The 122,480-nt window shown below is 37.9% G+C and overlaps 2 protein-coding genes across 10 annotated transcripts; both read right to left on the reverse strand.

Moving 5' to 3' along the window:
• Positions 1 to 22,166: 22,166 nt before the first annotated feature.
• TSG101 (tumor susceptibility 101) lies at positions 22,167 to 71,343 on the reverse strand. 2 transcript variants are annotated; one of them, XM_061203118.1, is made up of 10 exons: positions 71,206 to 71,343; positions 65,192 to 65,276; positions 63,101 to 63,166; positions 59,255 to 59,418; positions 49,677 to 49,803; positions 46,216 to 46,282; positions 40,783 to 40,874; positions 25,279 to 25,481; positions 23,782 to 24,021; positions 22,167 to 22,499 (listed from the first exon to the last, which is right to left on the reverse strand). In XM_061203118.1, the coding sequence occupies exons 1-10, from the start codon at positions 71,245 to 71,247 to the stop codon at positions 22,410 to 22,412; spliced, it is 1,176 nt and encodes a 391-aa protein (XP_061059101.1). In that variant the 5' UTR covers positions 71,248 to 71,343; the 3' UTR covers positions 22,167 to 22,409. The 2 variants fall into 2 exon arrangements, with proteins under 2 accessions (XP_061059101.1, XP_061059102.1); XM_061203119.1 differs by lacking the exon at positions 22,167 to 22,499 and adding an exon at positions 22,568 to 22,816.
• A 1,631-nt stretch (positions 71,344 to 72,974) lies between these two features.
• Positions 72,975 to 119,202, reverse strand: UEVLD (UEV and lactate/malate dehyrogenase domains). Of its 8 annotated transcripts, XM_061203120.1 has the most exons (12): positions 119,029 to 119,196; positions 112,150 to 112,234; positions 108,417 to 108,482; positions 102,913 to 103,076; positions 99,298 to 99,433; positions 98,135 to 98,253; positions 94,163 to 94,265; positions 87,427 to 87,597; positions 86,203 to 86,376; positions 78,672 to 78,735; positions 76,400 to 76,523; positions 72,975 to 75,571 (listed from the first exon to the last, which is right to left on the reverse strand). In XM_061203120.1, the coding sequence occupies exons 1-12, from the start codon at positions 119,068 to 119,070 to the stop codon at positions 75,404 to 75,406; spliced, it is 1,416 nt and encodes a 471-aa protein (XP_061059103.1). In that variant the 5' UTR covers positions 119,071 to 119,196; the 3' UTR covers positions 72,975 to 75,403. The 8 variants fall into 8 exon arrangements, with proteins under 8 accessions (XP_061059103.1, XP_061059105.1, XP_061059104.1 ...); XM_061203122.1 differs by lacking the exon at positions 94,163 to 94,265 and having other exon boundaries at positions 87,427 to 87,571; positions 119,029 to 119,200; XM_061203121.1 differs by lacking the exon at positions 108,417 to 108,482 and having other exon boundaries at positions 119,029 to 119,195.
• Positions 119,203 to 122,480: the final 3,278 nt, after the last annotated feature.

The raw sequence follows: 122,480 nt of genomic DNA on the forward strand, positions 1-122,480 counted from the left end.
CAAAAATAAAAAGCCTGGTAGAGAATTAAGTTATCTTCATACCTGCAAATGATGGAGGCTATTTTTGTTAAGACTGTCAGAATTTACTAACCACACTTATGACATACAGTCCAAAGAATGCAGTCATCTCCTTATCATGTTAATTGTTCTCTTTTGAAGATGTGTTGTGTTGACTAATTGAACAATAATTCAAGTAGAGTGTCTCAGGAGAAACCACTTGAGCTCTGTCTTTGGAGTCTGGCTGGCGGCCCTGAGCATTACCAAAGGCTCTGACTCGCCCTGACTTTGTGTCGTCTTTTACAGGCCTCATCTTCTGCGCACGGCTTCATTCCCAGTGGGCTGGAAACAACCTAGGGTTGTGTTTTGTTTGGTCAGGACCTTTTGAACATTAGTGTCCCAATGAAGTACTAGATATTATTTATGTAAGAATGAGTTTTTTTTAACAATAATATCCTTTCAGAAATTTCTAACTACTTTGTAACTGCATGACTTAACCTGGTGATAAAAGCAGTTATTAAAAATCTACCTTTTCCCCCTCCCCCCAGAAAAAGTAAGTTATGTGCTCTGTGCCATTGGGTTAACCAAGTTTTCCTTAGTTGGAGGCAAGGCCACCACATATCGTTGTGCAGGTTGTGTCTAGTTCAAGAGGTGAGTGGGGGCCTATCCAGCCCCTGCTGGCTTAACCCAGAGGAACAGGTGCTCTTTTCTAATTGTTCCACCCAGAGGGGGCTGCTCTTTCTAGTTCTTATGATGGTATCCTATGTGTTAGAAGCGTCTCTATGTGAAAGCATGTTGACATTTCACTTTCACTCAATGTGGTGATACTGTGAGGTCCCCCTTTGCTTGACTAGGAAACTCTGCTCACAAGTAAAACAACTGGAGAAATAGGTGGCAGAAAAAGAGTGTGCAACTTGTCAGTTGTGGTAGGTGTCCTACTAGTAACAAATACAATAATCTTTTTCCTTTAAAAATCTCTCTCCCATTTCCTGGTCTCTATTTTTATTTCCTTTCCTTCTTTATTCATGTTAGGTTAGTTTTAGTGTTTAGTTTTCTTAGTATTGATGTCGCTAATAAAGTTAGCTTCCACTTTTAATGGAGAGACACAGGACTAAAAAGATCAGACCCCTTTCTAAGAATATTACCCTGATCTGAACACATAACGTTTTGGTAAATCATAATAAACTCTTTTAGCTATGATTTGCTTTTATTAATGGAATATCTATAAGATTTCTTCAAGCTACCTTTCTGTAGCCTTTAATCCTGGCATGATTTATTGGATTTAAAGGATTAGGCCTGGATTTCACGTCTAAATGACATAAGGCACCGAGAGCATCAGGTACTGTCAACTGCTGCTTCCGGCAATCATATGAATTCCTCATGACTCATTTTGTCCTACCAGCTATAATGCCTTTGTCAGCAGTGTCCTCATTGCTAAGAAGAATACACATACATGAAAACCAACACATTTGTTTACAACATTGATTATAATGATAATAACAATATGCTTTGTATACATTATCTGACAGCCCTGAAAAGTAATTATTAGATCTATTTTATAGAGGAGAAAAAAGCCACAGACTGTCTGAAGTTGCATGAATAGATAAGTGTATACAGATAATATATACGTGATACATTGTCATTAACTGAAGTCCATACTTTAGTTTTTACCTAATGTTCTTTTTCTGTTTTAGTATCCCTTCCAGGATACCACATTACATTTAGTCATTCATGTCTCCTTAGACTCCTCTATACCATGACAATTTCTTTTTTAGGCTTTCTTTGTGTATTTTTTTTCCCCAGCCACGCCGCGCAGCTTGCAGGATCATAGTTGCCCGACCAGGGGTTGAACCCGGGCCCTGGCAGTGAAAGCACTGAACCCTAACCACTGGGCCACCAGGGAATTCCTGAGGCTTTCCTTGTTTTTGATGACTTTGGCAGTTTTGAGGAGTACTGGTCAGATATTTTGTAGAATGCTGCTCTATTGGAACTTGTCTGGTGTTTTTCTCATGGTTAGACTGAAATAATGGATTTTGGGGAGGAAGACACAGAGGTTAGGTAGCATTTTCATCACATCATTTCCAGAGTACATACTATCAACATGATCTATTACAGTTGATGTTGACCTCAGTCACTTGCTGAGGTAGTGTTAGGTTTCTCTACTGTAAAGTTACTCTTTTTTCCATCTTTCCATGCTGTGCTCTTTGGAAGGAAGTCTCTATGTACAGCCCACACTTAGGGAGTGGGGAGTTATGTTCCCTCTCCTTGGGAGTAGAGTATCTTCATAAATTATCTGGGATTCTTCTGCATGGGAGATCTGTCTTTTCTCTCCTTTTTATTAATTCATTCAGTCATTTACTAATATCAGTATGGGCTCATGAATTTTATTTTATATTTTGGGTTATAATTAAGTGCATCTTTATTTTGTTTCTCAAGTTGTTCCAGCTTTGGCCATTGGGAGCTCATTCAGTTGACTACTGTGTCCCTTTGACATATCCCCGTCAACATAGGGTTTTTGTTTAGTTTGAGCACTTCTCTAGTTTCTGGCATATAAGATCTTTCAGCTTCTTCTTGTCATATATTTTCTGCTTCAATCGTAAATCAGCTTTTTTTTTTTTTCCCCAAGGAGCCCTGGTTCCTTTTATTGGAGTATGATATTATAACCCAAGATCTGAGTGCTAGGTGTGCTCATTTCTACACAGAACATTTTAAAAACTATGTTTCAAAGGTAATTTTGTCAATAGTGTAATTCTGCTCCATGCTACTATAATCTCTGTAAATAATTTAGAGTATCCAGAAAGCATTGGCATCTCATTAAGCAACAACCTTTTCCTTGTGATACAGTTTAGACTTCTAGGCTAATAAATTATAATCAAGTTTAAAGTGCTTGGCTTTGAATTTCCATTAGTTAGAATAAAGTAAAAAGATCCAACAATATAAGTTGGACATGTACTTAAATTATGGATACTTGATCATTTATTTCTAAGTACTAGCTCAAAGCCATTGGTTTTTTTCAGTGAAGATTTTAATAAATTATAATAAAGATAATATGTAGTTATTTACAACATTATTTTTCAAAAGGTAATACATTCACAAGGTTAAAAAATAAAAGTAATATAAAAAGATATACATAATATGTATAGCTGATTCACTTTGTTATAAAGCAGAAACTAACACACCATTGTAAAGCAATTACACTCCAATAAAGATGTTTAAAAAAAAAAAAGATATACATAGAGAAGTCACACTTTCATCCTGTTTCCATCCAACCTTGCCCCTAAATTCCACTTTAGGGAACCATTTGTCAGTTTCTTGTGTATCCACTAGAGTTTCTTTTGCAAATACAATATATAATTTTTCTCCTTTATTACATATGAAGTAGCATGCTAGAAATATATAGTACTGATTCCTTTTTGCATGTAACATTGCTTGATTAAAGAACTATAAAGTTTTAGAGTTGGAAAGGGCCCTGTATTTTAATCTATTTATTCAAAAAACTTTCATTGAGTGTCTATGTGCCAGGTTAATGCTAAGCACCAGATGAGTGAAAATGAATGACTTCCTCTTCTCTAGGAGCTCGTAGTCCGGTGAGAAATTCCTTCTCCAGAATCCCTTCTTTATCATTGTGCAGCCTTAGCTTAAATTGAAGAGGTGTTCACTACCTTCAGAGACTGTTCTGTTTATTAAATGGCTTCTCTGTTTGTTTTCCTAATTGTGAGCTGAAGCTTTCCTCCTTGTAGCTTGTATCTCTTCTAGTTTGGACTTTTATATCATGATGAAATGTTGAACAGATTCATTATGTCTTCCCTGAGTCTGATAATTCATAAGGTAGATATAGATTGCCAGTATAAGAATTTTCTTTCATTCTCCAGTTAATCCAGACGCCCCCCTCTCCCACTTGACTAATGTCTTGTTAGGGCTTGAGTGATGAACTTGCCTTTGTGGATGCTGATGAAGGCAAATTGATGGGTGAGACAGTGGGTCTGCAACATGGCAGCCCTTTCATGAAAATCCTAAATATTTTTTCCAGCAAAGGTTACTGTCATAGCTAAATAGTATAAATATTCTAATAGTACATTAATAAATATCTAAGAAAATCATATCTTTATATCATGACTTCCCCAATTGTTATAAAGTTGGTTGCTCCCTACCCTGTAGTCTCATAACATGTTCAGATTTCATTAGGTTGTACTTAATTTGTCTACAGGGCTTTCTACAGCACCAGACTGAGTTCCTGTGAGCAGCAGTAATAGTAATTATCATGACAGTAATCATTAATTGATTGCCCATTTTGTGCCAGCCACTGAGCTAAAGCACTTTATTTTATTTAATAACCTCAGCACAATTCTATGATGTTTCACAGATGATGCACCTGCACATCAAGGTTAAATAAAAGTGATGGAGTAAGGATTTGATCCCTTTGTTTTGACTCAAAAGCCTAAGCTCTTAAGTACTGTACTTTATTTACTTGGCATCCAGGAGGTAATTGTATGAACAAATGAATGAACCAATATATCCCTGTTCAAGGGTCTTTTCATATCACATCTGTCTCTAAGTAAACATTCTCATTTACCAGAACAATGTACATTTTGACCTTTTATTCTATAAAGTGCAAGAGGTATGTATGTTAGGAGGTTGTTAAAACAAATGTACAAGGAAAATTTAGCACTAATTTCCTGAAATTAAGAGTGCTATGGGCATAGTAGAAGATCTAAGGGAGCTCACTCTTTAGTAAAAAGTGTGGTGATTGAGCTGAACAGGAAATGTGTACTCAAATTTTAGATGTTTTCTCCCATAATGTTTTCTATTCAAATCTTTCCCCAGATTATTTTGTCACTGCAAACTCAACATAGTGATTATCACAGCAGGTGCAGGCCAGATAAAGAGAAACACCTTGATTTAATCCGGAGAAATGTGTCCATGTTTAAATTAATGATTTCCAGTATTATCTAACACAGTCTCCACTGCAAAGTGATTATTGTTTCCAATCCAGGTCACCTTTATTTTGGCTGTTCAGTGAATAATAATTTTTTGTGTGTGTGGGGGTGGGTTTAGTAACTTGGTAGAGAAAAATAATGGGTATTAAACTCTAAACTACCAATATAGCCAGAATCGCTTCCTGTTTTGTTAATTTAACATGTATTTTGCATAATCAGTGTGTGTACCATAATGAAGATTTCTTTAAATACTAACGTATATAAAAAGATAATTTGGTGAATCGTAGTGTGTAAATCCAAGTTTTACAAACTAAAGACTTTCATATCTGAGCTGTTTTCCAGATTGCTGAGGGTGCTGAAGTGAAAGCACAATACGTTATTGACTAACCCTCCAAGATTGTACTAGACTCCTCACTGGTGCATGTACAAAGTGGACAAATTTAAGATATACTTTGGAAATAAAACATGCAGGACCACTGACAGATTTTGTATAGTGAGGGACAGGGAAGAGTAAAAAATGACTTCTGGATTTTTACCTTGAGCGATTGATTGGATGGTAGTTCCATTTACCTGAATTGTGATGCTTTCAAGGAGGTGGGAGTCAGTGAAGGAAGTAGGAGGGAGTGTTGAGTTTAGGGGAGAAAAACCAAGATTTCCAATTGGGACATGTTAAATTTGAGATATCTGAAAAGATACTCAAGAGGAGATATCAAACAGGTAGCTGGTAGCTGATTATGAGTCTGGAGCTCAGAAATCTAGGTTGTGATATTCAACCAAATTACTGTATTTTTTTAAAATATATATTTATTTATTTATTTATTTATTTTTGGCTACGTTGGGTTTTTGTTGCTGCACGTGGGCTTTCTCTAGTTGCGGCGAGTGGGGGCTACACTTCGTTGCGGTGCGTGGGCTTCTCATTGCGGTGGCTTCTCTTGTTGCGGAGCACGGGCTCTAGGCGCACGGACTTCAGTAGTTGTGGCACATGGGCTCAGTAGTTGTGGCTCGTGGGCTCAGTAGCTGTGGCTCACGGGCTTAGTTGCTCTGCAGCATGTGGGATCTTCCCAGGCCAGGGCTCGAACCCGTGTCCCCTGCATTGGCAGGCGGATTCTTCACCACTGAGCCACCAGGGAAACCCACTCTCAGCACTTCTATTCAACGTAGTATTGAAGTCCCAGCCACAGCAATTAGACAAGAAAAAGAAATAAAAGGTATGCAGATTGGAAGGGAACAGGTATAACTGTCACTATTTGCAGATGACATGATACTCTATGTAGAGAATAATAAAGACCACACAAAAACTATTAGAACTAACAAATGAATTCAGCAAGGTAGCAGGATACAAGTTAATATACAGAAATCAGTTACATTTCTCTACACTAACAATCAAATATCAGAGAAAGTTAAAAAAAATCCTGTTTAAAATTACATTTAAAAAAAAAACCCTAGGAATAAACCAAGGAAGTGAAAGACCTATATGCTGAAAACCATAAAACATTGATAGAGGAAATCAAAAAATGATTCAAAGAAATGGAAAGCTATCCCATGCTCTTGGATTGGAAGAATTAATATTGTTAAAATGGCCATGCTACCAAAGCAAGCTACAGATATAATGTGATCCCTGTCAAATTACCCATGACATTTTTCATAGAACTAGAACAAATAATCCTAAAATTTATATGGAACGATAAAGGACCCAGAACTGCCAAAGCAATCCTGAGGAAAAAGAACAAAGCAGGAGGCATAACCCTCCCAGACTTCAGACAGTACTGCAAAGCGACAGTAATCAAAACAGTTTGGTATTGGCCCAAAAACAGACATATGAATCAATGGAACAGAATAGAGAGCCCAGAAATAAACCCACACACCCATGGTCAATTAATCATGACAGAAGAGGCAAGATTATACAGTGAGGAAAAGACAGTCTCTTTAGCAAGTGGTGTTGGGAAAGGTTGACAGCTGCATGGAAATCAGTGAAGTTAGAACACAGCCTTACACTATACACAAAAATAAACTCAAATGGCTTAAAGACTAAAATATAAGACATGATACCATAAAACTCCTAGAAGAGAACATAGGCAAAGCATTCTCTGACATAAATCATACCAATGTTTTCTTAGGTCAGTCTACCAAGGCAATAGAGATAAAAGCGAAAATAAATAAATGGGACCTAATCAAACTTACAGTCTTTTGCACAGCAAAGGAAACCATCAACAAAAAGACAATCTATGGACCGGAAGGAAATATTTGCAAATGATGTGACCGACAAGGGCTTAATTTCCAAACTATAGAAACAGCTGGGGCTTCCCTGGTGGCGCAGCGGTTGAGAATCTGCCTGCCAATGCAGGGGACACGGGTTCGAGCCCTGGTCTGGGAAGATCCCACATGCCGCGGAGCGACTAGGCCCGTGAGCCACAATTGCTGAGCCTGTGCGTCTGGAGCCTGTGCTCCGCAACAAGAGAGGCTGCGATAGTGAGAGGCCCGTGCACCGCGATGAAGAGTGGCCCCCACTTGCCGCAACTAGAGAAAGCTCTCGCACAGAAACGAAGACCCAACACAGCCATAAATAAATAAAAATAAATAAATAAAATTAAAAAAAAAAACAAGAACAGCTTATACAACTCAATAACAAAACAACAAACAACCCAATCAAAAATTGGGCAGAAGGCCTAAATAGACATTTCTCCAAAGAAGACATACAGATGGCCAATAGGCACGTGAAAAGATGCTTAACATCACTAATCATCAGAGAAATGCAAATCAAAATGACAATGAGATATCACCTCACACCGGCCAGAATGGCTGTTATTAAAAAGTCTGCAAATAACATGTTGAAAGGGTGTGGAGAAAAGGGAACCCTCCTGCACTGTTGATGGGGATGTCAGTTGGTGCAGCCATTATGGAAAACAGAATGGAGGTTCCTCAAAAAACTAAAAATAGAGTTGCCATATGATCCAGCAATTCCACTCCTGGGCATATATCCAGAGAAAACTATAATTTGAAAAGATGCATGCACCCCTATGTTCACAGCAGCACTATTTACAATAGCCAAGACATGGAAACAACCTAAATGTCCACTGCAGATGAATGGATAAAGATGATGTGGTGTGTGTGTGTGTGTGTGTGTGTGTGTGTGTGTGTGTGTGTATGAAATAAAGAGTGAAATAATGCCAACATGGATGGACCTAGAGATTATCATACTGAGTGAATGGTTTAAGAAGATATGGCACATATATACAATGGAATATTACTCAGCCCTAAAAAAGAATGAAGTATTGCTATTTGCAGCAACATGGATGGACCTAGAAGAATATCATACTACGTGAAGTAAGTCAGACAGAGAAAGACAAATATTATATATCACTCCTATATGGAATCTAAAAGAAATGATATAAATGAACTTATTTACAAAACAGAAATAGACTCACAGACATAGAAAACAAACTTATGGTTACCGAAGGGGAGAGGGAGGTAGGGAGGGATAAATAAGGATATGGGATTAACAGATACAAACTACTATACATAAAATAGATAAGCAACAAGGATTTACGGTATAGTGCAGGGAACTATATTCAATATCTTGTAATAACCTATGATGGAACACAATTTGAAAAAATACGTATATACATCTGAATTACTTTCTGTACACCTGAAACTAACACAAGATTGTAAATCAACTATACTTCAATGAAAAAAAAAAAAATAGGATAATGACCCCAAAATACAGATAGTACTAAAAAAAAAAAAAAATGTGTCTCTTGTAGCAAGCAATATAGTTAGATCTCATTTTATGCAGTGTGAAAATCTCTGCCTTTTGAGTGTTTTATGCAGTGTGAAAATCTCTGCCTTTTGAGTGTTTATTCACATTTACTGTTACTGTGATATGTTTGGATTTATGCCTGTCATTTTGCTGTTTCTATATGTCTTGTGTCTTCTTTTGTTCCTTGGTTTCTCCTTTACTGACTTTTTTTGCATTTTCTAAAGTACCATTTTAATTATTTAATTTTAAATTATGTTTTTTGAGGGTTTTTTTTTAGTGGTTGCTCCTGGAGTTACAATATCAGCTTAAGGTACCTGGATGTACTTTACATTTTTGCACACTTAATTCCAATGAAGTATAGAAACTTTGCTCCATTGTAGCATCAATCCCTCACCCACTTTTGTGCTATTATTGTTGTATATGTCTATATGTATTAAAAATTCAACAATACAGTGTTATAATTATTGCTTTATATAATCTTAAGTCTTTTGTAGAAGCTAAGAGAAGACAAAAATATATTTATGAATTTTTTTAATATTAACCTTATTTTTCACTTTTGGTATTCATTTCTTTGTCTAGATTTGAGTTACTGTCTGGTGTCACTTCCTTGCTCTACTCTAGTATCTTTCCCTTCCTCTTCTGGTTGTTATTGTCAAATACCTTCTATCTGTATACCTTGTAGGCCCAGCAATAAATTTTATATAGTTTTATGCAGTTGTGTTTTAAATAAGAGGTAGGTGTATGTGTGTGTATGTATGTATACACACACACACACACGCACACACACATTTATATAAATAAATTATATTTCACTATTACCAGTGCTCCTTTCTTCATGTTGGTATGAATTGCTGCCTGGTATCACTTCCTTTCAGCCTGAAGAAACTTCTTCAGTATCTGTTGTAAGGCAGGTCGGGTGCTAGCAGTGAATTCTCTCAATCTTTATTTATTTGGGAATGTCTTTATTCTGCCTTCATTTTTGAAATATGGATTTGCTACATATAGTATTCTTGGTTGAGTTTCTCTTCCAGCACTTTGAATGTCATTCAACTGTCTTCTGGCCTCCATTGCTTCAGATTAGAAGTTACCTGTTAACTTATTTTGGTTCTCTGGTATGCAGTGAGTCTGTTTTCTCCTACTATTTCCAATATTTTCTCTGTGGCTTTTGACAGTTCAACTATGGTGTGTCTAAGTGAGAATCCCTTTCAGTATATCCTACCTGGAGTTCCTTAAACTTCTTGAATGTGCAGATTAATGTTTTTCATATTTGGGAAGTTTCACCCATTATTTCTTTGAATGTGTTTGCTCCTTTCCTCTCCTTCTGGTACTACTATAACGCATGTTGGTGTGTTTAATGGTCTCCCACAAGTCTCTGTTATTTCTTGTTTTCTTTCTGATCTTCAATTTCTATAGTTTACAAATTACCAGACATTTTCTATTAGACAAACCTACCATCTCCAAATAAGGCCTTTTTTCTATACTTAAGACCTTTATCTTTTTCCTGTCCTATTGCATTGGCTAGGATCTCCAGTAAGATGTTAAATAGAAACAGTGATAGTGGGTGTATCCTTGTCTTGTTCCTGACTGTAATGAAAGTACTTCTAAATTTTCTTCATTATTTGTGATGTTTGTTTTGGATTTTTGATAGATACCTTTTTAGGTTAAGTTTCCTTTTCTTCTTAGATGGTTGAGTTTTACTTTTATTAAACCCTAATGGATTTGGAATTTCATCAGGTTTTTGTACAATTCAAATGATCTTTTTCTTTAAATCTCACATAGTGTAATATATTAATAGATTTTCTGATATTGAACCATCTTTGCATTTCTGGGCTAAAACTTACTTGGTCATGAAGTAGTTTTCAAAAACCCCACTTAAGTATATTTGCTAATATTTTATTTAGTACTTGTGTATCTGTATAAATAAATAATATGAGTTTACTATTTTTTATCTGGTCTTTTGCTCAGTTTCGGTATCAAGGTTTTACTATATCCCCACCAAAAAATTTTTTCTGTTATCTAATAAAATAGGTTGCATAAGAACAAACTGTTCCTTGAAATTTTGATATAACTTGTTTGTAAAACAGTTGAAAGGGTGAGGGGCTAGATTTTTGTTAAAAGTTCATTAATGTAATTTGTTTATTCAGATTTTCCATTTCTTCTTAAGTCATTTTAGGAATTTTTCTAGCTGTTCATTTCATCCAAGTTTTATACTGGCATGTGTTTCATATTTTATGACTTTTTAAACCTTTACTGTATTTGTACTTACCTCTCCTGTTTCCTAATATTATTTGTTGGGGACATTGTGCCCTCGTTTTTCTAGATATTCCTCTTATTAGTCCTCCTCTCCCCAAGAATTACTTTCTGTTTTATTGATACTGATGTTTTTAATCTTACTACTTTCTGCTTATTTTTTAAAACTTCCTTTTACTTTATGGTTAGTAACTCTTATCCTTGATCTTTTTGTTTTTAAAAAAATGCATTTAAGAATATAAACTTAAAAAGTCCCAGTGTTCATCACGTGGGTTTCTGTTTAGAAAACCATTGTGCCTAAGTCATCCTCCTGGAATTCCGCTGCCCTCTTAATTGTCCTTGTATGAAAAAGGTTTTTAGGTTGAAATTAGAAAACCACAAAATGAGAGGTTTAACCAAGATGGCGGAGTAGAAGGACGTGCTCTCACTCCCTCTTGCGAGAACACCAGAATCACAACTGGCTGCTGGACAATCATCGACAGGAAGACACTGGACTTCACCAAGGAGGATACCCCACGTCCAAGGACAGAGGAGAAGCCACAGTGAGACGGTAGGAGGGGCGCAATCAGAGTAAAATCAAATCCCATAACTGCTGGGTGGGTGACTCACAGACTGGTGAGCACTTATACCACAGAAGTCCACCCACTGGAGTGAACATTCTGAGCCCCACGTCAGGCTTCCCAACCTGGGGGTCCGGCAACGGGAGGAGGAATTCATAGAGAATCAGACTTTGAAGCCTAGTGGGAATTGATTGCAGGACTTCGACAGGACTGGGGGAAACAGAGACCCCACTCTTGGAGGGCGTACACAAAATAGTGTGTGCATTGGGACCCAGGGGAAGGAGCAGTGACCCTGGGGGAGACTGAACCAGACATAACTGCTGGTGTTGGGGGGTCTCCTGCAGAGGCAGGGGCTGGCTCTGTTTCACCGTGGGGACAAGGACACTGGCAGCGGAGGTTCTGGGAAGTACTCCTTGGCGTGAGCCCTCCCAGAGTCTGCCATTAGCCCCACCAAAGAGCCCAGGTAGGCTCCAGTGTTGGGTTGCCTCAGGCAAAACAACCAACAGGGAGGGAACCCAGCCCCACCCAGCAACAGTCAAGTGGATTAAAGTTTTACAGAGCTCTGACCGCCACAGCAACAGTCAGCTCTACCCACCTCCAGAGCCTCCCATCAAGCCTCTTAGATAGCCTCAACCACCAGAGGGCAGACAGCAGAAGCAAGAAAAACTACAGTCCTGCAGCTTGTGGAACAGAAACCAAATTTACAGAAAGATAGACAAGATGAAAAGGCAGAGGGCTATATACCAGATGAAGGAACAAGAAAAAACCCCAGAAAAACAACTAAATGAAGTGGAGATAGGCAACCTTCCAGAAAAAGAATTCAGAATAATGATAGTGAAGATGATCCAGGACCTTGGAATAAGAATGGAGGCAAAGATTGAGAAGATGCAAGAAATGATTAACAAAGACCTAGAAGAATTAAAGAACAAACAAACAGAGATGACCAATACAATAACTGAAATGAAAACTACACTAGAAGGAATCAATAGTAGAATAACTGAGGCAGAAGAATGGATAAGTGACCTGGAAGACAGAATGGTGGAATTCACTGCTGCGGAACAGACTAAAGAAAAAAGAATGAAAAGAAATGAAGACAGCCTAAGAGACCTCTGGGACAACATTAAACGCAACAACATTCGTATTATAGGGGTCCCAGAAGGAAAAGAGAGAGAGAAAGGACCAGAGAAAATATTTGAAGAGATTATAGTCGAAAACTTCCCTAACATGGGAAAGGAAATAGCCACCCAAGTCCAGGAAGCGCAGAGAGTCCCATACAGGATAAACCCAAGGAGAAGCACGCCGAGACGCATAGTAATCAAAGTGGCAAAAATTAAAGACAAAGAAAAATTATTGAAAGCAGCAAGGGAAAAACGACAAATAACATACAAGGGAACTCCCATAAGGTTAACAGCTGATTTCTCAGCAGAAACTCTACAAGCCAGAAGGGAGTGGCAGGATATACTTAAAGTGATGAAAGGGAAGAACCTACAACCAAGATTACTCTACCCGGCAAGGATCTCATTTAGATTTGATGGAGAAATCAAAAGCTTTACAGACAAGCAAAAGCTAAGAGAATTCAGCACCACCAAACCAGCTCTACAACAAATGTTAAAGGAACTTCTCTAAGTGGGGAACACAAGAGAAGAAAAGGACCTACAAAAACAAACCCAAAACAATTAAGAAAATTGTCATAGGAACATACATATCGATAATTACCTTAAACGTGAATGGATTAAATGCTCCAGCCAAAAGACACAGGCTTGCTGAATGGATACAAAAACAAGACCCATATATATGCTGTCTACAAGAGACCCACTTTAGACCTAGGGACACATACAGACTGAAAGTGAGGGGATGGAAAAAGATATTCCATGCAAATGGAAATCAAAAGAAAGCTGGAGTAGCTATACTCATATCATCAGATAAAATAGACTTTAAAATAAAGAATGTTACAAGAGACAAGGAAGGACACTACATAATGATCAAGGGATCAATCCAAGAAGATATAACAATTATAAATATATATGCACCCAACATAGGAGCACCGCATTACATAAGGCAATTGCTAACAGCTATAAAAGAGGAAATTGATAGTAACACAATAATAGTGGGGGACTTTAACACCTCACTTACACCAATGGACAGATCATCCAAAATGAAAATAAATAAGGAAACAGAAGCTTTAAATGACACAATAGACCAGATAGATTTAATTGATATTTATAGGACATTCCATCCAAAAACAGCAGATTACACGTTCTTCTCAAGTGCGCACGGAACATTCTCCAGGATAGATCACATCTTGGGTGACAAATCAAGCCTCAGTAAATTCAAGAAAATTGAAATCATATCAAGCATCTTTTCTGACCACAACGCTATGAGATTAGAAATGAATTACAGGGGAAAAAGCGTAAAAAACACAAACACATGGAGGCTAAACAATACGTTACTAAATAACCAAGAGATTACTGAAGAAATCAAAGAGGAAATCAAAAAATACCTAGAGACAAATGACAATGAAAACATGACAACCCAAAACCTATGGGATGCTGCAAAAGCAGTTCTAAGAGGGAAGTTTATAGCTATACAAGCCTACCTAAAGAAACAAGAAAAATCTCAAGTAAACAATCTAACCTTACACCTAAAGAAACTAGAGAAAGAAGAACAAACAAAACCCAAAGTTAGCAGAAGGAAAGAAATCATAAAGATCAGATCAGAAATAAATGAAATAGAAACAAAGAAAACAATAGCAAAGATCAATAAAACTAAAAGCTGGTTCTTTGAGAAGATAAACAAAATTGATAAGCCATTAGCCAGACTCATCAAGAAAAAGAGGGAGAGGACTCAAATCAATAAAATCAGAAATGAAAAAGGAGAAGTTACAACAGACACCGCAGAAATACAAAGCATCCTAAGAGACTACTACAAGCAACTTTATGCCAATAAAATGGACAACCTGGAAGAAATGGACAAATTCTTAGAAAGGTATAACCTTCCAAGACTGAACCAGGAAGAAGCAGAAAATATGAACAGACCAATCACAAGTAATGAAATTGAAACTGTGATTAAAAATCTTCCAACAAACAAAAGTCCAGGACCAGATGGCTTCACAGGTGAATTCTATCAAACATTTAGAGAAGAGCTAACACCTATCCTTCTCAAACTCTTCCAAAAAATTGCAGAGCAAGGAACACTCCCAAACTCATTCTATGAGGCCACCATCACCCTGATACCAAAACCAGACAAAGACACTACAAAAAAAGAAAATTACAGACCAATATCACTGATGAATATAGATGCAAAAATCCTCAACAAAATACTAGCAAACAGAATCCAACAACACATTAAAAGGATCATACACCACGATCAAGTGGGATTTATCCCAGGGATGCAAGGATTCTTCAATATACGCAAATCAATCAATGTGATACACCATATTAACAAATTGAAGAATAAAAACCATATGATCATCTCAATAGATGCAGAAAAAGCTTTTGACAAAATTCAACACCCATTTATGATAAAAACTCTCCAGAAAGTGGGCATAGAGGGAACCTACCTCAACATAATAAAGGCCATATATGACAAACCCACAGCAAACATCATTCTCAACGGTGAAAAACTGAAAGCATTTCCTCTAAGATCAGGAACGAGACAAGGATGTCCACTCTCACCACTATTATTCAACATAGTTGTGGAAGTCCTAGCCACGGCAATCAGAGAAGAAAAAGAAATAAAAGGAATACAAATTGGAAAAGAAGAAGTAAAACTGTCACTGTTTGCAGATGACATGATACTATACATAGAGAATCCTAAAACTGCCACCAGAAAACTGCTAGAGCTAATTAATGAATATGGTAAAGTTGCAGGATACAAAATTAATGCACAGAAATCTCTTGCATTCCTATACACTAATGGTGAAAAATCTGAAAGAGAAATTATGGAAACACTCCCATTTACCATTGCAACAAAAAGAATAAAATACCTAGGAATAAACCTACCTAGGGAGACAAAAGACCTGTATGCAGAAAACTATAAGACACTGATGAAAGAAATTAAAGATGATACCAACAGATGGAGAGATATACCATGTTCTTGGATTGGAAGAATCAACATTGTGAAAATGACTATACTACCCAAAGCAATCTACAGATTCAATGCAATCCCTATCAAATTACCAATGGCATTTTTTACGGAGCTAGAAAAAATCATCTTAAAATTTGTATGGAGTCACAAAAGACCCCGAATAGCCAAAGCAGTCTTGAGGGAAAAAAACGGAGCTGGAGGAATCAGACTCCCTGACTTCAGACTATACTACAAAGCTACAGTAATCAAGACAATATGGTACTGGCACAAAAACAGAAACATAGATCAATGGAACAAGATAGAAAGCCCAGAGATAAACCCACGCACCTATGGTCAACTAATCTATGACAAAGGAGGCAAAGATATATGATGGAGAAAAGACAGTCTCTTCAATAAGTGGTGCTGGGAAAACTGGACAGCTACATGTAAAAGAATGAAATTAGAATACTCCCTAACACCATACACAAAAATAAACTCAAAATGGATTACAGACCTAAATGTAAGACTGGACACTATAAAACAGAGGAAAACATAGGAAGAACACTCTTTGACATAAATCACAGCAAGATCTTTTTTGATCCACCTCCTAGAGTAATGGAAATAAAAACAAAAATAAACAAATGGGACCTAATGAAACTTCAAAGCTTTTGCACAGCAAAGGAAACCATAAACAAGACGAAAAGACAACCCTCAGAATGGGAGAAAATATTTGCAAACGAATCAACGGACAAAGGATTAATCTCCAAAATATATAAACAGCTCATTCAGCTCAATATTAAAGAAACAAACAAGCCAATCCAAAAATGGGCAGAAGACCTAAATAGACATTTCTCCAAAGAAGACATACAGACGGCCACGAAGCACATGAAAAGATGCTCAACATCACTAATTATTAGAGAAATGCAAATCAAAACTACAATCAGGTATCACCTCACACCAGTTAGAATGGGCATCATCAGAAAATCTACAAACAACAAATGCTGGAGAGGGTGTGGAGAAAAGGGAACCCTCTTGCACTGTTGGTGGGAATGTAAATTGATACAGCCACTATGGAGAACAATATGGAGGTTCCTTAAAAAACTAAAAATAGAATTACCATATGACCCAGCAATCCCACTACTGGGCATATACCCAGAGAAAACCGTAATTCAAAAAGACACATGCACCCGAATGTTCATTGCAGCACTATTTACAATAGCCAGGTCATGGAAGCAACCTAAATGCCCATCAACAGACGAATGGATAAAGAAGTTGTGGTACATATATACAATGGAATATTACTCAGCCATAAAAAGGAACGAAATTGAGTCATTTGTTGAGACGTGGATGGATCTAGAGACTGTCATACAGAGTGAAGTAAGTCAGAAAGAGAAAAACAAATATCGTATATTAATGCATGTATGTGGAACCTAGAAAAATGGTACAGATGAGCCGGTTTGCAGGGCAGAAGTTGAGACACAGATGTAGAGAACAGACATATGGACACCAAGGGGGGAAAACTGCGGTGGGGCGGGGATAGTGGTGTGCTGAATTGGGCGATTGGGATTGACATGTATACACTGATGGGTATAAAATGGATGACTAATAAGAACCTGCAGTATAAACAAACAAACAAAACAACTAATACTAAACTTTCATTGGGTTATTTGTATGGAAATATGTTAATATAAATGTTTCAGACATTACATGAAATTTCTAAAAATCTTATATGTTCTGGTATAATGTTATAAGTCATAATCCTAGTTATTACTTTAAAATGTATATCTCAGAAATAACTAATTTTCTTGTCAACTGCATTATTATGAACTTTCATCAAATCTTTAACCGTGGTCATTTTTAAGTCTTTTGTCATTTACAGACAGTTCTGGGTGTACTCTGATGCTTTTGTAAATATGTTCCTATAAAAGGGTTTCATCTTCAGGAAATTCATGGAAAAGACTCTGACAAGTACAGGTTTCTGGTACCTGACTGTACTGCTGAACTGAATGAATAAGCATTTTCAGAACTCTAATGAAAAACTGATGAGCTCATAAAAGTGCTAACAAAAGATCAAGATGAAAAAAAAAAATTAATTACATGGGACTGAGTGAACTGATGAGGATGAGTATAATTTTTGTGACTTTCTGGTTGAATTTAAAAAAAGAAAAAATCCCACAAGAACTCAGAGGCAAAGAATATACAAATCAATTTTCACTGCAAAGTAAAGGAGCTGTTACAGTGGAGGATTACTGGACTGAATGTCAATATTATGACATAGTATGAGTGTGTTTCATGTTTGGTAATTGCAATCATTGTTGCTTTTGTTGTGGTCATCCATGTACAATGCTTGGTGTCAGTCTATTTATCTCTTGTAAAAATAAAATACAGTGTGTGTGAAAAAAAAAAAAGAATATAAACTTAACAGTAAGTACCACTTTTTGTTTTGTTTTGTGGCACTTTTATTGTCATTCAGGTATAAGTATTTTGTAATTCCTAGTTTTATTTTCTCTATAACTCAGCAAGTTAAGAGTATGCTTTTAGCTTTGAAACATTTTAAAATTTGTTATATTGTGGTTGATTCTAACATAGCTGAATTGAGATCAGAGAAATGTGGGTTAACATCCACTCTTTGAAATCTGTTAAGGGTTCCTTTGTGACCGAGTTAATACAGTTTTTGTAAATGTTCCTTTATGTATTTGGGGGGAAAATAGACTTAATCGGATGATCTTTCTATATCCATTCACACTTATTGATTTGGTTTAGTTTTACTAAATTACAAATTTTTAATTATTACTGATCTGTCAATTTCTGATAAAGGTAGTTACTCAAATCCACCTAGCATTTCCCAGTTTTTTTTCCAATATATTTTGAGGCCATTTCAATGAGTTGCATCTAAATTCATGATTATAATGTACTGTTGGATTGTTTCATATATTACGTAGTATCTCTGTGTATCCTTAGTAATGCTTTTTTATTGTTGAAATTCTTTTGTTTGCCATTACAAGACGATAGAATTGTGGGCTCCATCCCTGAAGATTTTGATTTAGCCGATTTGGGGTGGGGGCTTAGACATCTGAATTTTTGATAGTTTTGTTGACCCTTCCTAGTTGTAAACCACTCAGGGCAATTGTAACAGTTTTGCTAAGGTTAAAAAAAAACAACAACCTGTTATATAATACTATGTAATGAATGGATTTGGGGGTATCTTTTTCTTAGTTCCCGTGTGGAGTGGAATGAACATTGCTGCAGTCTCTCCGAAGGTTCTGAACTCAGATAAAGGAACTGATAAAGACCTGAGCAGGAGGAAAATGTCCGCAAAGTAGTGGTTGCCAGGTAGTATGTTTTGTATTTTCAGTACCTTGGAAGTTAGCTGTAAGCCTGAATTGTACCAGAGGGATGAGACTTGGGTCCTTTAAGTATATGTTGTTGTATCTGCCGGACTTTTCTTTCCTTAGCACTTCTACTTTTATTTTGGTGTGATCATATTCACATTATAAACTCTTAAGCAGTTAGGGACTAAGTCTGTCTCACTCACTGCTGAGCCTAACCCAGTATCTACCATATAGTAGGCACTCACTTGTTAACTGACAATATATTTTTTCTAATTGTTGCTATATATTCTTTACTGTTAATAGTAAAATTGATTTCACATTAACTTCTGGATCTCTGTACTTACCGTCATTAACTCTGTTTTCCTACCTTACATAACCAACTCCTATAAGAAATTCCTAGGAGAAATTATTGATGGAAACATTTCAGATTTGTGGCATTGTCAGGCTGCCACAATATGGATGTTCAAAGACAAGTATTTCTTCTAAAATTAACTTATGTTCATGATTTCTTCCAACTCCACAGTGGCTGTGAGGTGATTAAAAAGAAATGGGGTGTTGCCCTATCTGTGCTGATTTAACAAAGTATTCTGAAGAATCTTAGGAGTGCATCCAGTTTCCACCGTGAGTAAGGTAGGATGTTTATGTTTGAAAAAATATTTAATATCAACATAAGATAGAGGTAAAAGAGCATTGATGAAAATTTTTTAAGTTGATCTTGTGGAAGCACCTCTCTTCCTAAAATCTGTTCTTTGCTGCTGCTGCTGAAGAGACAGAGACAAAGGGATGGTGGTAGAGGAGGAAGAGGCCTACCTTTGTAGACCTCTGTCCTGGCCTAGTGTGGTATTTCTTATACATTCTATTAGATAAAAGTCTTATTGCATCTTTATTATTTAACTGAGTGAACTAGCTCTACAAATATCTAGTAACATTGGGAACCAGTGTGGTAGGTCTTGCCACATTTTGAGATGTTCTCTAACAAACAGTTTCAATGAGGTCCAGTGAAGAGACCTAAGAAAGAAGCACTGATCACAAAAGTATTAGCAGTTGGTCTCCTGGGGAGGGGGAGGTTGGGGCCTGGGTAAGATCCCTTTGCTAGTTTGAATGGGAGAAGGTAAAGTAAAATGGAATTAAATCCCTGGGAATAAAGTAATAGGAATTTTGAAGTGGTTCCCTGATAGGACGTGGTTTGGGGGCAAGGAGATAGGAAAAGGAGGGTTGGTCCCAGCAAACATGGCAAGAGGTTGGTGGGAAGATGGCAGATGATTTTTTTTTTTTTTTATAAATTTATATATTTATTTATTTATTTTTGGCTGTGTTGGGTCTTCGTTTCTGTGCGAGGGCTTTCTCTAGTTGCGTCGAGCAGGGGCCACTCTTCATCGCGGTGCGCGGGCCTCTCACTATCGCGGCCTCTCTTGTTGCGGAGCACAGGCTCCAGACGCGCAGGCTCAGTAGTTGTGGCTCACGGGCCCAGTTGCTCCGCGGCATGTGGGATCCTCCCAGACCAGGGCTCGAACCCATGTCCCCTGCATTGGCAGGCGGACTCCCAACCACTGCACCACCAGGGAAGCCCGGCAGATGATTTTGAACAATAAATATGTCTAGTCATCTGTTTCAAATTGTTCTTTCCTTGTATCTTTTTCTGCTACAGTTCATACTACAAATCTGTTAAATACTCAGTTCACCCAGCAACTGTTGTTTCTCATATTGCAGACCTTTGTTAGAAGAAAAGAGAAAGGAATAATTTTTAAGTCTTTACTTTCAGGGCCACTATTGAATAAATGAAGAATATACCTTAGTGTTCCATGTATCCTGGGAGAGAATATTACAGACCTCATAAAGGTAAAGCTGACCTCTGCAGAAGAGGCCCGTCTGAAAAAGGGTGCAGAAACTCTGGCAAATTCAGAAGGAGCACAAGTTTTAAAGTTGCTTAAAACTACCGTTCAGCCCGCACACCGCAGCTAAGACCCAGCGCAACCAAAATAAATAAATATTAAAAAAAAAAAAACTACCGTTCTGAAGTTATCGAAAGAGAGATAGTAGTTAGTTACAGGATTAAATACGTAAAACTTTTTTGAATAAACTCAAATTCCTAAAAGTCGGAAAAAAGGAGGAGGGAAGAGTGACTCCTCTATTTAGCCCCTCAGCTCTTTTATTTAGCATCCAAATGTTGGATGATACTTATTTTTTATAATTCCTAAGTCACTGCATCAAATAAGGTATTTTGGTACCTCTGATGTACCAGTACTTGCCTTGTATATTATATATGTAGTTGCCATTTGGTCCAAAAGAATGTATGATGTGTGTTTATTGTGTTTAGAGACCGTGATTCTTTTCATCAAGTGTATGCTAATTATTTCGTTCTGGCTGGCTGATACACCTATGTTCATTTGTATGCTATAAAAAAGCTGTAACTTCCTTTACCATGTAAAAATAAATGTATACACAAAAATAACTCATGTAAATGTTAGCTTCAAACCTAACACTAGATTAAACCTTGCTAGTTTCTATTCTGATAATTTTTACAAGTAGATTTTCATTTTTTAAGAAAAGATCTAAACTATATAAACTCTTCAGTGATGAGTGAGACCAAATTGGTCTTTCTTCTCTTGGGAGAAGTATAGAGTAGGCTGCCTGGCTCCCTGAATACCTTAAAACATCTTAAATTAGAATGTTCATTTCTTTATAACCTCATGAACCTTCTAGCTCTCTCATTTTGACAGAGAAAATTCTGTTCTGCTAGATAAGCTTTATAGGACATGTAGATCATTGGATGGGTGGCCACAATCTTGACTACAGAATCACTCACCAGAAAGACTGACTTCAGATGACAATAAATGCAGAGAGGCAGTGTACACTGTACCTTCCTCCTTAATTGTGGCCAGACCATCTTGCCTAGTTAACATAAATTCTCAGGTGTGTAGCTTGGTACTGGCCACTCTGCTCCTTTCTTGATGAAAACAGTTAATGGTTCTGTCAGGCCTGGAAAGGAAACAAATCTAGGCAGGAACTGGTAGGAGGGTACCACCCAGGACCTTTCACAAAAAAAGTCACTCAAATCCCTCAATTTCAAATATTTGAAAATTTAGATTTCTATGTGGTATTATATCCCATATTGAATAGAATTCACTTTATATGCTAGAGGATAAATAATGCTAAATTTCAACTCACGATGGATATTATACTTTGCTAAATTAGAAGCCGAGCTTCTTATTTAGGTTTCATATATTTTTCCTAAAGATGTTCAGTAAAAGAGAAAAATTATGCAACAAATTTTATTTAGCATAGTCAGTCCCAACATTCAGCACAAAAAGAGTTTACAGAGGATAGAAAGTGCATTAATAAAAGCCAGTCTTTACCAAAAGAAAACAGAAAATATATTATTGATTCAAAATATTTTACACTTGAATGATAAACTGCAATAACTTATTCTGGGCACCTACTGATATAAGAGAAAGGAAGAGAAGAAAAGAATGCTTTAGAAGAGCTCAATCTCCAGCTGGTATCAGAGGAGTCAGTAGAGGTCACTGAGACCGGCAGTCTTTCTTGCTTTCTGCATTAGTGCCCTCAGCTGGAACTGTTTACGGGACAGAAGACGTACATGCTGTGAAGGGGGAAAAAGTTTCAACAGTTTAGACTGGCTCTGATCCAGGCCCAGGCATGAACTATCAGACAGTTTGTAACCTAGGTGGGAGCTAAGAACCTAAACTCATATCAACTTTCCTTTGGAGCCAATACTTTATTACATGTGGCTTTTTAAACTCACTGGATTGATGCTGGCAGGTTGTGTTAAGGAAAGTAGTCTTCTGAGACCCTACAAAGGCCTTCTTCACAGGGAAAGCACCACATTGCAGGATCTGGCTCAGGAGTTCAAGCTGCACTTGAGACAACCAAGATGGCAGGGAAACTTGTACTGTGATCCTAACAAAAGTTACAAAAAACTTTTGTACAAACTGTGACTGTTTGTCCCCACTTGGCTAAAAAAGGGGAAGGGCAAGGATGAGTATAGCACAAGGCCAGCTTTTGTCCAGTGCCTAGCAAACAGCATACCTCTCTTGCCTCTCCATGTGTATCTTTCCCTAGGCTATGCCACCCAAGCAGGGGACAGTGTACAGAAAGGAAGTCCTCTCTAGGGTCCCAGCTATTCATGTGCTTGCACCAGGTCCAAGAGTGGTTTGGCCACACACTCATAGTAAGATAGGCAAGATCAGCAAGCAACCTGACCAGCCTCGCATGTGCACTGAAGCATCAGCAGCAGCTGTATTGAATATCCAAAGGCTGCTATTATTCCTAAAGCCATGTTCCTCATGACCCAACAGAGAGAAGTAGCCAAACTTGGCTTACAGATCTTCATGTCTGTACAATAGCATTAAGCCTGGAATAACCTTTATTCAGAAGGGCTCTATTACCAGCAGGGCAAACCCAATACTTCGCAAGGCTGTTTGATCTGGGAAAACAGGTATAAAACTATGCAAGTCTAAGAAAATTAACAGTGGAAAAAAACAAAAACAGTAAGGGTGGGGCAGTCAATGATCTCAGTTTAAATGATGTGACCTGAAAGAATCAATGGAAATCTGACTGTACCTCATGATCCACCCAGGCACAGTAGTAAGAGAGAAGGATTACATTCAGCTTGATGCTATCTTGTGGGGTGGGGAACTGCAGCCACTAGCCCACTTTTCTTCCCCTACTCAGATGATTCTCAGCCCCCTCTGTAGGTGGGAAGACACTGCTCACAGCCATTTATCTCACTTGCTCTCTTTTGGAAAGACAAAGAATTTTAACCCATCTCCTACAGAGAAACCCTCTTGATCTGTGGTTTTCAAGGTCAGTGTCTCTAAAACACATGTTCCAAAACCCTGGAAAGCAGAGCGAGGAAGACATACCTTCAGGAAGACGTCCAGGTCTATTACTCCCCGCCTCAAGGCTTCTCCCAGGTAAAAGATAGTGTCTTCAATAGCATTTTCCTCTGCATACAGATTTAGGATCTGTTTGTATAGTGGGGCTGTGGGAATGATAACTTCATCAATATCATTGTTTTCAGATTGATTTTCCATTTTCTCCAGAGCAGAACTGAGTTCTTCATCCTTCTTTCTCAAAAGTTCTATGTTTTTATCAACCTCAGCCTGAAAACAGAATAGTCCAAGCATGATGATTTTATACTTATTGTAATTATCTGCTTGTCAGACATCTACAATTCAACTTCACAGAAACAGACTTGCTAATAAAACAACGCTTAAACAACTCATGGATGAGATTCATGTACCACATTAGTCAAAGTTAGAGGAAAAGGTGTGCTCTAGCATGCTGAGTGAAAACAGGAGATGCTGAGCTGAGCACTTTTGGTGGCAGTGATAAGCTTGTCACTTACCAGTGATAAATGATACTGCAAACTAAGCCATCAGACAAGACGCTTTCCAGCAGGAGGTTCCTTACATGAAAATCATAAAGGAGGTCCTTCTTTCAAAACAAGTGGGCATTTGCCTCAGAGGAATAACTTTCCCCAGTCTGTACAGACAATTCAACACATAGAACTCCCAACAGTTGAACTTTATTCACAAGATACAGCAGGTGGTGGTTGCAGGCTCTGAACTGTACTGGTGTCACTTTCCTGAACTTTTGAAAATAGCTGGCTATTGAGAAGCTCACTTTACACACTAGAACCATTTTATTAGAGTAATGTGTACATACAAATCACTTTCTCCAAAGCCCTCAAACACTTAATAACTCTTTACCCTTTCATCAAAAATGCACACTTGCTGGAACAAATTCTCCATCACAGGAATGAAAGTGAAGAGTGAAGCTGGCACTCAAATTATGCTAGTGCCTCTACATCACTAAACAAAAGAAGTCACTCTTCAGGGCACAGCAGTCTGATAAAAATGTGAGAAAGCTTAAGAGCTAAAGGTTGCATACACTATGGGTTATTAAGTTAGAAGGGCTCACCAAAGATACTTTAAATATAGTTCAAACAACATTTGGAAACAAAAAAGAACTGACCCTTAAGTTTGCACCCAGGGTCTGCAGATCTTTATCACGACTTAGAGCTCTCTCAAATTCTTATTTCCTAGTAACTGTCTGGTAACATCAAGCACTCAAACAGTCCTCCTTTGGGTCAAAACATTATCCCCCGGGGTTAAGGTGCAAGCAAAAATCCTCTAAATACATCCACTCCCCAATCAAAGACTACATTCCAACCACAGGCTGCATTTTTTTTTTTAACAAAGCTGTAGAGGAGCTATGTGAAAATGCTTAAAGGCGTGTATAATTTTCTGAACTCTTAACTATACCCACAATGTTCAGGGTAACCACAGTACATACAGAACACTTTGCCATGGCTACGATTCAATCTAAATAGTGCAACTATTCAATGAGTTACTTACTACTTCTTGATCTAAACGGGTAACCATCTCTTCCAGTTTCTGGTGACCTTTTTTCAGGTCTTCCTCTGTTCGTTTCAAGGCATTGAGCTCTGCCTGGGCACGATCCATTTCCTCCTTCATCCGCCATCTCAGTTTGTCACTGACGGCTGAGATGAGAGAGGCTCGGATAGTGTCCTCGCTGATTGTGCCATCCCTACTGGGACCTGCAGGAGAAAAAGGCAGAAACACTTGCTTATTTCCCAATCTCTTTCTATTCCTTTCACAAGAGCCATGACAAAACAGAACAAAATATGAGTCAACACTTTCAAAGTGCGAGGAAAGAAAAATTTTATGTCACAACTTCATAAAACATAACATTTAAAATCTGAGTTGATTCAGAAATACTTTCCCTGCAAGAGATTACTATTAATCCATATTTACCCACTTTCTTGCCTTAACAGCCCAAACAATTAGCTATTTTCTCAATGAGGCAGAGGCTATATCCCTACAGATTACAGTTATTCCTAAATCTCCAATAAATGGGACAACAAATTTATACCAAGGTAAAACATTTGATTCAGGTCAAGTCTATTCTCAGGCTTTACTGCTAAGCTGAAGGAGGAAGGAACCCACTCTAGAGGCCAGTAAGACTGAGAATGGGCAGAGTTTCCTTAAACTAATATACAGGTTAACATGGCTTCCCTTCTGTAAGACTTTTACTCCTTTACCCTTTACGAAAATAGGAAAGAGCAGATGTGCAAAAGAGAATGCCATCCAAAAAATTCAACAGCTGATAACATTCTGTTTATTCTCAGATTCTTTTCTCTCCCAAATGTACCTTCCTAATCAGTGTCTTATATAAAACTTACTCCTCAGATATTTTCTTCAAAAGGTCCTCCCTTTTAACATAAGTATGGATACTCTTTATGACTGTCAGTGTTCTTTAGTTAGGGTCCTAAATCAGCAAATGATAAATGGTATTTTGATTTTCAATTATGTTTGATGATGGAATACACATGGGGAATTATACTTACCTTTATTGCTTACAATGAATAAAGAATGATTACAGATTAACAGAAAGTATCGCTTCCACTTTGAGCTGAAAACTGTTATCACCTTGACGCTGAGTTCTGCTTACTAGGGGGAAAAAAAACCCCTTCAAGTCCGTTTGTAAAAATGTACCCAGAGTCTCACCACTCATGTTCCCATCCATTATAGGCTCCTTCCTGGTACCATGCAAAGTTGACTGTTTCTACTACACCGCAACCAGCGCCACCTGTGCTCTTCAGCGTCCCATCTGATCACAACTCTCGCTATTCCATACACTGGTCTGGTCACTCTACTTTTTGTGGTTTTTGATTCGTAAAGTTGTTTTCTCCCAGAAGCTGGTCCATACCCAGGATACCCTGAGTGCTTTTCTGGGCTTTTGTAAATGACACTGGGAGACCTTGGAGTTCTCAGGTGTTATAGGTTTCAAAAAAAGAGTCTAAATCTAGAGTTGTGTTTTTTTCCCCCTCTTTTTCTTGTTTCCACCACAGAAGAACTATGTTTTTTTTGACTTGGGTTCTACTCTTCTAAAGTGAGTAAAGACAGTGTCTCCCATGGCCAGGTTTTCCTGAGGAGTGTCCTTCGTCCATCTGTCCTAAGGACACTGCTTGTACATGGTGAAAGGAAAAGCCCAGTATCAGACTCTCCCGCTAAGAGTCTCCCTCTTGCCTGTTAGAAACCTCCTGCTGAGGAGAGCCCAAACAGTATCCATCCTCCAGTGTTTACAAGGAGGCAATTAATACTTCTGATTGATTGTTAAAATACAAATCCATATATTATATGCTTTTCAGAGTTCACTTCTGATTTTACAAAAATATGTCAGCTTATTATTTCGTATTTCTGAGAAGCAAAACTATTAACTTTCAGACAATGTGTGCTTTGGAATTCAGAGTTGTAAAGCCAGAGGGCAACCTGAGGTCTTGTTTTTCACATCCCTGGCCTCTCAACACCTGACTTTTCCGAAGTGTTCTCATCAATTTACCAGCTACTGCATCACCTCTGGGCTCATTCCACTCACATTTTCCTATCGTTTTCCTCTCTGACCACCTCTTTATTCACAACCTCCTATATAGACACTGGGATGACTCTAGCAACCTCCCCAAATTCATCAATTCTTATCTCCACTCATTCCTTTCCGTACCTTCGACCTCCCTTTCTTCCACTCCTGGTCCCAGTATCTCCCCTCAGTCCCAACTCCTTGCCCATCTCTCTTAGTCCTGTATACAGGCTGCCTGCCATGGCAGCCTCTCTCTCATTCTGTCAGATCACCAGGACTTCTAATTCCAAAGGCCTCGCCTGCCATAACCTAACCCAAATCCTCAATCCTTTGGATTCTTTCTTAAAGCCTTAAGCCCTCCTTTTACCATTTTCCCACAAAGGCAAAAAAAAATCCTCAGAACATCTTCAAAGATTGAAACCACCAGATGGGAGTCTTCCACTCTCTTCTCCCATTCTGCTTTGGAACAAGAATCCTAACCCTTTAATTATGTGCTTCACTCCTCACCATTCAAAAGTACTCGCCTCCCTTTCTCAGCAAGACAACTTGCTTTTCCTCTCAGTATGATTTAAAGACATAGCTGTGTTAGGCAAAACATTCTCTGATACAAATCGCACCAATGTTTCCTTAGGTCGGTCTCCCAAGGCAATAGAAATAAAAATGAAAATAAACAAATGGGACCTAATCAAACTTATTACAAGCTTTTGCACAGCAAAGGAAACCATAAGCAAACCTAAAAGACAACCTACAGAATGGGAGAAAGTACTTGCAAAAGATGTGACCAACAAGGGCTTAAAATTTCCAAAATATACAAACAACTCATATAACTCAACAACAAAAAAACAAACAACCCAATCAAAAATTGGGCAGAAGTCCTAAATAGACATGTCTCCAAAGAAGACATACAGGTGGCCAATAGGCACATGAAAAGATGCTCAACATCGCTAATTATTATGAGAAATGCAAATCAAAACTACAATGAGGTATCACCTCACACCAGTCAGAATGGCAATCATTAAAAAGTCTACAAATAACAAATGCTATAGAGGGTGTGGAGGAAAGGGAACCCTCCCACACTGTTGGTGGGAATGTAAGTTGGTGCAGCCACTGTGGAAAACTAAAAATAGAATTACCATATGATTCAGCAATCCTACTCCTGGGCATATATCCAGACAAAACTATAATTCAAAAACATAACATGCACCCCTTTGTTCACAGCAGCACTATTTACAATAGGCAAGACATGGAAACAACCTAAATGTCCATCAACAGATGAATGGATAAAGAAGATGTGGTATAATATATACAATGGAATACTACTCAACCATAAAAAAAAAACACGAAATAATGCCATTTACAGCAACATGGATGCAACTAGAGATTATTATACTAAGTGAAGTAAGTCAGAGAAAGACAAATACCATGTGATATCACTTATATGTGGAATCTAAAATATGACACAAATGAACCTATCTATGAAACAGAAACAGAGTCAGGGACATATAGAATAGACTGGTGGTTGCCAAGGGGGAGGGGAGTGGGAGAAGACAGGAGTGGGAGTTTGGGATTAGCAGATGCAAACTAGTATATATAGAATGGATAAACAAGGTCCTACTGTATAGCACAGGGAATTATATTCAATATCCTGTAATAAATCATAATGGAAAAGAATATGAAAAAGAATGTATATATAACTGAGTCACTTTGCTTATTAACATCATCAATCAACTACACTTCAATGAAAAAAAAAAGACAAAAAAAAATGACTTAGCTGTTTATTTGTACAGAATTTATGCCAAACCAAAATCTCTAGTTTCTTATATCGCACTATTAAGTCCTAAGTGAGAGCAAAAAGGGGTAATTTCTACAAGTTTAGAATTTTGTGGCCAAAGGATGATTTACAAAATAATGACTAGTGGAGATGGTATTTCATTAAATCCCCATTTTATGATAAAGATGCATTAACAATAGGAATTTTAAAACTTGTTTCTAAAAGAACTTTCTTATTATATCCTATATGAAATGGTTCCTGTGAGATACAACAAACCTTCTCCCAGAGATTGGGGAACCCAAATTATATGAATATGGTTAGGTATTCAAATGTGTGGTCAATCATATGCAGCAGTTAGTGTCCCATTTATCTGTGTAGGAGTTATCTGAACTAATACAAGCTTAAGGGTCTTTTTATAACTAGTCTGGATTTTTCACACACAAACATATCAACAAACTTTGTTAAAATTACATTAAAATGAATCAAGGGACTTTCCTGGTGGCACAGCAGTTAAGACTCCAAGCTCCCAATGCAGGGGGCCCGGGTTCAATCCCTGGTCAGGGAACTACATCCCACATGCATGCTGCAACTAAGAGTTCGCATGCCACAACTACGGAGCTGGCGAGCCACAACTAAGGAGCCTGCTGGCCACAAGTGAGGAGCACATGTGCCACAACTAAGACCTGGCAAACCAAATAAATAAATAAAATAAATATTAAAAATAAATAAATAAAATGAATCAAGTTATACTGATGCTGAATTTTCAAAAACCAATTTTAAAAAACACACTTAAATCCTGGAATTTACATTCTATTTCTCTTATAAAATACGTTAAGGCAAATGCTACAATACAGGACCAAATAAGTCCTTCCAAATAAGTCTCCAGCTAAAGCCATTAACAGTCAAAATGGGAATCAAGCTGAGGCAGCAGTCACCTGGCTTTCTATAAAGGTCACAGTTCACCCGAGGAGGCTAGAAATGCCAAGGTTAGACCTAGTCCTCTCCTCTACCACACACAGACCTTATTATACAGTATATTTGAACACTAAATCCATCTACTTTCTAAAAAGAAACAAACTGTAAGATCTGAAATGTGAATGCCAAGAGAAAAACCCAGATTAAAGTTCAAAATTGAATGAACCATGACACTTTAAGAGGTTGTTTATATAAACAAGTAAGAAAAACATTTGGGGGCTTCCCTAGTGGCGCAGGGGTTGAGAATCTGCCTGCCAATGCAGGGGACACGGGTTCGAGCCCTGGTCTGGGAAGATCCCACATGCCGCGGAGCAACTGGGCCCGTGAGCCACAACTGCTGAGCCTGCGCGTCTGGAGCCTGTGCTCCGCAACAGGAGAGGCCGCGATAGTGAGAGGCCCGCGCACCGCGATGAGGAGTGGCCCCCGCTTGCTGCAAGTAGAGAAAGCCCTTGCACAGAAACGAAGACCCAACACAGCCAAAAATTAAAAAAAAAAAAAAGAAAAACGTTTGGTAGAAGATTCTTATTCTTGATCACTCTTCAAACAAAAAAATCTTTTTTTCTCTCAAACGTCTTAAGAGAAATTTTAATATTCTTTATACCTGCTATAACAAGCCTTGGATTAATGAGTTTGTGGCAAACTGCCATACCTCAAGTCCCCACACATTGTTGACCTTTACTCATGCAGAGTCGGATTTCAGAAGTGCCCTTCTACAATTCCAGATTAGCAGCAATTGAAAAGGTAACATAGATTTTGAGAAACAATCCTGAACAAAAACTTCATTTAAATGTCAGATAGGATCCAATCACTAAACTTAATCCTTAGGAAATAAGACGATTTTTCTACTATTAGGAAACCAATACTCTACTCAGTGGATCTGATAATTCAATGAATAATTTAGGCCAGTATCTTCAAAGTACACTGGTATACACTACCTGATTTTAAACCATCTTTAAACACTTAAAGATAATCAGTTTTATTTATCTCCTAACAGTACTTACTGATGATCATTACTTCCTACAACTCAAAAAGGAGCTCATTTATATTAGAGAAAGAATCCACGGTAACCCCAAAGAAAAATACAAAATAACTAAACAGTAACTTTTCTGATCTTACCTCTAACCAGCAAAGTGAATCACCTGCCCCCAACCCCAGCATTTTTCCTTCCTGAAGTTACTTGCTCAAGACCCACATAATGATCTTTGGTCGGGCATTTGTGCTACAGAGCAAACTATGGAGCCTAAGCAATCTGAAACGGAAGATTATTGACCCATCTACTGAGAAACTGGGTCAAGCCCATGTGGATCACTGGGTCAAGCCCATGTGGATCACTGGATCAAGCCCGTATTATTTCCTTTTAGAATAAAAACAGAAAAACAGGTCAATCTCTGAAATAAGAGAAACATTTCAAACAACTATATGAGCAGAGCCATTCTGATTCGTGCTATTAAACACAAATCAGGCAAATTCATTAAGCTGCTTACAAAAGGCTTTTATTTATAGTCTATGAATATATAAGCTTCTAATACTACTGGCCAGGCTCTGGGCGGGCTATGGAACTTTCTTCCAAAGAAATCAGGGGACCTCAATTTACCTTTTAAACACTATTACAGCAGTACTCTTTAAACTCTAGAAAGTTTCTATTACCACAATCAATGAGAAAAAGAAAAACATCAGCAGGTTTACACTTCTTGAAAATAAACACACAGCACAAAGAAAGCTTTAGATTAATTTACATAACAATTCAAGTTTCAAAAGTGGAGGTTAAGTATAGACCTTATTAAAATAGATGCCAAAGTAGTAACTACTTCAAAAAAGAAATGGTGCTACAAAATCAACTATCATAATCATGAAAGATGCTACTAGCAGGCTTAAGCACAAAGGCCAATTAATCTGAAGGACAGATTCCATCCTTTAAAACAAAATGGGTCAGAATCAAAGTCATACCTTAAAATTATTTTGTGAACAAGAACAATTTAAGAATCTACCATGTTAAAGAACAAAACTGGAGGTATCATGCTCCCTGATTTCAAACTACACTACAAAGCTTTTCAGTAATCAAAACAGTATGGTACTGGCATAAAAACAGGCACATAGATCAACTGGACAGAACAGAGAGCCCAGAAATAAACCCACACTTATATGGTCAATTAATCTATGATAAAGGAGGCAAGAATACAGAATGGGGAAAAGACAGCCTCTTCAATAAATGGTTTTGGGAAAACTGGACAGCTGCATGCAAAAGAAACTGGACTTTCTCACACTATATACAAAAATAAACTCAGAATGGGTTAAAATTAAATGTAAGACCTGAAACCATAAGACCCCTCGAAGAAAACATAGGCAGTACTAGGGATGTAATGTACAACATGATTAATACAATTAACACTGCTATATTTTATTTATTTTTGTTTGTTTATTCATTTATTTATTTATGGCTGCCTTAGGTTTTCACTGCTGCGCACGGGCTTAGCTGCGGCGAGCAGGGGCTACTCTTCATTGTGGTGCACGAGCTTCTCATTGCAGTGGCTTCTCTTGTTGTGGAGCAAGGGCTCTAGGAGCGCAGGCTTCAGCAGTTGTGGCACGTGGGCTCGGTAGTTGTGCTTCGCGGGCTCTAGAGCGCAGGCTCAGTAGTTGTGGCGCACGGGTTTAGCTGTTCCGCGGCATGTGGGATCTTCCTGGACCAGGGATCGAACCTGTGTCCCCTGCACTGGCAGGTGGATTATTAACCACTGCACCACCAGGGAAGTCCTACTATATGTTATATAGGAAAGTTGTTAAGAGTAAATCCTAAAGAGTTCTCATCACAAAGAAAAAATATTTTTTTTTTTGTATCTATAGGAGATGACAGATGTTCACTAAACTTACTGTGGTAATCATTTCATGATGTATGTAAGTCAAATCATTATGCTGTAAACTTTAAACTTATACAGTGCTGTAAGTCAATTATATCTCAATACAACTGTAAGAAAAAAAAGTTAAAAAAAAGAAAAGAAAACATGGGGAGTACTCTGACATTGGTCTTAATTTTTTGGATATGTCTCTTCAGGCAAGGGAAACAAAAGCAAAAAAAACCCCAAAAAAACAAAAAAAACAAAAACAAACAAAAAAACCAAATGGGAGACTACATCAAACTAAAAAAGCTTTTGACCAGCAAAGGAAATTATCAACAAAATGAAAATGCAGCCTACTGAATGGGAGAAGATAGCTGCAAAAAATATCCGATAAGGGGTTAATATCCAAAATATACAAAGAACTCATACAACTCAACATCAAAAAACCAAACGGCCTGATTAAAAAATGGGCAGAGAACCTGAATAGTTTTCCAAAGAAGGCATACAGATGGCCAACAGGCACATGAAAATATGCTCAACATCACTAATCATCAGGGAAATGCAATCAACACCACAATGAGATATCACCTCACACCTGTCAGAATGGCTATTATCAAAAGGAAAACAAATAACAAATGTTGGTGAGGATGTGGAGAAAAGTGAACCCGTGTACACTGCTAGAAGGAATGCAAAATGGTGCAGCCACTATGGAAAACAGTATGGAGGTTCCTCAAAAAATTAAAAATAAAACTACCATATGACCTAGCAATTCCACTTCTGGGTATTTTTCTGAAGAAAACAAAAACAGTCATTCGAAAAGATATATGCACCCCCATGTACTGCAGCATTATTTACAATAGCCAAGATACGGAAGGAAGCAACCTAAGTGTCCATCCATAGATGAATGGATACCCCTCCTCAGCATATGTGACCACATCCTCTGTCCCCACACTGGTCTGAGCCACCATCTCAGACCCGGATTCTTGCAGTGGCCTCCTCGGGGTGGGGAGCTCTGCTGCCACCCTTCCCTCCCGGGGTCTGGCACAGAGGCATCTGTTAAAATAGCAATCAGATCAGATCACTCCTCTGCTCAAAGCCTGCCCGTGGCTCCGCAGCTCACGTAGAGGAAAAGCCACAGGCCTCCCCCTGACCCACAAGGGCTTACTTGAGCCAGCCCTGTTTCCCCTCCGACCCCATCTCTCTGTGCATCCCTCGCTCACACCACTGGCCTCTTTGCAGTTCCTTGAACCATAAACACACTCCCACCTCAAAGTATAAGGCACAAAAGCCTTTTTCCAGTCTTAGAGAGAACTCTTCAGGCAGAGGCAACAGCAGTGAACAGATCTCCAGGTCACCATCCAAGCGAGCAGAGCGCGGATGGGGCTGAAACAGCAAACCAGTGTGTTTGGGGCTCAAGGAGTGGCAGGAGGCCAGTGGTGTGAGCAAGGTGGATATAGAGGAGGTGAGAACAGAATGCACTCCTCACCCTCCAGGTCTTCCTGTGCCCCTCTTTCGTTTGAATGTTCCTAGGTAGCATTTATCTCCATCTGGTACATTGTATACTATGCTGTAAGTTTGTTTTCTGTCTTCCCCCATTGAAATGTAAACTCCATGAAGGCAGGAAGTTACTTTGTGTTGTTCTTACTCCTGGAATGTAGCAAGCGCTCAGTAAATATATGTTGAATGACTAAATGAATAAACAAATAACTGAAGAAAAAAACAGATGAATGGATAAAGAAAATGTGGTATGGGCTTTCCTGGTGGCACAGTGATTAAGAATCTGCCTGCCAATGCAGGGTACACAGGTTCAAGCCCTGGTCTGGGAAGATCCCACATGTGGCGGAGCAACTAAGCCCGTGCGCCACAACTACTGAGCCTGCGCTCTAGAGCCCGTGAGCCACAACTACTGAGCCCACGTGCCACAACTACTGAAGCCCACGTGCCTAGAGCCCATGCTCCGCAACAAGAGAAGCCACCGCAATGAGAAGCCCGCGCACTGCAACGAAGAGTAGCCCCCGCTCGCCACAGCTAGAGAAAGCCCGCGCGCAGCAACAAAGACCCAACGCAGCCAAAAATAAATAAATAAATAAATTAAAAAAAGAAAAAAAAAGAAAATGTGGTATGTATTTGTGTGTATGCGTGTATGTGATGTACTGATGGTACATCCTCCGATGAACTTCATAAAGGAGCCAATTTGTCCACTGACTTTCTTCACACGTATATTCATAACATGTAGAGGTTTCGTTGAGTGGGACCACACTTTTCTGGGTACCATACTGGACCACACTCTAGTAACATTCTTGAACATTTGCTTGATAAATCTTTTTTTTTATTTTAAAGATTAATTAATTAATTAATTAATTAATTAATTATTTTATTTATTTTTGGCTGTGCCGGGTGTTAGCTGTGGCATGTGGGATCTCTGCTGCAGCACATGGGCTTCTCTCTAGTTGTGGTGCGCGGGTTTTCTCTTCTTTAGTTGTGGCGCGCAGGCTCTAGGGTGCATGGGCTCTGTAGTTGTGGTGTGCAGGTTCCAGAGAGTGTGGACTCTAGTTTGCAGCACATGGGCTCTAGTTGAGGTGCGCAAGCTCAGTAGTTGTGGCATGCGGGCTTAGTTGCCCCGTAGCACGTGGGATCTTAGTTCCCTGACCAGGGATTGATCCCACATCCCCTGCATTGCAAGGCAGATTCTTTATCACTGGACCACCAGGGAAGTCCCGATAAATCTTAAATCTTTCTTAATTTGGATTAAAATATCAAACAACTTCATCACTCCCAGATCACTGCCACCTGGGTACACCACCAGCACATCAGGGTCTGACAGAGAGTGCTATGCATGAATCAAGGTGGAGTGACTGGTCCCTCATGCCACTCTTCCCTATCCAATAGAGTTTGGAATTCTCCATGGGAATGCCCAGCTGGGGACCAAAGCTTTTCTTGAATGCCCGTCTTTCAGCCCTGAAAACATACAGATGACCAATATCCATACCTACTTCTGCTGTATTCTGGCATGTGCTATTAAGAGAACAAACAAGTATTAATGTTGTCTCCTAAACTTATTCTTTGTAACTTGGTGGCGGTCAAGTAGTTTTAAACCTTTAAAATCAGAGTTCAAGTTCTCTTATAGTTTTGGCAATGCCAACTTGGTAAAAGTTATATGCCAGTCCTAACAAAAATGTTTTACTCTTAAGAAACATAATTGAATCTGAAGAAACAGAAATTTAAATTTTTAAGTTTTTTAGATATCAAGAAAAGTTTACCTTCCTTCTGATGCTTTTGTTGATATATAATGCCTGCAATGGGCAGAAAATCTAAGGAAAACTGTCCAAATTCCACATCTTTTCCCACTGATCTTCCAGTAGAAAATGTTTTTGCTAGTCACTTGCAAAGATGATATACAAAAAATACACCTGGGACTTCCCTGGTGGCACAGTGGTTAAGAATCCGCCTGCCAATGCAGGGGACATGGGTTCCATCCCTGGTCCGGGAAGATCCCACATGCCACGGAACAACTAAGCCCGTGCGCCACAACTACTGAGCCTGCACTCTAGAGCGCGAGTGCCACAACTACTTGAGCCCACACACCGCAACTACTGAAGCCCACGCGCTTTAGGGCCTGTGTGCCGCAACTACTGAGCCCGTGTGCTGCAACTACTGAAGCCTGTGCGCTTAGAGCCCATGCTCCGCAACAAGAGAAGCCACCACAATGAGAAGCCTGAGCACCGCAACGAAGAGTAGCCCCCGCTCGCTGCAACTAAAGAAAGCCCACGTGAAGCAACAAAGACCCAACGCAGCCAAAAAAACAAAACAAAAAGAACACCTGGTCTTACAGTAACTTCAACGAAGAATTTAAGTTATAGATCACAACTTTTCCCTCATTAAATAATACAAATGAATTAAAATATCACTGCAGTTGCCCAGACCTGATGGAAAAGCACCACCAACAGGTTTTCCACTATTCAACAGCTGCCTTCACTGCTTAGTCAATGCCCTCAGTGAGCACCAATCTCATGAAGGTGGTTTTAAAAGTCAGGTTAGGCAGGAAGCTGTCTGCCAGGTAACAAAAAAGCTATAAAAAGAGATGACAAAACAAATTCTCTGATTTTCTTTTAAAGGTTGTTGTTCAAAATCTACATGTAATGGAGTCAGAAAGAGCTGTTTTAAGTCCCAAGATCTGCATCAATCCTCAGTCTTCTGCAATATTTCAGAAGAGACTGCTATTAAGAATCTAATCTCGGGCTTCCCTGGTGGCACAGTGGTTGAGAATCTGCCTGCCAATGCAGGGAACACGGGTTCGAGCCCTGGTCCGGGAAGATCCCACATGCCGCAGAGCAACTGGGCCCGCGAGCCACAACTACTGAGCCTGCGCGTCTGGAGCCTGTTCTCCGCAACAACAGAGGCCGCGATAGTGAGAGGCCCGCGCACCGCGATGAAGAGTGACCCCCGCTTGCCATAACTAGAGAAAGCCCTCGCACAGAAACGAAGACCCAACACAGCAAAAATAAATAAATAAATAAATTTATAAAAAAAAAAAAAAAAAAAAAAGAATCTAATCTCTATTACTTCTTTTTTTTTTTTTCCCAACCTCACTGCATAGCATGTGAAATCTTGGCATCTTAGCTCCCCGACCAGGGATCGAACCCTCGCCCTCTGCAGTGGAAGTGCGGAGTCTTAACCACTGGACCGCCAGGGAAGTTGCCTCTATTACTTCACTTTAAGTGGTTCTTTTACTTCAATATTGTTGGAGATGGTTAAAAATCAACACTTGCACAGGCATCCACATCAATAATAAGACATGAGTTAATTAATGATGCCTTGAAACAGGTGTTTGTTTTACATCATAAAATCAAAATCTTTAAAGTGAAACTATCAAGTTCCACAAAGGACAAATAACCACTTTCATTCTTTCTCATGGCCTTAGTAGCACAGAGAATAATAGCACAAATCCTGATGGCCACTGACAGACTGAGAAAATGTTGACTATTTGTGAACTCTAATATTCAGGTGATACTTTTATGTTTCTGCTTTCCTTTATGACAATTTTGAAGTTCAACAGTGTTTTGCACAATGTACTACTAAAACAAGTAGGCAAGCAACAAAGGGTAGAAAAACAACATACATTAAAAGGATATCCTAGATTATCATAAAATAATTTGTTTCTAGCCTTTCTAAGAAAGTACTCTTAAAAGTACAGTAAAATATTAATTGCTTTGATTCTTGTTCTAAAAACAAACATTAGATTTGATTTAAAATGTACTATTTTCTCCATATTCCTATTTTTTTGATGTATGGATATCATCTATTCTAAGTTATAAAATGCTTCATACCTATTGTAGTGAAATGAGTTAACATAAAAAAACATCTTTAGGAACTGAGGTTCTCTACAAATCAAATACTATTATCTCAGTGAGAAACAGGGTAACAAATAGCACTATTCCTATTTTACTGATGATGCCTGAGCCATAATGGAGAGCTTAACAAGATTTAGTGTCTTTTGCTTGTGGATTAATGATCTCGCATCATCAGGTTTCTAACCCAAGCATTTAAATTACATTGTTTAAAAAAGAGCTATATTACAGAAGGATGAGAACATTTTTAAAAAACAAAACCATTGCCACTAGAATCTCAATAACTAGAACGCACCAATGACAAAAACAGCTGAAGAAAATGCTCTTTTGGGGGGAAGGGGAGATATTTACAGCAGATCTCAGGATGCTTACAATTGATCAGAAAATGTAACAGAAAAGTAAACTTCACAAGATTCTACATTCAGACACTCAGTAAAATATTTAGATGAACTTCTATATATCAAGCACTGTTCTAGATGTTGGGCATGTGTGTATGTGTGCGGGGTTGGTGATGGGAGTAGATTGGTCAGGGTAGGCCTGACTGCTCCACACAGAGGAAACAGGTAGTAGACGAATCCTAAAACAGAAGAGTAGTAAGAGATGAGTTCAGAGAGGTAACAGGGGGAGGAAAGCAGGATCACAAAGGGCCTTCTAAGCCTCAGAAATTTGGATTGAACGCTGAGTGAAATGGGAAGACATTGGAAGGTTCTGAGTAGAGGAGTGATATAATTTATTTATCTTTTAATAGGATCATTCTGGCTGTTGTGTTAAAAACAGATGTACGGACTAAGGAAAGAAGAATGCTTTTTAGGAGGCTTTTGAAGTAAATTAGATGAAAGATAACGGTGACTTGGATCAGCACTGGATGTGATCAGATTCTAGATGTATTTTGAAGATAATTGGTTCTTGATGAAGAATCAAGGATGACACCAAACTTAGAGTATTGAGTAGGTATCACTGGAGGTGGGAAAGCATCATAGAAAGATTGAGAGTTTAATTTTGGTCACACTGAGTTTGAAATGTCTATTAAATATCCAAATGGAGATATTGAGAAGGGAGCTTGGATATAAGAATCTGGAATTCTGGAGGGTGGTGTAAGTTGGAAACAAATTTGGGAAGTGTGGACACAGAAATGGTATTTAAAGCTATGAGACTGGTAGAGATCACCAGGAGAGTGAGTATAGAGAATGCCAAGGACTGAGCCAGGGTCATTCCAATATTAAGAAAAGGAGGGACTTATAAAGGAGACTGAGCATGAGTACCAGTGAGATGGGAGGAAAAACAAGTGAGTCTGGGGTCTTAGAAAGCAAGAGAGGAAAGTGTATCAAGGAGATACAACTGTGTCAAATACTGCTGACAGGCCAAGTAAGTGGAGACTGTTTAATTGGCCACTGGATTTAACATCATAAAGGTCAATGGTGACCTTGAGAGAAGCAGCTTTAGTGGAAGGACATGAGGGAAATCCCACATGGAGTGGTTCAAGAGTGAAAGGAAGAAGAGGAATTGAAGGTAATAAGTACGGATAATTGTTTCAAGGAGTTTTGCTCTAAAGGGGAATGAAGAAATGGAATACTGGTGGCAGGGAAAGGGAAATTAAGAGGAGGATTTTTAAAGGTTTTTAGGGCATATTTTTGGGTGCTGATGAGAGCAACCCAGTAGAGAACAAAAACTGATGATGAGAGGGGAAACTGCTCAATGATGTCCCTGAGTAAATTAGAGAGGATAAAACCTAGTGGGTAGAAATAATGATCTGTGGTAACAGGGAGAAGGCAGATATGGTAGGGGCAGACAGTCATGTAGAGGGGTGGGGGTCTGTAGAAGTTCTTGTATTGCTTTCATTTTCTCAACTGAAGAAAATTATATTTCAGGTAACTCTACTAATAAGCAACATAAAAAACCAAGAACTACTGGTCTGCAATAATTTGTCTTACTTGATCCACTCATATTTCCCAATGGTGCTTTCTTTTAAAGATGCTCATCTGTTTTTACATATAACCAGGCTAGGAAAACCTAAGTATCTGTTAATAGTTCAACACACATTAACGTTCACCAATAAATATGTGAAACACAGGAAAGAGTGATAAGAGTCAATCAAATTTACTTTTATGTCCTGGTAGAAGGCTCATTTATATGATGATAAATCATTTCAAGTTTTAGAGTACAGGACACTGATCATTAAGAGTTTTTGCTCTAAAAAGAAAGAGTATTCTAACATTTCACATGTAAAAGTGAAGTGGGGGGAGGTGTGATAAAATTGATGATATTTAAGGGTACAAATTTATAACGAGTAGTAAGCAAGCCATAGAGATCTAATGCGCAGTATAATGGATATAGACAATAATACTGTATGATAATTATGTAATGTAATAAATACCGCTATAATGCAATCATATTACAATATATAAATCTATCAAAGTAACACACTGTACTCCTTAAACTTACACAATGTTACATATCAAACTTATTCAATAAAAAACAAAAGTGAAATGCACTTTTCACAACAGGAGACTGACCTTCCTTATGTGGAGAAATACAGTTTTGAATGGTACTTACCAACAGTGGTCACAGGAGGCTGGGAAGAGTACTGGGAACTTGTTGTGGCAGGATACTGACTGCCAGGTGGGTAAGGACAGCCTGGGTAACCACTAAAGAAAAGAACATAAAACATTAAATGTTAAGATGACCCAACTCTACAGTACCTTTAAGAACCCCATTCAGAGGACTTCCCTGGCGGTCCAGTGGTTAAGACTTCACCTCCCAATGCAGGGGGTGTGGGTTCAATCCCTGGTCGGAGAGCTAAGATTCCACATGCCTCGCGGCCAAAAAACCAAAAAACATTTAAAAAAACCCAGAAGCAATACTGTAACAAATTCAATAAAGACTTAAAATAAACAAACAAACAAACAAAAAAACCCACCCCATTCAGGAAGCTAAGCTTGATATTCCATTGTCTTACCAGTTAATGACTTCACAGTTTTAGAACTACAGGTGTCTATTCAAGCAAAGCTCTACAAAAATTCCATTAATGACACTGGGTTTACTCTTAAAGTAAATGATTAAAATACTCTTGCTTGGCCCTGGTTTTTTTTTTTTTTTTGGCTGCGGCATGTGGGATCTTAGTTCCCTGACCAGGGATCGAACCCGTGCCCTTACAGTGGAAGCACAGAGTCTTAAACACTGGACCACCAGGGAAGTCCCTTGGCCCTGGTTATTTGAGGGTCACCTTCACAGTAGCAGAAAGCAACTCGAGTTTTTCTAAGGGCAGTCCAACAGTATCAGAACTGAGAGCAACAAATATTTTGTGAGAACTTTTCCATTCTGATTTCCTAGCATACAGGGAAATAATATTATTTAATTTTTACCTGTGGTTCATTGATAACCTTTTCGAATGTCTGATCTGAAAATACTCCTCTTGAGATAAAGTTTTAAAAGCTTCCTCTTCACTCTAAGGAAGGTTTGTGTCATTCCTGTATTCACATCAGAGTTGGAAGAAACTTTCCTTAGAAGTATTGTCCTCCAATCTCCTATCCAACATTGTTTCATAAATATCATTTACAATATCCCTGACAAATGGTCATCTTTCTCTACTGAACACTAACTGCATTTTGACACAGTAACCTCTAATTAATGGTCCTAAATTTGCACTCTGGAAGATCACTTGAATATTTGAAGACTTCTAACATTTTCCCCTCAGTCTTCTCTTCTTCAGGTGAAATATTTTTAATTCCTTCAACCATTCTTCACAGCTCTGATTTTCAGATCTAATCACTTTCCTCTGAATGATCACTAATTTGGCAGTGTTTCCCTTATAATGGAGAAGAAAAGGAACAGGATGATTACTATAGCTACCTGTTAGTTGAACAATCAATTTTCATGAATCCTATTTTATCTACAATTGTCAGATCTATGACATTTGCAATTCTGATTAATATGCCTTCTATGAGTCCATTAAAATTACTGACTAAAAAGACCCAGCCCAGAGTTCCGGAGCAAGAGCTCTGAGTTCATAGTCAGTAATCCTTTTATAGGGCAGTGGCTCAAAGATTCTCTCCTATGTGTACTACTAGTTCACACTTTATAACTTGTCACCAACAAAAAAATTTTGTGTATAACTTGTTGAGGATTCAATGTAATCATGATACTCTCTTATCGATTAGTATAAAAGTAAAATCAAAAAAGAAAAAGGTTAAGCATTTCTGTTCCCAGTGGACACATGCTGAATGCTATTGCACAGTACTTTTGTTCTAGTCGCTCTAGTAATCCATGCTGCAAGGAAACAATGTCAATCTTATTCAAATTTCTGAATCTACCTTTTTGAACACTGGAATACATTTGCTTTTTCTGGAGTTCCTCCCATTTTGCATACTTTTTCAAGGACAATCTGTGATTTTATTGCTGAATTTTTCAGTAAGTGGTATAAAACTCCTCTAGGCCTACAGATATTAACTTCAGAGAACTCCCTGTCTCTTTATTTAGTTTGCTTAATTTCTCCTTCGTAGTTATTCTCTATGTTCAGGGTTAACAACTTTTCTTAAGTAAAAAAATAATTTAGTAGTACTATTTTCTATCTTTGTACATTATTAAACAATTTGCCCTATGTAGGAAATCTTTTTCAGATTTTTAAGAGCCCTTTTGGACTAAGTGTATTTAAAAAGAATTTTCCAACACTCTTATATTCCTTTTTCTTTATGTGCCCCTTCAAAATTTACTATTTATTCTATTTAAAGCACTGTTTTCAAGTGCTTGAGGCAGGAGCTAAAGTATGAATCCATCTTCCTCAAGATACTAATAATCAAAATAGGACGAGATCCCTGTAAACAATCCTGATAGGATAAAGAAAACAATAAATGCTAAATAAAACTTCAGGAAATGTATACAGTTGATCCTTGAACAATATGGGTTTGAACTGTGCTGGTCCACTTATATGCAGATTTTTTTCACTACACACATACTAGACTACAATACAAGCCACAGTGGGTTGAATCCGAGGATGCGAAACCTCAGATATGACAGACAGGCCCGACTATAAAGTTATACTTGGATTTTCAATTGCAAGGAGGGTCGACAACCCTAGCCCCCTGACCTCCCCCTGATGTTCAGGAGTCAACTGTAGTGGAAAATCAATACCAGCTAGAGGAGATCAGAGAAGGTTTGGGGAGATCTGTAATACCTATGAAAGTTGCACCTTTATTAAAACTCTTCAGGGGCTTCCCTGGTGGTGCAGTGGTTAGGAATCCGCCTGCCAATGCAGGGGACACGGGTTCGAGCCCTGCACCGGAAGGATCCCACATGCCGCGGAGCAGCTAAGCCCTTGCGCCACAGCTGCTGGGCCTGCGCTCTGGAGCCCGCGAGCCACAACCACTGAAGCCCGCGTGCCTAGAGCCCGTGCTCCGCAACAAGAGAGGCCGCTGCAATGAGAAGCCTGCGCACCGCAAAGAAGAGGAGCCCCCGCTCTCCGCAACTAGAGAAAGCCCACGCGCAGCAACGAAGACCCAACACAGCCAAAAATAATAAATTAAAAAAAAAAAAAAAACACTCTTCAGTCCTCCTACTCATAACCCTATATTCTCCAGCCATATTAGAGTGTTTCCTTATTCTTTCCTGGGATTTTTTTTGGCTTTCACACCTTTGATTACATAAAATTGAGTGGGCTGAACCTAATAACCAGTAAGTTTCCTCTGATATAAAATGTTATTACTGTTTGCTGCTCCCTCCACCTCTAAATACTTACTTTTCTTTTAAACCAGTTCCTTCATTTATGAAGCTATCTCTAAGCTCCCACCTCCAAATCAGATGTTACCTCTCCTTTAAAGCTGTTTATCACAGCACTTAACATTTTCTGTCTTTTCTGATATCAGAAACTGTTTTCTAATAATACATGCTTGCTAGTACATATACCAAAACTGGAACAACTATCCTTGACATACTTTTTAGTTTCCTTGTATACATGCTGCAAGGTGCTAAATAAAACTTTCAAAAGATCTTAAAATTTTAAAGAGACCTTAGAGATCATCTAGTCCAACTTTCCACAGCAAGAATAAATATTCTCATATTCACTGTTGTAAAATAAAGATTCTTGAGTCACTGATTTACTAATTCTCCTTTAGGATAAAGCGAGAAGAGAAAGAGGTTCTGAGGCTCTTCTGCCAAGACCTTGCATATGCAGAAGGATACAGACAGTAATGTGAGTACAGTTATCCTTAACAACTCATTAGCCTGTCATAAGATTAAAAGTTACATTTCAAAAAAAACCCAAAAAACAAAACGCATCAAATCTTTGAAAAATAGCTACCTCAAAAAGGAACTTCTGGGCTTCCCTGGTGGCGCAGTGGTTAAGAATCCGCCTGCCAATGCAGGGGACATAGGTTCGAGCCCTGGTCCGGGAAGATCCCACATGCCACAGAGCAACTAAGCCCGTGAGCCACAACTACTGACCCTGTGCTCTAGAGCCCGCGAGCCACAACTACTGAGCCCGCACGCCACAACTACTGAAGCCCACGCACCTAGAGCCCGAGCTCCACAACAAGAGAAGCCACCGCAGTGAGAAGCCCGCGCACCACAATGAAGAGTAGCCCCTGCTCGCCTCAACTGGAGAAAGCCCGCACGCAGCAACAAAGACCCAATGCAGCCAAAAAAAAAAAAAGAAATAAAATAAATGTTTTTAAAAAAGGAACCTCTTACAAATAACCTCACAAAAGACACTTTTAAGGTTATGTAAGATGAGTAAGATTTACATTTCTGTCAGTATTTTCAGCCTTCATTTTTATCTACAGGTTTCTCTGAAGTGGCTTCATTGTTCAGAAGTCCATTTCCTTATTGTGCTTCTAATAACCATTCCCTATATGCCCAAAGTTCCTTCTTACTAGCAACTGTTCAAAGGCTTATAAAGGCTTGTAATTTCAAGGCTTCAGACAGAATTCCATTTCTAGAACTTAATCAGAAAATTAAAGGCCTCAAGAAATCTAAAACTTACAAATTGTTTATATACAACAATCATAGGAATCTTTCTCTCTTGTCTCTGACAGATGTTCATCTAGTCTCTGCTTACCCAGATAAATGTAACAGAATACTTACTACCCAGAAAGGCCCCCAAATAAATGTTTGCTAAATTTAACTTATAAGATCCTGCATATTATATATGTATATACATATATTTATTTATGGCAGGTGTTCCAGAATTCTAGCTGCATTTATCTGTGAGGTTCTATGAAGCTAAGAAGAGTTAGCAGGGTTAAAATTTTTTTGTTAATTCTTGTTAATTTCGAGTAGCTGGAAAATTTCATCTAGGCACCAAGTATATGCCAGTCTTGCATTCTAAGTTAGCCCCAAGACCACCTTTGGAAAGTACTCCTAGATTACCCCTGGAACAGGTGCACATTTAAAACATGGATTAATAATTATTTCTTATTGATTTTTCTAGTATGTATTATTCATAGACTGATTTCACTATTAATTTAATTTACCTGTTATGTTATTAACATATGGATAATAAAGGTTGGTAGTACGTGTAGTCTATAAACTGAATAAATAAATATGGGGACAAGACTGACCCCATCATAGGCACCATTAATTCATTCCCTGTAGTTTACAGAAAAGGTCAGTTTTTTTAGAAGGATATTAAAATATTTTTCTCCGTGGCTGAAGTCATCATAATTAGTATTCCATTAATCTTTCAGCCATTTACACTGGATATACAGAGTTCTTAAAAGGAAAGAAACAAGGATTTCAAGGTACAAAACTAATCAAGATTATTGTCATTTCCCCACCCCTTTCCTCTCTCTAAATAGAATGGAGCTGCATTTCTCTAAATGGAAAAAACTCCTCTTGAACTATGTATATACCATAAAATTTCAGCAATAAACTGAGTTTTACCTTCCATTAAATTGCAACTAATTTCACTTTAATGCCCTAGTTAGCACCCATTATTTTTATTCTAGATCTAACAGAATTTCTAATACAATTATTCAAAAGATAATTTTTCATTACCTGGGATTGGGAGGGTATCCGGATGGGTATGCAGAAATTCCACTTGGCATGCCTGGCATGTAGGAAGCTAAAAATAATTTTTAATATTTTAAAATAGTATGCATAGTCCTGGATATATAGGGTATCAAATAAGACATACATCACCATCAAACCACAGCAAAATTTCATACAGTTAAAGAATTCAAATCTCAGCACCGAAACAAAACACTCCAGCCATATTCTTCACTGCAACTAATAAATATCTTCAGATCACATAACTCTAAAAGCATTAAACATGACAATTCCAACAAGGATTAACTGGCGAACAGGTCAACCTGGTCAGCCCTTCAAGCTCCCAAGGAGTCTATAACCTGAGACAGGAGCCAATTCAGTTTGGAATTTAGAGGAAGGTAATTGTGCCCTCCTCTGGTCCAAGGTCAGCTTCTTAGAAAGTGACCTCTTTGTTACATCTAAGATATCTTTTGATATTTCTTGCAAGATTATGTTGACCGATTAGCACAGCTGGTTTTGTTGGCTTGACTGAGGACTTTAAACGACTTCAAATTACTACAAGAAGTCCTAAACAAAACTTATATTCTCAGCCAGACTGGTTAAAACAAACAAAAGCTTGGAAATACTCGGTGGAAAAAGGTTCAAATCTAGCAAGCATAAAGAATGCTTTATATGTATTTTAAAGAGAACACTAATGACAAAGAACTAGTCAGTGGTGCCAAGAGGCTAACCAACATCGAGGAAGAAAAAGAGAAGAAGTTAATTTTGGCCTTAACTGGAAACAACTTGTCTGAGAATCAAATTAACCTCAGTGAAATTTTTCTCACTGAATATAATGATGAATTAGCCCTTAATCCAATCAGTAAATATTTTAGTGCCTTTCTGTGAAAGGCACTGGATTAAAAAAAAAAAAAAAAAAAAAAAAAGAAAGAAAGAATTCCTGGCCTCAAGTTGCTTATAGTCTAGTGAAGGAGATAAACAAGAAAAGAATAAAAATACAGAGTGATAAGTGTCATGACAGGGGAAGTACAGAGTGATATATGTGGGATCATACAGGAGGTAGCTAATTAAATGTAGGAGGTGGGGGTAAACAAGAGTGATCTAGTAGATGAATGGTATACAAAGGCTTGAAGAGAGAAGTGGAACACTCAAGAAATAAACTTTTAGAGCACATAATGCAAGTGGATGGGAGAAGTATGCTGGGCTCTGACTAAGGGCCTTAAACGTCTTTATCAGAGTTGCTGAGCTTACATCCCCAAGTATCAGTGTTCATAGTCTTCTTGTTAGGATGAATCTATAGATGTCATAAGTAAATTTTTTCTTAAGTATAATGAAGCTAAGGTTGATGTTCAATGTTATTTCATAAAGGGAAAAAAACCTCCCAAAATGTCATAATTGCTAGATCTCATAAAACATTTCTTCTTCCTGGGCCAAAACACAGTTGATCTTTATGAACATCAAAAGATGAGGCCACTATTAGGTGTCAGCAACATATACAGTCAATTACTAGTTTCTCTCCCCATTCTAGTTTCTCTTAAACACATATAAACCACCACTTCACAGTTATAAGCAATTTCCTCATAATTATAGGCAATTTTCCTTTCTAAGGTTCTGAAAAGCTAGTAATTTGACCAAAATCTTCAAATTTTGATTTTGGGAAACAACAAAAGTTGAGTCCAAGACTGGTAAGGAAGCAGATAATGAGGTGAAGTAATTTCAGAGCCAGAATAAAATGGAATACAAATAAGCATAATATATGGGGTTATTATAAGGATTAAATAAGAACTAATATGAAGTGCTTAGCTGTGTCTCATAGTTACCACTGAATAAATGCTGACTATTACTGTTAGTTGTCAAAAAATGAGGTTTGGGCACAACACTTTTTTAGTGTGACTCATAGCTAGCTCAAAAGTCGTCCTAAAACCAGAGATCAAAAATGTTTACAGTAATGATAATAATAATAATAATAACAGAAGTATATAATTTCTTAACTAGAAGATCATATTTGTTTAAGTATGGATCCAAATTTCTGGGCTGTTCCTTGATGTGTGGGTGTAGGACGGAATTCAGACTTTCATTTCTTTGCAGTCATACATAATAATAATGAATATCATTTAAATGTATAAAAAGTATTAAAACTGTAATGGATAGACAATAAGTTGGTCTCTTTTAGTAATTTACTTATATTAGCTCTATCTTGTTTAATGTGATTTATAGTGAGTGCAAAATGGAAGTGTAATAGTGATCTCTTTAGTGAGGTCTCTTTCTTGAATGCTGCACTTCCAATGTTAATATAAAACTAGAAGAAATTTAGGAAAAAAATGTTGCTTAGAGGAGACTAACATTCTGAAAAGGTTACCTTTATCTTAAGTGGTCACTGGCTATGTTATTTGAGCAAATAAATGTGAACAATGATCTAGGAAATATTTTGCATTTCAACATTAGATGGGCAAGATAATCTAACCTTGGATATTAAAGTCAACAGAATTTATTAAGATGAAAACAAATTTCTGATCCAAAAGAATCCCTAGAATCTTTATTAAAAGAGCAACAAAATGCTACAACCAAGCTTATTCTGGGAAAGCAGGGAAGGAAAAGGAAATGGATTCAGAAAGTTCTGTTAGATTCCCATTCAGCTTGTTAGTCAAGATGCTCCTCAAGGCAGAATGGATTAAAAAGGAAGAGGATAATTTTCAGCGGGAGGAAAATGAAAGCTCACATAATCTAACTTACAAGATAAATTAAGTCTGGTTAATTATCTTAAACAAAATTTGTTTAAAAAAAATCGCAGCTCAAAACACAATGAACAGGTTTAGTAAAGTCAAAACAAGTAAGTACAACCAACTCTCAATTATCCAGGGTGATTTTAAAGTATTAGTAAGAATTATTTTTGAAAAACCCAGAAATAATAGAGATAATGTACACCAGTTAGGGGAGAATTGATATTGACTCCATGCCCCCACCCTCTCCACTCAAAGTAAAATCATGAATTGGTTGTACTCAAGAGAAGAAAGCTGAGAGCTAGATGTCCATTGTGTACACCCAGAATAGCTGAATGTGAATGATATAGTTTACTTTATAATTGATTCTTATCTACAGCACTGATCCTGGAGTTGCAAAGAAAAGGTCAGATCGCCTTTCAAGTTGTATCTGCTTCCAAACGGATCAAATAAAGCTATTCCATGGCATGCATAATTTAAAAAAAAATTCCAGCTCTATTCCAGCATTCTTTTCCTCCATTTTGGAATCCAGCACACCCATAGTTAGATTTCTACCCACAAACGAAAGCCCAAATGCCAGTCTTTGTTGGGAATCTGTACATGCAGATGTGGGGCCTCAGAATACCTCCAAAAAATCCACTAACTTGATAAGCTAAAAAGCAAAGTGAAGTCATCAAAAAAAATTTTTTTACAAGATTTTGTTTTCTTTTGTTTATATGAGTTTAAAAATCAAATCTCAGTTCTACTTACTATTTGGTGGCCCTGTTGCCTGGTATGGTGGATAGGATGCTGAAATAGTAGGACGAGAAAAGACTGGAGGTTCTTCTCCAAACACCACAATCATAACTTGAATAAGCCCCAACAAGTCTGACTGTGGCTAAAAACGGAAAACAAATTTAAGTCATTTACAGATTTACTTTTTGGCAATAAGCAAAAGTCTGGCCATTTCTTATCTGTTTTCAACTTAGCTCGACAATTTCCTTTGTAGGACCCCAAACGTGAAAATTCCATTTAATTAATTTAATACAGCTAGGTGATTTCTACTTATTATTTATGTGTACCAAGGCTGCTACTTCATGTATATAAAAACAGCACTAGCCAAAGCAGTATACTGCAAAATTCAGATGGTATTGTTCTTCATTTGACTCCATACAGCTAACCAAAATTTATTATATTTCCAGTGGACAAATTAAGGATGCTGGTACGAACTCAGGGATAGATGTAAGCAGTAGTCACAAATATTATTTAAAGCCTTTAAAAGATAACAATGTTACCTTGGAAACACATGTTCCTAGATTAATTTTTATTAAAGATAGTATTATGAACTCTGAAATTACAGGTAGACTCCATTTTAGAAATCACTAGATTGTTGTACAAAAGATATAAATTATTAAAGGATCTTTCCTTCCAATACCATAGTTACAAAGAGAGTGCCTGTATCCCATAAAGGCTGCTAAACTTTTTTCTCAAGTATCTATTGATCACTAATTTAAGACAAACTATGCTAGGCAAAGTTGTTCAAACTGACTTATCTGATGGTTCTGTTTTCACCCATTATATTTTGTGTGTATCTCACCTCACATACTTCATTCATTAGTTCATCAGGTTCTGAAGGATTACTCAATTATCTTGATCAGCTAATCATCTTCATAACTTCCCTTCTCCTGATAGAAGAGTTTACCAGCAGCTTTCAACTTTCCAAAGCACCAATTTTGTTCCATTCTGTCCCAACGTATGGACAGTGACAACAGATAACATTTCAGAAAGCTTCTTATGAAAACTTGCTGATTCTCACTACTCCAATACCCTTCTTATGTTTGTCTGTAAACTTACACACTGAGACAGGGAGTAAACATGTACAGTATCTGTGTAGCACCAAGGAGTGTAGGCTGGAGATTATGGCTGGTGTGTGTGTGGGGTTGCTATTGAGAATCACACAATTTAATCTCTTGTTAATTATTTAGTCCAACAAAACTCCCTAACTAAATCATAAAATGATTTTAAAATTAGGCACTTTAAAAATTGAGATATAATTCACATACCATAAAATTTACCATCTAAAGGTGTTTAGTTCAGGACTTCCCTGGTGGTGCAGTGGTTAAGAATCCGCCTGCCAATGTAGGGGACATGGGTTCGATCCCTGGTCCGGGAAGATCCCACACGTGACAGAGCAACTAAGCCCGTGCGCCACAACTACTGAACCTGCGCTCTAGAGCCTGAGTGCCACAACTGCTGAGCCCACGCGCCACAAGTGTGGAAGCCCACGCACCCTAGAGCCCATGTGCCGCAACAAGAGAAGCCACCACGACGAGAAGCCCGCGCACCACAAAGAGTAGCCCCCACGTGCCACAGCTAGAGAAAGCCCGCGCGCAGCAACAAAGACCCAACGCAGCCACGAATAAATAAATTAAAAAAAAAAAAGTGTATAGTTCAGTGGTTTTTCTCCATCACCACAGTCTAATTCCAGAATATTGTTATCATCCTCAAAAGAAATCTGTCCCTATTAGTGATCACTTCCAATTTCCCCCTCCCCTCAGCTCCTGGCAACCACAAATCTATTTTGTCATTGGATTTGCCTATTCTGGACATTTCATGTAAATGGAATCATACAATACGTGTCTGCCTTTTTTCACCTAGCATAATATTTTCAAAGGTTAATCCACGTTTGTAGTATGAATCAGTACTCCATTTATACAGTCTTATAACCATAGTTTTGTCAAGACAAATTTTATTTTAATTCTTTACCATACCATTCCTTTCACATTAAAGTCTTTGAAGGAAGGAAAATTGTTAATACCTACTTCCAGGCCTATTATAAAGCAACAGGTCATGAATATTTCAGAATGACAAATGACTAATTCAGAATGATACAGGATACAAAAAAAGTAGCAAGAATATTAGTTTATTTTAGCTCAAACACCTAAGGGTCAACTGAAACATATAATATCTTTATAAAACTGTTTTCCTATTGAAAACTCTGAAAACTTAAAGAGCAAAATTGCTTTCTTCTCTATCCCTTTTTGTTAGCTTTTCCAGCAAGCAATAAAAAGGACAGATTTTACATTCTAAGCAGTATATGATACATGTTCAGGATTAGGATCAATAAGCAACTGAATTAGTAAGATCAAGATAAATGAGAGCAGCCCTAGTTCACGTTCTGTGCCATGCTAGATTACTGCAATAGCCTTCTGCGCGGCTTCTAGTTTTACTTACTGATTATGATTGAGAGAATTTTCTATAAAAGTTCACGCTCCCCTCCCATTATACAGAGTTGTTGCTGAGAATCAGTTGCTTAGGCGGAAACTACATTTTCCAGTCCTTCTTGCAACTAGTTTTTACCAACGGACCATAAGCAGAAGAGATTTAACTTTTAAGCCAAGGTGCACAAGAAGGAGGGCCACCAATCTCTCTTTGCTTGTCTTCCTTGATGCGGAGGACTCTGAAGCCCCGGGAGATGGTGGCACAACAAACTGGAAAGCGCCTGGTCCCTGAAACTCAAGTGAGGGAAAGCTGCCTGCCAGTGAGGAAGACTCCCAGTGGACTATTATGTGAGCAAGAAATTTCCACTGTTAAGTCTCTAGTATTTGGAGTTTTATGTTTTAGAGCAGCTAGTGATTTTCAGTCAGAAAACTAATTAATGTATTTATCTAGTACACTTCAGACATTATACGTAATAATCATTGCATTTAATGCCTTACTTTTGTTCAGAAATCTAAAATGACTCCCAACTGCCTATTAAAGGATGAAGTCCTTAGCTAAAAATCAGGATCTTCCATGATATAACCTTGAATACCATACCAAAGTTAGCTACCATTATGTCTTTTTTGTTAGATTTGTGGAATATATCATACATACAGAAATGTATAAAACATATGTAACTTTAAAGAGTAACAATAAAGAAAATATTTGTGTAGCTATCATCCAAGTTAAGAAATAGAAGATTGCCAGCAACTTACAAGTTCCTGACTGCATCCCCCTCTATCTATTCTATAGAGTTACCCACTTCTCTGACTTAGCAGATAATCATTCTTTTCTTTAAACTACCTTGTAAACAATTTTCTAAACAGTATGTTTAATTTTTTCTGTTTCTGAACTTCGTATGAATTAAATCAAACTGTGGATTCTATTGAGACTTATTTCAACAATGTTTGTAAGATACATTCCTGTTAAAGAGTATAGTTATAAATTCATTTTAATTGCTGTATGGTGTTCCACTGAATGAATACACAACTTCTTTATTCACTCTCCTGTTGTTAACAGTCATACGGGTTGTATCCAGTCTTTGGTTATTTATGCTGCCATGAACATTCTTGCTCTGTTTCCTAGTATGTATGTGCAAGGGTTACTCTTTTTTTTTGGCTGCATTGGGTCTTCAGTGCTGCGCGCGGCCTTTCTCTAGTTGCAGCGAGCGGGGGCTACTCTTCGTTGCGGTGCGCAGGCTTCTCATTGCAGTGGCTTCTCTTGTTGCGGAGCACAGGCTCTAGGCGTGCGGGCTTCAGTAGTTGTGGCTCACGGGCTCTCGAACACAGACTCAGCAGCTGTGGCGCATGGGCTTAGTTGCTCCATGGCATGTGGGATCTTCCTGGACCGGGGCTCAAACCCGTGTCCCCTGCATTGGCAGGCGGATTCCCAACCACTGCGCCACCAGGGAAGCCCACAAGGGTTACTCTTGTGCAGTAGTTATCAACTGGGGGTGCTATTTTTGTCTCCCAGTGGATATTTAGAAATGTCTAGAGACATTTTCAGTTGTCACAACTGTGTCATGCTACTGGCATCTTGTGGATAAAGGCCAGGGATCCTACATCCTATAATGAACAGAACAGCTCTCCCACAATAAAGAATTATCCGACCCACAATGCCAGTAGCACTGAGGTTGAGAAACCCTGCTCTAGTGTACATACCAAGGAGTGGAACTGCTAGGACATAGGGCATGGGCACTTACAACTGTACTAGGTAATGCCAAACTAATTTCCAGAGTAGTTGTGTCAATTTTGCTCCCATCAGCAGTGTCTAAGAGTTCCCTTTGCTCCACATCCTCTCTAACCCTTAGCATTGTCAACTGGTAGTGCAAATTTAATGTGCATGTAATGGTATCTCGTTATGGTCTTAATTTATATTTCCCTCACTACTAGCAGGATTAAACATCTTTCCATATGTTTACTGGCCATTAGGATTTCTCTTTTGTGAAGTACTTGTTCAAGAGTTTCATCTGTTTTTCTATTGGGCTTCTTTCTTTTAATGATTCCCAAAAGTTATTTTTATGTTCTGGACGTTGTGGTTAGTCTTTTCACACTTTTTAATGTGTCTTTCATGAACAGAAGTTCTTAATCTGCATAAGCTCAAGGTAAAATTTAGTAGTCTTTTCCTTTATAGTAAAAGTTTTCCATCTTGTTAAAAAAAAACCTCACCTATTACAAGATCATGAAAGGCAGTCTCCTATATTATGTTTTAAAAGTCTTATTTTTTTGCCTTGCACAATCTACCTGAAATTGATTTTTGTATATTATACAAATAGGAATCTAACTGTCCTAACTCCATGACTGAAGTTAATCTTATCCCCACTTACCTACTATAACACCACTGTTATACGTCGTGTTTATGTATAGGCATACCTTTTCTTACTGTGCTTAGCTTTATTGTCCTCTGCAGATACTGCAGTTTTTACAAATTGAAGGTCTGTGGCAACCCTGCGTTGTCAGATGATGGTTAACATTTTTTAACAATAAAGTACTTTTTTAAAATTTATTTTCTTGAAGTATAGTTGATTTACAATGTTAATTTCTGCTGTACAGCAAAGTGATTCAGTTATACATATATATATTCTTTTTCATATTCTATTATGCTTTATTATAAGATACAATAAAGTATTTTTAATTAAGGTATGAATACTGTTTTTTTAGACATAACACTATTGCACATTTAATAGACTACAGTATAGTGTAAACGTAACTTTTACATGCATTGGGAAACCATGCAATTTGTGTGACTCATTTTATTGCAACATTTTGCTTTACTGCAGTAGTCTGGAATTGAGTCCGCAATATCTCCAAGGTATGTATGTATAGTGGATCTTTTTTCTGGGTTATTTATTATGTTCCATCTATCCATTTGAATATTTCTCCGACAATTCCATACCATCTTAATTACTAGTTATTTAAAATGCATTTTGATACCTCTAGGGCAAGTCCCTTCCACCTATTCTTCTTGGCTATTCTTAATCTTTTGCATTTCCATATAAACTTTGGATTCAGCTTATCAAGTTCACAAAATCAACAAATACGCAAAGAAACAAGCACTTCTGTTAAGAAATAGATCAATTTGTAGAGAACCAACATATTTATAATACTGAGTCTTCCAATCCATGAATACGGTTCTCTTTTTTTGACTTAAGTCTTCTTTAGTATCTTTCAATAAAATTTGGAATTTTCTCCATAATGGATTTGTACATCTTTTGTAAGGTTTATTCCTACGTCAACAGCATTAAAAATATAACGTATTCATAAACCAGTTCATTAATTCTCTATTCTGCTGAGTCTAATCTGCTATTAAACCCATCTATTGAGTTTTTTTGTTTTGTTTTTTAAATTTATTTTATTTATTTTGGCTGCGTTGGGTCTTCGTTGCTGCGCGCGGGCTTTCTCTAGTTGCAGAGAGTGGGGGCTACTCTTCGTTGCGGTGTGCGGGCTTTTCATTGCAGTGGCTTCTCTTGTTGCGGAGCACGGGTTCTAGGTGCGCGGGCTTCAGTAGTTGCAGCACGTGAGCTCAGTAGTTGTGGCTCGCAGGCTCTAGAGCGCAGGCTCAGTAGCTGTGGCACACGGGCTTAGTTGCTCCATGGCATGTGGCATCTTCCCAGACCAGGGCTCGAACCTGTGTCCCCTGCATTGGCAGGCGGATTCTTAACCACTGCGCCACCAGGGAAGTCCCTCTATTGAGTTTTTAATTTCTATTATTCTATTTTTCAGTTCTAAGATTTCTATTTGGTTCATTTTAAATATAATTATATTACAATTAATTCTCCATATTGAACATACTAATCACAATCATTTTCAAGTCTGTGTCTGATAACTGGGTTACCTGGGGGGTGGTATGCTGTTTCTACTGTCTTTTTTCCCTCTTTGTCCTGTCTCTTGATGTACTTGATAATTTAAAATTGTACATCGGACACTTCCTGAAAAATTAGACAGGCTCTATATATTATCTTCTTCCAGCAACAGTTCACTCTATCCTATGGCCGGCAGATACCGTGAGAATCACCTTAATATAATCAGGCACTGAACTGATTCAAGGGTGGAGTTTTATAGGGCTTATTCTGCCTGAGTTCCCACTCATGGAGTGTATTCCTCCAGTGGTGCCAACTGAGAGCCTAGGATGTTTACTCATACCCCTCCTCCTTGTGAGTGGTTCCAAACTCATACTGCCTCCTCAACCTAAGACTGCTGAGAACTTGGCTATGAATTTCAGAGGCTTTCTGCTTAGCTTTTTAGCATCTTGTCTTTGAAATTTAGGAATTCAGCATATCCCTCGAGGGGGAAACTCAAAGTATCTGGCTCACTTCTTTGTAGCTTCCTTTTCTCCCAAATCTTGGCTCCTAAGACACTGGCTGCCTGGCAGACAGAACAGCAACTGTTGTCTTTTCAGCCCTGTGAGACTGTTAGAAACTGTGCAGTCTTCTTTGCCTATAGCTAATGCCCTCTGCCCAGATTCTCAGCCTCTCACTCTGTACCAAGAATCAGTAAATACTCTTAGGGAAAACTGGCAGAATGTTGACTCATCTCTTTGCAGCAAGTATCTTGACCCTTCAAGTCCTAATTGCCTCAACAGTTCTCCAGAGCCTTCCACAGATGTTGTTTGTACTTTGGCTTTTCTAGCATTTTTTGGGATAGAAACTGCCAGAGCTATACCATCAGAGGCAGAAACAGAAGTTTCTTACTAGTATTACTTCTTGATAGGAACACTTTGAGTAATGAGATTTGAACAGTTTCACAAATATATGCCACCAGTATACTATTGGGTTGGCCAAAAAGTGTCTTCTGTTTCTAAGTAAAAATAAAAGGCACATTTTTCATTTTCACCAAGAACTTTATTGAACAACGTTTTCATCCTTTTGTTCCACTACCTTCTGCCATTTTTCAGGCAACTTCATAATTCCATATTCCCAAAACTTTTTATCTTTTTGAGCAAAGAACTGTTCCAGGTGCCTTTTACAGTCTTCCAGGGAATTGAAATTTTTTCCATTAAAAGAATTTTGTAAAGACTGAAATCAATGGAAATCTGAAGGTGCAATGTCTGGTAAATATGGCGGATGAATCAGAACTTCCCAGCCAAGCTGTAACAGTTTTTGCCTGGTCTTCAAAAAAACACGCGGTCTTGCGTTATCCTGATGGAAGATTATGTGTTTCCTGTTGACTAATTCTGGATGCTTTTTGTCGAGTGCTGCTTTCAGTTGGTCTAACTGGGAGCAGTACTTGTTGGAATGAATCGTTTGGTTTTCCAGAAGGAGCTTATAATAGAGGATTCCCTTCCAATCCCACCGTATACACAACATCACCTTCTTTGGATGAAGACCGGCCTTTGGTGTGGTTGGTGGTGGTTCATTTCGCTTGCCCCATGACTTCTTCCGTTACACATTATTGTACAGTATCCACTTTTCACCTACCATCACAATTTATTTTAAAAATGGAACGTTTTCATTACGTTTAAGTAGAGAATCGCATGCGGAAATATGGTCAAGAAGGTTTTTTTTTGCTTAACTTACGTGGAACCCAAACATCAAAGCGATTCACATAACCAAGCTGGTGCAAATGATTTTCAATGCTTGATTTGGATATTTTGAGTATGTTAGCTATCTCCCGCGTCGTATAATGTTGACTGTTCTCAATTAACGTCTTGATTTGATTGCTATCAACTTCAACTGGTCTACCCGACCATGCAGCATCATCCAGCGAGAAATCTACAGCATGAAACTTCGCAAACCACTTTTGACACGTCCGATCATCACAGCACCTTCTCCATACACTGCACAAATCTTTTTGTGCGTTTCAGTTGCATTTTTACCTTTCATGAAATAATAAAGCATAATATGCCAAAAATGTTGTTTTTCTTCCATCTTCAATATTAAAATGAATGGCGACACAAAAATTCACCAATTTTGATGTCTGTTTTTAAATGCACGTTGATAGGACAGCTATCACATACAATCTAACAAAATTGTTTCGAATGAAGTTAAAGACAACTAAGTGCTACTAAAGCCATCTTACGGAAAAAAACAACTGAACCTTTTGGCCAACCCAATATATATATTTTTTCAAATAAATAAATAAATTTATTTATTTATCTATCTATCTATCTATTTATTTATGGCTGCGTTGGGTCTTCGTTGCTGAGCGCGGGCTTTTTCTAGTTGCGGCAAGTGGGGGCTACTCTTTGTTGCAGTGCATGGACTTCTCATTGCACTGGCTTCTCTTGCTGTGGAGCAGGGGCTCTAGGCACACAGGCTTCAGTAGTTGTGGCTCGCGGGCTCTAGAGTGCAGACTCAGTAGTTGTGGTGCACGGGCTTAGCTGCTCCGCAGCATGTGGGGCCTTCCCGGACCAGGGCTCGAACCCATGTCCCCTGCATTGGCAGGTGGATTCTTAACCACTGCGCCACCAGGGAAGCCCCCCAATATGTTTTAAATGCATTTCCCATATGTGAATTCTGTCCATTCTTAAAGGTTCAACTCAAGCAAATAAAATAGTGACTATGTGTATTCTATAAACTACCAAGCTCTATAGAAATATATGCTTCATTTATTTATTTATTTATTCTTATAAATTCATTCACTTATTTATTATTTATTTTTGGCTGCACTGGGTCTTCGTTGTGGCACGGGGGCTTTCTCTAGTTGTGGCAAGCAGGGGCTACTCTTCGTTGCGGTGCATGGGCTTCTCATTGCAGTGGCTTCTCTTGTTGTGGAGCACGGGCTCTAGGAGCACGGGCTTCAGTAGTTGTGGCACGTGGGCTCAGTAGTTGTGGCTCACGGGCTCTCGAGTGCAGGCTCAGTAGTTGTGGCATGTGGGCTTAGTTGGTCCGCAGCATGTGGGATCTTCCCGGACCAGGGCTTGTACCCGTGTCCCCTGCATTGGCAGGAGCATTCTTAACCACTGCACCACCAGGGAAGTCCAGATATGTTTCTTTTAAAGAGCCTTTTTCAATTACCCAGCTCAGTGATTAGTGATCTTATGTGAATTTATTCTCCTTTAATCCTCCTTGAGAGTTAACAGAAAGTAAATGCTAGTGAACAAAATATATAAAATACAACGAATTCACAGAACACTCTGTTAATACTCACGTGTTTCCATTCATGTAGATAAGGAAGATATATCTTCCCGTTAGCATCCACATGCTTTCCTGTTTTAATAGTCATTGAACTAGTAGGCTTAACAAAACAGATAGGGGGATTATATGGGTATGTGTCCAGCAGCCACAGGCATATTGGAATATTATATGTAGTACCTGAGAGAGAAAGAGAAACTTCAGTTACTCTACTTTTATTATTTTTCAATAATGGCTTAGTAGGTAAGCAAGAAAGAGCTACAACTAAGCAACACTTTTAAAAAAAATCACAACAAATATTTTATGTTTCAAAGTTCTGTTTAACATCAGTTTCTCAAATTTTCAGTTTGTAAAATACATGAGCAGGATTAAGGAGCTAATTAATTACTACTCTGCCAGTGTAGTAAGTGTACTTACTGCCATAAAAATGTTATTCACAAATTATCTTTTGGTTCAAGCCATTCTTTGTTATTTGACTCTTGTCACTTCAGTTAATAAAGTTCACTGGTAAAGGATATAGAAGGAAGACCATAGATAATGGTGTCCTTTCAGAAAGTGATATGCTAGACTTGAAATTCCCTTGCCAAAAGTCACACTGTAAGACCTAATCCAAGTGTCAAACAGATGCTGACTGGTGGCCACAGCTTGACCAACGAATATGGCATTTTCAGTGGTAGTTTCAGAATCAATGATGTCATCCCCTTTTTTTTGCTTTATGTAATAGAATCTCTCTCAGTTGAGAAATTTGACTATATATAGTCAAAATGAACAGTGTTTCAAAGGATCTGATAGTTAATATACTGAACATAAATCAAAGACTTTTCTTCCTAAGGTTAAAGCCCAGTGTCCCAAGCAAACATTTGAATCACCTAACATAATTCAGATATGTTTCCCCCACTCAGAAACAGTTTTACTTCATAAAAGTATATACACATAAAATTCACTTAAAGAAATCAGTTATGGGACTTCGGATTTATTTTTCACCCAAAACTACTTCTACAATGAAAAAAAAAAAAGACTCCAATAAAATATATCCTAATACATAAAACATAACTTTATTTCCACCACCTAGAATTCTTTGCTTTGTGAAAATGATGGATTCTCCAGATTTACCTAGGCTTAGGAACTGTGCCGTACAAAAAAATGGTGAAGGAACAAAGGTTTAGTTTAAATAAAATTTACATATATGTATGCGTGTGTGTGTGTGTGTTTGTGTGTGTATGAAAAAGAGAACCCTTGTGCACTGCTGGTGGGAATATAAACTGGCGCAGCTACTATGGAAAACAGTATGGAGATTACTTAAAAATTAAAAATAGAACTACCATATGATCCAGCAATTCTACTTCTGGTTATTTATCTGAAGAAAATGAAAACACTAATTTGAAAAGATATATGCACTCCTATTTTCAATGCAACATTATTTACAATAGCCAAGATATGGAAGCAACCTAAGTACCCACTGATAGATGAATGGATAAAGAAGATGGGGTATACATATACATAATGGAATATTACTGAGCCATAAAAAAGAATGAAATCTTGCCATTTGTGACAACATGGATAGACCTAGAGGGTATTATGTTAAGTGAAATAAGTCAGACAGAGAAAGACAAATACTGTATGATTTCACTTATATGTGGAATCTAAAAAACAAAACAAATGAACAAACAAAACTAAACAGAAACAGGCTCATAGATACAAAGAAGAGGTGGTTGCCAGAGGGGAAGAAGGTGGGAGGAGAGAAATAGGTGAGGGAGATTAAGAGGTACAAACTTCCAGCTGTAAAATAAATGAATCACAGTATGATATGTACAGTGTGGGGAATACAGTCAATAATTATGTAATGTTTTGTATGGTGACAGATGGTAACTAGACTTATCATGTTGATCATTTTGAAAGGTATAGAAATATCAAATTGCTATGCTGTGTAACAGAAACTAACACAGTGTTATAGGTCAATTATATTTCAAACACACACAGATAAACAAACAAACAGAAAAAGAGATCAAATTTGTGGTTATCAGAGGTGAGGGCTGGAGGGAAGGGAGAATTGTAGGACGGTAGACATAAGGTACAAACTTCCAGTTATAAAATAAGCAAGGGGACTTCCCTGGTGGCACAGTGATTAAGAATCCGCCTGCCAGTGCAGGGGACACAGGTTCGTACCCTGGTCCGGGAAGATCCCACATGCCACGGAGCAACTAAGCCCGTGCGCCACAACTACTGAGCCCAGGTGCCACAACTACTGAAGCCTGCGCGCCTAGAGCCCGTGCTCCGCTACAAGAGAAACCACTGCAATGAGAAGCCCACGCACCGCAACGAAGAGTAGCCCCTGCTCGCCGCAACTAGAGAAAGCTCGCGAGCAGCAACGAAGACCCAACGCAGCCAGAAAAAAAAAAAAAAAAAGTAAGTACTGGGAATGTAATGTACAACATGATAAATGTCATGAACACTGCTGTATGTTATATATGAAAGCTGTTAAGAGAGTAAACATCGCAACTTGATGAAAACTTAAGAATTTTCATCACAAGGGAAAAATATTTTTTTCTGTTTCTCTAATTTTGTATCTATATAAGATAACAGATGTTCACTAAACTTACTGAGGTAATCATTTCTTGATGTATGAAGTCAATCATTACGCTGTATACCTTAAACTTATTCAGTGCTATATGTCAATTACATCTCAATAAAACTGGAAGAAAAAAATAATAAATGTCTTTAATTATGTCTACGATAGTCTTCTGCCTCCTTCTCTCTCCCACATACCTTTTTCCCTCACCAGAGCTTACTTCCTGGGGTAAAGGCAGTCAGTAGTCCTGAATTTTACTCGTATTTGCTCTATAAAATGCTGATGCTCAAGTGTTTTTTCCCTCTGCCTGGGATGTCCATTCTGTTATGAATGGTTCACTCATCCTTTAATACCAAATTTGAACGTCATTTCTTTGATGACCTTCCCACGTGTTCTTGTTCTCCTCTGTAATCTCACAGCACCTTTATATTTCATTATTCTGTAACAGGTATAGAATAGTGTAAATATCTATTTATTCCGTTTCCCCTATTTGTGTATGTTCTTCCAGAGAAGGTACATCCTTTATTCACCTTTGTATCCCTAGCCCTTTTCCCCCACGCATAGCAGGTACTATATAAAATCAATGGGTAGGTTACTGAGACACAGGTCTTAGATAGTCACAAGGAATAACTAACAAACAGAGCTGTCCACAGTTGCTCATGAAGCTGAATGCTCCATTATCATTGTAAGTATTCCAGCAGAGGGTGGCTGACTAACAGAGACGTAATTATCCATCATCAGCATTACAACCATAAATAATAGCTACTTTTGATATACCAGCCTCTGTGCTAAGTCCTTTACATACATTATTACAAATGAATTCTTCTTTGAGTTAGGTACTATTATCCAAATGTTACAGATGCCCATTGTCACAAAACTAATAGATTACAGAGGGAGAACTAAAACCTTACTCTGCCCTGACTGTAAAGCCTCTATCTTAGTCACTATACTATACAGCTTCCCATTGTCAGATAAGTTTGAGTAGGGTGGGAGCTGAACTAGGAGACAGCTAAGATCCCTTTCTAGTTCTAAGATTCTCTGATTCTCTGAAACAAACTCTTCCAGTGCACTGAGGCACTTATTTGTTGATATATCTTGGTAAGGAAGTAGGGGAAAAAAGCTGAAAATATTAGGTGCTGCTGCCAAATGAAGTTCAATTAGAATAGGAGGTGAAGTTTCTATATTATCATGAAAGTCACAAGAAAGCAAGCTTAATTACCTACAATTTTCTGGCAACTAAATGTGAATTAAAATGCATCTATGCTGGAAACATGAATCACATAAGACATTTACCTCTATAAGGCACAGGAATCGTTCCAGTGAGGTTCATTAGTTCCCTGGAACTGCCATCATTAAAAACTAAAAGGTAAGAATAATGAGTTAATCAACAAGCATTTTCACAGATACTCCCACATAAGTTATTCTTATGTTTCAGAAACAACAGTTAAAACACATTATTACCCTTGAAAGGGACTAACTTGTTAATGTTCATATATTTTGTCCAATAATAAAGTATCCTTTGTTGATTCACTTAATGGGATCAGCTTTTGAATGAGTAAAGATGCTATGAATTACTTGGAAAAATAAATGTTAATACTACAGTCCCAATAATATGAGCTCTGGATCCCCAACCAACATGATTATAAAATTACTTAAAAATCACTATTAACTGATACCATATTAAATATTAACCTAATATTTTCAGATGTTTATTCCCACTCACTGTCATTCTCAATCCCAATGTAGTATCCCACAGTATGAAAAAGGAAAAAAGTTTTCACAGTCAAATACGGACATCTTCTTTTAATACAAATATTTCTCACATCGCACAAGTTTTCCTACCTATAATTGATTGAATAACTAGGGCACATACTTTGTGTTACATGGACTGCTATTATCTGTAATAATGATTTGGAATTAACACTGTATTACAGAGGAAAGGCTGTAATGTACAGTACAAGAACACAGAACTGTACTGTTGACCTCAGTTCTTTTACCTACTATTGACAATTATAAACTGTGCTGTAATTTATTCTGATCTTGTATTTTAAAAAGACCACCGTATTTAATTTTAGGGTCATATTTACTCTAAAAGCATGTTGATGACAATGGTTTAGACTTGGTCCAGGCTGTGTGGCTGTATATATAATATTCGTTCAATGATGTTGGAGTCTTTGTCAGTTTTGATCAACATTTATTCTTTTAGTATTCAGTAAAAACTATACACTTACCATAAAGTTCTAGCCTTTGTCACTTTATTCCCCCATTGAAGCCATTTTTAAATTAACTCTAATTTTGGTAATATGAGTTTTTTTGCAGATCTAAATACCATAGTACAGTATGTGGACAGGAAGGAGAATTATGCCCTAGTTTGGGAGAGGACTTCCAGTTCATGACTTTGTTGTTCAGGAAATTCAGGATTGATTCCCCCTCTGCTGCCTCTCACCAGGCTCCTGTTTACAAAGCCCTGGGGGCGAGTGGAGTTTCGAGTGAGAGTCTCAGCTACAAAATTCAGCTCTTTGCCCTCATTGCCAAGGGCCTCACAATGGGCAGGAGGCAGCATGGGTTTCCCTTGGCCCTGGCACATTTGGTGTTTACTAGGAGACGGGGTTGGAGAGATTATGTTAGGATTGGTGGGGCCAAAAAGACTGTTTAAAAAAAAAAAAAAAACCCTCTAAATATTGTCATTTCTTACTTAAATCACAACTTCATTTCATCTCAATAGAAGGTGGACACAAATTGTCACCTACCTACTCTACAGAATTAAGGACAATAGTTTTTAAGTGTTTTCTTCATCTATGAAATGAAAAGGTAGTCCAGAATATAGTTTTACAAAATGTGTTCCTAAGAATATAAAGAGATGTTCTAGAGAGAAAAAAGGTTCACTAGTTAATTAACTTTAGAATATACTGAACAATGTATTATCTTCTCTCCCCCCTTGGTGAGGCATAATGACACATTAGCATATTAAAGGCTCTGAGAAATCTTGTTGCAAAGAAACCCATTTAATTTTGTTTAATCTATAAGTGCTCAAACTTAACCTCAGAATCCCCTCTACCCACGCCCCCAAAGCAACATTCTTCACAACTATGGACACTATTTTGGGAAATGATGGACTAAACTATTTTTAACATCACCTCTAGTTCTAAATTTGCATTAGTTCTATGTTAGAGTAGTATATTAAAACTTAAAATAACTAAACAAATATAATATGTTATTATAGGATCTTGTAATTTCCTATCTCTCACAACTTTTTTTTAGGTGAAGGTTAGTCCTACAATGAAAAACCCAACAAACTTAAAGGGAAAATGGGAAACCTACAATTATTAACAAAAAGAGTAAACTCAAAGTATAGTACTTGATATTTTTATTATATAAACTCACCATATGAATCCAATACAGGTTTGAGATCTTTGTATAAAGTAATAACACTGACAGTTTCACGTACAGTTAGGTCTCTGTATTTGTACTGAAAAGGAAAATTACAAATGAATTTAGTTTAAAACCAATGCCCATATTTTACTGCTAGGTTAATTTTCTTAAAATCTTATTTTCTTAATAGCACTCTTCTTAAAAGTATAATGGTTCTGAGTGATCATTAACATTAATTAAATAAAGACTGAAAGAACCTCAGTAGCTTTTTCTCCTGCCACCTATTCAAACTTTTACCTCCATTTTAGCTCTTTTTCCAACTTAAAAGGCCCTCCGCCAAATCAAATCTTAATCATTCTCAAAGACCTAGTTTACATCACTTTCCTTCTCAATGAATCCTTTTCCAGACTTCCCTTTAGCCCAAAACGATCTCTCCCTCTCCAGCATTCATCGTCAATACTATTTTGCAATTTACCATGTGCTGTATCGTATTCTCATACCCCTGCCTTGTACCACTCCAGTCCAGGAAAACTAGGAACCTTGCTTACACAACTCTTAGCAGATTAGGAAATCAGGAGATGGGGATCCCCATCTGTTCACAACACACTGAAGCTCACCAGCTGACAAGCTTCATTCATGCACAAAGCTTTCAATCAGCTTTTAGTGCTTCTCTCTTAAAAAGGAACAGTCAGCTATTCCAAAAAGAAAGACTCCAAGAAACATGTCACAGACGGAAACGGAAAGAAGGAACTAAGAATAAAAATAACGCAAGGAGAAAAAAACTTCAAAAAGAATTAGCATTAAAAATTTCAAAGACAGAAGAAACGATATTGTATCCATGAAACAAGAACACTCAGAAAAGAAAGGACTCTTGGACATTAAAAAAAAGTGAGAGTAGAAATAAAACATCCAATAGAAGGATTACAATATAAAGTCAAAGAAATCTCAGAAATCTCAGAGACCAGCACAAAAGACAGTGATAGACAATAAGGGAGAAAATACAAGAAAAATTAGGAAATAAATCCAGGTCTACTCAAAGGCATCTCTTCAGCAGTTCTTGACCTCTTTTGTCCTGAAGCACCAATTTTTCCATGCTATGGGATCAGTACTATTACCACACACATATTCTTCTTTCTCCTGTCTTATTCACACAAAAACATTCCTTACCTCCCTTCCCCCTCCACCTACAACCAAACTTCTCTCAGTTCCCCTTTACAGCAAACTCCTGCAAGGAGCTTCCTACTTTTGCTGTCTGTAATTGCTCTCTTCCTACTCTCTCCTCTTAAAGCTTTTTATTATGGAACATTTCAAAGGTATCCAAAAGTAGAACAGTATAATAAATCCCCTGCTTCAGCACTACACCCAGCTTCAACAATCAACTCATAGCCAATCTTATTTAATCTATAATCTCATTCACCTTTCCCTCCTCCTGTATTATTCTGAAGCAAATGGTAACATCATATCCTATTACCCATAAATATTTTAGTACGTATCTTTAAAAGATAAGAACTTTTTAAAAAAGCCCACAATACTATTATCGCACTAAAATAATCACTATTTCCTTATATCATAAAATATGCAGTCTCATGTCATTTTTTTTTTTTTTAGTTTGTTTGAATGGAGATCCAAATAAAGACCACATATTTCAATCTGTTAAAATGTCCTTTAGGCCTCTTTTAATCTACAGATTCTCTCCCACCCCTCTTTTTTGATAATAGCTTTACTGAGATATAATTCACATACCATATAATTCACACATTTAAAGTGACTTACGTAAGGCTCAGTGGCTGTTAGTACATTCAGAGTTGTACAACCGCCACCACAATCAATTTTAGAACATCTTCATCACCCCCAAAAGAAACGCACACGCTGTAGCAATCACCCACTCACTCCACCAGCGACATCCCCTTTCACCCTAGACAACTGCTAATCTATTTTGTTTCTATCAATTTGCCTATTCTGGACATTTCATATAAATGGAATTATATAGTCTGTGGTCATTTATGACTACCTTCTTTCACTTAGCAGGTTTTCAAGGCACGTTCATGTTGCTGAATAATATTCCATTATATGGATATAACACATTTTATTTATCTCATCAGTGGGCCCATTTCTATTTTAACCCCTTGAAACTTACTTGTTGAAGAAATCGGTTCATTTGTCCTACAGAAGCTCCCACAGTTTGGACTTTGCTAACTGCATCCCCTTGGTGTAGTTTAATATATATGTTCCTATTCCCTTTGTATTTCTTGTGAATTAGTAGTTGGATCTGGAAGTTATGATCTTGTCATGATTTTTTTCTAAATTTTACTTTTTTTTTCCTCCACTGTCTTCCCCGCTCTCTGGCAAGATCATTTCACAGATGATGGTGTTTTTCCATCAAGTAGCATATGACATCTAGGTATCTCTCCGTGATGTTAACCACTGATGCTCAAAGACTAGACCCATTCTCTTCAAACCCACTCCAATCAGGGTTTTCCACTTTCACTGAAATTGCTCATTAACGTCACCATTAACTGCCACACATGGCCATATGCAATGGCCAATCCTCAGTCTTCATCTTACTTAACCTATCACAGCAGCATTTGACCAAGTTAATTCCTTCCTCTTAACACATGTTCTTCACTTGATTTGCAGGACACCACTGCTTCTTTTTCTCCTCTCTGTGGCTGCCCCTTCTCAGTGTCTTTGCTGGTTCTTTCTCTTCTCCTAACCTCTTATCTTAATAATATTGAGCCCCAGGGCTCAGTCCTTGGTCCTCTTCTTTATCTCAACTCACTCCTTTGGTGATCTCCATGCATGGCTTAAAATAACATTTATACACTGATAACTCCCAAATTTAAAAATTCCAGTCTGAACCTCTTTCCTGAACTCCAGACATGTATATCCAATTACCAATTTGATATCTCCACTTGGATATCTAATGAATGTCAAATTTAACATGATCAAAATTGAACTCCTTATCTTCCCCCCAAAATCTATGCCTCTTACAGTCTTCCATGTCTGTATCCTTCTAGTTGCTCAGGACAAAAGCTTTGACATTATCCTGGATGCCTCTCTTTCCTACACATCCACAGTGAGTCTGTCGGAAAACCCTGTTAGCTCTACCTTCAAAAATATCCAGAACCTGATCACTCCTCACTACCTTCATAGCTACACTTAGGTTACTACAACTGCCTCCTTAGAGTTGTCTCTGCTTCCACTCTACTGAACCTCCTACAGTCTAGTCTCAGCACAGCAGCGAGAGCTATACTGTTAACAGATCAGGGGCTTCCCACCATACTCCAAGTACAAGCCAAAGTGCTTACAGTGGCCTGCAAGACCCTCCAAAATCTACCACCCCTTTATTCAGCACTGTTTCCCCTTGCTCACTGCAGTCCAGCCCCCTTAGCTCCCTTTGCTGTTCCTCTATCATGCATGACAAGCTTCTGTCTCAGGGCCCTTGTGCTTGTTTTTCCTTCTTCCTGGAATGTTCTTACTCCAGATTGTTCCAGTTTGCTTCCTCACCTCTTTCAGGTCTTGCTCAAATAGACCTCAGGAAGGCCTTCCTTTACTATTCTATAATATTGCAACCTATCCTATTCTCACGTTTGAGCACTCTATCACCCTTTCCTGCTTTACTTTTCTCCAAAGTACTTAACACCTTCTAACATGCTACTTAATGTACTTACTGAGTTGTTTATTGCCTTCTAATAGAATTTAAATTCCACACTGTCTGTTCACTGTTGTATCCCTAGAATCTAAAACAGTGTGAAGTGCATTACAATCTTTAATGTGCCAGCTCTCTCCTACCTAGTTAGTAGTGACTCCACCTCTAGGAATGCTGTAGATATAGCATGTAAGAATACAGGTAGTTGTCTGTATGAAAAATACAAAAGTTATTTGTGTAAAGGAAGATGGACCAATAGTATAAATATACCTCTCTTAACTGCAAAAACAATGACAGAGAGGTTGTTAAACTAAAAGCTGTATTTAAGTTGGGAGCTAAAATAAATGCTCAAAGGAAAAAAACACCTGTAGTAATATATAAAAAGATAATATACTGTTCTATGTCAATTATACCTCAAAAAAGACGTAAGTCAAAGCAGGTGGCCCAAAGTAACATGTTGGGTGATGGAAGTCCCAGAATCAGATAAAGAGTAAAGGACCATCACCCTAGCAATGTGTCCAAGGTCCTGGCTACCAATGCCTACACTGGACCACATCCAACTGAAAGGATAACACCTGAAGCTAGCCCTCCACCAGGAGGAAGAAATTCCACAGATTGCTTCTATTATCCTACTTATTATTCCTACCTATCTATCTATTCACAGGCTGGAGAGAAAACATGCCGATACTCAGAATGGACATCACCACTTGTAAGAGACTCGGTTTTTCAGATATTGGGCCAAGAACCAAAAGAAAGACAGAATGCCCTCTCCCACCTCTTCCCTATGTCCTTTTTTGTTCTTAGGATATGAAGAGGGTGGAGGGAAAAGACAGGTGGAGGTATAAAATATCTTCTAAAGATGTCCTGCCTCTGTCTTTGAAGGCAGGTTCCTCTGCAGAAAGTTTAGGAAAACTAATTATGGTTTTTAAAATTCAAAACCAATATTTGAATATTCCTGTCCTTGTATGTAAATACCTTCATACATATAAATTAAGGAATAAACCTTAAGGGCAATGTTATCAACTTTAAAGATAAAAAAAATGGTACGGAACAGATACTCTTCAGTTACATAGTATATAAAACAATGTACTTTTAAAAAAAAGCAATATATAAATGTTACAACATAGACCTCTGCCACAATCTTCTAGGGCTCCCTAAAACTTCCTCTACAATTAAGGATAATTACTTTATCGAAAGAAAATCAAATCAACTGTACCTCAATTTTTTTAAAAAAGAAAGAAAATCAGAAGCCTAGAAGATATGATTAGAACAATCAAGAGAAGCTTTATTTAAAAAACCATCACTTTCTCTTTAGAGATTATCTGCTCTTCCATCAAAGACTATAGGGATGATTTTACTGGGGGAAAAAGTATATTTTTCAAAGGAATAAGTTCATACATAATAGTGTATTTTAATACTATTGAAAACTGTTTAAACTTCTTTGCTTCCTACCATTCTTGTTTTGACAAAAGTATCTAAAGCTAATCGTTTAACTGGAGAAGATTCTACACTCAACCATTTCACATACATCTTATTCCAATTAGCTGTGGTAAACTGAAAAAAACCAAAAAACAAAAAAACCACCCAGTTCACTCCGGTATCAGGTGCCACATTTTAAGTAGTTGTCAAAATAACTCACGGCTTTAAATACAAAATGCCTACCTGCTTTTTTAAAAAATGAAAAAAATACACCGGTCTTGAACGGTGAAGATTAAAAATTTCAAAGCAAATAATTCCGCGTTTTAAGTAGCATACAATTAAAGGTAGTCACTCTTAGCAAATCAAAGTCCCTGAAATGGTAATGGAATTCTATTTATTTCACCCGATGTAGGGAGGTACCGGTATTCTGACTTCTCAGGACGTTTTTACCTATAACTGAGCCAATTCAACCAAAAGTTATGATCTCCCGCGGGTCGGCTATTGAGCTGCGTGCGGAATACAAACTGAAAAGGACACAATCTCCGGGGGCCGGGAGGGAAGGGCGAAGACGGACGAACCCTACACTAGGACACAAGTGGAGGAGTACCCACGACCGAGTTTTAAGTACAACCCTCTCTTTGTGTTGATAAAAACTAAGACGAAAACTATACTCCCCCAAAGACTGCTCCAAACTCTCCCTGAAAAGAGGAGGGCGGGCGGCAGGTGGCAGGCAGCCTCGGCTCCGCGCCTTTGTTGACCGTCGCCGCCCCCCGCGCCCCGGCCCAGGATCCCGGCACCGGGCGACAGGCATCCCGGAGCTGGGGCGGCGGAGGCGGCCGGGCACTGCCCGGGGCTTCGGGCCCGCCCCGGGGGGCTCGCTAGGCTGGTCGGGAAGGCCCCGGCGGCGCGGAAGGGAGCGGTGGGTGCGCGCCGAGAGGCGAGCGCGCCGCGGCCTCACCTTGGACACCATTTTCTTGAGCTGGCTCTCCGACCCCGCCATGGCGGCCGCCTTGCGACTCCCGTCCCCACAGGCAGAGGGTCGGCCGCTCCGGGGCTGCCCCAGGCCGCCCCACACAGTCGCACACCACAGAGCCGGCCCCCCACCCCCCCGCCTCTACCAACAGGAAATCGGCCACCACGCCAGCGCTTCCGCTTCCCTTACGTCACTTCCGAGGTCGGTGACCGAGGGTGGGCGTGGATAGAGCTCGGCTGGCCGAGCAATCTTGTGCAGTTTTGTGTTCTTCTCTTCAAATGGCCAATGTTTTTACACTAGTTCATTATGTTGTGAATCTTTCCAAGAGTGCAATCTTGTTCCGAGGGTGGAAACTCTGAGCCGGGATAAGATTGGCAGGTCTTTGACAGTTGCCCTTAGACTAAGAGCGCAGGTGCAGGGAGGGGAAGAAGTACGAAGATCTTGCCAGTGAGCTTAAACGATTGATTCATCAGGTGGGAAGGCACTGGACTGGAGTCAGAAAACTGTTCTGCCACTGACTTGCCCTTCTGATAATAGCAGGCAAATGCACTGCTAGTTCGAGCTTCAGTTTTTTCCAACTCTAAGATGAAAAGCTTGCAAAAGGCGATGCCCAGGATCTCTCTGATTATCAGGTTGTTTTTCATTTTTAAGGTGAAAAGTTCATCATACTACATTCCCGAGGGCAAAGTGCAGAGCCCTCGTTTCACAGGAAGCCAGGCAGTAATTTCTTCTACAGGAAATCATTCCTCTAATCCAAGTGCTTGGATTAAGCATTTTAATCCAAGCCCCCATTTCTCCTTGGTGCCCAGACATCCTACCTTCTACCTTGGACTCCGTGTGTGTACTAGCCTGTCCACTAACAAAGTCCAAGTCTTTGAGGGCAGACTCATCTTCAGATCCTCATTGTCTTATTATACAGTGCAAGAGTAGGTACTCTATCTTAATTGAATTTCTACTACCCATAAAAATTCCTCATGGTCATTTATATTAGTCATTATTGTTGCACATCACCACCAGTTTTGTAAGTCCAGTGCCGTTCGAGGTACTGTAAAGCTTGGGTTTGACGGTGTGAAGTATGATTATTTGGATGATATTAGCATAGTGCTACTGGGGAACAGGCTGTGGTATTAATTCTCTTCTAAATTGGCATCTAAATGAAGGTCACATACACAAAGAGGGCCTAATTGACAACATGTGGAAGCATCATTACACATTGTTGCCAACACACACACACAAAATAAAGTCTATTTTAATAGGTATCTTTCTTTGGACACTATATATTAGTTAAGCACACAGCTCCAGTCAAACCAAACTATAGGGCAGTCTATCCTTCCCTACACCTTTTCTTTGTCCCTTAAAAGTAATGTGCTTTTCAAACTATTCTTAAAGCCACAGCTTACCCAGGAGCACCTTCAATTAGAGCAATTCTACTTTTATCAATTGGAAGAGTGTAGGTAATATATTGTTCAAAAGGTTTTCTTGTTAAAAATAATTTTTTAAAGTTTGAAAACAATTAACAAAATCCATTCTCTTCATTTTGCACTTAAGCCACTTAAAATGAAGTAACTAAATATCCTGGGGACTGTATGAATTATAGGAAAGAATCTTTCTCCTCAATCTGAATACATTTCCTTCCACTCAATAAATTAGGAATCTCCTGGTAATTTTAAAGTCAAAGTTTATTTTATTCATTATTCTTGATATTTAAGAATAACTACAATGTAAATTGGAAAATAAAATATTTATCTGTTACAATATCAAAGAAGCATTTTAATCCAAGCCCCATTAAAAACCATAACAAGAGACACTGCATGATTTTGGAAAGATGAAAAAAGTGAAAGTTAATAGAAGCATCATGAATGTCAAATTATCACCAAATCACAGTGAGGTTGGTGGTGGTACTGCTTCTTGACTTACATATGGAACTTACTATATGATTTATAATACTCAACACTCAAGGAAATATCTGATAGAATTACTTCTATATTGTGGGCTTCTGTAGGGCAAGGGCTATTATTACTCATCTTTTGACTACTCAGATTCTAACACAGTACCTGGAATAACAGTAGACGCAATAAGTATTGTTGTAGTGACATGTTCCTTTTATAATTAATGTAGTGAATTCTTAGCAATTCATCTATTTATACAGTATCTTGTAATTAGGTTATTGTTCAAGAGCACAATTAGGTATCTGATATTAGAAAAGGCGACTTTAAAAACACAAGAAATGGTCCTTTTAGTTTTACTTTCTTATTTCATACAAAAGGACAGTGAGGATATACTATTAGAGTTAACACCAAAATAACCTACCCATGCAGTGAAATTACACAGAACTAATGCTCTTCTCTTCAAATGGCCAATGTTTTTACACTAGTTCATTATGGTGTGAATCTTTCCAAGCATATTAAATACTTTTCTACTTAAACATGGAACACTGAATATAATTTCACCTTTTCTTTATGATTTAAGCTCATCATCATAAGCATCCATTATTATGCTAAATCAGCATTAGTTTGACTGTTTCCTCTCTACCTAAGGTATGTCTGCCCTTATAATCCATCTGGCTCCTATCTCATTGACCAGGTTTAGGTTACCTATAATATGCTTTCAAAGCACCTGGGACTTCTTCACAGCACTTATTACACTTGCAATTGTACATTGATTTGTGAGACTTGATTACTCTGTTTCCATACTAGATTATAAGCACCATGAGGGCTTGTACCTAGTCCAGGTGTGCTCACCACTGTATCTGCAGTGCCCAATATGGCACCTGGTGTATAGCAGGCTCCCAGTTATTTAACTGAATGACTACATAACTAAACGCCTACTTCAGTGCATACCTCCCCCATCCCCCCCAGCTAGTTGCTGAGGGCAAGTCTGGGAAGTCAGAGAATCAGTCTTTCTAAAAACTATATTGAAAAAAAAAAGCCTCTACATGAGAATATAAGAGTATAGAACCCCAGCTTTAGGGTCTTGTGGTAACTATTTCCGCTTTTATGCTTTTTCCCTCTTCTAGTACTTCGAAAAAGTAGAGGTTGTATGTAAGTGTCCCTTAGTCATGAGATCTTGGGCACTAAACCTCAATTTCCTCCTCTATAAAATGATGATAATAGTCCCTACCTCAGTGGGTTACTGTGAGGATTAATAAATAATCCTAAGGAATAAAACAATAAAGTACTCATCACACTGCCAGAAATACTAGAAGTGTTGATGCTAGTTGTTGCTATTAGTTGTGTGTCACATTCGTAATAATATGCTATCTTTCACATATGAAGATATTGTCATTATTGACCCATCACCAAAGTAAATCATTTCTTCAGGAGTAGTTAAAGGATTTGCTCAGACAATCAGCCCACCCAACCTCTCTCCATTAAGACCAATGGCTTTTATGAAAGCCTCATATTTTAGCTTTAAAGTAAACTGCTTGGCTTTCATTCATAACTTACTTGCACTAAAAATACACATTCTCTATGGTTCTACTTATGTCACAGTGCGTTCCTGAGATGTCGGAGATCTTATATAGCCCAGGAAGAGGTTATAGAAAATTCCAGAAAGGACAGTCCCACTGGAAATTAAAGTATACTTTTTCTTCATATATTAAAAAATTTCATTTTCCTTTTTACTATTTTAAAGTACATGTAAAATTCTTTTCCATTTTTTTGGTAGCTAATTAATTTGAAGAGGGAAAACAAAATGCTTTATTATCATTAATACCAACTGTATTTTAAAGAAGAAAAATTAATAGCTTAAATTGTGGATCCTTTGAGTGTATAGCTGGCACAGATTTTGTAAATCCATACTGGGCCTTCGGCTTATCATGGTTATTGTAACAGTCAAAGAGTAATTTTCCTTTAAAAATGTATCATTTTCAAAGTATTCCCAAAGTGCTGTTTTGCTAATTGAGGATACATAATTTTAAAATGATGCATATTGCAGATGAATGTTTATCTCTGCTGTAGGTTTAAAGAATGGTATAGATATCTCAAGAACAACAAAGAAAATTAGATTTTTTTCCTTCTTATCTAACTACCTAAGGATTCATATTACAAAGCCAGCCAAGAAACCATCTACCTTAACCAAGCAGTTTTTAAGGATAAATAATAAGACAAAGAAGTTCTCAGCCCTATATATATGTTGGTAAAATTAAATGACCTTTCCTTTCAAGTAACTCTGAACTTTAGAATCAAAGTTTTAACTGTTGCTGGAGACTATGTATTGATGATGCGCTGCTCTGGAGTTTCTCAGTCACTGTATCTTCTTTCACTGTGGTCTTGATGACTTCAGACACTCCACTGGTTCCAAGGATGCAAGGCAAACTTAAAAACACTTCACTATTTATATCATAATATCCCTGAAATGAAAAAAATTGGGATTATATTAGAGCTGAATCACTGCAAAAAAGATAATACCATAAATATGGATATTTTCTTGCTTTTCTGGTCCTAGAAGTACAAAGTGATACAAGTTGAACTTTAAAAAAAATTGTTCATTTATTTCCTAAATTCGAGTTACTGTTTCACAAAATTTTTGTGAAACGGGAGGAACTTGGTCAAAGACACCCACTTTACGGGGAGGTAAGCTAGCTCCCTGCAATATGGGTAACAGGCTGGGGGTTAAGAAAAATAATGTCAGAGTGAATTCCCAGGGGAGGGGCTTAGCATGGACTCTGAGTGCAGTCAAATTTGGTAATCTGTTTTCAGTCTTTCCTTCCATGTTTTATTTCCCTTCTGGTATTCCTAAGTTTTCATGAACATTTGGTTAAGCACTTGTGCCTCATCTTAGCTGTGCTTTAGGGACTCTATACTTGGAATAAAGCAGTAAAGAACAAACTGAACTGGAGAAGCAGACTGATGATTGGCTAAGACCAGTTGGCACGTCGGTCTGGGGTGACCTGGCTGGCTGAGGAGATAAATGACAACCAGAAGAAGTTTATGGAATTTATAAATGCTTCTTGGGGATTCCAAAAATTAATGGGGGTGAAGGGCAACCTGGTAGAAGCCCAGACTTCCCATAGCCAAGCAGGACAGAGCTTAGACCAAACTGTCTTCTCCCATGTGTTACTCTAAAAGCTGGTGATACTGAAGATACCTGGGTTACAGTGTGAACAGTACTTTTTCTGGCTTTATATTAATAATATAAATATTTTAAAATATGATGAGAGAATGAGAATAGCAATTACCTTTGCTAAAACTGATACAGAATGCACTTTATTTTTATCATTCACAATACTGTCAACCAGGTCGGCTACTGACAGTCCAACAGACCAGGATCTTTGACCTTTTACCCTTAACAGTTCCACGGCTCTAGGTTATAAAAAACAAAAACAAAAATAAAACACACAAATCATGATTTTAGAAAATGCACAAAATATGTACACAGTTTTAGCTTCTGTTTAAGGTATTAATTAGATATTTTTATGACACAGAAGTGAAAGTTATACAGCAATTGTTAGGAAAACCTACAGTCTAGTAATGAAGCTTTTCTTAAAATGTCAGGCAGTTCACAGAGAGTCAATACAAATGGCCTAATAATATAAACAGATATTCAGCACCACTAATATTTAACTAAATATGAGTTTAAACAATAAATACATCAGTTTTGCCCATCAAAATTGGCAAAGATTAAAAAGACTGATAACTACTTTCCCAGAAGCTACAGAGAAACAGGCATTCCCATAACTGCTGTTGAGAGTGCAAAATTATTCAACTTTTAAGAGGAAGATTTGGCAACACTTGATCTAGAAATTCCTCTTCTAGGAATTTATCCTATAGCAATATGCTCAAGTGTGCAAAGATATACATATAAGTATGTTTGTCTTGTTTGAGACACAAAAAAAATTGGAAACAATTCATGAAAAGAGGACTTGTTAAATAAATCACTACCAAATGTAGTGCCATATAGCTTTTATTTTTTAAATTTATTTATTTATTTATTTTTGGCTGTGTTGGGTCTTCGTTGCCGCACGCGGGCTTTCTCTAGTTGTGTCGAGCGGGGGCTACTCTTCGTTGCAGTGCACCGGCTTCTCATTGCGGTGGCTTCTCTTGTTGCAGAGCACGGGCTCTAGGCACACAGGCTTCAGTAGTTGTGGCACGTGGGCTCAGTAGTTGTGACTCGCAGGCTCTAGAGCGCAGGCTCAGTAGTTGTGGTGCACGGGCTTAGTTGCTCTGCAGCATGTGGGATCTTCCCGGACCAGGGATCAAACCCGTGCCCCCTGCATTGGCAGGCGGATTCTTAACCACTGCACCACCAGGGAAGTCCCCTAGTGCCATATAGCTCTTGAGAAGAATATAAAGTAGATTTATATGTACAATAATGGAAAAATATCCAAGATTTATTATTAAGGAAACAAAGCAAGTTGCAAGATAATATAAATAGCATACATTTATTATTATAAAAATAATAATAAATAATAATGATAATGTTTGCAGAAGCATGGGAAAATATGTTTGGACACGTGGACACTAAACTGTTAACAGTGGTTGTTTCTGGAGAATGGAATTACCCCTGCTTTTCACTTTCTACTATATAGATATCTGCAGTATTTAAAGTTTTATCTTTGCTGTATACCAGAAACTAACACAACATTGTAAATCAACTATACTTCAATAAAAAAATAAATAAAAATAAAGTTTTATGAGAGCATACATTTGCTTTGTAACTAATTAAAAGTGATACAAATTAAACAAACATGTTTGAATTCCTTCCTTTTAAAAGCTATAAATGCAGGATTATATAGAGAAGCAGATTAGAATGGATTATACAACATACTACTCTTCTCAATAAGAGAAAATATTCTTTCTAGTTGTTATATTCTAAAAACCATAAACTGCAGGTTTAAAAAGCTAAAAATCACCACTCGGAATTCAGGAAAGGATGTTATTATGTGACAGTAAAATGGCATGAAAATATACAGTATGTAGAGTCCACCCTGTCGGGTCCAGACCCCAGGAAGGCCTCTGAATAAACACAAAAGATACGAGGATCTGTGCATTATACTTTGTTTTTGCCTGAATTTATAATGTGGGTTATCCATTCATATTAGACTAATTTCCAAATGTATTTATGTGTGATTAATAAATACATATTGATCTTTAAGTGGTATGGACAAATTCTCTTCTACATTTAAGAAAATATCCAATACCCTCAGATATAGGATCCTATATCCTAAATATAGGAGCAGTAAATCACTGCCTACAAATAAGGAAACTATTCTACCCTCTAAAGAGTCAACTGTATATCTAAATATTAAGCTTGCAAAGCACTCTTAGATCTACTTTGAGATAAGAAATCAAAGAATAGAAAACATTGCTCTCATGTACTTTGGTTTTGTCCATACTAGTAAGTTTTGTTTGCAGAAGCCCGGTAAGTACATGCTGTGCAAACAGCTGTTACATTAGCTCTGAAGTATATGGTTTTTAGTTGGATAAATGCAAAACTACACTCAGTATTACCTGTTGGACAGCTGCACCTGAGAGTTATGCCTCGTTACGTCCTCTTGGCCAACCCATGTGGGCACTAAAAATTAAACGAAAAATTGATTATATTTTGTCAATAACTCTCTTAGGATTAAGATGTGATAAATGATCATCTGCAGTTAAGGGTACCTGTATTAAACTTTAAAGAAACATTTTCCCCCCTTCTAGCTAGAGTTACATTTTTCCACTGGTGGCACTAAATGTGCTGTACTGATTGCTTGGGGTGAGAAAGACTTTGAGCTGCAGTTCCCCCAAAACATGATCCCCAAAGTCTACTTGCAGCCCCTTACCTGTTCTCTCTCAACAACACTGGGCCATTTTACTGTCCAAGTAGAAAGCTTTCTTTTCTCAGCAGGCAATGCATAATAGGCTCCCATGTGCTGCAAGCACTTGGCATTTGCTCCACTGGGAACCATACATACTAATTTCTTTCACCAGATGAGGAATAATTTGGTCACCTATTCTGGACTAGATTTCCACAGCTGTTAGAGAGGCAGGGTCCTGTTTTCTAACAGCATATTTGGGTTTTCCATTGCCTCTTACTACACCATTTTTAAAAACAATTTAAAAACTTAAAGCTATACACATGAACTGGATATTTATACCACACTTTAATACTAAATTGAAAGTAACATTTTGAAACCTTTCTAATAGTCATCTGTTTCTCATCACTGTGAAGACATTCTTTGATACAAATCTTTATTTGTGTAGGCAAAATAAAAACACATTCGGGTATGTAAGACTATTTTATGTTTAAGATACAAGTCTTCTTTTTTTTTTTGGCCATGCCACGTGGCTTGCAAGATCTTAGTTCTGGCCAGGGATTGAACCCAGGCACGACAATGAAAGCGCCAAGTCCTAACCACTGGACTGCCAGGGAGTTCCCACAAGTCTTCTAAACTGCATTCAAGATTAGGCCAGTTAGTGATGTGTCAGCAACAAAGGACAGCTTCCCCTCCTCAAACTGATTATAAGCTTCCAGGGGGCAGGGATCATGTGTTTTTCTTTTGTGTCCTCCAACACAGATTCTTTACCACAGTAAAGAATGCACAGGATGGGCTTCCCTGGTGTCACAGTGGTTAAGAATCCACCTGCCAATTCAGGAGACACAGGTTCGTGCCCTGGTCTGGGAAGATCCCACATGCCGCAGAGCAACTAAGCCCGTGCGCCACAACTACTGAGCCTGCGCTCTAGAGCCCGCAAGCCACAACTACTGAAGTCCGCGAGCCACAACTACTGAAGCCCACGTGCCTAGAGCCTGTGCTCTGCAACAAGAGAAGCCACTGCAATGAGAAGCCCGCGCGCCGCAACAAAGAGTAGCCCCCGCTCACTGCAACTAGAGAAAGCCTGCGCGCAGCAACGAAGACCCAACGTAGCCAAAAATAATAAATAAATACAATAAATAAATTTATAAAAAAAAATGCACAGGAGATAATACGAGCTAACCTTGCACACAATCCATAATTTTTTTAAGGTATTTTTATTTATTTATATATTTTTAATTTTTTTCTTTCTTTTTTTTTTTGCTGTGTTGGGTCTTGGTTGCTGTGCGCGGGCTTTCTCTCGTTGCGGCAAGCGGGGGCTACTCTTTGTTGCAGTGCACGGGCATCTTCTTGCAGTGGCTTCTCTTGTTGTGGCGCACAGGCCCTAGAGCACACGGGCTTTAGTAGTTGTGGCTCGTGGGCTCTAGAGCGCAGGCTCAGTAGTTGTGGCGCATGGGCTTAGTTGCTCCGCGGCATGTGGGATCTTCCCAGACCAGGGATTGGCAAGCAGATTCTTAACCACTGTGCCACCAGGGAAGTCCACAATCCATAATTATATTAAACAAAGAGGAAAACATAGTTGCAACGGTTAAGTTGAAAAACATCGAAAAGTTTTAAAAGTTTTTATGTTAAGTTAAAAAAGAAGCAAAACCAAAAATTGTTACATGAAAAATATAAATACATGTGGACAAATTAAGGGGTTTTAAAAAATGTTTCACTTGAATGGAACGACTATACATGAATTATTTTCTAAAACAAAATTTTGGCACATTATTAGTATATTCACAATATACAGAAAATTGCAGAGAAATGTCTGCTAAATGGAACATGGCATTTACAGACCTTGGAAAGATAAATCAAAAGGGCAAGGTAGGTATAAGAAAAGACAAAAGACACAAAGAAGTCTGGAATTTAATTATGAGTATTACTGCCATTATATATTACACACATAATCATGTTTTATCTTTCCTCTGAGTTCAGACTTGTAAGAGCCATGAGAAAACAATGTTTGGAGAGAGGGAGAAAGCTTCACTATGTTCAAATTTGCTTCTGACACAGTCATTAGGATTTTCAGTTAAGTTTAGATGGACTGAATTATTTCATTTTTTTGTTCATTTACTGCCCAACCCTTCACACTTCCTAAATGTATATTTATCCTAGTTTAAGAATTCTTTTCAAATAATGCATCTAATCAATCCTAATCTTTCTGGTTCTACTCCTTAAAAACAATTTTAATAAAAAATGACCATGTGATCTCTCTTTTCCATTACGTATAACACCTATCCTTTAGGTAAGATTGATGCCCAAAGCAGATGATCTAACACTCTGTTTTGAGGTCCAGCCCTTGGGTTTCTAAAACACCATTTGAAGGAGTTATCTGCAGTTTACATATGATTTCAATATCACAGCTAAAAATAGCAGCTCCAAAGCACATGTTCTACTGACTAATTTGGTGGGGCATACTATGAATGACCTTTGGATACAACAAGATGGTATCAGGATCATTCATTCATTTCAAAACATATTTACTGAGGCCATTCCAAGCTCAAGGAGTTTACAGTCTGGCGGGGTGAAGAGACAAGTAAATATGCAATTATAACACAGTGTGATAGTGGTTATAATAGAGGCATAAACTTACTTAACCTGGAGAATTAGGGAAGGCTTCCTGGGAGAGGTGGCACTCAAGCCCAGTCTTTTTTTTTTTTTTAATAAATTTATTTATTTATTTTTATTTGTTTATTTTTGGCTGCACTGGGTCTCTGTTGCTGTGCACGGGCTTTCTCTAGTTGCGGCGAGCAGGGGTTACTCTCTGTTGCGGTGCGCGGGCTTCTCATTGCGGTGGCTTCTCTTGTTGAGGAGCACGGGATCTAGGCACGCGGGCTTCAGCAGTTGGGGCACGCAGGCTCAGTAGCTGTGGCTCACGGGCTCTAGAGTGCAGGCTCAGTAGTTGTGGCGCACGGACTTAGTTGCTCCGCGGCATGTGGGATCTTCCCGGACCAGGGCTCGAACCCGTGTCCCCTGCACTGGCAGGCAGATTCTTAACCACTGTGCCACCAGGGAAGCCCTCAAGCCCAGTCTTGAAGGGTAAGCAGGACTTAGCCAAATTAATGAATGTTCAGGGAAAGGAAGCATCAGGTGCAAAGGCAAGGCGGCATGAGAGTGCATGAACCCTTCGGGAAGCTGCAAGTTGATCATCTGACTAGCATAAAATGCTTGTCAGAATGGCAGAAGATGAGGCTGAGGAAGGAAGCACGAAACAAATCCTAAAGGGTCTTAATATGTCATGTAATTCCTCCTCCAGGCTGTAATTGTCATTTGTCTCTGAAATACTTAAAGAGAATAATTTCACTTACATATCTGCTATTCTTATAACTCTGTTTCTAAACCCTAATATTGCATTATTTCAAAGTGTAGTTTTCCCTGTCCCTTTGCCAATTTTCTATTCATCACCATCTCGCCGTCTTGATCATTGTAGTAACAGCTACCATTTACTGAGTGTTTACTCTGTGCCAGGCACTGTACTAAATGCTTAAGATAAATTATCTAATTAAGTCACAGCAAGAAAAAGTACAGCTTTGGAGTCAGACCAGGGTTCAAACTGCAGTTCTGCCCTTACTAAATGTGTAAACCTTGGACAAATTGTTAACCTCATTAAATCTTAAGCTTCCTCACATATTGATTTGGAAAACTACCACCTCCTTCATGGAGTGTTTTTAAATTTTAAATGAGATATGCAAAGCATTTAATACTCCATAAAAAATAATTCTAATTTTGCTATTACTGTGGTGTCACCTATGCAAAGATATAACCAACTGGTGTCCATACATGAAACCAGCAGAGGGAGCCTCTAATCCATTTCTGGCTTCAAGACCAAGGTAATTATCAGTGGATAGAACTGTCTCTGAAACAAAGTAGAAGACAGGATAAAAAGTGATCTGATAGCAGTACCTAGAAGGAAGATAGGGAGATGGGTTAGGGAGTACATAGGTAGCTCCAATGGTATTTGTATTGTTCTTAATTGAGTATGGATTCATGAATGTTTGTTCTACTATGATGCTTTAAAACATACATATAAGCTATACGTATTCTTTTATATGTGTCAAATATTACATAATGTTATATCTAAGTGATCTCAATTCACATGCACCTACATCTCTCTATTTCTAGTTCCTACTTGAGAGCTCCCTTCCTTGTGCTTTTGTCTTACTTCCCTTGGACCTCTCTTATTGCAAGTCAACACTGCCTTTTATTATAGTCGTTTCCTATATTTGACTCCAAGCTGCCTAAAGACAGGGTCAGGTTCTTATTCATTTATGTAGCTCCAACAGCAGTCAGCACAGTACCTTAGGTTTATTTATCAAGTCACACCATCCTTTATTTTCTCTTTACAATTTGAGATATTAATATAACCATATTGTGAAATGTTCTTACTCATTCAAAAATTATAACTTATTAGGGGGACTGGTTAAATAAATTTTGGTATATGCAGTAGTTTAAAAGAATGAGTAAGATCTATATATGTTATTATGCAATCATTTCCAAGTCATGTCAGTAAGTAAAAGGGCAAGGTGGAGAATGATGTATTATGTATATTTCATACATGTGCTTGTCCATACACAGAACATTTCTGCAAGGTTGCATGGCTTCTAGAGAGAGGGACTGGGTGTCTGGCATAGAAGGGAGACTTATTTTTCACTACATATCTTTTTGTACTATTTAATCCTTTTACAATGTGAATGTACGACTTTTTCAACTAAAAGAACAGCTTAATAATTTACGCTTTCAATAAGGAGAAGGTACACACACAAAATTCAAATTGGATCAGAATAAACAGCAGTTTAACAAAAGAATAAATATCTTGAGACAATATATGGTTAATTACCATATAGCTAGCAAGAGCTTTTAGCTCAAAGGAATGAAGGAATCACTGTGCAATGATGTGATCAAGAAAAGCTTCAAAGGGTAAGGTAAGGGAGACTTGACCTAGATCTTGAAGAATGAGATTTGAATATGCTGAGAGAGAAAGAGAAGGGATTATGGGAAAGGTAAATGCAATGGGCAAAGGTCCCTGTGGCTGAAGCAAAGCTGTGGGGTGGAGCCGAGATGCACAAGACCTGGGTTTTAGTCCTGCTTTGACCTGAAAAGCTACAGGCTCTTGGGGATGTCACTCTTACCATCCCTGCATCCATTGCTGGCTCCCTACAACAAAATGTAATCGATGATCCCTTGGGTCGCTTCCAGCTCTCTAATAACATGACTCTCTCCATAACTGTAATTGGGAAGGAAGGTTAAGACTGTATTTTGGGACTCCTTGAATGGCAAGCAAAAGAATTTAATAATTTGGTCAGAGGAAGCCTGTGAAAGTTTTTGAAAAGAGGAACGTGACTTAGGAACATTGAATTAATGTGTGAAACATACTGCAAATACTGTAAGTTTTAGCTAATATCATTATAATTTGGCATCATTTACAGGGTAGACTAGAGGGAAAAGAGCAAATTAACTGGGAGATCTGCAATAATCAGACAAGCAAGAGATCAACATGGGCCAGAATTCAAATGGTAGTAGTGAGTAAAATTTGGGGTCTTGAGTTTGTTTGAATCCCTAGACATTTGTTACTCTAATACATCTGCTCCAAGTTCTTATTTGCTCCCCTTTTCTGGTTCTGTTGATTAGTGTTTAGTGTCAGGAAGCATTCTGAGCCTGAAAAGCTATTTCTGCTTGAATCACACTGTCAGGTTTTGTCAAGGTTTATTCTATAGCCCGACTCTTTCTAGCACTGAACTTTCTAGGTAGCCAGTGCAGATGTATACAGATTTAAAATCTTCCTCCAGTTCTCCAGTTAAATGATCACTTCCTCACAGGCAGAGAAGTTCTTTTCTACATTGTGCTCTACCCTACAGCACCTACAGGCTGAACAGAGTAATAGTAATATACTTTAAATGAGGAAGCAATGATTAATTTTCCCCAAATTACCTTTTTAGCATATCACCCGCATGCTCAAGTACCTTTAATAGTTCCCCTCTGCCTGAGAATCACTTTCCAACTCTTTATCAGGTATTCAAGGATCTCCAAAATGTGATAGCAACCAAGTTTATCTGGTTGAAACCCTGCAAAAACCAGTCTAGATTTTTTCATCCCATGAACATGCCATACTTAAGTGTGTGTCTTTGCCTGTTTTCCCATTCCTGGAATGTCTGTCCCACTCTTTGCTATTTATTCAAATCCTATTCATTCTTCCAAAATACAGTTCAATGATGGCCTGCACAGAATTTTCTCCAGTCATTTCAACCCTGGTTAAATGTTCACTCATAAGTGTCTAAGCACTCTAAGTCTAAAATATATTCATTTTTGGCACTTAATCAAATAGTACCCTATACTTTCATTGTTAGCCAAAACATCTTGTAAATATTTTTCTTGTTGCTCTAAAATAATTTTTAAGTATAATGAAGGAAGAGACTGTGCTCTGTGCCTCTTTTGTATCACACTAACATCTTATACAGTAGTGAGAAGAGTAGACACTCATATACTTGTTTAAATGAATAAAAATGAACAAACTTAGGATAAAGCACTTTTATCACCTAACCAACCTGACTTTATAGCATGAGGGAAAAATAAAGAAAAAAGAGATTCTTGAATAAAATAGGGAAAGCATTCTTTTGGGATAGGAAAAGGGGCTTTCAAATCCAGGGGACTGTATTTTATGAATGCTTTCTGTGGTAGGGACAGAGCAGAGAGCAAGTAGGTGGTAAAAAAAAAAAGGCCATTAAGGGTAAATAAAGAATGAAAATTCTGTTTAAAAAGGTGAGAAACAGACAGGAGGTATGTACCTAGGGAGAAAGTCTGAACTTAGGGAAAGGTAAGCAAGATTGCAGGATGGGAGAGTAAAGGAAAGAGTTCTGTATATGCTTTAGGGTTTATGTAAATGTTGCTCTCCAGAAAATTAAACTTTTAAATTGATCCTGGATGCTGAAATTCAAATACAAAATATAAAAAGATAAATAAAAATATAAAACCTAAGGGGGTCTTGCATTTTACTTACAGAAAAGTAAATGCAATCAGAATGACATGTTTGCAGAGTATATTCACAATACAGGGCCTGTCACACAAAAGGTACTCAAATGTGGAAGGAAAGCCAATTAAGCGCCACAATTCTGGAGTCCCCAGAACTGTGCATATCATGCATATCATGGCCTCTGGTGATGTAGGTTATCAATATACATAACTAATAAACATGTATTTCTTACCTTTGTCTTCTCCCTGCTCACCAATAACCCATACTTCTCTTCCTGAAGTCTGTGCCTTCAAAACATTTGTAATAATATATTGTAATCTCTGTGAATCCAGATTGCAACCAATTCCAATCACTCGATTTGCAGGAAATGCACTCAGTTTCCACGTCACATAGGTCATGATTTCCACTAAATATTACATACAAGGTGAAAATATAAATATTTTAAAAAATATACTTCTAGCCTAGTTCCTAAACAAAATATTTATTATTTTAATAAGTATATTAAAACTTGTATATACTCTTCTTAGGTCCTAAATGCACTATGAAGCATAACATATTTTAAATTTTATTATATATTATATAAATTTAATATATTTTAATTTTAATTAATAATTAAAAACAACTAACCAGGTTTCAGCATGATTTTACATAACTCTGCTGTTAAATATAAATTTTTAAGAGTGGAAAACAGATAATTTCCTTGAGCAGTTAAGCAAGAAAGATGAAAACTGGGTACAGAAAACCAGAAAATAATTTTTTTCATTGATCAAGTTCTCTTTTATATCTAGCTTAAGCTGAATTTCTATCTTTAAATTAAAATACTGATTCATATACCACCACCACGCTATACAGCATTATCAACAAAAATACAACTATTTTTTCCTTATGTGCCAAAAGGATGTCAGGAATTAGACCAACATCCCTCAATCAATTGCTACAGGAAAACAAGTGAAATTCATATCATACTCCTATACTGGGAACATTAAAAAAAAAATCTGTTCACCAATTTGAGTCCAGTACCACCTAATTCCTTGAAAAAAATTTCTCAAATAATTTGAGAAACAATTTAAAATACAAAATGTTAAAAATGCACTCTGGTGTGCTCACTAACATTTTATGACACTTCAGAGTTAACAAAGGATCCTTCCTATAAGCTACTGCATCTTTCTCTTGGGCGCTTAACCATTTTCTCACTGAGAAAGGCATGGCTAACAACCTGGAACATATTAATAGTAATATTACATAAAAAATTGTAAGTTGTAATCTTCTAGTTAATGCCAGTCAGAAGAAGTAACTGGTTGACAGGATATGGAAAATACTGCATTGTTCATCATAAGAGCAATTTAACTGAATACTCTGGCTGTCCCTTTATAACCTTGTTTTATGACTTTTATCAGAAATGGCAATTCTACTGATACACTGGACCACCAAATTTATTTAAAATAAAGTCTTGTACCTGGTTGAGATGCAACGAGCAGGATGCCATGTGGACTATAATGTCCCAGAGCTGCAACAAAGGCTCTGAACATATCCACATTGCTCTGCACCACACCGAGGTAGGACTGAGAACTACCCAGAGAGTTGACTGTGAAGATCACCACCTTGGAATGAGCAGAGGCAGACAAATCTAATGAATAAAAAGAAACAGTCTGAGCTCAAGATAAATGTTTTAACCAAGTTCTTGTTCATGATAATCAGGTTCTTCTTTTCTACAATTAGACAGCTTTTAGCACAATTGCCTCTAGATCAATCCTGTGTCCATAGGAAGGATACAAAGTGCTGAGGTTTGCCTCCAGAAAGAGGATTAAAAGCAAGAGTGTATCCCAAGGGAGGAAAGAGCAAAAAAGATAAAATAAATTACAGGATCCAGATTCCACAAACAGGGAATTAGGTTTCTATGTAATTCACAATTTTCTTAGAAAAAATAAATAATATGCTATAGGCAGAATGCACCTATAATCAATTACATCACTGATTTTTTTTTTTTAAGCTCTAGGTCCATCCATGTTGCTGCAAATGGCATTATTTCATTCTCTTTATGGATGAGTAATATTCCATTTTTTATATATACCACATCTTTTTTTTAAAATTTTTTATTGGAGTATAGTTGCTTTACAATGTTGTGTTAGTTTCTACTGTACAACAAAGTGAATCAGCTATACATATACGTATATCCCCTCTTTTTTTGGATTTCCTTCCCATTTAGGTCACCACAAAGCATTGAGTAGAGTTCACTGTGCTACACAGTAGGTTCTCATTAGTTATCTATTTCATACATAGTATCAATAGTGTATATATGTCAATCCCAATCTCCCAGCTCATCCCACCCCCCCTTCCCCCTTGGTATCCATACGTTTGTTCTCATCACTGATTTTTAAACTGCGAGTTTAGGAGCCCTAGAGTTCCTTGAAAGTGACTAAGAGGCCATGTAGGAATGGGAATAAGTGGAAAGAAAGCTGGCAGGCACAGCATAGTGTTGTTTGTATCTGTTTTATTTATTAAGGATTCTACTCCAAAGAGGAACAAAATTATTTGAAAATCTTTAAATCAAGATAAAACATCTTGGCTCATTTTTTTACTGACTTTTCCTTACATTGAAGCCCAGTGTCTTGGTTTTAGGTTCTTCTAATGGGGCTTACATGTAAGCAACTGTTATGACTTAGGAAAAGTTGTTCTCCAGAATTCACGTCTCTGATCCTCAAGCATACTTATGCTATTTTACAACTACATTACTCTCTATTACACAGTGTGTTTTACAGAAGTACATGCCAAAACAGTGGCCAGAATTATCAGTATCAGAAACAACAGAAAAATAATAAAGTAACTAGGGTGATATCAGTTCAGTCAACATGTGTAAATGATTATTAGCATCTCAGCGAGACAATGAGTAGATTCCAGGGTTTATAGTCTTAATTAAGCCTATAAGGCCATTTTCCTAAACAAGTTGCAGAATGAAACCCTTGTGCAAGGTGTCCACTGGGAAATGCATTATCCAATTTTAATTCATAATCTGACACAGCTGTGGGGGTAGATCCAAAAACTGAAGTCCTGGATTTTAATTATGATTCTTCATGAGTCCTCTTAAGTAAATAACGCCTATGTTCTAATGTTCAGAATAGATACCTGGTAATGAGTCAAAATCTCAGCATTGGAAGACATTAGAACTGAAAGGGATGTAGTTAATACTTCCATACCACTTCTATGTGCCAGGTACTGTTCTAACACCTTGACCTGTATTTACTCATTTAATGTAATCCACAACACACTGTGGGGTCAATATCATCCCCATTTTACAGATGAGGAATCTGAGGCACAGAGAAGTTAAATAACCTGCTCAAAGTCACAGAGCTAGTAAGTAGCAGAGCCAGAATTCAAGCCCAGGCAGACTGGCTTCAGAGTGCTGTTCAACACTATGCTATATTTAGAAACTTAGTCCTATACCCTCATAAAGTTGAGGAAATTGATATCTGGAAGGATTAGGTAGCTTGTCCATACTACCGTATTAAATATCAGTGAACAGTTGAATTTATGACCCTTCAGTTTGGCCCCAACCTATCTTGCCAGGATCATATTTCCTTTCTTTTCCTTCTTTAGCTTCCTCTACTTTGAATGATGAAATGCCCTCACCCTCAAGGTTGACTTATAAGTAAACAGAGTAGTAGCTGTCTAATATGATTTCAGAAGTGCAAGAAAGCCTTCCTACTCTAAAGCCTTTTAATCTCTCCATAGGCCTGGGGTGGACACAGGCTTCTGTAAGTTTAAAAAGCACCTCAGGTGATTCTCACACAAGGGATCAATCCATAACCCATGTTTTAAGAACCACTGGCTATTGAGCAAATTTTACTTTGCTCCATATGTCAACAACATCTTTTTTTGTTTGTTTTTGGTCACACCACGCAGCATGTGAGATCCTGGTTCCCTGACCAGGGAGCCAACCCATGCTCCCTGCAGTGGAAGCCTGGAGCCCGAACTACCAGGGAACTGCCGAACTGCCAGGGAACTGCCGAACTGCCAGGGAACTGCCGAACTGCCAGGGAACTGCCGAACTGCCAGGGAACTCCCAACAACTTATTTTTTAATTTGCAACTACTGAACACTTTTTTCTTGAGGCACACACATACACATACTCATGCACCCAAACATCTATGCTTGTATATGCAGAGACTATTTCTGGAGTGAATCATAAGAATTTGGTAACAAACATGTTTGAAACTCCTGCTTACTAACTGTGTGACCAAAGCCACAATCTCTCTCAGCCATCTATAAAATAAAGTAAGAGAAGTAATGGAATATATGTAAACTATCTAGCTTATATTACTGGATTCCCTGAAAAAAAATGGTATCTATTATTATTATTAAGGATAAGGGACCAACATAATAGTGTCTTCAGCCAGGAAATGACATGATCAAAATAATATCATAGGATAATTATTCTATTAGCTATGCTTAATATAAAATAAAAGTAATCAGCAGAAAGGAAACAGGAACCCTCATATACTGCTGGTGAGAGTATAAATTAGTACAACTTAATAATATACATTTTAAAAACACTTTTGACCCAGTAATTCTACTTTATCCTACTAGGTAGAGAAATACACAAAGATTTTTATTACATTACAATGTTCTCTGCAGCATTATTTGTAATCACAAAAAACCACAAAAAAACTAAATGTCTACCAATAGGAGACAGACGTCCATATGATGGAATATTATTATAAAGCTGTTCAAAGAAATAGAGCTATTTAGATCTCTATGTGCTATTAATAATGCTCTTCAAAATGATACTATAAATTAATCAATAACTTAAACACAGAATTGTGGTATGACCTAGCAATTCCATTTCTGGGTACACACCAAAAAGAACTGAAAAGAGGTGCTCAAACAAAAATTTGTACAAAAATGTTCACAGCAGCACTACTGACAATAACAAAAAGATGCAACCCAAATGTACATCAACTGATAAATGGATAAATAAAATGTGGCATATCCATACCACAGAATATTATTCAACCATAAAAAGGAGTGATAAATGCTACAATATAGATGAACCTTGCAAACATTATACTAAGTGAAAGAAGCCAGACACAAAAGGCCACATATTGTATAATTCCATGTATATGAAATATCCAGAAGAAGCAAATCCAGAGTAGATCAGTGGTTGCCAGGGCCTGGGGAAAAGGGAAAATGGGGAGTGACTGCTTAATGTGTAGAGGGTTTCCTTTTGGGGTGAGGAAAATGTTCTGGAACTAGATATTCGTGACAGTTGCACAACATTGTGAATATACTGAATGTCACTAATGGTAAATTTATGTTATATGTATTTTAACACAATAAAAAAAGGGATAAAAATATTAAGTGCAAAAAACAAGTGCAGAACCAGTTTCCCCAGTCTGACTCCTGAAGCAACTACTCTTAACAGTTCCTCAGTATTTCTCCAGATTTAGTCTATGCACACACTGTTTGTTTATGTATGTAGAGTATGCATGTTTGCAGGCTCATATATACATATGCACAGCCCTCCCCAAAGTATTTTAGTAGCTATTTAAAAAATCCAAATGGAGAAAAGTACAACTCTAGGATGATCATCAATGCCTGTCATGATGGAGCATTACTAAAATTTCCAAATGAGCTTACTTTCCCAAAATTATTAACACACTTCTCCATATCATAGAACATATTTGAGATGTTAGCTAATATTATATTTTAAATTACCTCATGTAATAGTAATTATCAGGAATATGCAATCAAAATTAACAAGGGGAACATGAAAGTTGCCCCAATATAGTGCTAATTCATTCAAATCTCCTTACTTGGTGGCAAGTACCACATCCTATATATCTACTCCAAGGATTCTATTCTTTCAATTATCTGAAACAATAGTTATTGATGAAGACACAGACCTACTAGAGAATGGACTTGAGGATATGGGGAGGGGGAGGGGTGAGATGTGACAGGGTGAGAGAGTGTCATGGACATATATACACTACCAAATGTAAAATAGATAACTAGTGGGAAGCAGCCGCATAGCACAGGGAGATCAGCTCGGTGCTTTGTGACCACCTAGAGGGGTGGGATAGGGAGGGTGGGAGGGAGGGAGATGCAAGAGGGAAGAGATATGGCAACATATGTATATGTGTAACTGATTCACTTTGTTGTAAAGCAGAAGCTAGCACACCATTGTAAAGCAATTATACTTCAATAAAGATGTTTAAAAAAAAAAAAATAGTTATTGATGGTTAATGAGACACATAGGAAGAAACAATTTCCTCAGGTCCTAAATGGCCTCACAACCTCTAGGGTCCATGTACTAAACAGTCTCCTGGAGTGATTGGGAAGAGTGAAGAGGTCCCTTAAGAACTTCAGTACCTAGAAATGAGAGGCACAAGAGACTATCCAGCTCCCCAAGAGATCCTCTGTACAAGGCCTACAAAAGGATCATTAAGGCAACTATTGTACTCTTTCCAGAGAAGGAAAATAAATCCATTGTATCCTACAGGGATCCAGAGGCTTGCTGGAACTATTACACCCAGTTTTTATAACCTATAGGTATAATTTCAACTTTTTGATCCACTGCAGTTCTTAGTACATTCAGCCTTGTGAAACCATATGTCTCGATATTTTATTTGGAAAATATGGCTAAGAATACACGAGGGCTTCCCCGGTGGCGCAGTGGTTAAGAATCCACCTGCCAATGCAGGGGACACAGGTTCGGGCCCTGGTCCAGGAAGATCCCACATGCCGTGGAGCAGCTAAGCCCATGCGCCACAACTACTGAGCCTGCGCTCTAGAGCCTGTGAGCCACAACTACTGAGCCCACATGCCACAACTACTGGAGCCCGCCCGCCTAGAGCCCGTGCTCCGCAACAAGAGAAGCCACTGCAATGAGAAGCCCACAACACACCACAACAAAAGTAGCCCCTGCTCCCCGCAACTAGAGAAAGCCCGCGCGCAGCAACAAAGACCCAATGCAGCCAATAAATAAAATAAAAAGTAACTTTATTAAAAAAAAAAAAAAAGAATACACGAGACCCGAGTAAGGAAAGGCAAAGGAAAGCTAAGCAACTATAGCATATTACAACCTGACTCTAGCTATAACCTGGTTTTCGGAGACTAAACATTCTCTAGTTCAATGGCCTACCAATATTTTTTGATCATGCATCCCTGCTAATAAAATAATTTTATTCCCACATCCCCAAATCTGGTATTTACCTACATATATATGTCTGTACTAATATATTATGTACATTGTTAAATATATGCAAATTTTTGAATTAAAAAGATTTAAAAAATTACTTTTTTAACATTCTAAATTTTATTTATTAATGATACAAACCCCTCTTTTGTTCTTATTAAAATTCATTTTAACAATATATTTTTAGTGAAAGCAATGTGAATGAATTTTGTTTTTTAAATCTTGGTTTAGCACTTTGCTATATACCAAGAGGTATGTATTAATTCCCACTTTACAGATGATAAAACTGAACTTTGAGAGATTATATAATCTGACAAATGGCAGAGCTAGTATTCAAACCCCCATGTCTAACTCTAAAATCAGTGTTCTTAACCAATATATTATGAAAAAGGAAACAATCAGAGAAAACAATTTATACTAAGGTATAAGTCAGAGACTGAGAATAAATCCTTCCAACCGATCTGAATGTTATTTGCTTATCTGACTCTTATTAACCTAATTAGTTGCAATCTGTATGACTTCAGGTAAGTCCCTTAATTTATATGAATCTCAGTTTCCCAATATGTAAAATGAGGGACTTGGACTAGGTGATCTTGAAGATGCTTTCAGCAGTAAAATTCTAGGACTCTAGGCAGAGCACAGAGAATTTTTAGGGCAGTGAAACAACTCTGTTTGATACCATAATGGTGGATACATGTTTGATTTGTCCACACCTATAGAATATACAAAGACAAGAGTGAACCCTAATGTAAACTATGGACTTTGGATGATAATGATGTATCCAGGGAGGTTTATCAATTATACCACTTAGGTAGGGGATACTGACAATGCAGAGGCTGTACATGTGTGGGGGAAGGGGGTGTACAGGAAATCTCTGTACCTTCTGCTCAATAATACTCTGAACCTAAAACTGCTCTAAAAAATAAAGTCTACAAAAAAATTCTAGGACTCAAATATAAGGGCAAACAAGGCACAAATCGTTTAAGCAGAATAACCAGACCTTTGCTGATCTCCACATTAGGCAGGTTGAATATGTCAAGGTCCATCATCACTCCTTTAGTCCCTTCTGAGAGGTCTAAGAGGACCAGTCTGTCTGCAATGCCCTGTACAGTACAATAAGAAAAAGAACAGCATTACACTGCACATGGCCAGTTACTCAGTTTAAATTCATTCAGAAGTGAGAGCTAAGGGAGAACGAATGCATAGGCCTATGTGCTCTCTTATGAAGGAAGTAGCACAATAGCAATAAAAGGGACATACAAGCAAGAAAATACTATGCACTTGAATAATGTGATCCTTTAGGTTTAACTAAAAACTGGGCTCTAACAGGGCTTAACTCAGAAGTCACAGAGTGCAGGTTTCTTTTGATTGGATAATGAGTAATAAAGATGACATGGTGCACTCAATATGTTTGCTACTGTTCTTCCGTTTATGTTTTCGTTTTGTCATAATTTCCATTCTGAAAGAATTTAGAGTGATTTTTTTTGGTCTATTTTAGCATCAATGTCAACACTAATGCCAAGTTTCTCTTAAAAAAAAAAAAGATAATAGTCATAAAGCTAAAATAAAACCCAATTATCATGCACTTCTCTCCCCAGAGATCTCATGGAAAATACTTCACATGCCTGTAGACAGCTTTCTAGGTGCCATGGTGGGCTGACCATAAACAACACCATGGAAACTCCTAAGAGTTGATTTACCTTCGTGTAAGTCCTTTTTCCAAAGCAGCAAGGGATATGAGCATCTCTTCTATCTTAGGGTACAGGAGCAAGACTACCCAGGGATCTACCAGACTATGAGGCAGAAAGTGTACAGGAAGCAATCCAGCCATGCTACTTACTAACTTTGTAAGACTGAGCAAGTCACTGAACTTGGTCTTATTTCTTGGAGTTATGAAGATTAATTATGTGACACAGGGCTGGCAAAGAGCAGTCCTCTCTAAATTGTACCTATTAATTTTATTAACGTTAACCACACTCATAAGAGAAATGCAAAGAAAACTATGAGTTACCATTTTTCATTTATCAGACATGCAAAGATCCCAAAGTTTAACAGTAGTGTGGGAAAACAGGTATTCTCATACACTGTGGGAATGAGAATGAACTAGCACAATTGATATGAGGGATAATTTGACAATTTCTGTCAAAGTTTAAAAACACAAGGACTTCCCTGGTGGTCCAGTGGTTAAGACTTTGCCTTCCAATGCAGGGGGTGCAGGTTCGATCCCTGGTTGGGGAGCTAAGATCCCACATGCCTTGTGGCCAAAAAACCAAAACAAAAACAGAAGCAATGTTGTAACAAATTTCAATACAGACAAAAAAAGAAAAAAAAAAGGTCCGCATCAAAAAAAAATCCTTATAAAAAAAAAATAAAAACACAACTCCCTTAATCCATCAACCTCATTTGTAGAAATCACCCTACAAGTTTATTAGTACATGTGTAAAATGATACAATATGTATAAGGATATTCAAAAGACTAGAAACAAACTAAATGTCCGTCAATAACCACAACAAGGCAGTGTTACATAGTGGTTTAGAGCAGAGCTTCTCAAGCTTTACGGGATCGCCATTTAATAGATCAGTGAAGCACATGGATTACCAGGAATTTTGTAAAAATGCAGATTTACTTCCTTTGATCTGGAGTAAGGCCTGAGATTATGTATTTCCAATAAAATCTCAGATGATGCCAATGCCACACGTTGGGTAATAAGGATCTAGAATACAGGCTCTGCAAATAGATTGCCCAACCTCAAACCCTGGCTCCTTTTATTAATACTGTGACTTTGGGCAAGTTGGGTAACCTCCCTATATACCCTGGTTTCTTCATCTGTAAAATGACAGTAACGATAGTACCTAAGTCACAAGGTTGTTGTAAAAATTAATCAAGTGGGACTTCCCTGGTGGCACAGTGGTTAAGAATCCGCCTGCCAATGCAGGGAACTCGAGCCCTGGTCCAGGAAGATCCCACATGCCGCGGAGCAACTAAGCCCGTGAGCCACAGCTACTGAGCCTGAGCTCTAGAGCCTGCGAGCCACAACTACTGAGCCCATGTGCCACAACTACTGAAGCCCGTGCACCTAGAGCCCGTGCTCTGCAACAAGAGAAGCCACCGCAATGAGAAGCCCATGCACTGCAACGAAGAGTAGCCCCTGCTCACTGCAACTAGAAAAGAGCCCGCTCGCAGCAACGAAGACCCAACGCAGCCAAAAAACTCAATAAATAGAATAAATAAATTTATGAAAAAAAAAATGAATCAAGTGTTCAGACAAGTGCCTGGATCTAGTAAGCATTCACTAAGGGTTAGTTACTGCTGCTACCACCACTTCAACTACTGCCATTATTATGACTACTACTGCACTAGTTGAATATTGTTGCACTATTCGAATATTGTACCTTGTATCAAAATATTAACATTTAAAGGGAAAAACGGAAAAAAACTTTCCAACTAGACAGTTCACAAACAAAGAAATACTGATAGTGCGACATCTAACAGTTAAAGAAATATGACTTTAAGGGGTCTTCCTACACTTACCAAAAACAAATAAAACTGATAAAACTTAGTACTGTTAGCAATGCCAAAAATCAGGTTGATGTGTGCATTGTTATTAGCAGCGTAAATTACACTGTTATTAGCAGTGTAAAGTTCTGCCCTTCTGAAGAGCAATCTAGCAATATGTAATAAGTACCATAAAAACCATTCATGCCCTCTGACTCACTAGTACTATTTCTGAGATCATGTACCCTTAACAGAAAATTCAGACAAGAAAATAAACAACTTGTAAGGCAATGTTTATAGAAGCATTCTATTTAGTAACAAAAGATCTACAAACATTTCAAATTCCAATTAAGAAGGAAGAGTGCATTCAGATGGAGGGTGGAGGAAATGAAAATGTAATATGTCAAAAGCTAGCATATATGGTTCTGAACAGTTAGCTTTTAAAATCTTCTAGCTCCCTGGATACAATTTAACTATTTGCTGAAGTAGAACCTACCTCCAAGATATACGTGAATCTTAAATGGAAAGGGAAGATGGCAATCAATCAAACTTTAATAGAAAAGAAAACCAAATACCAGCTATCAAATAAATACATGGAGGGAGAGCTAGTCCAGCAGTCCCCAACCTTTTTGGCACCAGGGACGGGTTTAGTGGAAGACAATTTCTCCTCAGACGGGGGGGTGGAGGGGTGGTGGGATGGATGGCTCAGGCGGTGATGGTTCAGGCGATGGGGAGCAGCAGATGAAGCTTTACTCGCCCGCCCACCGCTCACCTCTTGCCTGGTTCCTAACAGGCCGCAGACCAGTAGTGGTCCTCGGCCCGGGGGCTGGGGACCCCTGAGCTAGTCTATTCTGGTCTACATGGCTCAAATGACACAGACATGCTGTTACCATGATACTGGGCCCTGGAGGGTCTTTCAACCTCTCTGGAGGGGGACTTAAGCCTTTCTGAAAATAATTTATACAGAAAAGATCTAGTTAAAAGGACTGATGGAAAAACAGACAAATCTCAAACTATTGTAAAATATCAAATCAGGAACTATGATCCTAAAAGAAAATGGAGTAATTACACAAGAAAAGGCAATTGTTTTTAAAAAATGTTAATTTTAGAAATAGCTAAATTAAGTATTATATTAAATAAGAGTTTAATTAAAGCAGCAGGACTCAGAAAACACAAAAGAATTTGTGACTAAGTCAGATGAATGTCAACTTGAGGTTTCCCTTGGATTAGGATGATGAGCCCATTGTTCAAATCATGTTTCCAAAGCCTATTCCACGACTGACTACTAATTAAGAAGCAACATTACTGATGAGAGCTTTCACATATTTTTTTTGACAGCTTACTAAATATATTTTAAGGCAAAATGAAGTTTTCCCACATGACAAAATGAAGCCATTACTTCTTGTGTGTTAAACAGAAACTGCCTAAAAGTGTAGCAATTTGACAGATGTATTTATAACCACTATGCTTACATACCTTTGCTGAAATTGCTAATGTGCAGGCAACTCCCAGTTCTCCACCGCCAACCACGGTAATTTTATTGACTGTTTTATTCTCATGATTTGCCCAGTTCTTTGAATTTATATCTGAGACACCTAAAAAGTAAAGTGAACTATCATAAGAATTTAAAAATATCAAAAATCTTTTTAGCATCTTAAAACAAATACACCAAAGTTCAATAACTTGGACAGAAAACATGGTACTAGGCACTCCATAATAGACATTCAAAAATATTGTTGAACAGGGCTTCCCTGGTGGCGCAGTGGTTGAGAGTCTGCCTGCCAATGCAGGGGACGCGGGTTCGAACCCTGGTGTGGGAGGATCCCACGTGCCGCGGAGCAACTAAGCCCGTGAGCCACAACTGCTGAGCCTGCGCGTCTGGAGCCTGTGCTCCGCAACGGGAGAGGCCGCAACAGTGAGAGGCCCGCACACCGCGATGAAGAGTGGCCCCCGTTCGCCGCAACTGGAGAAAGCCCTCGCACAGAAACGAGGACCCAACACAGCCAAAAATAAATAAATAAATTTATTAAAAAAAAAAAAAATTGTTGAACAAATGAAATGCAAGAAAGACAGGAATCTCACATTAAATATTCTACTAAATACAGGCTATCATTTTAAAAAGAAAATATCTTTCCAAACATTTAAAAAATATTATATAAGACTCTTAAAAAAATAGGATTTCCATAATTCTGAAAAACATTGTGATTCTTACTGCTCTAGTCTATAATGCAAAAAAATGTTTAACATGAAATTTTGCAAGCATGGGTATTTTGCTTTAACCTCAATGAGAAACAATGAGAATCATAGATTCTCTGGTCCAGTATACTGAATGAGGCAAAAAGCCACATAAACATATAATGAAAAAGGTTTGGGATCATTAATATATATCAAGTGGTTTTGAAAAAAACAAATTATTTTAGCTGTCAGGATAAAAGTAATCTTTTACATTTTAAGAAACCATATTCATTGGAACTGTATGGTAATACTTACCTTATGATAAATATATAGGAATTTTTGATTCAACACAGATATGTACATATACAAGCATCTATTTATTTAGAGAAATCAAGTAGCAGAGAGTAAAGGATATTAGTGAGAAATGGTAAACTCATAATTCTATGATTAACAAAAATACAAACCTTCAGTGATTTTTGCAATATAGGCTAGCAAGTCTACCTGCTGTGCCTCATCAGATGATGATAGAGAATACAGGGGAAGTTCTTCTTGAAACTTGGCAATCATTTCTTTAATTAATCCAACAATGACAGATTTAGGCTACAGAACACACACAAAGGGAAAAGTTATGCAAAAATTTTGCTAAGGAATACTACCTTCTTAATCTATACATTGTTATAGAGTTAGCCAAAAGAAAGTATTACATCATGCTCTCATTTTTCGAAAACTACCATACAAATTATATGATACTTTTAACTGTTTTAATACATTTAATAGAAAAAACTTAATATTTTTAGCTGAAAAATAAAGGGAGAAATGCTAAATCCACATCTCCAAAAAGTGGGAAAACAGCATAAATGTGCTTACTAGCAGAGTACCTATATTTGGGAATGGTCTTGTCTATCTGCCTTTTTTAAACTTTTTATTTTGAAATAATTGCAGACTTACAGAAAAGTAGCAAATAAATAGTACAAAGAATTTCCATATACTCTTCACCCAGATTACTCAAATGTTAACATTTTATCACATTTGCTTTCTTAGTCTCTTTTCCTCTATTTTCTGAACCGAGAGTAAACTGAAGATATGATACTCCTTCAACCCTAAATACTTTAGCATATATTTCCTAAAAGAAAGAACAAAACATTCTCCTATATAACCATTATCAAATCATAAAATTAATACTGATACTTATCTAATCCAGTACTGTTCATTTTAATTTAACTGGTTAAGCAACCTTAGTGAAATGCACTTAACCTCTCTGAGCTTCAATATTATTAGCAATACAATGTGAATAATAAATCCCAATAATATGAGAAACAAATGAGCTAATGTATACAAATTATATGTTGTGAGTGTAAAATATATGTTTTTTATTATTATTATTTGGAATATTTAGTGGCTTGCTCATTTTAAAAATTGCTTAATTTCTCAGAGTCTGGGTTTCACTCTAATAAATCTTTTATTAGAATAAAAAAACTCATATACCTTTAAAGACTAAGCAGATAACATAATGTGTGAAGTTGTCAAGTATAAGAAAATTTGGGGAGATGGTCACTGTGGCAAATTGGAAAGAGTACACGTATAGTCATTCAAATTCACATTAAGAGCAAAACAAAGCAAAACAAAACCACTGTGCTGTTCAAACAAAATTCTGTAGGCCTAATGCAGCACACTGACTCTCCTGGGGAAAATGTCTGCAATCCTTGGCCTAGATGACCTCTAGATTCCTTCTAGCTCCAAACTCTGTATAATTATACTATGTAATTCCAACTGCACGTGGAACTTAAAGTTTACGTAGTACTTTTAAAAATCATAACATCATACATTTTTTTAAGTATAGTTGATTTACAATGTTGTGTTATAGTTTCAGGTGTACAGCAAAGTGATTCAGATATATATATATATGTATATATATATATATTCTTTTTCAGATTCTTTTCCATTATAGGTTATTACAATATATTGAATATAGTTCCCTGTGCCATATTATCTATTTTATATATAGTAGTCTGTTATTTGTTAATCCCAAACTCCTAATTAATCTCTCCCCCCCCCCCAAATGTAGTTCTTCTAAATAGGGCCATTTAAATAATATAATATCTTCTTAAGGCTAGTTTTAGCTTATAATAGAGGTTCAGAATAGTAAAATGAAATCAATACTGTCTGATCTGAAATCAAGCACAACCTTGACTAGATTATAGGACTATCTCTGAGTATTTATTAAAAAACAAAACTATGAAAAGAGATGCCAAAGAAAACCAGAAAGAGGAAACAGGAAAGATAAATTCCCACAATAGGGCACAGATGTCAAAATACTGTTAAAGGATAGTATTTTTTTAAAAAGTTGTAAAAATGGATGAAAGAGATAAACAGATAATTCAAAAAAGAAGAAATGTACATGACAAATAAATGTATAATAAGCTTTCAATTTCTCAAATAACCAAAGAACTAAACATTAAGGTTAAGACATCATTTTTGTCCTTCCAACTAACGAATTTTTATCATGCCCTATTCGTCACATTTAACTGGTAATCTTATTATTTAAATCACCAAGTAATGCAAATAATGTACAAGTTCATAAAGTAAAAGATTAATGTTTCCCCACCTAAACTCCACTACTGACAATTTGGTATGCATCTTTTCTTTTTCTATTTCTTTTTTTTTCTTCTTTTTAAAAGTTTTATTTATATGAAAAAATAGAAAACCATAAAACAATATGAAATGCATCCACAATTGCATATCCTTTTACAATATGTATATAAAATAAGAAGTGATAATCCTAATGCCATCCTTTACTTCAACCTCACTCCTCTCTGACAGATCCCTGTCCTCCGGTCCTACAACTTTCTGGGTATATACAAATATATTATAAATTATCCTTTCATAAAAGTTTTAGTTACTTACAAAAATAAGAGCATATACTGCATCCTTCTAAGTAAATGAACCATAGAGGTAAGCAAAGGTTTGTTTTGTTTTAATGATAGTACCTTCTTTTATAGCACCCTTTAGAGCAAAGGTGCTGTAAAACAGGTACCCCCCATACTGATTTCTATTGATGGTAGAATTACAACACTTTGTCTACCTCTTGGAGGCCAATTTGGGAATATATAAGAATAGCCTTCAAAACATTTTAAAACTTTGATCCAATAATTCCATTCCTAGAGATTTATCATTAGGAAATTATTAAAGATTTATAAGATATATACATTTATATTTACATATATTTATATTTAAGGATCCTCATCATTAAATTTCTAACAGAGCAATTTACAAATACATCAGGCAACCATTAAAAACCATGTGTTTTGAAAATATAGTTTAATATGGAAAAATGCTCAATATAATGATAGATGAAATAGGCAGAATACAAAACTACATAATGTGAGGGCTTGTGTTTTTGTTTTGTTTTGTTTCTGTTTTTTAAGTCTGGGCCATTTATTTTATTTTATTATTTTTTTTTACTTTTATGTTTATTTATTTGGCCATGCCAAATTAGTGGGATTAGTTCCCCGAACCTGTGCCCCCTGCAGTGGAAGTGCAGAATCTTAATCACTGGACCACCAGGGAAGTCCCTGTGAGGGATTGTAAAACACATAAATTACAGTTTCATGCATCGCTGTGGGTGAATTTTTAAAACTTAATGCTCAGTTAAAACAAACCATGTAATAGAAGATTATATACAATATGATTCAATTTACATAAAGGTTAAAAACAGGCAAAACTACAAACAAATACACATATTACATAAGAATCTTTACTGGGGAGGAACTAGGAAATAATGCCCCAATATTTTGCTAGTAGCTCTTCATTTGCTTTATCAAACGGCAAACAACTATAAAAAGACAGGGAGCAAACAATGGTTGGCTCCCAGACCTGGAGAGAGCAGCTTCATGCAGGCTGCCATCTTCAGGGTTCTGGGTCTTGGGTGACCCTGGGGAGCTCAATTTCAAATTATTTTTAAAGACCATAAGAAGAATTATCATTGAAAGAAAATTCACTAACTTATTTGTACCATTAGGATCAAAGATAAATATTCAGAAAAATAAAAACTTTTAAAAGAACATCCAAATTGATCTTACATGGCTCCAGTTTTGGAGATAGGGCAAGTATATTCTGCCTTGAGCATCCACATGTTTTCCAACTGAGATTCCCATATTTGCAGTTGGCTTTAAGAAGCAAATGGGGGGAGCAAAAGGGTGAGAATCCAAAATCCACAAACGAATTGGTATGTTATATGTATTACCTATTTGAGACAAAATAAACACATCTTCAAACAATAATGAACCACACACATTATATTTATGGTATAGCTAGGTGGCATTTTAAAACAAAAGTCTAGTCAAGTTTATAGATAAAGGATTTATGTAAACAGAGGGCTATTTCCCTATTTTCATCCACATTCACATTGGAAATATGCTCCCATTAAAGCACCAGTATAACATTTGAGGAAATATAATCAAGACAATGGCCAGCTTATTCAATTCAATTCAATAAATATTTATAGGACCTACTGTGCTAGGAGTATGGGATACAACATCTTATTTAGGTAACCTTCTTTGCTCCACCCAATTTATTTGCCTACAAGTCTGTTTCTCTTTTTACACTATAAACGTCTAGAGTTGATTATGTATTATTCATTTCCATGTCCCCTACAACAAGTATAGTGCCTAACATACTGGATACTCAATAAAAGTTTCTTATATAAATAAGAATGAATGAATGGGGACTTCCTTGGTGGTCCAGTGGCTAAAACTCCGCACTCCCAAGGCAGGGGGCCCAGGTTCGATCCCTGGTCAGGGAACTAGATCCCACATGCCACAACTAAGAGTTCGCATGCTGCAACCAAAGATCCCGCATGCCACAACTAAAGATCCCACGTGCTGCAACTAAGACCCAGTGCAGTCAAATAAATAAATAAATAAATATTTTTAGAATGAATGAATGAATGAACAAATGAAAGATGCATTTGATACTGGCCCTCAAGTTGCTCATTAATTGCAGATACTGTAACATACAAGCTGGGTTAGATACATACAACTTAGAACTGAAAACAACCTTAACAGTCACCTTGTCCAGTGGCTCTTAAATTTTAGTGTACTGAGATAGGAACCCAAATGAAAGCTCTTCCATGTACATGTACCATGTAACCATGTACCACGTACTATGTAACCCTGTACCACATACTATGTAACCATGTATGTCATGCCTACTGAGAGCCAAAATCTCTGACTGTTTTGGTTTACAGGAAGCCCAAAGCTAAACCTAATATAAGTGCAAAAACTAACCTTAAACTAGAAATTTGATCAATTATCTTAACTGTTCTATTGTATCTCCCGATATTTATTCCTGCTTTCACAGTCTTAATGCATATGTCTTTCAATATATTTAAAAACATGGCTGCTTAGGAGCACAAATGCCTAGGTTCAAATCCTAGTTGCACACATTACTAGCTATATGATTTTAGGCAAGTTGCTTAACTTCTCTGTGCCTCAACTCCTTCCTCTACAAAATGAGAATAATAAAAGCTCCTACCTCACAGGATTGTTGTGAGGATAAAGTTAGTTAAGGTACATAAAATGCTTAGAACAGTACATGACATGGTAAGTACCATGACGGGTTGGCAATTTTTACAATTTACCTCAAACCCATTTTGGAAATAAGCAAGGTATAAATAAAAAGTTTTCTTCTCCACTGCAATCTTCTTCTTACTAAGGAAATCCTCTACTTTCTTCATCTTGCTTCCTCCTGCCCTAAGCACAATGATACTCAGCTCTGTCTGCATATTAGAAATGCTTAAGGAACTCTGAAACATACCAATATCCAGGTCTCTCCCCAAAAGTTTCTGATTCAGTGGGACAGGGTCTGGACAACATTTTTTAAAAGCTTCCCATGTAATTCTAGAGAACTGAAAGTCACTACATAATAGAAATGTCCTAGTACTATTTCTACTATTTTATATCAGCAGCTCTCAGAACCATACTCCTCTTCTAATTTTATCTAAGTATTTTAAAAAACTGTTTTTATTTGGGTATAATTGATATATAACACTGTATTAGCTTCATGTATACAACGTAATGATTCAATATTTGTATATATTGCAAAATAATCACCACAATAAGTCTAGTTAACATCCATCACCATACATAGTATCTAAGTACTTACAGTATGGATACAGGCATAGCTGTTGGTACTCTATGATTATAAAGTCATGTGATCACAGCACCACAGAGTGACCGACAGGTATTGAGACACATCATCACATTCCTCCAGAAGTCACTGTCTAATGTTATATACTCTAGACCAGTGTTTTTCAAATGTTGGTCACAATAAATAGGTCATGAAATTAATTTAGTGGGCTGCAAACAATAAATTTAATTTTAGTTACATACACATATAACTATGTATACGAAAGTATTTCTTATTGTGGGTCACAATCAAACATTTAAAAGCCACTGTTTGGACCATGCAATTTTTTTTTTTCTCCACGCTGTGCAGCATGCGGGATCTTAGTTCCCCGACCAGGGACTGAACACATGCCCCCTGCATTGACAGTGCAGAGTCCTAACCACTGGACCTCCAGGGAAGTCCTAGGCCATGCAATTTTTTTTGTTTTGGAGTGGTAGTCCCAATCTCGATGGAGCCATTTTCTAATGTTAATCACTACACATTAAAGAAAAGGAAAGGAATGTCTATTGAAGGTATCTTCCTGGTTGATCAAGGATCTGCTGCCTCCATCATTGCCTCTCCCCAGCAGCATTCATGCATTTTAATACCACACTCCTGGCAAAGCGTATGGTGAGCCTGATTCCCATGTCTATAACTTGTAAGATTTCACTACTGGTATTCTCCGTGCCCTTCTTCCTTCTTTCTCATTCTTTTCTGTCAGCAAATGCCCTGCCTCCTACCCTGCCCATTTACTTTCAGTAATTCATTATCAAAGAGTCAGGACTCCTGGTAGAGTCCTCAGATTTAAAGTAATTATATCATAAGGATATAATTTAAGTTAGCTGTAAATAAAGTTCAGATGGGTATCATCTTACTAAGATGATACACATCTCTAAACAATGGGTGGATGAAGGAAAAGTGTCATCACAACCTTGACACAGTCTTGGAGGGATAAGAAATAATCCAGAAAATTTCTGCAGGTATATATAAGGAAATATCAACAGAAGATTCACCTGGGGAATAGGACTGGGTGGGAGGTTAGATATAAGCTTAACCTCATCTCTTTTCAATTGTTTAAATTTTTTTAGCATGAGCATGTACTATTATTATACTAAAAAAACTAGTAACCAGATAAAAGTAACAAAAGCATGCAAATAATAATGGCCAACGTTTATTAGGCACTTACTATGTGCCAGGAACTACGCTAAGAGCTTTACTTAGAGTAATGCATTTAATCCTCAAAATTGTAGAGTTAGGCTCTATCATTGGCCCATTTTACAGATGAGAAAGATAATACGTTCTGACCTTCTGATCAGCAGGAAGTAACTAGTATGCATCACAAGGAGTTGCTATAATTCTAGTCAAAAGCAAAGGGGAAAAAGAGTGTACTACCAAAGAAAAAAAAAAAAAAAGGTATTGCAGGTACCATTACTACCTTGGAATTACTACCAGCATAAGAATCAATGACCTGACTCCACCGCTCTAGGAAGATGCAGAGTGCCAATGAGTGGCATCTTAAGATAACTTTTATGCCCTCCTGTAACCTCCCCACATTGTCCTAGAAACTGAGGGCTACTAAGCAATGATTCATTTAAATTTGTAAGTTCCTCTGTCAATATGCAACTACCCTTGAAATCACTGGGGTTGGTAAGAACTATGGAATCAGTCAATCAATCAATCATTGGGGTGGTAAGAATTCTTTCTCTCTCTCTCTAACATCTAACCATAATAAACACAGAACACAAGAAATGGGAAACAGGTCTCAGTAAAATTCTCTAGGCAGCCAGAAAACAGTCTGAGAGCTTGGGAGGGGAGAAGCAAGGAAAGAAAATAAAAATCGACTCTATACCTGCTCTGCCTACCTCACTGCAATTTTTTCAGAGCCCACTGCTACCTACTTTCATCTCCAAACACATTCCTATTCATAAAAACCAAACTGAATTTCTAAGCATTCTCTGTGCCAAAGGAGATGTTATGATTGGACATACACAGAGGAAGAATAAAACATGAGTGTACCTCTGGCAATAAGTCATCATGGGGGCAGGGGGAAGCAATAAAGGAGGGTTTGTAACAGTCTAGCCACTACCATAATGAAGCACTTTGAAAAAAGTCCCCCAAAATACATCTTCTTGGTGTCTGTTGGGCAATGTGCTCCCATAATACAGCGATGAATCCTTTGTAAGAGACAGCAAACTGCACTGCTCACTCCCCATTTGGTTTCCAGATCTTCCTCAGCCCTTTTTCAGTGCACCTCCTCTTTCAAATACCCGGTACTTTCATGTATTCCTAAACCCTTCAGTCAGTAATCAAATAAACTAACTCAATCATTCAACAAATATTTACTGAGCATTTTCTATAAGCACAGCACTGTATATTAGTGATTTTGGATGTTATTCCTCCTGAGATTATTTGCATTTTAAAAGGGGAATGGATTTTTAATGGTGGAATTTCAAGCACCACTTCAGAGAAATAATTGGAACCAACGCTTCTTTGGTGTTCTTCAAATCATACTAGAGAAGCAACCTCCTATGACACCCATCTGACAGGTTAGTCCTGTTAAACGTTGAAGGAAGTAGGTCTAGACAAACAGAATTAATTATAGGGAAGTTAGTGATTTTTTTTTTCTTTTTGGGCAAACACTTAGCTATTTTAACCTGTCAAGTCATCTGAAAATATGTTGCTTTTTTTGAGCTTTAATGGCGCCTGTGTTGTAAAAATTTCCTATTGGAGTTTTAAGTTCCAGTCTGATACCAGCTGTGTGGACTCAGGTAAACCACGTGACCAGGACTCAGTTTCACCAATAGAATGGGGATAATGCTACATCATATAGAGGGAAAGGGAGGGGAACAAAACATTCATGTAATGGGAGAAAAAGGTGGGATCCCTGCAGTTTCCTATGGAAAGCAGAGTTAACTCTCCACAAGCGCAGGCCTATGTCTGTCTTGCTCACCTCTGTACCTCAAAACCTAGCAGAGTAGTGGGCAGATAGTTGACATTCAATAAATAAATATTCGTTGAACTGAATTGAATTTGTTGGTATTAACCTAGGCCTTCCTTCACTGGGACAGCATTCTGCTATATCCAGTAAGGTTCAGTATAGATCATATACATGTTAAAACACTTTGAGGGGAATTCCCTGGCAACCCAGTGGTTAGGACTCTGAGCTTCCACTGCTGGGGGCCCGGGTTTGATCCCCGGTTGGGGGAACTAAGATCCCACAAGCCACATAGCGCGGCCAAAAAAATAAATATTTAAAAAATAAATAAATTAAAAATTGACCAGCTCGTAAAAATGTTCTTTAAAAAACAAACAAACAAACAAAAAACACTTTGAGAATGTTATGGAACTAAACAAATATAAGTTCTAATTAAACTGCTCTTTTAGAAAATTCTCACATTTTCTCAACTTCCACACTTACCCTGATACATCACAGGAATAGTGCCAGTGAAATTCAGCAGGTTTTTCTGGGAACTATCTTTGAAAACTGGAAGAAAAAAAAGCCCCAGAATGCGCAATCAGAAGTAGGAAGAACTGTATTAAAGTGTGTGCGTGTACATACACACATACAGAAACACACATAATTTCTAAATACCATCATCTAGGAATCAGTAAATATGTTGACAAGGGCAAAGAACTAAATGATGTTCTCTTAGAAAGCAGAGCAGGTAGTTGAAAGAACACAGGACTTAAGATACTGAAATCCCAAGTTCTTGGCCGACTTTTCCTACTTAGAGGTGATGGAAGAAATTTTCACTTATTGAGATACGGGGAAGTCATCCTAGCTTATACATTATTTAACTTAAGCTTTATGCTAACTAGAATAGCCAGTTTTGTGGCCCATTAAGCATACATTGTACATCTGCTTTAATCATTAAAGAAAAGGGTGCATTGTCCAGAAGTAAAGAATGTCTGTTTTGAAGACAGAGATAAATGCCTCCCTTCCCTAAAACATCAACACTAGCACTCCTTCAATGATAAAGCTCCCTTCACAGGCGCCAAGGCCATGCTGACTCATTGTGTGCATGCTCATTTGTCTTTTTTTGAAACCTTGAAGGAATGCACCCCTGTGACGTTTGATGTTCTTTGTTCTGACAGATATAAAACTGTGCTGAAGGGCTTCCCTGGTGGTGCAGTGGTTGAGAATCTGCCTGCCAATGCAGGGGACACGGGTTCGAGCCCTGGTCTGGGAAGATCCCACATGCCGCGGAGCAACTGGGCCCGTGAGCCACAACTACTGAGCCTGCGCATCTGGAGCCTGTGCTCCGCAACAAGAGAGGCCGCGATAGTGAGAGGCCCGCGCACCGCAATGAAGAGTGCCCCCGCTTGCCGCAACTAGAGAAAGCCCTCGCACAGAAACGAAGACCCAACACAGCTAAAGAGAAATAAATAAATAAATAAATAAATTTATAAACAAAAAAAACTGTGCTGAAAACCATGCTTCTTCGGAAAGCTCTTCAGAACTATCTGAGGCTATAGTGCTCAGACTGGCTCAAATAAAACTCTTTTCTATTCCTATTATAGACTGTTTATTATTTCTGTCGACAGAGGCATGTGACTTTTGGTTACTTTAACCTCTTTGACCTTCAGTTTCATCATCTATAAAATAAAGATATAAAATCTATAAAGACTGCATCATAAAGTTGTCATAATGATTAAATGAGATGATGTGAAAACCCTTAATAAGAAATAAAGGATTATAAAATGTGGGGACATTATCAAAGAATTGTCACATGTAACATCAGTTATAATCACTTTTAGATATCAGATTATAACTTTTATAATCAGAAGAAAAAAGTCAGTTTTACTTTTGAAAGTGACCTTTTAGAAGGATTAGCAATTATCTTTGCTTTCTCTAACTCCATTATTCTCAACCTTTTCTCAATCTTCACATCCCTGAAATTTCAACTTACCCATCTGGGACGCACTGATGGAGAATCAATGCCCTAATTTCTGAACTGAATACAGAAAACACTACATCTGGTTTCAAACTGTCAAACTGCCTTGGAATGTGGTCCTTTAAGGCTTCAGTAGCTTACTATACCATTCACGCAGGGGAAGAAAAAAGTCTAAATAGATTTGATGACCTATCAGAAAGGGAGAAGAGGAAAAGCCAGGCTGACAGAAAACTCAAGGCCAAGAGTGTACGTAAGTACAAATATTTACCTTGAACTATATGAGTGAAAGGTAACAATGGGTGAAGGGATCACTCTAAGGCAAAACTAAAATGGACAGAGGAGTGGAACAGGGATTGTTTCTCGGGGACACAGAAGAACCTGAAAATGTGGTAGAGAAACTACAGGTGTAAATAGTCATTGTCCAAATTATTCAAAAAGCCAAAAGAAAAATGATTATAATACATGACCAACATTGTCTTCAATAATAAAATGTACCTTGACAATATTAATCCTATAGCTTGAGGGTTTAATGGCACCACAGCCTACTTCCTCTAGATGGGGGAAATGAGAATAAGAATTAACTGGTATAACAAAGGTTTAAATCTATAAGATTACTTATAGATTGTAAAAGAACAAGTATTATTCAAGCAGAGGGCAAGATGGACATGAGTACAAGCACCAACTCCATGCCTAACTAGCTGTGTGATCTTAAGCAAGTTATTTAAACTCTCTGAGCCTCAGTTTCTTTCTCTGAAAAATGAAGATGATAATACTCACCTCACAGCTTTGGTTGTACAAGAATATGTAAAATAATATAGATAAAACATTTGGAAGTATATCTGGTGTTCAATAAATAGTAGCTGTTAAATCCCCCATCCCAGGCATTTATGCAGCACCAAATACCTGGGTGCTAATCAAGAGAAGCCAGACACAGGTAGGCCAGAATCTAATCATTTCTTCTACACATAAAATTAGCTATTCCTAAGAAATACTTCAATAATGCCTCAAATTTTCCAATATATAATTCTGAATTAGACATATTTTTGTAACCCAAGCTAATTCAAATACAAAACATACCCATGTAGAATAAAGAAGTTTTTCAAAACTGTGTGTTTTGACTAATTCGTGGGTCCTGAAATCAATTTAGTGAGTCTCAATCAACATTTTTTTTTTAAACGGTATGGAATGGAATAGAAGAGAAAACGCCAAGGTGTACATAATACTTTAGTTGTGTGTATATGGGGTCATGATATAAAATACATTTCCAAGTGTGGGTTGTGGTCAGAAATTTTGAAAGATAGTAAAGTAAAATCTTTCTCAGGTAACCAGACCCTCTATATTAAGTGAAGAAGATAACTAAAACTTTGTTATTAATTTATTATCAACCATATATGTGGTAGGCAGAATAATGGCCTCCAAGGATGTCCAATACCCTAATCCTTGGAACCTGTGCATATGTTACCTTACTTGGCAAAGAAACTTTTTAGATACAATTAAGTTAAGGACCCTGACATGGGGAAATTATCCTGTATGATTAGAGTGGGCCTAAGCTAATCACATTTGGTTCTTAAAAGCAGAGAACCTTTTCTCTGGAGATTTGACTACAGAAGGATGGTCGGAGAGATGCAACATTGCTAGCTTTAAAGATGGAGGAAGGTGACCTTGAGCCAAAGAATATGGGTGACATTTAGAAACTAAAAAAAGCAAGAGAATAGATGATCTCCCAGAGCCTCCAAAAAGGAACTAAGACTTGCCAACACTTAACCTACAGAGACCTGTGCTGGGCTTCTAGCCAAAGAACTGTAAGATAGTAAATTTGTGTTGTTGTTGTTTTTTAAAGATTTTTTTTTTTTGGATGGGGACCATTTTTATAGTCTTTATTGAATTTGTTACAATATTGCTTCTGCTTTATGTTTTGGTTTTTTGGCCTCGAGGCATGTGGGATCTTAACTCCCTGACCAGGGATTGAACCTGTACCCCCTGCATTGGAAGGTGAAGTCTTAACCACTGGACCGCCAGGGAAGTCCCTGTGTTGTTTTAAGCCACTAAATTTGTGTTCATTTTTACAGCAGCAATAGAAAACTAATACCATATAAATTTTATTAAATTTCCTCAAAAACCACAGGTCATAAAGTGTAGCTCAAAATCAGGGGATAAAAGAGAGAAATGAGAAATTATAATAAGTTTGTAGCTCTCTAGGAACAAATAATTAATAGTTTAAATAATGTAGCAAAAACTAGAGGATACAATTCTTACCATAGGTATCCATGGAATATCTGAAATGTGGGAAAAACAAATTTACATTCTTCAGTTCTTCCATAGTTAGATCCCTAAACTTGTACTGAAGAGAGAAAAATGAACACAGAATAAGAATAAAATTATAAGCAACAGAACAATTACAAATTAACATTTAACTGAACACTTACTATGTGCTAGGCCCTGGGCTCTGAGTTTTACAAACATGAATAGTATTTGACTTCATCCTTTTAATAATGACCCTATGAAGTAGGCAGGGCTTATAACTGCTTGATTTTATAGAAGATGAAAATGAAAGCTAGAGAATCAAATTAACTTGCTGTGGTAGATAGCAAGTTAAGTAGTGAAGCCAGAGCTCAAACCCAGTGCCTGGGCCTTTAATCACTATATCAAATGCCTCCAAATACTTCCCGAAGGCTTAAGAAATAGGGCAGGAGGTAGCACCCCTGTCATCACTGTAAGATCCACCTCTCATGCCTGAATATCTCATTCACTTGAGACACCCTGAATTTCCCTACCTGGCACCGCAGCTGCGTTTCAAAGGGAAAACAGAAAGCATGCAAAGGTTTGCAGTCAGGTTGAGTGAACTGCCTCCTCATTCATCCAGATGTAGTCTCTGAAATACTACCTTGGTTGCCCTGTGGGCAAAATCATTTAACTTCTTTGAACTTATTTTCTCATTTGCAAAGAGAAATTATACCCACCTCCCGGACTTGTGCTAGGCATTAAATGAAAAAAAAAAAGTATGTTAAGAGTCTATTACCATTCTGAAAATGAAATTGAGAAAACAATTACGTTTACAATAGCATCAAAAAGAATAAAATACTTAGGAATAAATTTAACAAGATGCAAAACTTAGACTCTAAAAACTACAAAACATTGTTGAAAGAAATTAAAATAGATCTAAATGAATAGAAAGATATCCCTTGTCGATAGATCAGAAGACTTGATATTGTTAAGATGGCAATGCTCCCCAACAGATTCAACAATCGCCAATCCATATCAAAATCCCAGCTTTTTTTGCTCATTTGCAAAAATTTACAAATGGACCTTAAAATTCATATGGAAATTCAAGGAATGCAGCCAAAACAATCTTAAAAAAGAATAAAAAAGGGCTTCCCTGGTGGCGTGGTGGTTAAGAATCCGCCTGCCAATGCAGGGGACACGGGTTTGAGCCCTTGAGCCCTACTCGGTGAAGATCCCACATGCCGCGGAGCAACTAAGCCCGTGCACCACAACTACTGAGCCTGCGCTCTAGAGCCCACGAGCCACAACTACTGAGCCCGCGTGCTACAACTACTGAAGCCAGCGCGCCTAGAGTCCGTGCTCCGAAACAAGAGAAGCCGCCGCAATGAGAAGCCCGCGCACCGCAACGAAGAGTAGCCCCCGCTCTACGCAGCTAGAGGAAGCCCGAGTGCAGCAACGAAGACACAATGCAGCCAAAACAAATTAAAAAAAAAAAAAGAAGTCGGAGGATTCATACTATAATCAAAAAGACAGTAACAAATGTGGGAAAGGATGTGGAGAAATCAGAACCCTCATATACATACACCACTGCTGGTGGTAAAATGGTGCAGCTGCTTTGGAAGAGTTTGGCAGTTCTTCAAAAGATTAAACACAGAGTTACCATATGACCCAACAATTCCACTCTGAGGTATATACCCAAGAAAAATTAAAACATGTCCACACAAAAACTTGTGCACAATTGTTCATAGCAGCATTATTCATAACAGTCAAAAAGTGAAAACAATCCAAATGTCCATCAACTGATGAATAAAGTGTGACATATCCATAAAATGGAATATTCAGCCATAAAAATGAAGAACTGATACATACATGGATAAACCTTGAAAACATTATACTAAGTTAAAGAAAACAGATACAAAAAGCCACATATTGTATGACTTGTATATAAAGTACCCAAAATAGGCAAATCCATAGAAACAGAAAGTAGCTTAGTGGGTGCCTAAGGTTGGAGGAGATTGGGAGAAAATAACTGCTAAGAGATCCTATTTCCTCTCTCTGAGTCTTAAGTTTTTCATGGGCAAAAGAGATATAGCTCTACTGCCCGCCAACTTCCGCAGGTATGTATGAAGATCTCATGATTAACATATGTAAAAGTGAGATATTAAACAAAATATGTATACAATAGTAAGTACCGACAGGAAACGATGAATCGACAAAGCATACCTAGGTTACAGAAAGGCCTCTGAAAAGAGCTGTCTACAATTCACATTAGAGCCTAGAACGGTACAGAAAATTAGAGGGAAGGACGAAGGTCATTTTAAGATGGGAAATAATTTGGCAGAAGAAAAAGTGTATAATTAACAACTTGAGGACTGGAAACATCTCTTACTCATTTTTATTTCCCCATAGCATTTAGCACAGGGTATGGTTTCAATAAATGTAGGCTAATTGGATGGGAATTAGTGAAGAGGCAGATTTATACGAGTAGAGTGGATATAGAAAGCAATTATGATCCAAAGGACTGAGCATCGATCACTAAGATCACTAAAACTAAGAATCGATCAGTATTTACAGCAGGGTAAAAATGAGTCCCAGATTCAGTGTCCCTGATTCAGTGAAAACAAAAGTGAATGAAACCATCCCAACTCCAGACACTACACAAATGTACAAAAGGCTGCATTGTTGTCACCTGGAAGATACATTTATTATGAACCAAATAATTTTTGTTTTGTTTTCTACTTGATGTTATAAGCTGTTTTCTACATCCTTAACATCCTCTGAGAATGTAATGATTAATGGCTGCATAGGGCTATATACCAGAATTGATCTAACTGCAAAACTGACATAAAAGTTTGTCAAAAGAGGGCAAAAGCACTCTTTGTTAAGACTTGAAAATCCAAACATCACTACTAGTCGAATATGTGATTTGCCTTTCTGACGAAAAAGACCTATTTTATCTGTCCTAGAAAAATAAAAAGCACATCATTTTCACTATATATGAAACAGAATATCTTCTTAGTGTAATATTAAGACATATATTCCATTACTGTTCCTATACCACCTAAGAGAAGTTTGTATAACATTCTCCAAGGAATATGCCTCAGACAATGTCATTTGCTTAAAGGGTGCAGGCAGGGAACTAAAGAGGAAAACTGGCCCATGAGATTCTAAAACTAAAGCAATTATACTATCATAAAAATCAGTTGAAAAACTGAGAAGTTACTAAAATTTTAACTTTATCCACTATACTACAGTATGTTTATTTAGTAGACTGATACTTATGAACATCGAGTACTCTTGTATGACATTGCTCAAATGTTGGACACCCTGAGGAATACTTTGTGGCATCATTTTATTAAAAAAAAAATTAAGCATTAAGGAATCTTACAGATCAAATCCAATCCTATTATTTCATAACTGAGCAAATCTAGGTTAAGTTACCTGTCCAAGGTAACTTGGCCAGGGGAGTGGGAAATAGGAATTAGGGAACCAGAGAATTTTTCTAAACTTAATATTTAACACAACTAAAGAATATATATACATATAAACATATATGTACATATATACACATTTTGAAGAATAAACACTCAGGCACCAACTCACCCATGTTTGATCTAGAACACTGCTGTCCAACAAAACTTTCTGCCATGATGGAAAAGATCATTATGTGTTCTGTCCAATACAGTAGCCACAAGCCACATGTGGCTACTGACACTTAATATGTGACTGGTGTGACCGAGAAACTCATTTTTAATTTTATCTAATTTTGATGAATTTAAAGAGCCACATGTGGCTAGTGGCTACCATACTGGACAGCACAGACCTTTCCATTACATCTGTCCGGGTGCTCCTTCTCTTAACCATTCAACTGCTTACCTTAAATTGTGTAGTCACATTCCTTTGCTTTTGCCCTCCATAGTTTTTATCGCATTTGTGTGCGTCCCTAAACACCACACTGTTTGTTGTTTAGTTGTTTCTTGTTTTAATCAAAATATAATTTTGCATATAACCTCCAATTTTTTTCACTGAATATAATGTTTCTAAGATTCACTTGTATTGCTGCATGTTGTAGTTCATTCATTTTCACTGCTGCATAGTGTTTTCCATTGTGTGAATGAGTACAGAACAAATTATCCTTCCTTCTGTCAATGAACATTTGGGTTGTTTCTAATTTTTAATTATGAGTAATTCTGCGAATGTCTCTTGCTTCATATATTATGAATTCTCTATGGTAACTACCATAGAGTTTAAAATTCCCATTCATCCACATCCTCCAAACCCTTTGAAATGATCTTAATTTATGACAATCTAGTGAGAGAAAATGGTGTTTTACCGTGCTCTCAATTTGCTTTTCCATGGTTACTAATGGGTTGAGCAAACATTCATTTCCCTGATTCTTCTTTTGTTTTTTAAAAAATGATTATTCGTGTCTTTTGTCCAATTTTCTATTGGTTTTAATATTGATTTGTAGGCTAATTTATATATTCTGGATACCAATACTTTGTCAATTACGCATTACAATATTATTCTCCAAGTTTCTATTTTGCCTCTTCACTCTCTTCGTGGTGTCTTTATATAAAAGTTCTTAATTTGAATGCAATCAAATTTATCACTCTTCTTTGAGTATTTTACGTCTTGTTTAAAAAATGTTTGCATACTCTTGAGTCCATGAAGATTCTTTCCTACATTTATCTCTATATGTTTTAAAGCTCGTCTTTTACACTTGAATCTTCAGTCCACGGGGAATTTTTATGTTTGGCAAGAGGTAAGGGTCCAATTTCATTTTCTCCTGTATAGATAATCATTTGTCCCTGCATTCTCCTTTCTATAGTTATCTGCAATGCCTCTTCTGTTTTATATCGCATTTCCAAACACGTGTGAACATGGTTCTAAGCCCTCTAGTCTGTTCCACTGGTTAATTTGTCTATCCTATACCAATATCACACTAAGCCTCAATTACTAGTCTTGACATCTCGTAGAGCAAGTCCCACACTTATTCTTCTTCTGTAAAAATGTCAAGATTATTCCTGGCCTTCTGCCCTTCCAAATGATTTTAGAATCAGTCTGAAAAGTTCCCCAAATACCCTGTTAGAATTTTGACTGGAATTGCATTGACTCTATAGATCAATCTGGAGAGAGCTGACATCTTCACATCCATGAAGCTGGGATATTTATCTAGGTTGGAATACTTATTAGGTTTCATTTGTTTTCAATAAGATTTTTTTCATGTTCTCCTTACAGTTGCTTGATTTTAATGTATTGTTCACTTCACAATTTTTTCAGCAGTAAAATTATTTCTAAGTATTAAGTTATTATATTATTTGCCTACCTCGAGGGTTAAGGAACTTTGAAATATCTGCTGGAATAACGTGTTTCTAAATGGTCTCCTTAATTTACACATCCAACAGACATTTATTAAGCACCTAAGTGCCAGACTCCATGCTATGCACTGATGATAAAAAACAAAAACAAAAACCTTCCTCAACTATCCTGGTCCCACCCTTGAGAAAATTATTGTCTCTCTTTTGTCTTTTTCCTGCATTCCAGTTCCACCAAAATTATGAAGTTCTTTTTCTATTCTCAGCTTTAGCAATTCTTCCCCCTGGACAATACACCATGCTTCCGTCACTGAAAAACTTGATAGAGTGGTTCTTTTAATTTCATGTTCTCTGAAGAGGAGACAGAAAAGGGTATAATCCTAAGGACGATGATACTTCTCTTCCTACAAGACCTACACACCTGTCACAGTAGATAAAATCATTCAAATCAAGTATATAAATAATTTCAATCATAAGGCTTCAAAACCTCGAAGGGGTGTACAAACTGTCCCAACAAAGAAAGACACAGGCAAACCCAACTAAAGAGAAAGCAGTTTATCTTGAGAGGAAAATGTAATCAAAAGAACCAGAAAAGTATATGCATGTATATGATTCATATTTAACTGCTGCCATTACATTTTGCTACTGTTTTATTCAGAATGTATCATGTCTCATGCTTCAATAAAATTTTTATCAGTTTTTTTCATTAAAAAAAAAAAAAACGACATAAACGTACGGTTTCCGCACAGGGAAGTTTTAAGAAGCATTATGAATCACTTAACTAAGAAACTGGTGAAAAAGGTGGTTGCCTCAGACTGTACACTGGTGGGGAATCAGAGAGCCTGAACTAAGAGCCTGGTGTAACATAGAAACTGGCGTTAGTCATGCCCGAGAAACGCAGGTCAGACATCCGGGTCAGCCCTCCACCTCAACCTTTCAACATTACGAGGATCTCTTCTGGGCCTTCCAACCCTGTCTTCATTCTTAAGTCTACACAGGTCTTTCATTCACTGCACAGTTACTCAGCACTCCGTCGTGTCAGGCACAGGGCTAGGTGATGGGAATACTACAGCACTGTCTCTGCCATCAGAGTTCACCGCCCGAGTAAGGTTTGTATGTAAATAATTACTCCACGATGTGATAATAGATATTTCTGAAAGCAAGTAAAGGAGGTAGTGATTCTGTTTCTAGGGAGTGACATCTGAGTTGAGTCCTACAAAGGATGAGCAACGCAAGTCATAAAAAAAGGGGGTGGGGTGAGGGCAGGCCATTTCTGCAGAGAGAAAGGCGTGGTTAAAGGGACTGGCGAGTACTGGAGGCTGAGACCAAGAGAAGCTGGTGGCGTGAGAAGGTCTCACAGCGGGTGGAGGTTGGGGGATCTCGGGTTTGCAGGCGAAGCCAGAGCCCCGGCCTCGGGAAGGAGAGGTCCGCGCCCTCCCTGCGGCCACTCCCCGCAGCCGGCTTCAGGCCAGCCCACCCCCAGCTCCAAGCCCCACGACAAGCCGGGGAAACGCCCCAAGGAGGTGGCCCGGCCTGGGGTGGAAACGCCCCCAAGCCCCGGCGCCCCAGACCCTGCCCTGCGGGCTGGCCGCACCTTGCCAAGCAGTCGCCTCAGACCCTCACTGTTGAACTCCATCTCCAGCCAGGACCGCGACTCCGGCTCCGAGACCCCAGCCCCGGACTCTCCTTCCGCACTGTCCTGGACGGAGGCTGCCGAGGACCAAACTTCCGGAGTGGTCCAAGGCCCCGCCCCTTCCCAGTCTCGAAAGTCCACCGATGTTCAGCGCCCCAGGCTCAGCGAGGCTCCGCCCGGAGTCTCACCACCGCTCCTCCGCGAACCCTGAGCGCGTTCAGAAACGCGTGAGCGCCAAGGGAACCACGACCCAGCTTGCTGGAGGGAAACTTGGGGACATCGGTGAAGACAGGAATAGGAAGGACCCGAGGAGAAGCAGTAAAGGAGGTAGAAGATATTGGCGCTGTTCTGGGAGAGAGTTTCGAGAAGGATGTGATAAATTCAGTAGAGTATCGAGAAAGATCAAGAAAGACCCCAAACTGTGGTTGGATTTAGGAGGGAAGAGGTAATGGAGCTTCAAAAGAGAAATTTCGGGGGGGCTAGAAAGGAAAACGGACGCAGGAGGAGAATTGTCAGAACTGGGAGATAAGACAGCCGAGTGAGGGTGGTGCAGCATGGGGGCAGGGGTTGCCTTTGGCGGGGCGGGGCAGAGCATAACAGCGGTGGTGGCCGAGAGAGGAAAAAGTCAGGTAACAGAAAGAGTTTGAAGACAAAAAAGGTAGATTGGTGGTTAAGGTCATCTGGAGAAGTAAGACGAAGAGATGCAATTTGCGGGCCTTGTTTGGTCTCCTTGAATGAGTTACTTACCTGCTTTGCATCCCTGGTTTGAGCCAGTGGGCCTAAAAAGTCCTGGGAGCTGGCTATCGTAACTGTCAAGAGATTGGGTGGGCAGGAAGGTGATTGTATTTATGGGAAGAGCCAAAGGTAGGAATGCTGTGATTCTATTAGGAGAAGAAAGTGAAAGGCTGGAAGGAGCACTTATTTATTCAACAAACTTTTGTTGAGCATTGGCTACTTGCTAGATATTGTCGGGGAGGAAGAAATTTTCCTCTATTCTTCTAGCTTCCTCTGGCTGGTCTAAGAAGTAAACTGACACCAGACAGAATAATAGGAGAAAATCAAACAAAAGTTAATAGCATGTATACCTGGGAGAGACCCAGGAGAACTGAGTGACTCGCCTTAATGGCCGAAGCCCTCACCTTAAATACCATCTTCAGCTATGGCAAAAGAGGATGTTGGGGGTTGTGGTTTGAGACTTCAGAGGGGAGAAAGGCAATTCACATGGAGAGAGAAAGAAAGTATTTGGTAAACAAATGTTTGCTGGCCCTTGCAAAGACTAGGAGACTCTGATTTCTAGGCTCTGCCGAGTTCCCGCCACCACACCTAGCCCATATTCTTTGCAGATATCTCTGGTGACAGCTTAATTAGGGGAACGGGCCTTCTCTCTAAATCCTTTTAGGCAGTTAGGGGGAAGTCTTTGGGCCCTTTAAAATGGGCATCCTAAGTTAACCCTCCTGCCAAAGAGACACATTTTAGGGTGGCAAATTTTGCTCCCCTGCAATATTTTTCTAGGTATGAGGATACTGCAGTAAACAAAATAGACAAAAGTATCAGCAGTCCTAAGGCTGTCGTTCTTTTATTAGTAGGAGGAGAGCAAAACAATAAATATAGTAAGTAAATTAGACCGTATGTTAGAAGTGATTAAGTGTTGTGGGGAATAATTTTTAAAAGGCAGGTTAAGGAAGTGAGGGTAGGTCTCCTTGAGAGGTGAGAAAGTAAGCATTCCATATTAGAGGGCATCCAGAGCCCTAAGACAGACGTGTGCTTGGGGAGAGTCAAAACTGCGGGGAGGCCAGTGTGGCTGGAGTCCAAAGAAGAGGTGAGGAAGCAGAAGTAGGCTACTTCAGAGAAATAAGGGGGAGCCACAGATGGTTTAGGACAGTGATTCTTCCTGTGTGGTCCCCAGACCTGCAGCCTCAGCATCACCTGGAACTTGTTAGAAATACGGATTCTAAGGCTTCACCCCAGACTTAACAGAATCAGAAACTCTGGGGATCAGGTCAAGCAGTCTGTTTTAACAGGCCTGGGTGATTCTAACCACTATAAAGACTTTGTGGACAACTGTGACTCTGGCTTGTCAGTGCCCTCCCACCAGAGACCATCAGGAACACACCCATACTTAAACAAGTTGGGTTGATTACTCCTTCCCATGAGGGAGCAGATACTGTGGAGAACCACTGGGACAGCTGAGTAAGAGTGTGGAAAGAACCTATTATAGGATTTGGGTTCTGGGTGATTTGGGAGAGGGCTTAAGGAATCAAAGCTTTACTTTGGATTGGGTGCTGTCAGAAGGCAGGGACAATTCTATGATTGGTTATCTCAATATATATTATCTCTCAGATGGGTAAACTAGAGCAAGGTTAAGGCTGTAATTGGTAGAGAACCAGTAGTCGCATTAGCAGAGAGAAGAGGATGTTTGGGTATTTCCTGGGTTGCACAGTGACCTTGTTTTTGTCTCTGCTTAGAAGAAATTACGACGAGGCCTTGTTTGGTCTCGTTTTATCATGGTCTGAGTGACCCTGTCTGATGTCAGTGTTCTGAGATTGTTTATATCCAACAGGAGACAACAGGAGCCTGGCTGTGAGGGCCAGGTCAGCTTGTAACAACACTGAGACCTAGCTAGGTCAGTCCAGTTCCCAGATGTCAGGGGCTGCTTTTTTCTTTCTTAGGCTTTTGCTCTGAGAGAGAAGAAGCCACTGGAGGGTTTTGAACAGAGGAGTGACACGATCTGACTGAGTTGGAAAAGAATAAGTCTGACAGATGAGTTGTGAAGAGACTGGGGGTGGGGGGGGGGAGTGGAGAGTGGAAGCCGGGAGACAAGGTAGGAGGTGAGACGGTTGAAGGATAAGAGGCTTGTTAAGAGCACCTCAGCCAGATCTAACACACCTCAGAAACTTTGAAACTTCCAGAGATTCTAAGATTTAACAGATCCTATCAGAAATCCATTAATCAAGGAAAAGCTATCAAGTTAGAAGTAAGGCCTGAACAAGGTTCTTCCATCTTTTATGAAAGAACCTTTTATGGAAGAAGCCTTCCATCCAAACCACCAATTCTCTTCTGGTTTAATCACTATGGATGAATTATAGGCACTAGGAACACTCTACGCCTGTTTGTGTGTATGTGTGTGTGTGTGTGTGCGCGCGCACGCACACGCATGCATGTGTGTAGCTATCAATTCCCATGTGGAAGGTACATTGCTAAGAGTTTTATGCGCTTCATTGCAGTTAATCTTCACAAAACTCTAGATGGAATTATTATCAATTATTACCTCACTTTTACTGTTGAGCAAACTGAGGTTTAGTGAAGTATTTACTATTTCCTTGTTTCTGAGATCCTGTTGAATAAGAGATGTATTACTGACAATGTTCTGGGGAGAAAAGGTTACAAAATTAAGTATACATACCAGTTTTAAC

This window comes from Eubalaena glacialis, chromosome 10 (assembly GCF_028564815.1).
Source record: "Eubalaena glacialis isolate mEubGla1 chromosome 10, mEubGla1.1.hap2.+ XY, whole genome shotgun sequence".
Classification (NCBI taxonomy): domain Eukaryota; kingdom Metazoa; phylum Chordata; class Mammalia; order Artiodactyla; family Balaenidae; genus Eubalaena; species Eubalaena glacialis.

Bases quoted from the DNA above. Each gene is read 5' to 3' on its own strand.
- TSG101 (XM_061203118.1), bottom strand. From the start codon at position 71,247: ATGGCGGGGTCGGAGAGCCAGCTCAAGAAAATGGTGTCCAAG. The intron at 49,804-59,254 runs GTGAGTATTAAC...TTCCGTTTTTAG, and splicing joins ATCTACATGAATGGAAACAC to CCACAGTCAGACTTGTTGGG. The intron at 46,283-49,676 runs GTAAGTAGAACT...AATTATTTTTAG, and splicing joins GGCAACAGGGCCACCAAATA to CTTCCTACATGCCAGGCATG.
- UEVLD (XM_061203120.1), bottom strand. From the start codon at position 119,070: ATGGAGTTCAACAGTGAGGGTCTGAGGCGACTGCTTGGCAAG. The intron at 99,434-102,912 runs GTAAGATCAATT...TGTGTTCTGTAG, and splicing joins ATCTCCAAAACTGGAGCCAT to CCTAAATCTGTCATTGTTGG. The intron at 86,377-87,426 runs GTACAAGACTTT...TGTAATATTTAG, and splicing joins GCTCGTTGCATCTCAACCAG to TGGAAATCATGACCTATGTG.